This window comes from Caloenas nicobarica, chromosome 27 (assembly GCF_036013445.1).
Source record: "Caloenas nicobarica isolate bCalNic1 chromosome 27, bCalNic1.hap1, whole genome shotgun sequence".
Taxonomy (NCBI): Eukaryota; Metazoa; Chordata; class Aves; order Columbiformes; family Columbidae; genus Caloenas; species Caloenas nicobarica.
The window spans coordinates 5,430,433-5,551,525 of NC_088271.1; the positions used below are offsets into that span (position 1 = coordinate 5,430,433).

Genomic DNA, 121,093 nt, shown 5'->3' on the forward strand with positions numbered 1-121,093 from the left:
AGCCCAGTGTCCACCAATATCTGAGCAACCTGATCTGGGTGAAGACGTCCCTGCTCATAGTAGGGGGTTGGACTAGGTGAGCTGTGAAGGTCCCTTCAACCCAAACTGTTCTATGCTGGAGCCCTGTGGGTCACCCCGCATGAGACCCGACACACAGGGCACACCACGTGGGGTGGGATACCCCCTATGTGACACCTCACCTGGGGTGCCCCGCATGGAGTGCAGCACATGGCGCACACTGTGAGGGACCGGCTGGGCACGGTGAGGCTCACCCTGGCTCTCACCTCGCAGGTCTGGTTCCAGAACCGACGAGCCAAGTGGAGGCGGCAGGAGAAGATGGAGGCCAGCTCCATGAAGCTCCACGACACCCCCGTGCTCTCCTTCAACCGGCCCCCCATGACTCCCAACGTGGGGCCCATGAGCAACTCCCTCCCGCTCGACCCATGGCTGACGTCCCCCATCTCCAGTGCCACCACGGTCCACAGCATCCCCGGCTTCATGGGAGCCCCCCAAGCCCTGCAGCCCCCCTACGGCGGGCACTCCTTCCTCAACACCCCCCCGCCGATGGCGCAGGGCATGCAGCCCCTGGCCCCTGCGCCCTACCAGTGCGGCACCCCCTTTGTGGACAAGTACCCGCTGGAGGAGGTGGACCAGAGGAGCTCCAGCATCGCCTCGCTCCGCATGAAGGCCAAGGAGCACATTCAGACCATTGACAAGACCTGGCAGCCCATTTGATGAATGCTCCCCTCCGGCCCCTCTGGCCCCCGGATCCTGCCCCCAGCACCCGCTCGGCCCCAGGCGGGCGAGGTGGGTGATGGTGGGTGCTCAGCAGGACAAACTGACGCAGGGAAGGGATGCTGGGCTGCACCTTCCTCTGCCAAGCCAGCACTGTCGGCGGCAGGGGGGCGAGCTGGGGTGCTGGCAGGACCCCGGCGTGGGGAGCACTCCGGCAGTCACCTGCAGCCCCTTGCTGAGGCACCGGTCCAGGCTCAGGATCCAGCCGAGGCTCCGGCATCAGACCATGCCCCCCACCATCCCTGGTCGGACACCTCCTTTACCCACACCCTTTCCTCCTCCCATTATTATTAATGTTTTTTTTTTTTAATGCTGCAGATTTAAACAAAACCAAACCAGAAAAGCTCTAGTTTCATAGGGAGTACGGGGGGGGATATTTTATAGCCATGTTGGGGCGCGACGCCGGTTGTGCCGGTAGACACACCGGCACCGAGAAGATGCTTGTATCCTGAGTAAAGAGATAAGCTGAACGGCTGCCGTGTGCTGGAGTCGGGCGCTGCCGGGCCCTGCCCACCATGCCGCTCATTAGCCATGCTGCTCGTTGGCCGTGCCACTCATTATCGCGCTGGGGCTGCGGAGCCTCTGCCAGGAAGGAGCTTTCTGGGGGGATGCAGGAGCATTGTCCCACGGCACCCTCCCGCCCCGTTCCTCAGGGGCTGGGGCCGGATCCTGCCGCAGGTGACCTGACCCAGCCTTGGCCGTGCGCCGGCACCGGCTCAGTGCCGCACTGCGTCCCCGGTGCTCGGCCAGCGACATTTGCTCAGCCATCCCTTGGGGGCTGCGCCCCCCGCCCGCTGCCCTAATTGCTCCCAGCAGCCCCGCCAGCCACATGTTGGCGGCACGAAGCTGCTGTGATTGTGCCGGCGGGAGGGTGGGCGGCAGCGGGACCCCCGCGGCCCCCAGATGGGGCTGGTGAGGGGAGGGCCCCCTGGGGTTCCCGTGGCAGTGGGGTACCCGAATCCTGCTTTGCCCTTGCTGGCAGTTCCTTCCAGCTGGGAGCAGAGTGGCAGTGACAAGGTGCCACATCCCTGAGGGTCCCTGGCGTGGCTCCACAGCCCCAGGGGGACCCTGCCCGTCCTCGGGCACAGCCAGTGTCACCGGCACCCTCACCGGGGTGGCAAGGGCCAGCACAGCCCTGGTGGAGATGGCTGAGTCCACAGTGGCTTTGAGGTGCTGAAGCACGGCCAGGACAGTGAGAGACGGGACCTTGGCCCCGGGCACGCAGCTGCCCTGGGTCCCTGGGCTGCCCAGTGTGCCCCAGTCCCTGGGCTGCCCTGGGTCCCTGGGGAAGCAAGGCAAGCACTGACCTTCCTCCCACCAAAACTTCCCCAGAAACTTCCACTTCAGACACGACAGCCGGTTTTGGCTTTGCTGGGCCAGCCCTGTCCCTGCTGTCCCCACATCCCCCCTCAGTGCCAGCACCCCTGGCCACAGCCCCCCATCCCAGAGGGTCTCCCCCAGACTCTGACATCCCCACAACTCCGGGGTCAGGCATGACCGGCCACGATGTCACCGGGCCAGGCGAGGCGCTGACCCCAGTGAGACCCTTCTCCTTGTCCCCTGTCCCCCGGCTGCTGCTGCTTGTCTGCTTCGTTAGTGACAATTAAACCTTTAACAACCCATTAAACGCATAATCGATGGTCCCCCAGCTCGCCAGCCCGGCTAATGGGCCGGGGCCGAGGTGAAGCAGCCCGGCAGAGGCGAGCTCCGGCCGGCAGATAATGAAGCAACGGCTGCGGAAGTAATGGGGTTTGATCCAGGGGACGGGACGCGCTCAATGGGGGCTGCGCTTTTCACATGACATAATTGCCGAGGCTGGCGCCAGCCCGGGGCACCCCTCGGCCTCCCGAGCACCAACAAAAGGCGGCTGGTGCGGAGAGCAGGAGGCTCAGCACCCCCCGACCCATTTGATCGGAGCCTAATTGGGGTGAGGGTGCTCCCCCCACAGTCGTGCAACCGCCACCCAAAAGGGAGAGCACAGAGAGGCCCTGGGATGAGGATGCATCTCCCAGGGTCCCTGGGGCTGGGGGTTATGCAAATTATTTAAATGAGCTAATTTGCATGGGGCAGCACTGACAGACCCCAGGGCATCATGGCAGGGATGTTGGGGTCCCCTTGTGGGAGGAGTTGGTTGCCCCTTCTCTCCCACAGGTGCTTAAGTGCTGCACTGTGCTTAGTGCAAAAACAAGCAGTATTTCTGCCCCAAAACATGCCATTTAAATGCAGGAAAGCCGTAGAGTGCCGAGCCGCCTGCCCGCCCCTATTTATTGGTGGTTTCCCCATTGAGATCCAGTAGAACACACCCCACAGCATTTGCAGGTGCTGGCACGTGGGGCCACGTTTGGGAAAAATCCAAGCAAAAAGGCTTTCCCCGCCTCGAGATCCCAATCCTGTCCTGAAATCTCTTGCTGCCTGGATGGGGCCAGCACAGCCCCGTGCCTGGGGTTGTACTGGGAGGACTGCGTGCTACTGGGAGCACTGGGGTCAGCGGGGAGCTCTCCCAGCCCCTCGTGGCGGAGCAGGAGCCCTCCTGCTCCCACCCACTCTAATCGCCTCCTGCGGGATTTGCCCCTTAATCTGCTTATTTCTCACTCTTTCTCTGGAGCCTGAAGGAACCCAACGCTGCCCCAACGCAACGCCTCGCACCAGCTGAGCCGTGGGGCCGGGACACTCAGCCCCTCGGGCTGCTGGGGGCTGTCCTGGCCTGTGGGGTGGCACTGCCCGGGGACGTGGGGCTGGCAGCGTCCTGTTTATTGAGCTGGCACTGCCCGGGGACGTGGGGCTGGCAGTGCCTGACCCTGCGGTGGCAGTGCCGTGTACACAGGGCAGGACCGGGCTGCAGTTCTGTATACCAAGGGTCCCGGCCACGCCAGCCTGCACTCGCAGCACAGGCCTGGATGGGACTCAACCACCTCTGGCTCCTACGTCACCTCTGTCCCCTCCAGGCCCCAGGCTCCCAGCAGGACAGACATGGCCCCAGGGGACTGCGGTGACAAGGGGGTGGCCATGCTGTCCCTCTACAGGGTGTGGGAGCCAGAGACCTCGGGGCTCAGGTTCTCCTCGGGGGTGTTGGCCCAGGATCCCCCCTCTGCCCCCCAGCTCCCAGGTGGGGAGGTGGAGAGGGGACTGTGGGGCCATGAGGGGGAGGCTGCTGGCCGCAGGTTGAGCTTGGCGATGAGCGGCTTCCCCACGCTCACCCGCTGCCTCTCCTCCACGAAGTCGTCCATGCCGCGGTAGCGGTACTGCAGGCAGACGGTGAACACCAGCTCCTGCTGCGGGGACACGGGCAGCGCGGGTGGGCACACATCCCACGCAGGGCTCCCAGCCCCCCGGCGCGGCTCTTACCCGCAGTTTCTGCAAGCCGCAGAGCCGGCTGTAGAGGCAACAGGAGGGGCAGCCCAGGCTCCAGGCGGGTGCCAGGGGGCTGCCCACCTCTGCTGGGCTCTCCTTGTTGGTGCACTTGAGGTCCACGTCCAGCTCCTGCCACAGACAGAGCCCAGCCATGGAAAGCACTGCGGGTGCCCCCACCCCACTCCCCGGCATCGCCCCGGCACGGGCTCCGACAGCGCGCTCCCACCTCGGGGATGTCGGTGAGCTTGGCCTCGCACTGGGCGATGTCCCCAGGGGTGGCCACCACCCGGGTGTAGATGATCATGATGTTGGAGAACTCAGCGGCGAAGCCCAGCTGGATGGTGACGCCGCAGTCGAAGCGGAGGTGCCGGCTCTCCGGCAGCACTGGGGGGACAGTGGGGGCTGGGACCTGCAGGTGCTCAGGGCCAGAGCTGCACCCACAGGTGAGGTGACCATGGGGGTCACCCCGGAGCGGGGCCACCGACATGATGCTCCTGGTGGCTCTGTGCCGGCGGTTTCTCTCCTCCAGAGTGGGAGACATTCGGCAGGTGCTGCCTGCGGCCTCGGCACCAGCCCCTCCCCAGGTGCCAGCTGCGGATGGGGTGGCCGTGGCCCTCACCGTGAGCCTTGGCCCACTGCAGGTTCCTGGCAGAGGACTCGGCCCGGCCCGGCGGGCGGATGGGGTCTGTCAGAGCGCGTCTCTCCGAGAGGTTGCTGCGGAGCTCCAGCGCCTGCCGGCCCCGCGTGATCTCCAGCGTGCCCATGTCTGCGGGGATACGGGGGGTCAGCGGGGCTGCCGGGGGTGTCACTGTCCCCCACCGCTCCCCACTCACCCTCAGCCACTTTGTCCAGCAGCACCGTGATCTTCTCGTCCTCCAGCAGCCAGCGCTTGAGGAAGGTGACAAAGACGCCGTTGGAGAGCTCATCCTGGCTCAGCTCATAGGCTTCAGCATCCGCACACCTGCGGGGACAGGCCAGCAGTCAGCTCCATCGTGGGCTCCGTCACTCCCCCAGGAACCGGCCAGCCCAGGGCAAGAGCCCTGGAGAAGTCAGAGCCGGGTGCCCACAGCTCTACCCGCTCCCATCGACCCCTCCAGCCGCTGTGCCAGGGAGAGGTGGGAACTGCAGCCAGATCCTGGATGCTTAAAGCATCAGCCCAAACCCCTGTGCTCCAGAGGAGCCTCGGGGCTTAATCCCCTCAGGTGCTGCTGAGAGCCGCGCAGCACCACAGGCATCTCCCTGCCCTGTAAGGGACCAGGGCTGCCTCTCACCCACCGTCCCCAGCACCGACCCTGTTGGTACATGGGGGAGAAGACACGGGTGCCAGCAGGGCTGAGCCGTGGTGGTGGCTGAGCCCCGGCCCTGCGCTGAGCCAGGTGGGGGCACTCAGGCCCACTGCCCATGCTGGGGGTGGCAGGGAGGGGACCCACGTGGCGTAGCCGAAGACGATGTTGGCTGTGACCTGCAGCGCCCCGACCTGTGGGATGACGTCGTCGTTGAGGTTCCTGCGAGAGAAGTGCTGCTGGGCAGAGCTGGGACCTGCTGCTCCCCCAGAGCCCACCCCAAGGCACTCCAGGCCCTGGGGCTGCCCCGTGCCCCTCTGCCCACCCATTGTGGCATTTGCTGGCTCAACTAGGGCAGTGAAGCTTTGGGACATCCAGATGAAGCCATGGGGTCTGGATGGGACCGTGGGGACACCCTGCTCTGCTCCCCAGGGAAGCAGCACCCATGGGCACCCCTGTGCCAGGACCTCCCAGCATGGCCACTTGTCCCCAGGCTGGTGGCCAGGGCCAGCTCACCGCTTGCGGCACATGTCAAGCAGGAAGATGTTGAGGCCGGTGCGGCGCTGCTGCATGCTCTGCAGCACCCTCTGCACGCACAGGCAGTGGGCCGAGGTGTAGGAGCTGGGCGCGTCGATGGGCACCATGAAGCTGTTGCCAAAATTTTCATAGCCATGCCCAGCATAGTAGAGCAAACCTGTGGGGGGGCAGAGAGCAGGTTACATCCCTTGCCCTGCTGGTGCTTTTTGCCCAGCCACCCCCTTAAGACTCCGCCAGAACAAAACCACCAGGTTCCGGCTGGCTGGAGCCACCCCCACGGTGCCACCACACCATAGACGCCCTTGTCGAGGAGGAGGAGGAACTCGTTGACAGCCATTTGCATCTCGGCCTTGCACAGGTCCAGCAGCGAGACCACCTTGAAGTCGAGCTGCCGGAGCAGGGCGCTGAGCGCGTGCACGTCCACCATGGGCGCCTTCAGCTGCTTGTGGTGCAGGTAGCGCATGTTGCCGATCAGCAGGGCCACTTTGTCGGTGGCTGCCGGGATGGGAGAGGCGGGTGCTGGGGACAGAGCAGGACGATCCTGCTGTCCCCACTAATGTCAGAGGTGTCACCCGGTTGTGGCTGGTGTCACTGTCCCTGGACACTGAGGTGCCCCATGGTTTCCTTGCCTCACTGGTCTGCTCACCCCGGCGTGCTGCACCCAAAGCACCCGTGCCCAAGCGGAGCCTCATGGGGTGACACTGGTCACGCTGGGGATGGTCACGGCCCCACAGGGCCACCAAGCCCTCCTGGGCAGGCTCTTACCGTACAGCTGGCCAGGGCTGCTGCACTCCGGGGAGCCTGGAGAGAGAGAAGCACAGCGCCATGGCCCCACAGTGCCCGGGGAGAGCAGCGGGGACCTGCCCGCTCTGTCCCCACCTACCTCCATTCCCCTCCTGCCATGAGCCTGCGGAGGTGAAGAGCCTTGGGCCTGCAGCAAAGGGGGGGTCAGGGAGCCTCATTCACAGCACCTGCCAGCACAGGCTGGAGCCCCCCAAAAACCGTGGGGCAGCCATGGGAGGGTTTTACGGGGAAGCAGAGCCAGGACACCCCATGCCGAATGACCATGGAGGTTCGTCTGGGGCCCTCACCGATCTCCACGTCCACTTCCCGGCTCCACACCTCGTGGAACAGGTTGAAGACGCGGCAGGAGTAGCTGCCCCGCTCAGCCGTCGTCACCAGCTTCACCTGCCAGGGGGACAGAGTGGGCAGCTGGGGCGGCGCATCACACTGTGCCACGCGGTGCTGCACCGTGCCAGGCCATGCCGGTCCGTGCCCGGCTGCACCGCACCAGGGTCCTGCCATACCTGGAGCTGGGGTGTCTGCGCACCCTCCACAGGGCACTGGTTCCTGAACCACTGGTACTGGGGCGGGGGGTTGCCGATGGCTCTGCACTCCAGCACCAGCGTGTCCCCCTCGGCCAGATGGCACGGCCGTGGTTGCCGCAGGATCTGCAGCCCTGCCATGGTTGGGCAGTAACCGCTGGCTGGGGTGGGGACAGGGTGGAAAAGCTGGCACCCTGGCCGTGGCAGGACTCTGCCAAGCTGCCCCAGGCCTCCAGTCCCTCAGCCACAGGCCTTGGCACCCACGGGTGGCACGAGGAGGACACAGGGCACTCAGCTGCTCCGTGGCACTGTCACCGCAGCAAGCCCAGAGACCCTCAGGGCTCAGCCGGGGCACAGTGCGGCAAGCGATGCCCCACAGGAGCTGCCCCCGAGCAATGGGGTGAGCGCTGCCCCATGGAGCCACCCTGGTGCCTAAGGGACACATGGGGCCTCATGGGGACAGCCCGGGGACACAGATCTGGGGCCGCACCTGAGCCGGGGCTGCTGCTCGTCTCCACCTGGACCCGGGCCCACCTGGAGAAGGCGAAGGCGGCCCCGCAGCTCACCCGGCAGATGTACCACTTGGGCTGGCCCAGCGAGGCGGCTGCGTCGAGCACCAGCTCTGAGGTTGTGGCTCCAGGCACCTACGAGACAGCGGGGGCTGAGGAGCTGGGGGCTCCCTCCCACCCATCTGGGTGCCCTCATGGACGGGGCCTGGGGCCCGTGCTCGATGTGGCCCAGCAGGACCTCACCTGCTGCTTCCCGCAGAACCACTGGTACACGAGCCCTGGCGGGCCGGTTGCCCAGCAGGTCAGGGACACCCGTGTCCCCTCCATCACCACCTGCGACTCCGGCTGCACCGTGATGTGAATCACATGCTGGACTGTGGGAGAGGAGAGACCAGCCTGGGCTGGCTGAGCCCTGTCCCACACCAGCCCATCACGTCCAGTCCCATCCTGTCCTGTCCCATTGTACCCTGTCCCACACCCGCCCACAACAGCCTGTCCTCTCCCACCCCACCCCGACACACCACGTCTCATCCCACCCCTCTGTCCTGTCCCAGCCACCTCATCCTACCCTGTCCCATTCAGTGCCACCCCACCCCCTCTCACCCTGTTCCATACTATCCCACTCCACTCTGCTCCTCCCCATCTCATCTTGTCCCATCCCACCCTGTCCCGTCCCACCCCAACCTGTCCAGTTCTAGCCCATCTCATCCCATCTGGTCCCATCACAGCCTGTCCCACCACATCCCATTCCTGTCCCATCCCAACATGTCCCACCCGACCTCACCCCACCCCACCCAGAGCCAGGCCACCAGCAGGAAGAGCTGCTCCTTCTCTCCCCCAGCTTTGCTTCTGCTGAGCCCCTGGCCCCCACCGTCCGTTCCTACCGGCGCTGCTGAGGACCTCGCAGGCCAGTGCGTGTCCCATCCTCTGCAGGCAGCCCAGCAGGTACTTGAGGGTGCACTCCCGCTCAGCCAGGAGCTGCAGGAGGCTCCGCGTGGGGCTGCCGTGGGGCTCCAGCACCTTCAGTGAGCACATCTCCAGCTCCTCCACACTGCAAGGCGCCCACAGCGCTCAGCGCTGCAGCCCACCCCTGGCCTGGGGAGGATGGGGACCCTGGCCGGGACACTCAGCAGTGCCCCAGCCAGGTTGTGGTCACGATGGGGTGACCAGGGGACCCGCACGGCCCTCACTCAGCCCATGGCAGGGCTGCGCCCATGTGCATTTTGTCACTCGGTGGGGGACAGACCCCTGGAGATGCCCCCCACCCCTACCTGCACTTGAAGCGTTTCTCTGCCCCAGCCACCTCAGCCAGCTTGCGCCAGCCACGGCCGGCGTTATCCAGGAGCTCGCAGAGCCGGAACACCACGTCCTCGCCCAGCGAGCTGATGGGCATGCTCCAGTCCAGCATCCCTGCCCAGCCCCGCCGTCGCCTGCCTGGGGACACAGAGGGGACAAGCGGTCAGCAGGTGATGGATAACAGGCAGCTGCACAGCATGGACACTGCCGTGGCTCGGGAGGGACAGCACGATCATCACCTCACCAGGGCTGGGTCACCTCTCCGCAGGAGCCCAGGGGGGTTTTGGCCTCTCCAGGGAGGTGCTGGGCAGCACTACTGGGTCTGGCCACCGACAGCCAGCCAGGAATGACACAAGTGCCCCCTTCGTGCTCAAGGGACAAGAGCTGTGACAGTAGCACAGGGGACCCTGCTCACCTCCTGGCCTTGGGCAAGGAGCTAGGACCACATTAGCCCGGACCCGGCACAGGGATCTTTGTGGGACAGCATCCAAAGCACTGGAAAGAGGGCATGTCCCTTGTCACCTTCCCCATCCTTTCAGGGGACACAGAGAACGGGCCCCACCACAGATGACCAAGCCCAGGGACCCCTCTCCTTCAGGCAGAGACCCCAGAGGGTCCAGCAGCAGCCTCCTTGTTGTCACCAGGCCCCTGGGCAGTGGGTCCGGAACCAGAATGAGCCCCCTCGGGCCACCACAAGGAGCTGCAGAAGGGTTAGGGGAGGGGACATGGGGGTCCTGGGGCTGGGACCCACCTCAGGTCCCCTTGGCCCTGGCAAAGGCTTCAGCAGTGAGGGGAGCAGGACACGAATCACCGCAGATGGGGCAGCACATGGGGACGGGCTCTCTCCTCCTCCTCCCAGGTCCCTCCCCGCTGACCCACCCCGGGCTGGCGCTTGTCCCCAGGACCAAGCTGCTCACGGCAGCGGAGTGACAAGGGTTACACTCACCCGAGCAGGGGGCTCCAAGACAGAGGGCAGGCCCCCAGGTGGCCCCTCTCACCTGCTGCTGGATCTGGGGGACTGGACACGCTGGGGTGGCGAGGGGAGGGCTGCAGGACGGGGTGTCACCGCTGGGTACGGCCCGAGCCCCGGCAGCTCCAGGGTGTGCAGAGGAAATGAGGGCGCAACCCAAACCTCCCCAGCCCCCCAGCGCCGCACGCAGCACTTCTGCTTTCCTCTGCCGCTTCCTGTGCCACCGCGCGGGCGCTGCAGCTGCCAACCAGCCGCCGGCAGCCCCTGGGGAAGCTGGACAGGCCCCCGGCCCCGGCTGAGGGACATGGGACACTGGGGACACTGCGGGACCAGGCGGTGGCTCCATTGCCCCTTCCTTGCGGCAGGGGGACCTTGCAGGTGGCTGCTTTGTCCCCGTAGCCCAACTCCAGGCCAGGCAGGAGCTGCAGGGCAGCAAGTCCAGTACAGAGGTGAGCCAAGGGGACAAGGGACACCTCTCAGCCAGGACAGCCCAATGCAGGGGCAGGATGGAGACCCAGGGGAAGCTGCTGGGCTCTGCCAGGCTGGGGACACATGGGGACAGGGTGGCCTGGGCCTCGTTGCTGGGGAACAGACCCTGCTGTCACCACACACCCCAGCCAAGCCGAGATCCCAGGGTACCAGCAGCCACCGCTCTCCGGCTGCCAAGGAGAAAGCAAGAGCATGGTGCGGGGGCAGCACTGCGAGGGGGTGGCACTGTGAGGGGTGCCATGTCCCCCCTCACCTCGGCCACTGCCCCCACAGCGCCGCCACAGCCCAGCCCCAGGGAGCACAGGCCGCTGAGCCCCCACAACCCCCCCAGCCCAGGGGACGCGAGTGGAGTCATTCCCCACCCCAAAGCCACTGCACGCCCCTCCCGCAGGGCCCTTCGCCCCCCACCGCTGCAGTGCAGACTGCGACAGAGCAGGGAGCGGGACCCATTTGGCAGCATAGGCTCCCTCCACAAGCAAAAAACTGAGCTTCTGTTTCAGCAAGTACACCAAAAACTTGTGGCCTGTGTTGCCCCAGCCCCTCGGCAGCCCCTGGCACAAGCAGGGACCTGCACTGAGCTTGCCAAGGGCCTGGGTTTGCCAGAGCCTCCATAACAGGTATCAGCCTCACTAAACATTTATTACTAGTTTACAGCAAGAAGAAGAGACCAAGAGTGAGAGCTGGTCCCAGCATCGCCCGCACTGGCACGTGGGAGGCCCCGCACCCCAGGCTCTGCAGGATCTACAGCTTCTTGCCCTTCTTCAGCCGGTTGCGGTGCCATGTGTTGTACTTCCGCAGGCGTCTCCAGTACTCTATGGAGTCGGGGTCCAACTCCTCCAGCTTCTTGGGGGGCCCGAGGTGGATCTTGAAGAGCCTGGGGGTGAACACAGAGGACGTGAGGCTGCGGCAGGGAGAGCAAAGGGACAAGCACAGGATGGAGCGGCAGAAACGTGTGACCAGGACGTGCGAATCCCGCACCCACCACATCCCAGTGCAGGCTGCTCCCCACTGGCCCTCAGGGAAGGTCTCTGGGAGGCACAGCAGCAGTTTTCGTCCTCCCAGAACAGCTCCCGGTCTCTCCTACGCTTGTCTGTTCCCCCTGGATGGCACCTCTACAGGGACGGGCACCCCAGGAGGGACCCGCCAGGGGAGCTGGGCACCACCTACCAGTCGGGGTACTCGGAGTCGGGCTTCAGGGCCACCTCCGGGCCGTCCTTGAAGTAGTTGACCCCCATGGCGTGGGTGGCGAGCATGGTGGGGTCCGTGCACACCTCGGGGCCCTGCAGGGCCTCCTTCGGCACCGCCTTGCCCTTGGCCTTTGTCCCTGCGGGGACAAGGGCATGGTCAGGAACAGGGACGGGAGGAGAGGAGAGATGCAGGGAGGGGAAAGGACGGGAGCTCAGCCAGAGCAGGGACAGGAGTGGGGTCACTGCGGGGTGCAGCAGCCCCGGGGACAGGAACCAGGGCCGGGGCAGGGGCCGGGGGTACAGGGGCACAGGGACACAAGGGGGGCACAGGGACACAGGGGACACAGGGGAGCACAGGGGACACAGGGGAGCACAGGGGACACAGGGGGGCACAAGGGACACGGAAGCACAGGGACACGGGGGCACAGGGACACAGGGGACACAGGGGAGCACAGGCACACAGGGGCACAGGGGGGCACAGGGGACACAGGGGAGCACAGGCACACAGGGGCACAGGGGGACACAGGGGAGCACAGGCACACAGGGGCACAGGGGGACACAGGGGGGCACAGGGGACACAGGGGGGCACAGGCACACAGGGGGGCACAGGGGACACAGGGGAGCACAGGCACACAGGGGCACAGGGGGACACAGGGGGGCACAGGGGAGCACAGGGCACGGGGTCCCGCCGCAGCGCTTCCCGGCCCGCGCTCACCCGGTTTCTTGGCGAACCCGCGGCCCGGCCCGGGCAGCGCCAGCCCCGCCGCGCGCAGCAGCACGCGGGCCGCCATGCTGGGCGCGCGGGGCACGGCGGGCGGGGCGGGGCCGCGCGCGCGCGCGGGGCGGGGCCCGGAAGCGGCGGCCGCGAGCGGGGCGGGGAGCGCGGCACCGGCACCGGCACCGGGCCCGGGCCCGCCCGCTGCCCGCCATGGAGAGCAGCATGGACTTCCAGGCGGCTGCGGCCTCTGCCCCGGACCTCGGCAGCGACGAGCCCCCGGAGCCACCGGCCATGGACACGGAGGAAGGGCCCGCGGTGCGGCCCGGCGGCCCCGGGCTCCGCACGGGCGACGGGCGGCCGGAGGGGCCCCCCTTCCTCAGCCCGCGCCCCCGGCACGACCTGTCCGGCCCCGAGGGTCAGCGGAGGGGCCCGGGGCCCGGCTCGGGCCCCGCTCCAGCCTCGACCCCCCGGGAAGGGTCGGGGGCACGAACTGAGCTTTGCCGGGACCCGGGGAGGGCGGAGGAGCCGGAGGCGGCGGCCGCGGGGCCGCGGGGCCGCGCTGGCTGGAAACCCAGCGGCAGCAGCAGCCCTGGGGAGCCAGGACACTCCCGAGCCCCCAGCGACGCGACGGGCATGGAGCTGGATGAGGCCCCCGAGGGCAGCGCCCGCCCGGGCAGGGCCCCGTGGGCCGAGGATGCGGAGGATGAGCCCTCAGAGCTGCAGGGCCTGCTGGCCCAGCTGCAGACCCTCGACCCCCACCTCTGCGACCGCTCGCCCACCGCACAGGGCCCGCTGCCCCCCTGCAGCTCCGGCACAGCCGCTCGGCCGGGCGAGCAGCCCCGGCGGGGCTCCGGGCAGTGCCGGGGCCGGTGCCAGCCGTGCCCGCTGCACGTGGCCATGGGCCGGGGCCTGGAGACGCGGCCCTGCTGTGCCCGGCCCTGCCACGGGCTGCTCTTCGCCGAGGCCGACCGGGAGGACTTGCTGAGCCTCCTGTGCTACGAGGAGGGGCTGCCAGAGCCCAGCGCCGAGACGCCCTTGGCCCGCTCTGATGTCCTGGCCGGGACCAACCTGGAGATGCTGCGGGCTCAGGAGGAGCTGGCTGCTGTGGAGAAGCCAGAAGGGCTGGGGAGGCCAGAGAGCTCGGAGGAAGGACATTCTGGCAACTGGTATTACGGAGAGGGGCTCGGCGAGGTCGACTCCACCTGCGAGGGCAATCGGGATGGTTCCCCGGAGCCAGGCTGGGTGGCCCTGCCTCCCGCTGCGGCCCCACAGGCAGAGCAGCCACCCCAAGGCGGCGTGACTGTGAGTGCATCGCACAGGGGCTGCGGCAGCGAGCCAGGACGTGCCCTTTGGCTCTGCTCCCTCATAAGGTTTTGGGTGGGGGCAGAGGGGAGCCAGGGGCATCTTTTCCTCGGGTCTTACAGGGCCTCATGCTGCTGGGGTGCCCAGACAAGACCCTTGGTACTGGCAGTGGCTCCTGCTGCCCTGACCACAGGGGGATGCTTGCACGGCTTTCTGATCCGTGCAGGCCCCGGAGAAGAGGCTGGTGGGTCTGAACACCCCCAGTCTCAGGAGCCTGTTTCCCCCTGGCCCTGGATCACTGAGTCCTCGCTGTCCTGGGGCTCCAGGGCAGCCTGGCTGGGGGACAAGCTGAATCTCGGGGATCCCAACTGGAGCCTCACCTGCTCTCTCATTGCTTTGCAGAACAGGGAACCCCCATCCTCCTGCTCGGCCTTCAAAGAGGGTGAGTTGCTTCTATGCTTGAGCAGCAAAAGCAGCCAGGAGTCCTGACCCTCCACCTCCTGCTCTGACCCTGGATGCGGGGTGGCCAGGGATCCCAGCCAGGGAGGGAGCACCTGGCTCTGCACCCACACAGGCTGAGAATGTGGCTGCAGGCTCTGGGTGGCTCATTTGATCCCGTCTCACCCTTCACTGAGCACGTGGGCCTGCTTCAGGGGTTGGGGAGGGGGATGCTCAGGCTTGGGAAGGGAGAAAGGGGGATACCAGGGGGAAGGGGGAAGCAGCTGTGGGTCAGAGCTGGTGTCGCGGTGATGCCAGGAGCTCATCTCCCAAGCACTGAGCTGCTTTGCCACGCGTAGGAATGCAGCTAACGGGTAGTAGGAGTTGGTAACCCCAGTTTTCAGAGGTGGGGGGACCAGCCCCTGCTTAGTCCCTCCTGATACCTCAGTTCCAGGCCCTTGCGACCCAGAGGATCTGCTGGATGGTGTGATTTTTGGGGCAAAGTACCTGGGCTCCACACAGCTGGTCTCGGAGAGGAACCCCCCAACCAGCGTCCGCATGGCGCAGGCCCAGGAGGCGGTGGACAGGATCAAGGTGCGGGGGGGTAGGGAGACACAACTGCCACCAGCCCAGCCCCTCCTGGGTGTGGAGACCTTCCCAAAGGGACCCCCTGGCTGTGGGGCAGGGACCCAGAGGAGTCCTGGCAGGAGCTGTGACCTCTCCTGGGTGCATCGTTCTGCAGGCACCAGAGGGGGAGTCACAGCCCATGACCGAGGTGGATCTGTTTGTCTCCACGCAGAGGATCAAGGTGCTCACAGCCGACACGCAGGTGAGCAGGGAACACAAGCATCCACGTGGCTCTGGGGCTGCCAGAACCTTCCTGTTTGGCCTTGGGATCTCCACTGGCACCCCCGCCAGCGGGGCTGCGCCCAGGGATGGCCTGCGGGCGCGGACACGCTTCTGGGAGGTGACACGTCACTCCACAGTCACCCACGCAGACGTGTCGTGTCCCTTGGCTCTGCCCGGCTGCATGAGGCTTCTCATGCAAACTGCACCTTGCGGGAGCTGCTGGGTTCCCAGACCAAGCTCCAGAGAACTTACACTTGAAATTTTTGTAGCTCTTTGTCTCTGGATTAGTTTCTGCTTTGTAGTAATAGGAAAGAGCTGTCTTGTCCCACAACAGCACCCAGAGATGCAGATGAGTCCTTGATCAAAGAAGCTTTTGGTTTGTACCTTTTAGTGCAGATGTGGTGTCTGCACAGCGTGTTCCTGGCGTTTGAGCTGCATCCCGGCGTGGTGGCTTTTGAACAAAATCCCTCCTGCTCGTGGCGGTGCCTGGCTGGCTCGCGGGCTCCTGTGGGGTCCGTTGGGCCGGGGACAGCTAAACAACTCTGCCCGTGTCCCCTTCCAGGAGGCCATGATGGATCACTCCCTCCAGACCATCTCCTACATCGCTGATATCGGCTCCCTCGTGGTGCTCATGGCGCGCCGGAAACTGCCTCAGCGGTCGGAGGTGACAGAGGAAAAGCGGCTCTACAAGATGATCTGCCATGTCTTCCACTCAGCTGATGTGAGGCGACAGCGAGTCCCTCGGGAGGGCAGGGTGGCCTTGGGGTCCTGGGCCCCATCCCGCTGTAACAACCGGGTGCTCTGGGGACTCCTGACGAGAGCAAGGAGCCCAGCCCAAGTACCTCTGTGGTAGAAAGGAGGAGGACTGGCCTGTTCAGGCAGGGAAGGAGCCAGGGTGCCCTGGAGCTGGGGCGTTGCGGGGTGCTGGCAGCTGCGGGCTCCAGTTTGGCCATGAGTGCGTCAGCCCTGACCACGGGCACAAACGAGCCCTGTCTTTCTGCAGGCCCAGATCATCGCTCAGGCCATCGGACAGGCGTTTGGCGTGGCCTACCAGCGCTTCCTGGAGGCAAACAGCATCGACCCAAGCCAGCTGAGCCCTCGCCAGTACAGCCGTGCCCTTGAGGACCAGGAGCAATACAACGCGGAGCTGAACCACTTCTCCCGGCAGGAGAACTGCAAGGACGTAAGAGATGCCTTGGAGGGGTGGGGACAGTGCGGGGAACTGGCTGGCAGCTCTGTGCCATTCCTTCCACAGCTCCCTGGGCAGCCGAGGTGCTCCCTACAAAACTGGGTCCCATCCTGGGTGACTGTGAGCCCAGAGCACCCATGCTGGGGCTGGGACAATGTTCCCCATGGCTCAGGTGACCGTAATCCATCTGTGCCCCCCCCAGGTTTGCATCCGGAAGCAGAAGGGGGAGATCCTGGGCATCGCCGTCGTGGAGTCGGGCTGGGGCTCCATCCTGCCCACCGTGGTCATCGCCAACCTGATGCACGGGGGCCCCGCGGAGAGGTCGGGCGAGCTGAGCATTGGGGACCGCCTCATGTCCGTCAACGGGACGAGCCTGGTGGGGCTGCCCCTCCACACCTGCCAGAGCATCATCCGGGTGAGCTGGGGCTGCGGCCACCGGCCTCCCTGGCAGAGCCAGGGACCGGCCTGGGCGTGTCTGGGATGCCGGGGTCCCCCGATGCTCCTAGTGTGGGGTGAGTGGGGGATAGAAGGCTGTGGGCTCAGGAGGAAGGGTGTGACAAGGCAGGGGCAAAGCTCGGGACTGAGCTTACTGCAGCAGAGTATGGGCAGGCCCTAACCAAGGAGGCAGCATCTAGCCTGGAGGGAACCTGGTACATCTTTTACCTCATGGGCAGGAAGGAGCTGAAGGCAAGGACAGAGTGGGACATCTTGGACTGGATTTATAAACTCTTCTGATTGAATTTGAGCATGGCAGTATCCCTGCATGTGCCTCAGTTTCGCCGTTGAAAACACATTGCTAATCCTCAGCTCTGCTGTGACCAACGTGGCTGCAGCACCCCTCTCAACCATGCCAAATAGCTCCCCAAAGTCTGACAAAGCCCCATCCCGTTTTCCAGGAGCTGAAGCACCAGCCAGAGGTGACACTGAACATCGTGCACTGTTCCCCTGTCACCACAGCTGTCATCCGGCGCCCCGACTCCAAGTACCAGCTGGGTTTCTGTGTTGAGAACGGTGTGGTGAGTGTTGGGGACGGGAGCGGAGCCAGGCCGGGCTCAGCCAAGAGCATCAGCCGCCCACCTGACAGAGGGACACGCGGTCGTGGCTGCGTCCCTGGGGACGAGCGCGCAGCTCCAGCACTCGTGTGCCTGCCAGGCCTGAGGGTTCACAGGGCTCCGCTGTGCCCCAGTGAAAGGCTCTTCCCCGCTTTCCAGTGGTTGGATCTGTCTCCCTGGTGCTCTTTAGCTGTTTGCTTTCGGGGCGGTGGTTTCTTCCTGACTTTCTTGGTGCGATCTTGGTGACATTTCTTGCTGTCCCCAGTGCTCCAGCCCCTGCCGGCTCTGGGCTCCACAGTGGGAAGGCAGAGAGGGGCATTTCCAGGCCCCGCGGGAGTTGATGGGGTGGGGGGTGCCAGGGCCGCACTGCACACTGACCAGTGCTTCCTGTGGTGCTGTAGATGTGGGTACTCGCAGGCGCATGGGAGCTGCCGCCCCAGGGAGAAGCTTTGGCACTGCAGCCCCGGCTGGATGGGAGCACGAGGGTTTGATGGGGGAAGCTGAGCTCTCTGGCAGCGGGGGAACAAAAGCCTGTGGGGGGAACAAAATCCTGCACGGTGCCCTTGCCGTACATCCCAGCACATTACTCTGGTGGCAGCAATCCAAAGAGACATCCCTGCCCTGGCTGCACACCATGGGCTAGAGGAGACAGCACCCAAGTGCAGAGCTCTTACCAAGAGCCTGCATGGATGGGAGGGTTTGGGGTGGTGGTTGTGCCGTGGGCACAGCTCTGCTCTTAGCCGCACTTACCTGCTCCCCAGATCTGCAGCCTGATGCGTGGGGGCATCGCAGAGAGAGGTGGCATCCGCGTGGGGCACCGCATCATCGAGATCAACGGGCAGAGCGTGGTGGCAACGCCCCACGAGAAGATCATCCAGATCCTCACGCAGGCAGTCAGCGAGGTGAGCAGGGGGACCAGGGCTGCGCGTGGAGCAGGCTGGGTGCGGAGCTCTGCACCAGCAGCTCCAGCCCAGGCTCTGGCATCTCCCGGCTGATCTGTGCGTCTCTGCCCAGGTCCACATCAAGACCATGCCGGCCTCCACGTACCGCTTGCTGACTGGGCAGGAGCAGCCCCTCTTCCTGTGAGCCGCTGGCCATGCCTGGCTGTCACCGCACGTGCCGGGGGCAGGCAGGAGCGAGCCCAGGGCTGTGCGGGCAGGACAGGCTCTGCCTCCCGCCCCAGCGCCCTCGCTGCGTCCCTCTGCCTGCGCCTCTTCAGTTTTACACAGGACACAGCAGGGGCCTGATCCCCAGCCTGAGCAGTGTCAGCACTGGCAGTGCCAACGTTTGGGCACCTTGTCCCCTCCGCTCACCCGTCCCTGCCTCCCAGTGCCTGTCCCACTGCTTCACAGCGTCCCTCGCCTTGGCCTGCACTGGCAGGAGGAGAGGGGACCCTGCGTGAAAGGTCACCCCATCCAGACATCATAGACAGTGCTCTTATGCTCACCGATGGTGCCTTTACCCAGGTGGGGGTGGTGCTGGAAGCCCCAGACCCTGCACACCTGCATGTGGGTGCACGCTGACACCCCGAGGGAGAGCCAGCAGGGCCCCGACTCAGCCCTCAGGGCAGCCGCTCCTTCTCTCTGGCTTTGCCAGGGCTGCAAATGAAATCCCTGTTAGACCTGTTGCACCAAGGTGGGAAACTACCTCTGCTGTTCCCTGGTGCTGCTTTTGACTGCTCTGCACGCACAGACCAGCACCAGCTCACACTCCTCAGCGCCATCGCTTGGTCCAACAAAAGGGAATGTGGTGCTGCCCAGTCCCATGTCCTGGGGAGCTCGGGGTCCTGAGCCCCAAGGACCAGCCCCTGGTGCTGTGTTTTTTCATGAGTGGGTGTCTGGTTCCTTGTGGCCAAGGCAGCACTAACCTTACTGTGCCTGTGTGCTTGGTTGATGTAAAAATAAAAATTTTGGGGAATGTGCGATGCTGCAGTTTGGGAGCCCTGGCTGGGCTGCAGCTGAGGCGGCTCAGCTCTGCCCCGAGCCTGCTGCGGTGCCAGAAGTTAGCACAACCTACGGCCAATTGCTGCATCGACGCCTCTTGGGGTGGGACCTGCCTGGGTCCCAAGCGAGGCCACCGTGCTGCAGGTGTGTTCCCTGCCACCGCCACCCAGCACGTACAGAACCGCAGATCAAAACATTCCGTTTATTCCAGCAGCAGAGGCCATGGCCAAAAGGCAGTTGGTGGTGCGGGTGCAGCAGGATGAGGCCCAGCCTGGCTGTGCGCTGCTCTGCGGCACCACCTGGACCGGCCTGTGGGGCTGGGGCCGGGCTGGTCCAAGGGGCCGTGGGACATGCCAGTGGTGCTTACACGTCTGTAGCCGGACCCCACTCGTAGCCTTCATCCTCATCCGAGTCATCCCTGGCCCGCGTGAACCTCTTCCTCACGGCGTCGTGCTCGTATTCCCTGGGGCACAAAATGCCGCATGATGCCTCTGCCCCCCCTGTTGGGTGGGTGATGGGGACAGTCCCCGCTGGGCAGGTTGGGCCAGGAAGAGCGGGCACCGGTGGCTCCGCAGGCCCTGCCCCAGCCCCGTGGTACCTGATGCTGTCGTGGTGCTGGCCCCGCCAGTGCTCCTGCTGCTGCTTGGGTGCCTGTGAAAGGCCAGAGAGATGGGGGGTCAGAGGGGGATTTGTGCCCATGCCAGGGGCTGGGCTGTGTTTCCCCACGGGGAGCCAGAGCTGGGCCCTGTGGCAGTGGGAGGTGACAGGGGACAGGAATTGGCCCCCGTAGCTGGACACTATGCCACCCCTGTCAGCCCCTTGGACCAGCGTGAGGGGACCCACCTGCTCACTCAGGCCATGGCCTGGGGACACCTGCGCTGGCTCAGAGGAGCGGGCCAGCCCAGGCTGGTCACACGTGTCCTCGGCCTCGCCGTCGGTGTAGGCGCCTGCCTCGCCGTCCGTGTCCTCGTAGTCACTGTTGGCGCGGCTGTCACAGGTCAGGTAGCCTGAGGCTGCTGCACTCGGTGGGTTCAGCAGCTCCAGACTGTCCTCCCGTGCCAGATCTGCCTGCGGGTGGGGATGACAGAAACCTGAGACCCCAGGAGTTGGACGGGTGCCTGGCAGCGGCACCAGCCTGGCTGCAGCCTGAGCAGGCTGAGCCGTGCTGCAGGCACCCCGTTCCCTGTACCTGCTCTGCCGTCGTCCAGACGGGCTGGCTCTGCTGTGTCCTGATGATGTCCTTGATGGCCTCATACCAGGCATTGCTGCTGAGGTTGATGGTGGCAGTGAAGAGGTGGCTGCAGTGCTTCTTCATCTTGCTGGCCTGGGCGTAGAGACGCCGCGAGCTCTTCCTGGAGTCGGGCACCAGCCACTGCCGCATGGCCTTGATGCCCTGCCTGCTCTCGGGCTCGCAGAACACCACCACTGGGTAGTACTGCACGTAGTTGAGACGCTCCACAGCCGAGGGCGTGATGTCCAGCAAGGCGTGCTTGTCCTGGGGCAGGGCACAGCCATCAGCCCCGCTGGGGACAGGGCTGGCGGCCCTGGGCTCCCTCAGGCCCTAGCCCAGACGGCTCCAAGGACACAGGAAGGTCTCTCACCTTTTCTGCGATCTGCCGCACTGAGTCCAACTTGATGACCTTGGAGGATGCCCCATCGCGGGGGACGCTCGCTGCGGCACAGGGAGACGTGGCGTGAGAGGGGCTGGGGGAGACGGAGCAGCTCTGGCAGCCCCAGGCTGGGTCTGGCTGTCCCCAGCCCCAGGGCTGTGTCCCTCAAGGGGGAGACATGTCTGGGTCCTGGCTGGTGTCATGATGCATGGGGAGAGGGTGAACAAGTCCAGGAAAGTGTTGGGGTGTCACAGGGAGGGGACAATGAGGCAGGATCAGGCCAGAGCCACAGTTAAAGAGCTCCCACGGGTCCCAGACACTGAGGGTCTGGCTGCTGGATACAATTTCCCCTGGCGTGGGGGGTACATACGGGCGATCTCGAACAGCTCGGGCAGCTCCGTGCTCAGCTTCTGCATGGCGATGTCTGCGATGGGGCCCAGGATCACCACCGGCCGCTTGAAGCTGGCTGTGGGGAGAAGACGGAGCGGCTCAGGGAAGCTGTGGGCAAGGGCAGAGCTGGCAGCACCCAGGCAGCCCGGCTCCTCGAGGTGCCCACAGGCCTGGGACTCATCCAGGAGAGGGGAGCCCACCGGCATCTGCAGCAGGGCAGCCCCGGGGCCAATGTCCCCTGGGTGAGTTTGGGTGACGAGGACTCAGCCCTGGTGCCCACCTTCCTTCAGGACCACCCTCTCATAGGGTGGGTAGTGGCCCTGCTTTGTGAGGGCAGACAGGTCCTCACGGCTCTTCCGCAGCATTTTCTTGGCTCCCCGCAGGCCCCGCAGCTTCCAGAATTCGGCCCGTGCCCCGGAGGGGTTGCCACCAGATGTAGCTTTCATCACTGACTCCAGGCTGGCGATCTGCTCGGCCCTGGGAGGGGAAAGGGCTCAGGACCTGGCACCTCTGGATTTACCCCCTGCCTTGTCTCGCTGGGCTCTGAGGAGTGGGGCGGGAGGAGCTGGTATCCCCACTCAGCAGCACAGCTGGTGAGGCTGTGGCAGCCCCTTTCCTCTGGGACCTTGAACAAACAGAGCATCAGCTGCCCCACCACCCAAGAAGGGATTTCAATGGCTCACGCTTCCCAGCGCTGCTCCACCAGCCTTTGCCTCTTGCTGGGGCCACTGTCCATGTCCCCGTCTCACTGGGGAGCTGCCCCCCAGCTCTGCTCATCCTGGGGCTGTTTCTGGCTCCATCCCTACCTGCTCCGGTTGGGGATGATGCCCTTGTCCTGCTCCTGCAGGTCCCTGCCCATGCGCACAGCCAGCCAGCTCCCCAGCCTGCCGCGGTACATGGTGTCCAGCACATGGAAGATGTCCCCACGGACAAAGCTGAGCCCCGACGGTGTGTCCTTCTCAAAGTCAAAGTGTGTCCGGATGTAGAACGAGTCGCCCACGTTGGATGAGATCATCTTCCTGTAAACTGGAGCCCAGGGTGAGAGGGACCATCAGGGGCTGAGGAGGAAGATGCTGCAGAGGAAGGTGCTGGAGGGATCTGGGCAGGAGCTGGGCTGGCCGGGAGCCTCCCCAGGAGCCCTTGCTGCTAAGGAGGGCACTGGGGACACCTTTTCCTCCCATGGCTCGCTCAGGTGTGCTGCGAATAGCAGGACGTGACCCCCCCGGCGTACAGTGGCCACTCCAGGCTGAGCCATGGTGCCAGAAATGCCTGCTCCAGGATGCTGAGGCACGACCAGAGCCAGGATGGTCTGGTTCCCTCCCATCACCTCTCTGGAGGAGGAGGGGGGTGCAGGGAGGAAGGACCACCCTGCAGGGGCAGAAAGGGCCATGGCAAGTCCAGCAGCTCTGACACTTGCTCAGAAGAGACAGAGCAGGGAGAGGCACAAGCCCAGGATGAGTCTGGTCGTCACTCACTGTCCTGCTTGCTCTGGGTCCACAGCACAATGTCCTCGCCTGGCGGCAGGCGCATCAGATACTCCACGGCCTCCTCGCGGGTCAGGTTCTGGAAACTGGTGTCATTCACCTGCCATGGAAAAGCATTTGGACACGGCCCTGCCGGCAGGACAGAGGGCACAGGTACCAGTGGGAGACCCGGGCATGACAGCGCCCAAGGCAGGGTGGGAGAGGTGGCTGGTCCCTGTCACCCAAGTGCCTGCCACCACCCCTAGTGACCCTGGGGAGGGCCCCTGGGCCAGCTGAGGTGCTGCGTGCACCCTGTTGAGTGTTAGCGGTGCCAGAGCCAGGACTGTCCCCTCAGGCAGTGCCCGCAGAGCCAATGGGTATGGGCCATGGGCACTGACCCAAATCGATGCCCAGCAGGAGAAATCCTGACCCCCAGACCCAAGAGGTTTGTGCCAGTCCCACTGCAGAAGCGTTTGGAGCCGTTCCCATCCCCAAGTACCTGCAGGATCTGGTCCCCTTCCCGCATGCCCTGGCTCTCGGCCGGGCTGCCCTCCTGCACGCTCGACACAAAGATGCCCACATCATTCCCACCAGCCAGGCGCAGGCCAACGCTCTTGGCCTTCACAAAGTGCACGACCCTGGAGTCAGCGCTGTACCTGTCACAGGGGGAGCTGTGGTCAGCCCGGCAGTGACATGCTGGGGATAGCACAGGGGGTCACCGGCCCTGTGACCCCAACCTTGTGCCAGAGCAGCTTCCCATCTCCCCCAGCCCTTCCCCACCGCCCCTCGCAGACGCACCCGTCCCTGCGGGCAGCTCGAGCCGCGGGGCTGGCATGGGGGCTGCGGCTGCCGGCCCCCTCCACAGCTTCCAGCAGGTCTGCGGGGAAGGAGAGCAGCTCCAGGGGATGGCGGGGGCTGCGCCACTGCCTGGGCTCTGCCAGGGGGGTCAGACAGCGAACACGCAGGAGCCCGGAGCCCCCTCAGTGTCCTGAACTCCCTCGGCCTCAGCTGAGCTCACTCACCAGGGCCCCGAGCGTTGTCCACAATCGTGTCGGCTGCAGGGTCCCTCTTCGATCGTCTCCCCTCCCTGGAACAAAGTTGGAGCAGGATCTAGGCAGGTGATGGGGCCAGCATTGGATGGGCACGGGCAGGCAGCGCCACAGCAGGGACAGTGGAGCAAGCTGGGACTAAATGGCAGAGCCACCTCTGGGGTGACCCAGCCCCTGCAGACAGGAAAAGAGCACAGCGGGATCTGGCGGGGGACGGGGCTGGTGGGGACAGAGCGGGACTCACGGTGAATTCATCCTGGCAGCAGCTGCAGGTGGCGGGGAGGCCTTACGGGATGGCGGGTGGGACCGTTCAGAGTTGATGTCGGAGATGTCTACAGCAACAGGAGGGAAGATGCGTCAGTGATTGTCCAGTCCCTGTGCTGTGTATCTGGCCCCGTCACCATGTCCCCTCACCATCCCTCCGGGAGCTGTCGCTCTGGCTGTCATCTATGTCAGCGATGTTGACCAGGAACTGCCGGTTGTCCCGAAGGACAAGCAGGGTCAGGGTCCCCTCCGTCCGCTCGATGAGCTGCTGGGTGTCAGCCAGGGACATGTCCTCGCTGGGCACCCCGTTGATCTGGGGGGCAGAGCAGGAGGACTCAGGGCGCTCGCTCCTGGGAAAGCCGCCCCCAGGAATTGCTCTAATATGATGCTCTGACTGCTTCCTTCCCAGTCCCTTCCCAGCCCCTCCGGTCCAGCCCCAGCTCCCACAGCTTCCTCTGTCCTGGGCCATGTCCCCCTTCCTGGCTGCCTCCCAGTGGGGCCTCATCCTGCACAGAGGAAACAAATTAGCAAGGCTAATTAACCTTTAGCTGCAAGGGGCCCAGCATGGAGGCAGGAGCTGCAGAGACCTGCTCAGCTGCTGCCTGAAGCTCAGTTTTACTTTGACCTTGGCCCAGGGCTGTCCTGCCACGCACCAGACTGGTACTGGGGAGTCAGGCCCCCAGCGGCCTGTGGGGCTGTGATCTCCCCAAGGTTCAGCAGCTTTTCCCAGCTGATTGCTGGGACAAAATCCCTCCCACTTGCCCCAGAGCTGCTTTGGCCCCAGTTCCCAGCAGCCATGGGTCTGCCTGGCCCATGTGTGCAAATGAATCATCACACACAGAATCACAGAATGTCAGGGATTAGAAGGGACCTCAAAAGATCATCCAGTCCAATTCCCCCGCCAGAGCATCTCCCTCTGTCTGTTCCTCCCCAAATACTTTAAGCATGTTTCACCTGACGTACCCTGACACCTGAGCTCCCCGGGTAGGGACACGCACACATGGCAGGGGACCAGGTGCCATAGGGGCAGCGGAGCAGACACGATCCTGCTGTGGCAGTGGGACAAGCCACCATCCCTGGCTGAACGCCATGGGGCTGCCCCAAGCAGTCAGGCTCGGCATCGCGGGGAGCTGAGCCCCAAGAGCCCGTCGGGTCCCTGGTGCTGACTGGGAGCCTGGGCAGAGTGTGGGCAGCCAGCCAACCCAGCCAAGCCGCCATCCTTGGCATGCAGCTCTTGGCTTGTCCCCTGCAGTGACACTAGGGACGAGCCACTCAAAGACACGGAAATGAGATCTCCAGCAAGTGCTGTGCATCATATACCTTCAGGATGAGGTCTCCCTCCTGCAAGGAGCCGTCCCTCGCCGCCAGCCCGCTCTCCACTATATGCTTGATGAAGAGCTGACTCCCCAGCTTCAGGCCATACTCTGCATCAGAGACCATGACAGCATCAGCACCAGGCAGATGCAGGACCCGCCCGCGGTCCCCCCAGGCACCGTTCCCACGAGCCCACCCTGGGTCCCCTCGGGGCACTAGCAAGCCCCAAAGCTGAGCTCTGCAACCGCGGGCTGAGTCCTGGCACACCTGGTGCACGGCCCGCGCTGCCCACCCACCACAAGCCAGACCCTACACAAACCACGCCATCACCTCCTCCCAGGGGATACACGGCCACAAATCAGGTGACAGGACCCAGGGACAGAGGGAACGGGAGGTCCACACCTTCGTTCTCCTTCTGCTTCACCAGGACCGACGTGATGGGCTTCACGGGCACATCCCAGTGTGGCAGCCGCTTGAAGCCAGACACCAGGGCCAGGCCGTTGGTGTCCCATTCGTGACCAAAGCCATTGGCAGAGCGGTGCCGGCTGTAGCCCCTCCGATCCGAGCCGCTGCCGGGGCTCTGCCGCTGGTAGCTGCTGTCCTGGCTTTGCCTCCGGTTCCGGGACACCAGCTTGTGCTGGCGGCCGTAAGCCTGGTGGTCGCCAGAGCTTCTCTCGCTGGACGAGTCCCCGTCGTAGCCCTGGCTGTGGTCCAGGTCATCCCGGGAGCAGCGCAGGGCTGGATCCACACCATGCGGCCCATTGTCCTCGTCTGAATCGTAGCGCCGGGGCACAGCCGGGGACCTGGGGCTACTCTTGCTGGCGGGGAGGTGAACCTTCTTCTGTCTTTTCAGTGTCTGCAGGTGGAAAGTGAGAAGGAGAGGATGGTGGGTGCATCTGCCTCTGCCAGATGTTCCTACAGCAGTTGCCATGTCCCCAACAGGACCCCGGAGGGTGAGTGACAGGGGAGCCGGGATGGGGACAGGCGCAGGGCAGCCCCATGCACAGTGCCAGCCCCCGTCCTGCCCAAGGTACCACTCACAATGTTGACAATCTTGCCGCAGGCTTTAAGCGTCTGGATGGCAAAGGAGGACGAGACGTTCTCCATGGAAAGGCCGTTCACCATCACGATGTGATCCTTCCTCCTGGGAGGGAAATCACAGCTGGGGAGCTGGCGGGTGCTGAGGGCACCCATTGCCCCAGGGGTCCCAACCCAGCTGGGCAGGGTGGCAGCAGTGCTGACCCTGTCCCAGCAGGAGCAATTCGCAGCCCTTCCCAGTGAGCACCACCCATGTCCCCACATCCCCGCACACTCACTGGAGCCGCCCCATCGCTGGTCCCCCAGCCACCACATCCGAAACGACCACCGCTGTGTCCCCAGTCACCTTGTTGGGACGGTCTCGGCCTCCAGAGACAGCGAAGCCAAAGCCCCGCTGAGGGTCCTACAGGGACGGGCAGAGGGGGGGTCAGGCAGAACGGCCCCACAGACCCGTCCCCTCCCATGGGCAGCCCGGGCCACGCTCACCTTGCTCAGCGTCACCGTGTGCTGCTCCCAGATCACCATCTCCTCCATGCTGGGCACCCGCCAGCGCAAGCGCGGGACAGTGGCCGTGGCAGTCGGCCCGTGTGGCAGCCCCTGCCCGGCGGCTGGGGGCGCGGACCGGTTGCGGCTCCTCCGTGCAGACACTGGTCCCTTCCTCAGCCTCACTTCAGGCTGCAATGAAAAGCAGAAGCAAAGATGAGCAGCAGGCACTGGGAACCGCAAGGGTGCAGGGGATAGACACCCCTTAGTGCCCGGGCACCCACCGGGGACACCAGGACTCACAGCCATGTCACACCCAGCTGACCCCGCACAGGAGCAGCCTCCGAAACCCTGAGCTGCTCCGTGCAGTGCAAGATCCCCACCACAGGGGTCCAGCTCCGTGCCCTTGGCCACATGTCCACACAGCATGAGGTTTTAGGCAGGACAAGCAGGTCAGGACCCATTTCCGTGGCTGGGACCATCTGCCCACACCGACCTCGTGGTCCCGCTCACAGACCCCAGGGTGCTGCTTCGGTGCCCTCCCACCCTCCTGCTCCAGCACCACAGCAGAGCCAGCAGCTCTGCCAACCGCTTTGAGATTCACCAGCTCCAGGTCCCTGGAGGATATCTCAGTGTGAACCCGGAGAGACGCGGGATCCCTGCGTAGGGTGGGGGACAGTGCGCCCAGAGCCTCCCGTGACTTCCCATGGGGTGGGACAAGAGGAGCTGGTGTGATCAGGGGATGTGAAGTGTCAGGGTTTGTCTGTGCCATCACACATGCCGACGAAACCCAGGTGAGACCATCAGGTGATTCTCCAGGGTGATGAGGACAGGAATCCACCAGCCCAGCGCAATGCCACCACCACCACCAGGTCCCCACCCCTCCGACCAGCACAGCTGGGCAGCACAGACCCTCACCCACCGCCTGCCCACACCAGCCCCAGCCCACAACCGGAGCGAGGTGCAACAGCCGCCAGCCAGGTCACCCCGTCCTGCTCCTGCCTGGGCACCACAGCGCTGCCAGCACCCAAATGGGTCCTGCCACGGCACAGGAACTGCCACGGCACAGGAACCGCCACGGCACAGGAACCGCCACGGCACAGGCACAACGGGCCATGGCCACGCTGGCACTGCTGGGTCTGGCACCAGGTGCCATTGTGCCACCATCGAGGATTGGGCAGCAGGGGTAGATCTCCCCAGTGCTGATTGGCTGACAGCCGAGGCACGGGCACTCTCCCCTGGTGCTGATTGGCTGGCAGCTCTGCCACGGCTGGACCCCAAGATCTGGTTGGCCAATGGCTCTGCTACCATGAGTCTCTCTGGGCACTGATTGCTCGGCTGTCCTGCCAGAGAAGATCTGATTGGCCAACGGCTCTGCTGTGGCACATCTTTGGATTCTGATTGGCTGATATCTGCCCCCGTAACAAGTCTCTCCAGGGCTCTGATTGGCCAATAGCTCTGCCACAGCAGATCTCCAGGGCTCTGATTGGCCAGTGGCTCAGCCATGGCAGCAACCCCCAGTTCTGGCCACACTGGCCCTGCTGCCGTCCCCCTGTGCCGGGGGCTGTGCCGGTTCCCCCCCACACCTTGACCGCCCTCAAGCCCGGCTGGGGCCCCCACGTCAGCACCACGGGAAGCTGGAAATACCCACAGCCCCTTTGGGAACTGGCCCCGGGGCAGCTTTGTAGGGACGAGGGGGCATCAGAGCCGAGCGCTGAGGCCCGTGGACAACACTGAGCAGGGATCCCGTGGGGACACTGCGGGGGCAGCATGGCGGCTCAGGCCCAGAATGGGGCTCCTGAAATGAGACCAAGCTCACAGCAGCGCCGGGCGGGACGGTGTAATCATTCACCCGCGCCTCAGAAATAGCCCCGGCTGGCTGGACTGCGCCTGCGAGCACCAAGGGCAGAGTCCGGGTTTCCGCTCTGCGTCATGAGCCACCGAAACCAGCCTGAGTGCCCACCCAGCACCCACCAGTGCTCGACATGTGGGGACACACGTGCCCAGGGGTGGCAGGGGCTGAGTGGACACCACTGTGATGGCACTCGCGGACCTGTCTCAGTGCTTGTAACACCGGTAACAAACAGGAGACCCCAGCATGGTGGTGGGTGGTTTCCTGCCAGACCAGTGAGCTGAACTGGTGGGTACCATCTCAGCCATGTCACCAGTGTTGGCTGGCCAGTGCTCACAGGCTCCCTGGACACCCGCGGGTGACACAGCACAAGCTACAGGTCCAAGAGACCCCAATCATGAGACAGCCAGAGCATCGCCCTCCCTGGGGTGACAGCTCATCCGCTGCGCCAGAGCTGACCCACTGCCACCCCACACAGCCTTTTGCCGTCCCCAACCAGCTCTCACCATTGTCCCATCACCGGGAAGCCACAAATCGGCCACACACCTGCGTCTCACTCCTGCCCGTGGCTCTTTGCAGGCGGAGGGGACAGCGTGGGGATGGCAGCAGCTCCTGTCTCACCAGCCGGCACAGGCAGCGCCCACGGTGCTGCCAAAGCCCCAGTCCTGCTCCCGGTCTCCCCCGGGGAGCTGGCGCAGGGCCTGCCGCGAGCCAAAGGCCGAGCCTGGTAGCTGCAGGAGCCGGCTCGGCCGGTTTCCGACAGAAACCAGCCCGCACCCGAAATGGCCCCGCTGGGAGGGGCAGTATCTGGGCAGAGCTGACCACAGCCCAACGCGCGCAGCACCGAGAGCCCCACGCACCCCAGTCTGCCCCACACGCACTCTGGTCGGCATTTCCAGGGAGTTTAACACCAAACAAAGCCCCAGCTGCAACGGGGCCGCTCGTCCCACTGCAAGGTCCCTGATTCGGGGTTGTGCCCAGCCCTGGGCGACGCTGCCAGCAATGCCCGCTATGGGGACAGCAACAGGTGGGGAGGTTATTTATTGGAAAGCGATGCACCCTGCCCACCCCAGTGGTGCCCCACAGCCATCCTCACACCCGTAACCTGTTTCCCAGCACCCGTAACCTGTTTCCCAACACCCATGCCAATGGGGGTCCTTGACCTGCGACCCCCCAGCCTGCCCGGGACCAGTGGGGTCCCTGGTCTCAGCCAGTGCTGCAAAACTGCTCGTTCCCTGTCTAGTCCTGGCCATGCAGGATGGGGGACCCAGGTCCCCCCAGAAGCTCCTCTAACCCAACCCGACCCACAGGGTGATGGGCTGATCCTGGGAAAAGGGTTTGTGGAAGGTCTGAGCCAGCCAGGGTGTAAATCAGTCAGATGGAGGCACGTTCTCCAGCCCTCGGGAGAGAGCTGTGACAGCAGCGTCCCATGATCCCCCCCAGGTATTTCCCTGCAATTGGGGCAGGACTCCAGGAGGGTCACCAGGTTGTGGAGCCACCCAGAGAGGGACAAAGCATGGCCAGTTTCCCCGATGAAAGCGTGGCTGGGTCCCTGTCCCCAGATGGAAAGCAGGGCCGGTAGATCCCAGGGGACAGGGTCAGGCACTCACCGAGCGTGCGATCCGACCAGGAAGGAGCCACCGAGCTCCCAGGCTGGTGGCAGTGGTGTCACTCCAGGGTGCCTTGCGTAACCCTTTGTGGGCCAGACGCTGCCTGCAGAAGGGGAGGAGGAGGAAGGGGGTCCCGGGGCAGCATCCTGGGCACAGCAGGAGTCACGGGGGGGCTGTCCCTGTTGTCCTCCATGGTGCTGGTGGCTCAGCCACGTCCACCCCCCCCCGCAGCCCTGGGCAGGAGCAGGCTCACAGGACGCTGAGGGTGCTGGTGCCCAGAACGGGTGTCCTTTCCCACTGTCTGGCCCTCTCCAAGGGGCTGGGGGGCTCTGCACCAACCCTTGCTGGCCCCGACACCCAAACCCTCCCTCCAGCCCTGCCTGAGAGTCTCCTGGGGGCTCAAATGGCTTCAACCAGTGGCACAAGAGGGCACAGGGACAGTGGCCAGCCTGGGGCTCCTGGTCCTGGGGGAGCTGTGAGGGAAAAGGTGACCCCATGGCTGCTGTCCCCTTTCCTCCCTTCCCCCTTCCTCTGCCCCCCACCTGGGGAGCAGCCCTCCGTCATTCCTCTTGCGGCGGGGCAGCTTTCCCACGGTGACCGAAATCAGCTCCACGCCTCGGCTCTCTGTCCAGGCTGCCGCTTCCAGCCGGGGTCGGTGCTGCTGCCACGGGATGTCCCGACCCTGCAGTGGGGTGTCGTGGGGACACCAGCTCCCCCGGAGCCCACTGGCCAGCACCCGCCACCCGGGAGCTGGAGCCATCGCTGTCCCCTCCGCTCCTCAGATCACAGCGAGTGGCTCCCGCCCGCCGCAGCCCCTCGACAGCCCCGCGGGGAGCCCGGGGCCGCTCCCGGCCAGGCGGCTGCTGCTCCCTGGCCCGGCCGCCGCCGCCTCCCCAGGGCCCCCGGCTGCCGTTGTGCGCAGGGCCGCGGCGGGAGCCCCGCGGGCCGGGGACGCAGCCGAGCAGCATCATTACGGCCGCCTGCACCCAGGGCTGGGCGGTACCGCCGGGCCGGCTTCCCCTGCCCGGGACACGATTGCCCCCCGGGGAACGGGACACGCTGGTGCGAAGGCACCGGCCGGGAGAACCGGCCCGGGCTGACCCGCACCCAGCGCTGACTCGCAGCCCGGGGCACCCGGGCCGGGCGGTGCCACTAGATGGTGCCACGGGCCGGGCTCGCCGCGGGGCCGGGAGGAGCTGGGCCCGGCCCGGCCCGGGCTGGGGAGCGGAGCGGGGTCGGGGCGGCTCGGCCTCGGGGCGGGCAGCGGGGGGCTGCCCGTGCCCGGCGGCGGGGCAGGCCCGGCCCGGAGGCTCCGCGGTTCGCGGTGGACACGTCGAGGGGGAGGGCGGGGAAGCGGCGCCCGGCACCGGGAGGGCCCCCGGTCCCGCGGGGGACACCGGAGCCTCCGCCGCGCCGGGGTGACCAGGCCCGGGGTGCCCAGGCCCGGGGTGCCAGGTCCCGCGGCTCCGGGTCCCGGGCCCGGCCGGCCCCGCCCCCGCTGCCATGGCGACCGGCAGGCACCGCCCCCGCGCGGCCCCGTGGTGCCTCCCGCCCGCTAGAGGACGCGGCGGGCGGAGGGAACGGCTTTACTTCTCGCCGCTCTATGGCGCGCGAGGCGCCGTCCCTCTCCCCGCGCCTTCCAGCCGGGAGCGGGCCCCGTCCCGACCCCGCTCCCACAGCCCGCGGGCTATCGCGACAGCCAAGCCCCGAGCCGCGACTAACTCCGGCGGAAGAGGACCACCCTACTTCCGGCGCTGGCCGCAGCCCTTTCCGCCTTGCGCTGCTGGGGCGTGTCTAGCCGCGGCACCTCCCGCACTCTATGGTCCCCGCTGTTCCCAGTCTCCTCAGCGGCGGCGGCTGGAGCCGGGAGCAGCGCGGCGGCGGGTGCGGGCCTGCCCTGCCCCGGGGCTGCCCTGCCCGCGGTGGCCATGGAGCTGGAGGTGCCCGAGGAGGCGGAAGGCTCGGCCGTGGCGGGTGCCGGTGCCATCACCCCGGAGGCCGGCGTGGGGGGACTGGACGCGGCAGGAGGTAACGCGCTGCGAGCACCGGGCGGCCGGTACCCTCGGCCGGGCTCCCCGGCGTGTTTCCCCGCGTGTCGCCGTCCCCGCGAGGGGCTGCTCCTGCCGAGTGTCCCGCAATGTGTGTCCCCGTGTGCTGTCCCTTCCCGGCCCCGGAGTGGTTTAGCCCAACTGCACCCCCCGGGGGGTCCGAGTGGTACCTCCCCCAGCATTGTGCCCTGTATCCCCCGGGGGGCTCGGGGTGGTTCAGTCCACGCCCCCCCCCCCCCCCCCCCGCCCGGGACACCGCGTGGTCCCGTCCAACGGCCGCTCCGGCCCCGCGGACCCTCAGTGGTTCCGCCCCTCGGCCCGGGACCGCCGGGGGCTGCCCGGCCGGGCTGGGGCTGCCCCGCGTCCCCCGGGCTGTCCCGGCCGCCGCCTGCTGGGGAGGGGCGGCTGCGACCACCGGAGCAACGCGCAGGGCACGAGCCGGCCCGCCCCGCGCCGGGGCTGCTCCCCGCGGGCAGCAGGACCCCCCGTGCCCGGCTGGCGAGCGGGACCCCGGGCCGCGCTCCCCCTGCTCCTGTCCCGAGATGGGCCCCTCGGGGGGGTCTGGAGGGGCCGCTTCCCCGGGGGGTGGAGGGTCCTGTGCTGCTGTGGCAGCCGGGCAGCTGCTGCGGCTCCGTCGCTCCCTCCCGCGGGGCCCGGGCGGCCCCGGATTCCCCTCGGCAGCGGCTGGACGGGTGAGGCCGTTTCCAGAGGCGGGGGCCAGCCCGAGCCTGAGGCCGTTTTGCCCGAGCCTGGCAGCACCGCCGGCAGCGACAGCGAGTGATTTGGGTCCCTCGGTCGGCAGGATCAGAGACGTGGGGCTGCGCAAGTGCGCCAGCCCCCGCCTCTGCTGCCTAATAATTTATAGTTCGTTAACAACCTCAACATTGCTGGCTTTAGTTTTGTGCGTGATCATCCAACCCCGCTCTGTTGTTGGGTTGACAACGTTCCTTCGTGGGCCTGACACGAAGCTCTGAGCCTGAAGTTTATTCAGAGCCTGTACAAGGTGGCCGGGTTTTGGTTGTGTTGTGAAGCATCTCCTTGTCTTCAGGCCTTTAAATGGGGATCGTTAGGTCTTTTAAAAACAAAATTCCAGCTGAAGCTGTGATTATTTTAGAAATGTGATCTGTGTTGAATGGGGCTGGATGTAACGTGTGATTTTTGGTCAGGTGTGGAGATCTAGGCAGTGCCGAGCCGCCTCTGGCCTGTCTGCCTCAGGTCGGCGGGGCTGCCTGGGTGCACGTTGCCTTTCCCAAGGCTGCTCCTGGTGCTCCCCACACACTGCTCGATGCCTTTTTCGGGAGCCTGCTCCCAGCACACTGTGCTACAGCTTGTGATGTGTTCATCCTTCTGATTTCTCTGTCACCTTTCCTCTTTTTGGGGAGGGCAGAGGGTTGTTGCTCAGGACCAGACAAGTTCTCTGTGGGGACTGTCTCTGGAGGGTTTAAGCAGGCAGTGTGTGTTTCTCTACCTGTTGCAAGTAAATCTGCATTTGTGAACCTGTCGACTGTCTTACCTTATGCTGATAGTAAAAAAGATGAAACGGAGCCAGTAATCTCACCGATGCTTTGATTTTTTTCGAGTCAAGTTGCTTACTCCTCACTTGGGTAGAGTCCAAATTGTGTCACTCGGCCTCAGCCGCGCTTGTAACTGGAGCTCCCAGGAGGGCTGGGGACAAGGTGCTTGGCAGCTAATGAGCATTTTCTGGAAGAGAACAAAACCAGGGGGGACTGGAGGTGGCTCTCAGTGGGCTGCAGGCAAAGGCACGGCTGGGGCTGGGCTGTGCCAGGGGCCTCGGTCAGGACCGCTGCCGGCAGAGCAGGGTGACGTGCTCTCTGGCCCCCCTTGGAGCAGATGGGAACACCGTGCGCCAGAGCGATGCACCCGGCAGCAGAAGGGGTTTGTGCTGAACACCGTCCTGTTTTGTTGACTGTTGCAAAGCCAATGGCAACAAATCCAATTCAGCGTGCACAGCATTGGTGCTTTTGCTGCTGTTTGGAGCAGCGGTGAAGTGCTCATGACTACCTATATACGTGCCTTGTGCTGCGCACCGTGGCGCTCGTGCTGTTGGTGAAGAATTACCAGTGTAGCCAAAGTCTGCTGCCGGCTCTCTACCAGAGAGTGAGGCTGGGGCTGTGCTGGACTCTTACTAAGCAGACACGATGGGGTTAATCCAGACTGTGGGTCGAGTCAGCAAAGACCTTCCCCAAGCACTCAGTAAATATCAAGAGGGGAGCTGGTTTATCTGGTACAGGAATAAAACTGGATGGAGGCGTAGGGCTGAAAGTCAGGGAAACCTTGACAGGAGGTTGACTTAAGGCACGGAGAGTCTTCTGAAGGGAGCTCGTAACGTGCTTTGAGGAGAAAACCCCATTTGGTGCCAGCAGCTGGGCTCGTGCGTAAACACACAGGCCCAATTCATCCCTTTCTGAGAACCCAGATTTGAGGTTTTTAAAAGTGTTGTAACCACTGTGGCTGAAAAGGGAGTTTCGAAATCTGATGGGTGTCTGTGGCTTCTGTGCTTTCTCCCTGAACGCGCAGCTTCTCATCCTGGGAGGGGCCCGCAGGGGTGTCAGGACTTTGCTGGGCATGGCAGCGCTGCTGGGACCACGTGCAGGTGACGGGTGAGCTCCGGAATCGTTCAGCCCGGCTGCCCTGGCCCCAGAAACAATTGGGTGAAGATGCAGCCTCGAGGCAGGGTCCGGAAACTCCTTTTATCCAAGGGGGCTCAAGTTTTTGGAGAGCTGTTGGTACAAAGCTGGTAGCAGAGCTGGTCTCCACCGTCTCCTTGCAAAGGTGGAAATTCTCAGCCCGACAGGGAAGTAGGGTTGATATCCGACTTATTTGTTTCTCGCCTCTCCTGTTCTATGGGTCGCAGTGTGCCTAGCATTTACAGGCAGAAGCCTCCAAGATGTTCTTCAGGGGTTGATTCGTCTGCTGTAGGGAACTGAAGTGATTTTACAAGTATCCATGCTCCCATTCAACAGTTGTCTCGCTGTAGCCAGCGCTGGGGATGGCAAAGCAGAGCTCCCAGCCCCGCCAGCCGTGCCCCGTGTGCTGCTGGCACTGGTGAGGCCACCTGCAAATCGCCCAGGACAGCGTGGATTGCGACAGCCGGAGAATGGTATTGCAGCTCTTCCCTCTTTGCAACGATAACTTTGAAGTGACTTTTGAAGGGCTGCTGGAAGCAATTTTTTCAGTGAGCAAATTAGAGATAAGAGAAGAATTCCAGCCCGTGGGGCACAGGCAGTTCAATCCATACCAACGTGATGAAGAGGGAAATTGGAGAGAGCTTATCAACTTGAGGAAAAATCAAATGTAAACATCATCCCCAGCATGATTATGGTTCACAGCTTAGTTGGATGTCACATGCCTCCTTCCTGTGAAATGGTGCTGGCGAAGATGATGACAGAGGGAGTCAGCCAGGCAAAAACAGACAGAAAAACACCCTGCGCCTTGAACTTTTACAGACCCTACAGTTACTTCACAGTCAATAAGTCACAGCTCAGCTGCAGGGAAGGAAGAAGGCAATGAAAATAGAATTCAGGCTGCTCTGGTAAATTAATTATCCTTTAAGATGTGAGTTGGCTGGAAACAAATAGGGAAGCTGGAATTCAGGGGCCTGGGAGCTGTGAAAGGCAATATTTGTACAGCAGGGAGTCCTGGGTGCTGCTGAAGGATGCTCAGCCCTCCTGGATCGGTATCAGGACAGGCTGGAGAATGAATCCCTGAGAACCTAGGACGAAGAATGATTAATCTAATTTTCATTAACTAGCATTTGGCATTGACCTGTATATAATAGCCTGTTACGCCGCTGCTGGATCTGCGGCTGGCGAAGCTGCCGCTGCCGTGTCCCCGTGGGAAGCTGGCGGGGCGTCTCCAGAAAGAATCCTTCGGGAGAGACCCGAGCGGGTTTAGTGTGAGCAGCAAATAATTTGGGAATGATTATTGGAGTCATTCACTGACATGACCATTATCAGCTCTCGCCAGATGCACCATCTTATTAAATATGATATTCCCATATAAGGTGGCTGCAGCTTGAAAAGCACTTTCTTCGTGAACACGGCTTTCAGTCGCAGCCACTCAGGTCCAGAAACAGATCTGTGCGATACCCTGGCAAAGCCTCGGAGAGCCCTTCTCACATGCTGCTTTCATCTCGGTCACGTTTGATTATTCCTGTTCATCTTTTCAGGCTGCCAAGCATATTCCTGTAGGCCAGGATTAATCTATAGAGGCCTGGCAGGTGCTTCGCTCCCAGTGTGGACGTGGCACTCGCATGCTTTCTGGGACCTCACCAAAACCAGATCAGTTCCCTTCTGTGCATATGGGAACCGCAGGCATTATGTGAACATCGTGAACTTGCGACTCACGAGTCAGAAACCGTTGCATCTCTTGCACCGCGCTGGGGAGTGTCAGCAGCGGAGCTGGAGGGGTAAACGTTTGCTGGCTCCCTGTGCACGGAGGGGTGGGCTGCATTTGGGTGGCAGTCACGGACCCTCGGCAGGATCATCCTGGGGACGCGCTGGTCGTGTTGCTGGCGGGAGATGCTCCCAATCGCAGTGTGGCTGCAGGAAAGGGGGAGCCGGAGCAGGCTGTGTCTCCCCGGGTAGTGCGGTCCCCGGGGCGCTGGTGGGAGCGGTGAGTTTTGGAGCAGGCTGCAGGTTTCATGCGTGGTCTCCAGACCCTGGAAAGTTTAAAGCGGAGGCCTTGGCACCTCCTTTTCTTGAAGATGCACGTGCAAGGAGAGTTGTGACTCTGTATGTTTGAATGCGTAAATGGCAGCAGAACAGTAGAAGAAGCCCTAAGTGGAGTTTGTTGTTTCCCATTAAGTCTTTCCAGGTCTCTAATCAAAATTTCCAATAGTCCCCTTTAATTTGTTTAATAACCCAGTTGTCGCTTTCCTTCAGGTATCTGCCAAGACGTTGCCTTCTAGGCCTGCAAGCTGGACTGCCTCGTGAATGTGCCCAAGAACAGAATTTCTTAGTCATGTCGGGCATCTGCGATCACGTCCGTAGGACTGGGCAGGAGCTATTTGTAAAGCGTTATTTGGGTGCAAAGCCCTAGTTGTTTGATGTGGGTTCCCAATAAGTAGCTACTATTGGGGCAATACCTCTGAGTGGTATTTCACTATTTCTAAGTCCATCTTGCTGATGCAGAAACTCAAAGGAGCAAAATATTGTAATTTTTCTATAAGTCTTGGGCGAAGCAGAATCTCTGGTGCTAGGACCCTCTCTGCATTTGCTGCCTACCAATGGACTAGGAACAAAAGGCTGTTTAATGCTGAAAGGAAACAACGAAAGCACAAGAAAGAAGAGGGTCATGTAAGACAACCGAAGTGGCGACCAGTGCAAAGTGAGTTTTGTCTTTCTGGAGAAGCCTCTGCTGCCTTTCCTGGGCTCTCCAGCTCCTCTCTGGGTAACCCTGAAGGGCAGCCCGGCCTCGCCGAACAGCCCTCAAAGAGCCAACAGTAATATGGTCATGTTGGGGTTTTTCCTTCTTTAGGTAGGTCTCTGAAATACTCTGTTCCTAAGCACCCAGGCACTTGTTTGTGTGAGTTGCAGTGTTGCCAGTAGCCGAGTTGACCTCAGGACTTTCTTGGAAACATTTTCTGTAATTAAAAAGCTTGAAGTGATAGGAGCAGCTTTTCTGTCACTTTGTCTCTTCTCACCCACATATTTAAACAGAAAATGCTGTCAACCCCTAATTAAGTGTTGTCTTCTTCCATCATGTGTTCTTGTGGCTTCCCCAGCGTACGTGTGGGTTTCCACACTGGTTTGCGGTGCGGAACCCGGGCTGAGTCAGAGCACGTGGGGAAATCTGGAGGCTTCAACATGTTCAGCTGCCCCAGTGTTCATGGCCCGTCCGATGTCACTGGGAACCATGACTGGTTTCATCATCTTGCAGCTCCAGGAGTCTGTGGGTCTCTTACTGTGTGAGTTACTCCCTTGGCTTCTCTTCCACTTTTCTTTGAATGTGGCAAAATCACTGCTCTCCCCCAATTCTGTTTAAAAAATGCAAATGACAAGAGAGTTGGTTTCTAATGAAAAAGGGTTATCTTATTTACTGTAACATGGAAACAGGCTGAAATAATTGGAATTTGAAGAATAGCAGTGTGATTTTATTTTTTTTTTTTTTTTTAAGCGTGGAGATTGCATATTCTGTACAGTTGCATCTCTGGCAAATTACTGTTAGAAGAGCTGTCCCTCTGGATAATTGCACGGCTTTGCAGCCATTACATCTGGAGCTGCAGAAAGTGAACCTTGCAATGTCAAATCGCTGCCTGTACGGTTTGCATTTGGTGTGAGGAGTGCAAAGGCTTTGCACACTCATCGAGGGGGCACGGTCCTCGTCTCCTCTGTAATTAGCAAAATCTGCATGTTCTCTTTGCAGAAATTGTCTATTGGAGAGGGTGGGAAAGACTTCCTGGGAGAAAAGAGAAGCTGGACACCGGCTGTTTGCTTCTCTGGCACCTCCACGGTTGCAGACGGTCTGGAGGGGAAGGGCCGGTGTTCGGTAACGCGCCGGGAGCTGCTCCAGCTGCACGAGGTGCTTGTGGGTCCAGCAGAGGAAACGGGGTGACATGGGCCAGGGTTTGTCACCAGACCAACGAGGGCAGATACGCTGCTGCCTCTGAAAGGGCTGGAGATCAGCTGGGCATGGGAACACCACACGCAACAAGTTTGTGTCTTTGTTCTGTGTGAAACAGCTGAGTCTCCTGAACTGGGAGGAATTAATGGATTACAAGACGAGGGCAGCTTTGCCTCATTTGCAGTCATTAAAACGTAGCAGCATGCTGTTGGGACAGTACCGTTGGTGACATGGGCTGGCGGGGAGCTTGGTACCGGCCAAACTCCAAGCAGCTCAAACTCTGCTTTTCATTTTACTGCGCAACATTAAATCTCTCCCAGCCGTGCAGGGGAATGATGTTTAATTCAGCTTGTGCCTCGTGCTCCGACTGCTGCTGCTATGGCTCTACTGCTGCTGATTTCGGCATTTGCAGCGGTCCCGGCGGTGCCTGCAGGAGCTGTTGCTGAGCGATGCTCTCACATGGGGCTTGGTGGCTCCTGCAGAATTACTTCTCTGTGCTTTGAGGGTCCATGTAGTCAGAGTGGTTAATAACTCTTCATTTAAACTTGGTGGAGATTTCACTGATGAAGCGCTGTCAAACTACTGACTCTTCAAATTCAAATTCTCTGTGTTCCTGTACCATGATAGATGCCTCCAAATTTCTCCTCCGGAAGATATGGGAGCAATTCAACCTCAGCCAGCACTGAGCTCCCGGGGGAAGGTGGCTCAGCCGCAGAGGAGGGGAGCGCTGGGCTGGGAGCCAGTTGGGTCCCTGCTCTTTTGCTGAATTTAGTAATTCAAAGTAATTCCCCAGCTGTTTCATGTTTTTTTCCATAGGAGGCAAAGAGATCTGCTGCTTTGGAGGCCGGGTAGCTGATTTCATGCCGTTGTTTGGCAGGGCTGGTGTTGGAAACCTGTCCTTAATGTAACTCAAGCTCTGGCCACGTTGGGATGCTGCTCTTCAAAATGGGTGTCTGGACTGCGTCAGACTCTGCTGGTGACCTGGTTATGATTCTGCAAGAGTAGAATTATTCAATATTATTTTGCCATTTCATTTGATGCCTGGCAAGATGTTGTTTAAATTGGTGGGTATAGTTTTTTCTTCCTCTTGCAGTTTGTCATTCTCAGTTGCTGCTTTATATTCCGTCACCCCAAGGAAGCTGAGGGCCAGATCTCCAGTGGCTGCGATGGCCACTGAGCCTGGTGAAGCACAACCTGATGGACTTGAGGACTAACATGAAAAACGCACGTGATCTCCGTTAAAGGAGCATCATTTGCGAAGTCAGGCTCTCCTGAGTTCAAGCTTGATGCACAAACTGATTTTCTGCCGCCCCGGGTAAGGCTGGGTGCTCTCCACCTGTGCGGGTGTCGTCGTGCTCAGCCCCACGTGGGGCAAGAAGGATGGGGAGGGATGAGGTGGGTAGAATAAGAGCAATGCTGCCTTATATTTAAAACAGGAGTAATGTCGGTTGTCTTAACCTGCTCTCCCTCCTCCCTTTCATGTGGGGTGGAAGGGAGGTGGGACAACCTTCGCTTTGCCGCTTTCTACCTTTGGAGCATTTTGTGATCTTGGTAGGTTTTGCTACTAGTTTATCACCTACCTACCAAAAAAAAAAAAAATATCTCTTCAACAGTGAAGTAGTGTTTCTGTGCATGAAATGAATGGCTTCCAAATTTCTTTTTTTTTTTTAGGGGGGAATTCCTGATTTGTGTGGGGAAACTGATTTTGTTTAGAGGGCAAGTTAACAGCATCCTCTAAGTTCTTGGATATTTACTTGGTTTTTCTGCAGTTCAAACTGGTCAGCAACGCCGCTGCAGAGCTGCTGCAGTTATTGTGTGAATACCCGTGTAAACACCTTTCTGATGCTGGTCCTTTCAGCCCTCACTGGTTAGAGTTTAGTTCAGAGGGGCTGCCTATGGATTTTCGTTTTCCATTCATGGCTGGACAAGCTCAGGGAATTAAGGTCACTTTGCACTGATCTGAGCAACTTGAGCATTGGGAGCAATTTTGGTTGGCACGTTGGTACAGCTCCCAGAGGGTTTGTGAGAAATATTTCAGAAATATTTTTATGTAGTTGGCAAGTTTTAAGAGATTGGGTGAAATCACGCGCATCAGCGATGGAAACGCCAGTAGCAGTACGTCCTGCCGCGGTGACACAGTTGATAAGATCTGGTGGGTTACGGTCGCTGAGATGAGACACGGCTGATTTTCCGCTCTTGGAACCTGCTCGGTTTCGTTACCGCTTTGTCCAAAGTGAGTCAGATTCTGGCAGCCCAACTTCGGTTAAGTGCCGTCTCTGACGTCCATTGATTTTACTTGAGGTCCTGCAGATCTGAGGGATTGAAGAAAAACCTTTGGGCTTGGTACGAAGCCTAGAAAGGCTGGTATAAAAGGCCTAGAAACACAAGTTTCCAGCCCAGAGCTGTGGCAACTGAAGTTCCTGCCGGCTTTGCGACACAGGTGGCATTCGCTGTGCTGGTCAACGGGTGGAGAGGCAGAATTGATGTACTTTGCTAACCACTCTAAAAAATAAAGAAACAGCGAAAATTTGCCCGTCTTAACGCTCGCTTGTCACGTTTGGCACTTTCTGTGACCTGGGCAGTAGCGGAAGCAAAATATTTTCAAAGCCTCTAGTGTGGGCAGGATACAGCAGCTGATGACAAAGATGCTGCGGTAGTTTTCTTTCTATAGTCTCTCTGCACATCTGATGGACCAAATTTTGTGGGGTTTCCAAGGCAAAATTGTCCATGACTGCATTTTTCAAAGGGAGGCAGCTGGCTAAAATCATCGTCTAGCTGAATGCTCCTTCCTGAATGGTGCCTGATGGCGCTTCCCGCACTCAGTCACTCCATTTAGATGCTGATGTGAAACTCAGTTCTCTCTCCCATTTCTTGCTTTCGCAGTTTGTGTCGGTGCAGCCGCTGCAGCGTGTGCATCCCTGCGCTGATGGTAACACCATCAGTCCTACACGCTCCGAGAGGGCAGATGTGATACCTGAAATCACTTGTCTGCTCTTTAAATGTCACTTTTAAATGGGTGTTGTCTTAAAAATGACAGTTTTCCTTGCTGTATTTGTTTGGTGCTGCTCTTGCCATCTGTCTGGATGCGTGTTGATGGGGGCAGCGTACAAAATAGCATAGAATTTGCTGGCAGAAATGCAAACTATGGAGATGTAAAACAGTCCCGAACTTCAAAGCTGGAACAAAGGCAGCAGAAAATGACACCACCTTGAAGCTGTACTTGTCAACATTAAATGACGTGTTCTCCAGTTACAGGGCAAACACTTGCTTAGGCGGAATCCAGAAATAAGGCAAAGTTTTTAAGTTTGGCCTAACAGGTGGTGATTATTTGTGGGTTTAAATAGCACATGTTGTGGGATAATTTTTGTGTTGGGAAGGACTGTTTGTTCAGTGATCAGAACTGAAATCTGGAAGGCTAACAATTGCCTTTGCTTAATTTACTACTTTTTTTTTTATGTTATTCTAACTTGTGTTACCAGATAATTGAGACTTTTGTAGGGGGCGCATATTGTGCTGCATTTTGTAGCTTTTGGTATGCATACTGTTTTGTCGGGGTGTTTTTTTAATTCCAGGATACTACTTCTCAAACCAGCATCTCTTCAGGCTTAAATTAATTTTGATGGAAGAGGAAAGATGACAGTCTTTCTTCACCTTAGTCTCAGAGGGCTGGATGTTTGTTTTCATTTCAGTGTTAAGCAGGAGTCCTGCTGGATTAACTATCTAGGACGCTCTTTTGAGAAAGAGGCTTCTAGACTGATAATGCCAGAAAATGCATATTAAAGAACATAAGAAACTGAAGGAGTGAACATCCTGAAACTGCTAATTGCTTCTGCAGCTGCTTTGTGGACCGGCCCAATGCATTTCTTATGGATAATTGCAGTCTTCACTTGCAGAAAGCCTCCAAGTCCTGATAAATGTGAGTCTGTCTTTAAAATAAAGCAGAAAGACCGTGTACTTCATCAGACAGGACAGTTATATTTCAGTTAAAGACAGCAACCGCCTTATCTGTTTCACTTTGCTATAATAAACCGGGTTGCCCGTCATATCCCAGATGCAGAGCTGGCCACTGTAGGCTGGTATTAAATTGGGGACCTGAAGTGAAATGCAGATAGTGGGCTGCTTGTCAGGACTCCGTGGTAATTTGGGAGAAACTTCATTAATGTGGGTAAGCTCTGGTTTTGTGTTGGTAGGATGGCAATGCGTGAGCTTCCGTGGGGTGTTCGAGATTTCAGATTTATAACAGGTCTCTGAGAGATGCTGTGGCTTCCCCAACCCCCAGGTTTTAAACCACAAACATTAGTTTTATTTTGAAACTTTTTTTCTAAACTGAAAACTAGGAGTACAAGAAGGCCGGAAGTGATCAGCGGGAAGAGCAAACTGTAACCAAGAGGATTGAGATGGGGTTTTACAGTATCTGAAGAAATGAAATTTAAATGCAAGTTTTCCTGTGAGGTGGGGTGAAGAACAACTTAATCTGTAAGGGTGAGTCGGGGTGAAAATAACTTAATCCAAGGCCTGCAGGAAGGAGGGATAAAATGGGCCTGAATGGCAGCTGCTCACCTAAAGGAACAGGGAATATGTTACTGACAGGAGTGGCAAGTGCTGCTTGTTTCCTAGTGTTTTCTGTTAGGGCACCTTTTGGTTACTTTGACTTGCCCAGATAGTGGTCTCCAAACATCCTTTGCCTTATGGTTGGCTTTTAAGTTCTGGCAAAACTGACGCACCCGTTTTGGTGAAGAGGAAGCCGAGAAGTTTCGCCCCATGCAGAGCTGCAGAGCGCGCCCAGGTCCAGGGTTCTGCTTCCTCACACCTGCCTTTTCCTCTTCCCCTGGAAAGCCGTCAGTGCCCAGCTGCTCTAACCCTTCTGACTTCCATGTTGCCGTGATTTGTAAAAATAACTCGTTCGTTAAAAACCTCCCTGGCCTCACCGGTGAGGCCGCGGGAGCCGCGCTGCGTGGCGGCTTCAGCCATCTGGCCTGGAAGAAGATCACTGCGTTGGGAGCCAGGAAATGTAGAGTTTAAGCGACGGGAGCTCCTATGTCAGGCCCGTGTATCGTATATTCCCCCTCGAGAGCTGTTGTGTGTCTTTTGGCCAGCGGTACCGCATACTTGTGTCTCTTCCAGCCCACAACACACGTCACAAACCAGAGAGATGGCGGCTGCCGGCGCGGCTGGGAGGGGACACCTGAGCGAGGGGCTGGGTTGTCCTTCTGGAGATGCTTTTCGGAGGGCACGTGTGACGTGTGTGTGCCTGGCCGTGGTTTCTCTTTCTCTGCAAACGCAGCAGCTGATGGTGCCGTCCCCCCGCTCCTTCGCCAGCCGGCAGCAGCGTGAGTTTGGCTAGTCCAGCCTCATAGTGTTGTGGTTCAGGGGAACTACTGAATTTCTGGTTTCATTGAAGTCTTAGCAAACAGTATTAAAGATCCTGTGAGATTCTTCTTTGTAGTTCAGAAATGGTAGACTGAAGTTCACTAGATGCTGCTGTCTTGTATTATCGCAGACTCATAGAATCATTTCAGTTGGAAGAGACTCTCAGGATTGAGTCCAACCGTAATCTAACCTTACTTTATTCTATACCTGTTCTTCATAGGGCATCCGCAGATTTTCCTTGTTGAATAAAGCCCTGAGGAGGTTCAGGAGTTAAGTTGTTGATGGTTCAAGACTCTGTTTTAGGACCTGTGAGCCCAGAAGTTGTTCCCAGTTGCACCTCGACGCACGTGTATGAGCCGTGTGTCCAGCCAGCCTGGGCTCTTCCTGAGACGCTCGCTTGTCTTTGCAGCCCGATGTCTCCAGTTGTAGCTCTCTGTGTTTAACGAATGCCTTTCATTAAAGCAGCTCTGAAACCCACAGCCCTGGAGCTGGGAGAAGCGCTGGCCCGGCTGGCTGGGGTTCAGCTCCACACTCACTTGGGTTTTTTTTCCTCCTAATAACGATCTGCTGTCAAACATGTCCTAGAAACCACAAAATCACCTTGGAAAGACCTCGTCCGCTCCTATATCCCGTGCAAGGATGGGATACAAAGGGTAAGCGTAACACTTGCCCGGTGAACAACTCAGCAATGACCGTGCTCTCTGTTCTTGTGAATCCCAAACCGAGCTGCTGCTTGCACGGGGAATTGTGGCTGAACTGGGAAAATAGTGCCAGAAATCAGGAGTGTCCTCAGCCCCTGGGAGTTTGGGGTAACCAGTGCCTCAGTTCTGCTTGTGCAGCACTTGGGGAGCCCAAGTGCTTTTTTGGATTTTGCTCTTTGTTCTTTCGCATCTTTAGTTTGGACACATACTTGGAGCAAAGCTTGTTCCCAGATGAGTAAATAAATAGACATAGCTGCACTTGGTTCGATAGAAGTAATAAACACCTGACTCAGCCTCCGAGTGAAAATCCTCCAGGCTGGGCTCTAGAAGCTGCTTTACTGACCTGCCTTTTGAGCAAGTGGCCAGTGTCCTGCAGCTCCTGGTCCCCGGTGCGGGAGCGGGTCGTCCATCGTCATCAGTGTAATGTTGCTGACGCACCTTGCAGCCCAGCACAGGCACCAGCTCATCTCCTCCTGCCATCTACGTGTGTCTCACCTGTTTGTATTTCCTCCCAAGAGCTCTAGAATTGTTGTTAAAAACTTCATTATTTTTTAGTTAATGTACTTTCAGCTGGTGGCGCAGTCACTGGCTGCCGTGCTACAGCCGGGATCCCAGGGAGAGAAGAGGCTACTTGCTGGAACTTTGAGTTATGAATTTGGCTGCAAACTTCATCTTTTGAGTTTGTTCTGCTGTAACTTTTGTTCCATCTGTTCAGGGACTTTTGTTAGGGCAGAGCAGGAGCATCCGACCGAAACATTCTAGTCGCAAAGAGTGGCTTTAACAAGGCTGGTGGGAAAAGAACATGGTGGTGAGCAATAATTTAAATTTATTCCCACCTGCAGGTCCCCATGCCTTGTGGCCACAGCTTTTGCCCTAAAGGTCCTTCCTCAGTCTCCTAACACGGGTATGTGGTCTGGCTGGAGCTGCTCCTTGCTGGAGGGGCTGGAGGTTTGGGACCCCTCCCGGGAACCCCTCCTCAGGCTGGGGGAGAGGAGGTGTTGGCACGTCAGGGAGGGACAGGATCCGTCTGGAGGAAAGGATTTGCAGTACCTCGGATGGAGCTAATAAGTGACAGGGCAGCTCCTTTATCGCCTTCCCAGCTCCCTGGGCCCCATGAGCAGCACCAGCCTGTGCTGGGAGGACAGACTGAGACTTGAGGGTGTTCAGCCTGGAGAAGAGAAGCTCCAGGGAGACCTTATTGCGGCCTTTCCGGACTTAAAAGGCGCCGATAAGAAAGATGAGGAGAGACTTTTGAGCAGGGCCTGTTGTGATAGGACAAGGGATGATGGTTTAAACTAAAGGAGGGAGATTCAGGCCAGACATGAGGAAGAAATTGTTGCCCCTGAGGGTGGTGAGAGCCTGGCCCAGGTTGGCCAGAGAGGTGGTGGATGAACTATCCCTGGAGACATCCCAGGCCAGGCTGGACGGGGCTCTGAGCAACCTGAGCTGGTGCAGATGTCCCTGCTCATGGCAGGGGGGCACTGGGGGAGCTGGGAAGGGCCCTTCAACACAAACTGTTCTATCTATTCTATGATTCTAAGATTAAACGGAGTTTGCTCCTGAAGAGCTGGCTGGCCCCACCGTAGCTGCCATAGGGTTTGGATGTGCTGTGTGGAATCTGGCGGTGGGCGCTGTGGCGAGGGCAGTGAACACGCGGACGGGAGCAGCACGTCGCAGCCAGACCTGATGTTCTGCCACCTGTGAGCTGGGGCGGTTCATTCCGAATGAGGCCAAGAAATGTCTGGTCGCTTGGTGCCTTATGAGCTCAGGTGAGACACGCACGCAGCTGGAGAGCTTGAATTTCTAGTCATTACAGCAGCAAAAGCTTCAGTTGATTTACAAGTAGGTCTCTTGAACAAAGATGGTCCGCTTTCCCTATCATGTCTTTTTAACTGCATGTCTTTAGTGGGACCTGGAAAACTACGTCTGAATTGCGTAGAAGTCGTGCTCCTTGAGGGGCTGTACCACAGACCCATGTTCTAAAAGCAGGTCCAGAAATTCAACCCGATGCTTTCGCCTTGCCGTCTGTTCTTCAAACAGGTAGAAGTTACAGGTGTCCCTCAGCCCCAGGTCCTGTCCTCGGTGTTGCGGTGCAGATCTGTTCGTACGTGTGCGTGTTGCGGTGTTGTCAGCAGCACCCGTGGCAACCTAGAAGTGGTTGGTGGAGTGGAGTTTACTCAACCTGGTGCGAGCAGACTCGCAAAAGGACTTTATATCCAGTGACGCATGTTGTACGCAACCCCGTTCTGAAATCCCCTTTCAAGTCTTCAGTGTTTGAGCACCCCTGAGAAAATCTCTGTCAAGCGACATTAGCAAGAGTGGAATTAAATCTTAGAGGATTTAGCCGAGCAGCTTTGGCTACGGAGTAAATCAGGAAATACCCCACTCGTTAAAAATCCAGGTGCATCTCAAGGATGACTGGTGAAGGGTGCTCTGCAGACAAAACTACTGGTTCCCCTTGGGAGTTCGCTGAGCTCCCACAGTTTTAAAACTGCGCTTGCTGTGGTAACTTCTATGTATCCTGGTGCTGTGCTAGGTGGTTATCGTGAAACTTCGGGTAGATTCCTTCACCTGCTGTGACTGTAGTAACTGGACTTCAACACATCTTTTAGAAGGCCAGAAAATGGAAAATTTGGGGAGCTGGGTATCTTTCTTGAGTTGTGTTCTTATATTTTAAATGTAATTTAGTCTGAGAATAATTCTTGACTGTGAATGAGCCGGGCAAGTAAGCCCTCTGTCAAGTAACATCTATGGGAAGACACTTTGAAATGGTGGAAGCGATAAACAATGTGACCCGGCCCTCCTGGGTTGGAGCTGCCGACGTGGTTTAGCTGCAGAGCTTCTGTGGGAAAGGGCTGAGGATCAAATCCAGGGGACGGTTTGTCGCTGTCTCACGTAGCCTGCAATCTGCCGCTCTCTGCATCTGTGTGCTGCTCCTACAAGCAGCTTGGCCGATGTCTTTGACTTGCCAGTGCTCTGCCAAGGCAGGTTGAGATCCTTCAGAGGGACACCCAGAGAAGCGGCATCGTAAAGGGAGCAGAGCTGATGTTGTGCAAAGGCACCGCCTGCTCGCTCGCCGAAGGAGTTGGGCCCTCTCCCTGACGATACCCTGTGCTTAAGGACTTTTGGTGTGGGCCACAGTGAAGTTATCCTTTCTGCAGCCCCTGATTCCCTGTCCCGTGCCCGGTACCAGCCTTGCAGGTGTCCTCGCAGAGATGGCGAGTTGCAAAGGGCAGATGGTGAAGAACCTTCAGCAGCGCTAATCCCTACCTGGCCGAGAGCTGCTGAGCTCTGCCGTTAAGCCTCGTGCAGCTAAAGCACCGAGCCGTACCACACTGCAAACTCGGTGTGTTTGGGGCAGAATCGCTGCTCTGGCTCTGGCAAGCGGGGTGTAACCTCGGATTAGGCAGCTTGTGCTTCTCCCCATTTGTTAGTGGCACTTGGAGAAGAGCAGGATGGAGGATGCTGCTGAGCAGCAGGTAGGACACTGCTGAATCCTGCATCTGGGCAGGAGCCTGCGGGTGGGGAGATGGCAATGCTCACAAAACAAAGGAGGGAAGTGAATTCCAGACCAGGCCTTTGCAAAGCTGGCCTTCCTACGCTGACCTGGGGTTGGGAAATGACTCTCTGGGGCCTTGTGGCAGCTGAAAACTCCATCTGAACACACACAACGAGTCCCAAGGGCTGCCTGGGGTCACGCACTACATGCAGGTCCCTGATGGTTTTTGTGGCATGACTAGAAAGGCAACAAGAGGTTATCAGTGTTCTCGCTGCTGAACTACAGCTCTCCACACAGGCAGGAGACGCTCCGGTGAGCGGTGTTGGTGGTTTGGGACCCACTGGTAGGGGATGTGAAGCTCATCCTACCCCTGAGCAAAGGTAAGGGGCGCCTGGATGTTGCTCTAGATCTGGCTGATTGTGAGGAACGTGACTTCAAAGCCATTCAGCCTTTTATGCCCTCACTGTAAATGGGCGTCGTGGTTTTACATGGTGCCACCGTGCTGGATGTCGTCACGGGTTCAGAGAGCTGGTTCTGGCCTGGAGAGGTTACGCTTCCTGCTTGCAGTGTTTGCTGCCTCTAATTAATCCTAATCAAGCTTTGCTGTGAATCCTGTGCAGGTTGTAATAAAGAGAGAAGCCTGGGGCTGGGAAGAGGCTGGCGTCCCTGCGCCATTGACCTTGGGAGCGTCTTGCCCGTCTGCCTGCACTGCCCGTGGGCAGGGGGAGACGCTGGGACGTGCCGGGGAGTGTGTGTTGTTCCACTGCCCAGCCCGGTGACCGGCGGGGTGGAAGGGAGCAGGAACACTGTGTGCAGATAAGACTGCACCTTTCCCATCGAGCAGATGTTCGCCGGAGCGTCCCACCGGATTGCATAATTACAGAGTTGAACGTGGAGCCGAACGGCTGCAGCCTCTTCCGCTGCTGCGTGTCAGCTATTGTGTGCTCCTCTTGATGAGATTTTTGTTTTTCTTTTTTGTCAGCTGTGTCACACGGCTCAGGCGAGGCGCTCCGAAATTGTCCTTTATTCCTACACGCAGCTGATCTGAGACAAGAAAGCAAATCAGTTCTTTTTAAATTTCATTTCCCTGGTCTTGTCCTGCTCGTTCCTCACTGTAATTGGGCTTCCGTGCTGGAAGTGCTTTTCTGGGGAGTTGTCAAGGAAACATTTGAGCGTGGTATGTCCTGGCTCAGCAACGTGGCCCCCAATGAAGGGGCTGCTCCAGGACAAGGGGGCTGTGCCCCAGATGCGTTACTGGCCCCGCAGCTGGGGGAGCAACGCTTCTGCCCTGCCTCCTGAGCTGGGATAAACAGATTTATTTCTGAAGCAGCAAAACAAAAATCGAATAGGCTGGTAGGTGCCTTTCCTGCGGAATCCCGCCTTCGCGGCAGCCCCTCGCGGCGCTGGGGCTCCGTTGGCTGGATGCTTTGCTTGGAGCAGCCCCAGCTGGGCTGTGTCATACAGGGCTTGGACTGCTTGGTCCTGGGGCACCCAGAGCACTTTTGGGGTTCAAAAGCCTCAAGCAGAAAGCTGGGGGGTGCTGGGGCAGGATGGGGTGTGGGGCTGGGGGCTCCCTGGGGAGTTCAAAGAGAAGGAAAGGAGGGAGCGAGCTGTGTCACTGCTATTGAGCGGGTATCAGCAGTGCCCTGAGGCCCCGTCCTACCTCACTGGTACATTAAGCTCTTTCCCTTAGTTTGTACAAGCCATGCCGTTCATTTCCCTAATGAGTTTATGCTCAAATAAACCAGACAAAGGGCATGGGAAAGGAGTGCAGCGCGGAGCTGGGGCAGCAGATCGTGGTTTGCAAACGTCACCTTCCCTCCCCAAGCTGGAGGCGGCTCCTGCGCACTCAAAATGGCAAAAGGGGGCACGGAGCTGGTGTGGGCGGCGAGCGGGAGCAGATGACGGGCTGGCCGAGGTGGGATTAAATGGGATTACTTATCTCTGGCAGCTCCTGGTTCGAATACTGCCTGATGCTGCCAGCATTTCCATGTCTGCAAATAACCGCTGAGCTTCAGGTGGAGATGACAGTGCCCTGTGGTGTTTTACCTGCGCCGCAGGTGTATGGAGCGGGGTGTCCCCATCGCTGTGCCTGCCCGAGGGACGGGGACACGGTGCGGAGAGGGAATGTTCGGCCAGCATGAGTTTTGTGTACGCATCCCAAGAATCAATCATTCTGTCAGCAAGTGCTCCAGGGAAAATTTGATACATTTTGGTATCAAAGCTGTATGTAGATTCTATATAACAAGCAGAATTTCTCTCGGATTGCTTTATTTCCTCGTTATTTCCCTGGCTGTGCCCAGGGTGCAGAGCAGTCAGCTGCAGTTCCTTCTGCTGAGAGATGCTGCATTTAAGGGGGAAAAAAACCCAAAACTTTATATTTAGTATTGTGGCTTACTTGACATTTCTCATCTTAATCAAACTGTGGTGTGTTCTGGGCACAAAATGTGTTTAATGATTAGAAGCAGGTCATCCTGCATGCCCAGGAAGGGCAGGTTGTAAATAGCTGCCTTGTCTGGAGGTTGCTGAGCTGCTGCTCCCTGTTGCGTCCCCTCGTCCCCAGCGCTGCCCTGGGCACCCCGTCCCACCAGCTGCTCGTTTCCAGTGTGAGAAGGAATTCAGAGGCTGGTTTGTGCCTTTCCTGTCTGCTACGGCCTGACCCTCGCGCAGCTCCTCGGGAATCCCGGCTGGTTCAGGTGCTGCTGCTCAGCCGAGACGTGTTTTCTGGCACCTCCTCTAAATCGCCTCCCTCTCCCCCTTAATTTTAATTTCTTTTTATCAGCAGGCCCTTACGGGAGCTGGCAGCCGTCTCTTTTAATGGATGCGTTTCATTTCCAGCCTTTCTCTTTGCATTTTGACTGCGACACATCTGCTGCACATGTGTAACCTTTAACTTCGACAGCATGTGCCTGAGCACTCTGCTTCTTAAGGCACATAATGCACGGAGTAGACGGGGCTGCGTTTACTGCGGTCTGATGGAACAATAAATCCCAGCATCCTGCTTGCAGTCTGCACCACCTCTTACCATCCAAATGGGCTGCTCAGGTGTGTCACGTTGTCTTGTTCTCAATCAAACAAGTGTAAAATTAGATCCAGAGCTCTGCCAGGGTGTGTGCGACTTGTCAGAATTTCACAGCTTTCCAGCTGATTACGCTGGGTTGGTATTAAATGTCAATTTTGCAAAGGCTGCTGTCAGCTTAGTGGTTTAAAAACAAAGAACAAATCTTAAAAAGCCCCAACAACAACAATTGCAAACTGCTCATCCAGCATTTTTAGAGAATTGTACTTTGAAAACTAGCTGTGGTGGTTGCAATTGCTGCCGGCCCGAGTCTCAAGTGTGGTGCATTTTTCAGAGGGGTCATGTTGGTACAGCCTCCAGTTGAAGAGCTTACCTGGGATTTATATTCTAACGTATTTTTAGTTGCAGTCGCATTGTATATCTCCTGATAAACACTTGAATAAAGTGAAGCTTTTATTAAAGATACAGCACCGTCTCTAACCTGAGAAATGGATCCAAATGAATCTGCCAGTTATTCAAATTTTCTAGGGCATCATAAATCATCAAATACTTCAAATTTGTAAATATGTGTGTGTGTACATCTGTCTTATAAAGAACAATTCTTTATTGGGTCTTAAATGATGCTTCTGCTGGATATTTGTAAACTTTCTCAAGAAATTCCTTTTCAGTGGATAGAAGCTGCTTGTGGCTCTTTTTGGGTTTGTAATGAAGGAGTTTTTACTGGTCAACTTGCCTTAGCTGATTTCGAGAAATCCGAGTGACTTTTTTTGTTTTTTCCTTTGATTAGATTTTAAAATTTATTCTCTGCGCATCAGTGAAACTTGAAACCCATGTTTTTAACTTAAACTCATTCTAAGTTGCAGACAGCAAGGGCAATATTTTCTGGTTTTCATGAAGTTCGCTTTTAAGCCCAAAGAATCACAGAATGTCCTGAGTTGGAAGGACCCACCAAGATCATCGAGTCCAACTCCTGTCCCTGCACAGGACAACCCCACAGTTCACACCATATCTAGAGAGGCTGTGGGCTGGAGGAGCCGAGGGAGCTGCTCCCGTCTGAACCCTGCACCCTTTTGTGAGCTCACATGCTCCGATGGGGCCCACGAAGCCGGTACCGAGGAGGTTCCCACTGTGCTTGGCCGGCTGTGAGCGAGCGGTTGAGGTCAGTGGGGCGCGAGGGGCCTAAAAAGGTCTGAACACCAATTTGTTGACACACTATATTGCATAAGAGGAGAAATAGGTTTTCATCTTATTGCAGAAGGGTTTGGGTTGAAGGACCTTCCCAGCTCCCCCAGTGCCCCCCCTGCCATGAGCAGGGACATCTGCACCAGCTCAGGTTGCTCAGAGCCCCGTCCAGCCTGGCCTGGGATGTCTCCAGGGATGCTTCATCCACCACCTCTCTGGCAAACCTGGGCCAGGCTCTCACCACCCTCAGGGCCAACAATTATCATCTCTAATCTAAATCTACCTTCTTTCAGTTTGAAGCAGTCACCCCATGTCCTGTTGCTACGCTTCTCTGGTGCAGTAGAGCTAAAACTCCAGCGTCCCTTTCTGTGTTGGACAGTAAATGTGCAGAGGGTTTGCAGGAATAAATTCATCCCTGTGCGGTGGGATGTCAGCATCGTGATGGGGATGGGCAAGGTGGTTGTGGCTGTGAATAGAGAGGCATGTGAAAAACAAACAAAAAAAAAGATAAATCAGAGATGAGAATTGCTGGATGTTGCAACCAGAGCTTCATTTCTGAGGTTGCGGAGCAGCTCGAGCGTTGGGATGGGGTCAGCTGAGAGCCGTGCACAGATGAGAAGAGGAGCTGAAGGCAGCAGGTCAAGCGTGCAGGGAACGCGTTACAAAACCCAGGCAGGACAGAGAGCTGGGGGGTCCTGCCGGGGGTCTCCTCCAGAACCGCTCGTCATGGTTCTGAATACACCGTCATTAAGCTGCACCAAATCGAATAATAATAATTTCAATTAGCTTGTTAAGTGTTGAAACTTCCCGCAGCAGAGCTGCTGCTCCCGCAAACCAGCGTGCTGTCTCTCGTGGCTATTCAACCCCCGAAGCTGGAGTTAAATCAGTTTTTGCAAGGCCATCTGTCAGCGCATTGGGGATGAGCACAAGCGAGTGCCACGGACTGAGTAGCCAGTGGAAGATTTTTTCATTTTCTACCTAGACAAGTAGATTTTATAAAGCTGATTTTTTTTTTTTTTTTTTTTTTTTTGAGGGGGGTGTTGTGGGGGGGAGGCAGGTTTTGCTGCTGATGCTCTTGTCCACCTGAAGCATCATTTCTGCTGAAGATTGCAGTTCCTCACCTCTGTTGCCTTTCCTTTGCGTGGGTAGTTGGTGTTGATTCCACATTTGGTACGTGTACAGCAGCAGACACTTAAAAGCTGGGAATGAAAGCAGCTTGTGGTAATTATCACAAAATTAAAGATAATCTCCTGCTCTGGAATTGTGACAAAGTGCAGAACGAGATTAGCGCAGTAGGAGAGCACAGTCTCCTTGGCCTGGGGCCCTCCTGCCGCCTTGTGTTCCCAGCGATCTCCAGGGCTCAACCTGGATCAGCATTTGCCCCTTTGGGTTCCTCTCAGGTCTCGAGTTGCTGCTCCAGCTTGTGCCTTGAAGGTTCATTAGCCAAGTGCTCACTCAGTGCCCATCTCCTGGCCATTGCGGGGCTTTTTGTTGAACAATCATGAAATTGCCTTATCTTAGGCCAAGGAACTCATTTTTCAGCTCAAAACCAGATGCGCAGTTTGAGCTGGCGGTGGTTCTGTGTGCTGGTGGGGGTGATGGGGTTCACGTCGCCCATCGCAGCCCCTCGGCCAAGGGCTGTGGGGACAGCGGGTCCCAGCGGGGGGTTCCCCTCCGCTCCCCTCTCCTGTCGGACGGGGGTCATGCGGTGCGGCTGGCACAGGGGGAGACGGGTTTCAGACAGTCTTGCGATTCTGTCCCTGATGCAAAACTTGGGTGCTAAAGAGCACAATTTAAAACAAAACGAACCAGCAAGAAGTGACTCCTCCCGGGCCGCTCTGGCTTTGGAAATGCAACCCAAGCTGTGGGGCTGGGGTGTCGCAGACAGGTCAAAACGCCACATTGACCGTACCCATTTTGCGCCAGGCGATCCCCAGTTTGCTGAGATAACCTCAGCACTTCTGACCGAGAGCAATTTGATCTCTCCAGTGACCACCAAGGGGTTTTTCTTGGGTCTGTTTTTTTTGCTTCCCAGTGTCTGAAATATTTCCTGAAATACAACCGAACCTCCTGCCCTGCTGGCACTACTGTCACCTGCAGAGCATCGCCATCCTGTTATGCCCAACTTCTTGCTCAGGCTCCTTTTGAAATAAGCCCTGAAGCATTGCCGCTTGTGTTTGAGGAGGCTGGGCAGTTAAACCGTCTTAGTTCTGACTTGGCCAAAGCCAGGAGATGCTGAAGCAGCCGTGTTGGGCTGGATGCTCTGGGACGTTTCCTGCTCTCCAGAGAGGGGCCGACCTCACCAGCTCGAGAGTAGAGATCTGTCTTGAGTTGCAGGATTCCCACACCGCGGGCAGTTGTGTGATCCACTGTTGTCCTCAAGTGGGGAAAAGCTGAGGGGTTGGAAGAGCCTTTCTTCTTCACAGCCAAAACTCTCAAGCTCAGTTCGATGGTCACTTGCAAAATTCAGCCCTTTCTGAAGAATTGTGAGTTACTTAATGATCTGTCCTGGTAGCAACACTTGAGCCAGGAGCAGGGAGTGCCGGACTCGTACCTGGAAACAGGCGGCCTGAAACCTGCCACTGGGGTTTGTGTTCTGTGCAAGTGGCCTTCTCCTAAAAATGGGGTTCTGCCTGTAGGGGGTTTGGGGAAGGCTGAGGAGCTGCCTTAGAATCCCGGTTTGTCTTGAAGGGCCTTCAAAACTCACCCAGTCCAACCCATGGGCAGGGACATCTGCACCAGCTCAGGTTGCTCAGAGCCCCGTCCAGCCTGGCCTGGGATGTCTCCAGGGATGGTTCAGCCACCACCTCTCTGGCCAACCTGGGCCAGGCTCTCACCACCCTCAGGGCCAACAATTTCTTCCTTATGTCCAGCCTGAATCTCCCTCCTTTAGTTTAAACCATCACTCCTTGTCCTGTCACAACAGGCCCTGCTCAAAAGTCTCTCCCCATCTTTCTTATCGGCCCCTTTTAAGTACAGCAAGGCTGCAATAAGGTCTCCCTGGAGCTTCTCCAGGCTGAACGCCCCAACACGCGACAGGGATGTTGTGCTGCGGGATGGGGTTGAGCTCTTCTTAAACAGCTCTTGAGCCTTGTTCATGGCGGCTCTCAGGCTCCGCTGGGCTGGAGCTCGTGGTCCCATGGTCGAGGTTCTCAGCAGGTCAGTGAACACCTCGTGGGGCTGGTGACAGGGGAACCTCTTCTTACTGTTGCCTAGAAATAAGGAGCCCCTTGCAAACTTGGGCTCAGGCTGGGAAATGGAAATGGCCTTATGTTACAGGAGGGTTTGGGCCCGTATTTCCAACCCTGACTATGTATCTAAAAGCTTTAGGCAAAATCCTAATTTCTCACTCTGTAATGGAGTAATGGTGGCTTCTCCCAAAGGCACTGGTAGAGATAAATGATGCATTCATTTTTGTGATATATTCGGACACCGGGTTCTATAAATAGATTCAATTATCAATACAGTTTGTCAAGTGCCTTCTGAGTGGCTGAAAGCAGCTTCATAAGCGTCTCTCTGGGCTTCTGTGTGTAGCCGACTCTTCAGTTCAGTGTGGACCTATTACTGATGGGATTTACAAGAACTCTATCTACTGAAGCCTCTAGGAAACATTATTGCTATGAAAAATTGTGCATCTTTGTGTTTCACAATATGAAATTGTTTGAGTGACGCCTATAACTTCAGACTCCTGCACTAGTGAAACGGGAAAATGAGCAAAACCAGCTGCTTTAATGGCTTTCCAGCTTGCTTGAAAGAGCAAAGCATTAGGCTATTTTCTCGGTGTGTTTTGTTGTGGGTTTTTTTGTTAGTGGTGGTGGTTTTGGTTAGAGTTTTTGTTGGGTTGGTTTGGTTCGGTTGGTTTTTTTCTGATGTCCCAACTTTTACTGATGCTCTTCCCTTCTCTCCCCAGGTCTGGCACCGAGGAAGGCGGCCGTCGCTGAGGTGAGATGTGTAAAACTGGCCCGGAAAATCCTGTGCTGAGAAACGAGAACACAGAGCTCTAGAACACACTTCTGCCTGACATTTTCGAGCATTTAAGATTACTGAAAATTTGATATCTGTTATCTGGGAGAAAGAAAATGAGTAGCAGGTTTCCGGAGTCCCTGTGTTGGCATCACCGTGGCCAGAGGCGGGATGTGAAGGGATTAAATCCACCCCGTGGCCCATTTTAGCTGAGCGATGTCTGTAAGTGGCTGAGGGCACCTCTTCTGCACCAGAACCTGATGGTGATAAATAGTGAATCTGAGTTCTGGGCATCTCCAGGACTCTGTGTTGGGTCTCACCTGCTACTGGGAGTGAGTCAAAGAGGCTGTAATTTGTGAAGCCATAAAACAGGGGAACGTCTTGAGGGACTGACATAGTCCAGGTCACTGGTTGCTGAATCACCGTTACCTTCTGGAGCAAAACTCTTCCCAGTTAGCAGCAGGGAATCCAGTGGGAGGATCTGTGTCTGAAAGCTGCTCCCTGGATCCCACGCTCTTGGTTTAGGGCACTGTGTTCAAATGATTTTTGTTTGATCTAATTTTCGACATACCCTTTTACATTACTCACCTGGGATGAGGAGCATTTGTATACATGAATAGCAAAATCTTCCCATAAAACTGCCAGGGTTGTGACACTTGATTCTTTTTCGCCTCCCCAAAAACATACATAGTAGAAAGCTCAGCTTCTGTGAAAGTTGATCGCTTCGTTCAATGCACAAACAGCCCCACTTTTTCTTGCCTTGGAAACAGTCCCAGGTAGAGCAAGGGGCTGTGGAAGAGGCTTTTGTTCCTGCATTTGGGATGGCGGCAATCTTGTAGCCAGTACCTGTGTCCATTAATCACTTTGAGAGGACCACGATGAGCCACGTGGCGAGGCAGAACGATACGGCTTGAGCTGGCGTGTAATAGGATCCAGCTTGATGGCTGGAAGCTGCACGGAAAGGATAAGCTGGGCTGCTAATCAGGACCACGTGGAGAAGGGCTGCGGGAGCCAGCCTGGCTGCGCTGGGTGGTTAACACAGACCAGGAAATAAGATTTTTGAAGGAGAAGTCAGACTGCCTCTCAGTACCACAAGTACAAGCAGTTTGACCAGAAATAGCTGCAAGCTCTTGATTAAAAAGCTAAAACACAAAGAACTTCTGTAGTCTGAACAAAATTATCCATTGTCTGCTGCAGAGAGCAGTCCTGAGCGATGGCTCTGTGCAGCGCTTGACAGAGACTGTGAGATTATATTGTCACTTGGGAAATGACCTTGGATCTCTCTGCGTGCTGCTTAGAGGAACATTGAGAGCCTGGCTGTTCTTTAACGCAGCAAACCCCCAAATGTCGCCGGTGGCTCCCTGGCAGTTCTAGCTGCTGTGTGCAGGGATGAGGGGAGAGCCGGGGAGCAGGTGAAATGTTGCCCTGGGCTGGGGTACAGGCCCCTGCGCTTGGGCTTGCAAAAGGAGCTGTGTGGAACTGCACAAACCGTGATTGCGTTGGCTCGTGAAAGGGAACAGGCATGACCTGCTCCCTCCTGGATCAGCAAGACAAGGCCCAGGTGGGCTCAGAGGTACAAGAGGAGAATGGGCAGGAGGAGGTTGGTTCTCTCTCTGAAGTGCTGGCAGTCCTGTAGTGTTTCTGTAAACTCTTTGCAGAACTTCAGGAAAAGCTGTTGTTGCTGTTCACCCTGTCTGGGCTCATCCTTTGAACTGTAAACAAATGAGATCTCGCTAAATGGATGATCCCTTCCATGTGGACGCAGGAGCAGGTTGTGTTGCCCCTGTTACCGGTCTCTTTTTTCTCAGCAAAGCGCGAGGTGTTGCTGTGACACCTGAGGGCAGGGGATTTTTAAGAATAAACTTCTCTCAGTGTTTGATTTCATGTATTGCGATTTTAAATCAATGAGAAACTGCAGTCGAGCAATTGGGTAATCTTGGTAGCCGGGAAGCAAGCAGATCTTTCCTGAGCTCGGCATCTTTGCTGAGGGCTCTGCCCAGTTCGTGCTGGGGCTGTCAGATGGCGTGGTTGGGTATTTAGCTCTCCTCGTCTTGACGGATGAACGTATAATTCAAACAGCCTTGTTTAAAGCTTGACGGTGCCAATTACACCGGTTTGCACTCTGCAGATTTTTCTCCAGTGTAGGGAGCGATCCCTCTGTCCTTCCCCACCGCGATGCTGTGGTCGCGGCTGTGCTCTCAGCCTGTTCCTGTGGGCAGGTCAGCGCCTGCTCTGGGCTCCAGCCATGTCTTCTCTTGCAGGGACCATCGCCACCAGGACAGCCCGGCCAAGGAAAGAAGATTGGTCATCGAGGCGTTGATGCTTCTGGTGAAACCACCTACAAAAAGGTTTGGTTTTGTGGAGCGGGGACTGCTGGCAGGCTGAGAAGTTGGGGCCTGGTAGCTACCAATCTGATTTAGATTTTATGCAGCACCCTAGTACTGCGTAATCTTGCAAATGGCAAACCTGGGAGCCTCAATCCATCTCGTCAGGAGCTGTTTGAACTTGTTTAGCAGTATGGAGTGCCTGAGATGACTCCACAGAAGTCATAGACATGGCTGTATTGTAATACGGGAAATGCTACATCCGTGGTGAAATGCTCGCTGACTGCTCTTTTCTTTCTGCCAGACCACCTCATCCACTCTGAAGGGGGCCATCCAGCTGGGAATTGGATACACAGTCGGCAATCTGAGCTCCAAGCCAGAGAGAGATGTCCTCATGCAAGACTTCTACGTGGTTGAGAGCATTTTTTTCCCGAGGTAAAGGATACAGGGGAAACAAAATGAACAGATGAGTTATTACTTTTCCTCTCACTGATTTTTCGAGAATTTCCATCTGTCTTTAGATCACAGAGTTGGATGCTCTGAATGTTTTAAATATGCATCCATTACATACAAACATAACAGTAGGAAGTGTTAGATTCTGCAGTACACTGGCTTGCAAGGAAGTACAAAGTAAGATGCAGCACTATATGCTTCAGTTTGTTCGCTTTCCTATGTGCTTTCCTTTCTACCTGTCCATCTAGAATTTCTTCCATGAAATTACACCATGCTTGAGATGGAAGAAGCTCATTCTGGGAGCTCTAACTCTGTGAATAAACAGAGTTCATAAAAGCTGTGTTCTCTGTGTAAATATATTCTGCTTGGCAAGTGGTTGTTCTGTGCCAAATTGGAAATGGATTTTGGCACACAATTTAAAACCTATTTTGCTGTTGTCCTGCCACAAAAGAAAGATTGTTGTTCTTCCTAAGATGTCTTTTTGCAAGGCTCGGTTCATCTCAAATGTACAGTAGCCTCGATGTGCCTGTGTGTATGTGGTGGGCGGTCACAGCGAGGCCCTGCTCACGTACCGTCTGTTCTGTGCAGCGAAGGAAGCAATCTCACCCCGGCTCACCATTACGCTGACTTCAGGTTCAAGACTTATGCACCAGTGGCTTTTCGGTACTTCCGAGAACTCTTTGGGATTCGTCCAGATGATTATTTGGTATGGATACATTTTGGGATTTCTCCGTCCTTCCTCCTTTATTTGAGGAGGTCTAGAGTAACACAAGAAATTCGCCCCTAAATCAAGGCTGTCAGCAATCCTTGCCGAAAAGAAACAGAAAAGAGTTCAGGAGTTGTTCTGATCCCAGCAAAGAGTGGGAACGAGCTGTGGATTTAGTCACTCTGGTCAGCTTTGGAGGAGATCCAGTGACAGGCCCAGCAAGACCAGCACCGCTCAGCCCAAACCTTGGTTTGCTGAGGCAGCTGCTGGCTCAGGCTGCAGGGAAGGGATCGCGCCCAGGTGCTGGGTACGCTCTGCCATGGGCTTCCCTTGCCTTTGCTTGTGCTGACAATAACTCACTGTGTTTACAAGCAAAAGGAGTTGTGTTCTGTTGGGTGCAACCCTGTAATGTCCCCTGAGGCTCTGAGGACAAAGATGGGAATTTTTCCTTGTGTACTCACTCGAGAGCTATGTGAGTGTAGTTATTTTAATCATCTTACACAGACAGAATAAAATACAGCTTGTTCTCGTGCTCAGAAAGCTCCTCAGAGCTGGAAAGGCTGTTTTGAAAATACCTCGTAGTACAAGCTGTTGGGGCTTGGAGTACACTGGGATTGAATTTGGTCCCTTGCATGTGACGTCCTGCTCTTTAGAAGAGGACATTTGTTGAAGTGGGGAAGGGAACGCATCCAAATGAGTGCCTGTCCTCCCCCTTTTTTAATAGCCCTTTATTTTCTGACTTGAGCTGTAGACAGGGTAATTTTACCTGAATACCTACAAGTAGAAACAAATCAGTGCCAGTGCATGGTCTGACAGTAACAGTGGTCACCAGCCGTGCATCCAGGATCACGCTGCCTGATGTGATGAGTGCTTCAAAACTTGAGTGAGGTAAAGCGCTCACCTCGATCGCAAGGGTCACGGCTCTGATTTGTTGCTTCTGCTTCCCCTGATTCTCTCTTGCCTGCCACAGCAGCAAATGCCTTTAATTATGCATGAGATAATTAACTTGATAAAGTCTTGGATCATTAATCTGCACAGTGCTGAAAGCTGTTTTCAGTATGTAATGATGAGCGTTTAATTTGTTGCTCTGATTGTGTCCCTTACACCCCCCACCTCTCTCTCCCCATCTCACCTCTTGCTGTGGCAGCTCTGACGCGATGCTGCCCCGAACCCACTCGACCTCCACACTCGCCCTGGGGTTGGTACTGGGGTGCAAAGGGCACGTGTGTGCTTGCGCTGGGGCTTTTTTCCTGCGGCTGGGCACGTCCTCGCTGGAGGACCCGCTGTTTGCATACCGATGTCTAGAAATGTCCTCCCAGCTCAGTTCCCAATGCACTGCCCCTTGCCGTGCTCACTCAGCGCTGAGCCCTCGCCTCGTTTGGACACCTGGTCTAATACTTTTGACGTGATTCTAGCAGGATTGTGGGGGTAAGATGTGGCTGTTAGAATCCTCTTTAACGGGGGAGCACAAGGCCAGAGGAGGCTGCAGAGAACAGCCGGTGCATTGTGTTGCCTCCAGCACGGCGGTCCGTGGTACCCTGAGCAGACTGTCGTGTCTCTTAAAATCCCGTCTTTCTGTCTGAGCTGATGGTGATGTGCTGAGAGAAGCCTAAATGTGATACACACACAATGAGATGAGATGTCATCATGAAGCCTGGATTTTACTGAAAGCAGATGATTAGCTTGAATCTGAGCAGTTGAGGTGCTCTGAACTGTAATTGCTGTCTCTAATTGGAAATCATCCATCAGCTTTGCTGCTTAGGCCTAACCTATATTGAAAATAGTTCTCACTGAAGCTTTGCTCCCCTTAATCTCCCAGGGAAACAGAGGGCTGGGGAAAGTCCTCAAGGGCATAGAACTCAGTGTGCAATGACTGGGGGCTGAAAACATCATCTTTTTCCTTTTCTTCCCTAGTATTCGTTATGTAATGAGCCTCTGATCGAGCTGTCAAACCCCGGTGCAAGCGGCTCCCTCTTCTATGTCACCAGCGACGACGAATTCATCATAAAAACCGTGATGCACAAGGAAGCTGAATTCCTACAGAAGCTCCTTCCTGGCTACTACATGGTGTGTATCACCCAGCACCGGGGACCTGACTGGGGTTTGTTGTGGCAGCTTTTCTGTCCAGAGCATCACACAGGCCACGTCCTCCACCTGTACCAGGGACAACGTGAATAGCATGTCACAAAACTGGTCCCAGCAGCACAGATCCTGCCAATTATTTGCAAACTCCGTGGATAAATATGTGGCAGATAATTGCGCTGTAGCTTGTAGGCGTGTTCTGGCCTGAAACCAGCTTTGCAGATATGTGTTCTGAGTGTCCATTTTCCAGCCCTAGTTCACTCTTCTTGGCTTGGCATCACGCATCTGCCTCAGACGGGCTTTGGGGATGGCTGGTGATCGCAATAACACAACTGCCTCGGTTTTGTGGGGAAACCACTGTTGTCCCTGGCTGTCTCCTGTATCTGCACCAAGCTAAAGACTCCGTGTACCGACCAGCTTCACACCTCCAGTCTGCTGGAGATCGTTGTTGCCTAAATCTCAGGGCTAGCGAGGCAATATATTGAGCCCCACAGGACTCATATGCGGTGACAAGTAGTAAATTGGAACCAAAACTGATGTTTTGGCGAGTAAACCAGGAGCTGTCTCCCTGCATAACTGTGCTGAAGGGTCCAGCCCTGTAGACGAGGGCACTGAAGTTCAGTTAGAACCACCCCGGGATTAGTTTGCCATAGAGATGCTGAGAAGACGATGGCAAATGATGTTAATGCTGCTCTATCTGCCTGCGTGCTGCAGTGGATTTATCCCATGATACACTGTTTTTATGAAAATACTTGCCTTGCTCGATATTTACTGGGGAAAATTTGGCAAAGTGAGACAGGGCCTTGGGTGTCTGTATGTAACTGCCAGCCAGCCGCTTGCTTTTGCAAGTGACGGTCGAGTCCCTGGACAGGATGAGCTTTCTTGGAAGGTGTGTGTGTGTTGCCTAATGTATGTAGTAAATCAGGTGGAGGGTTTTAAATGGGAACAGAGTTGCATTGTTGTCCCAAATTCTGCAGTTGTCCTGCCTGGCAATCAGTGTCACGAATTAAACTGAACTTACCTGCCTAGTGCAGAGTTATGTGCTAATCGTAGCATTCCAGTGTTTGTGGGTTACTGCGGGGGTGACGCGCGATCTCTGTGCTGTTGTTGGGAAATCCAGCCGGTGTAAAAGGACACGGTGGAAAGGGAGCAGGTTTCATCCTGAGTTACTTTCCAGCTGGGCAAGTGCAGTTTGCGTTTGGTTTCCTTCTTGCTGTTGCTCGCACCGTGTTGAGCAGCACATTCCTGAGGCCAGTCAGGGGAGAATTTATAACACAGTCGTGTCTCTGCCGCCTGTCAGAGGATCTGTCAGGTCTGTCCTTTCTTCCGTGGCGTGCAGGGATGTTCTATTTCCCTCCCAAATTTTCCCAAAGCTGAACAAGCAGGTCATGCCTGCCATGTCATTCCTAATAATACCGCTGCCTAAAAAAAGGACATGATAGCAGAGCAGGATATCCGTGTGCTCTGGCCAACTGTTTTGTAAAGCAATTCTGAAAAAGGAGGAGAAGATTGTTGTTTTGTTTAGAAAAAAAAAAAAATACTGTGTCCCTGGTTTATTCTGGGCCAGAGAACAGCTCTTGATTTCTGACACTTCTGAAGAGATGAAGATAGCTGTTATTTTTAAACCTGAAGTTCCCACTTATTGTGTTTATTTCTCTTCCAGTTTGGTTTCCCTTTTTTAGCTGCTGTTGATGGGGAAAGCGGGGTATTTCCAGACTTGGTTATTTGCCCAGAGAGTGTTGAACATCTCATTCCCTGTATTCAAGGCATAGTGGTATTTTCAGATCCTAAAGCCACTGAAATACAAGAGTTTGTCGAATGTGTACAGTAAAGTTCATAAAATCTCTAGGTGAAGAACCCATGGTCTGACTGCTCCAGTATCTGTTAACATGCTTTGTGTTGGTTACACAGAAGGAGTCTTCGGCAAAAATCACCTTTCCCCATGCTTTTTTTTTCCCACCTTGCTGCAGAATCTCAATCAGAACCCACGGACACTGCTGCCGAAGTTTTATGGACTGTACTGTGTGCAATCAGGGGGCAAAAACATCCGCGTGGTCGTGATGAACAACATTCTGCCTCGCGTGGTGAAAATGCACCTGAAATTTGACCTGAAAGGCTCAACCTATAAACGCCGGGCATCCAAGAAGGAAAAGGAAAAGTCCAGTCCTACGTACAAGGATCTAGACTTCATACAAGACATGCCCGAGGGCCTGATGTTGGATGCTGACACCTTCAGTGCATTGGTGAAAACTTTGCAACGCGACTGTCTGGTAAGGAAGCAGCGCAGCTTGGGGAGCAGGTTAATGAAGTTCTGTGGCTCTGGAGCATGAGGAAGAGCAAACAATTGAGAGCCTTACTGATCTGCTGACCCCAAAGCAGGGTCAGTCCTTTCCACCACCCTCTGCCCTGAAAGCAAAGCAGTGGAGCTGGATCTCTGAGGGCTGAGGCTGTGCTCCTCTGCCTGGCGCGTCAGCCTGCTCCTCTCGTACCTGGGCTGTTGGTGCTAAACACATTTCACCCATCCAGTGTGCAGCAGGTGCCTGGGACAGCAGTGTTATTTGCAAGCCTTCAGCCCTTTGAGTTGATTGAGGAATGGCCAAAATCTATGCGATCAAGTCCAGAGATGATTTGGTTCAGAAACATTCAAAGGAGCTGTTAGTGGGAATGTGGACAGGCTGTTCCGTGCTTTGGGGTCTGTGCTGTAACTGAGCTGCTGGCCTGATATTTTGTCTTTGTTCTTAAACTCGATACTAACCTGTAGGTGTTGGAAAGTTTTAAAATCATGGACTACAGCCTCCTGCTTGGGGTTCATAACATAGACCAGCAAGAACGGGAGCGCCAGTCTGAGGGAGCCCACAGCACATCGGATGAGAAGCGTCCCGTGGGGCAGAAGGCGCTTTACTCCACGGCCATGGAGTCCATCCAGGGCGGGGCTGCCCGGGGAGAGTCCATAGACACAGACGACACGTAGGTGAAAACACGGTTGTGTTGTGGGGCTAGGAGGGGTGGAGATGGGGGCTGGAGGGGTGAATCCCCTGCTGAGGGGGGGACCATCCCCGCATGGTCGAGTGAATGTCTCTCCCGGGGGTGCCGGTGCTGCCGGTCCACCAGCACGGTGTGGAAGGGGCAAGCTGGGCTGGGAAATATTTCTGTGAGACTCCAGCCTCACACTGATCTCTCTTCTTAAGGCAGTCTGTAGGTTCTCAGCTCCTGTAACAGCCTCTAAACACCAACCCATGCTCTGGAAGGGGAGAAACAAGCTCAGTTCTAGCTCAGCATCCAAATCCTGGGGTGGAAGTGGGGATCAGCCTGTTTCTGGGAGCTTTGGAGTTCGCTCTCCATCGCTCAGTCTTTGGAAGCCCTGACGGTACCCAAGGCCATCCACAGTCATGCAGTGCCACCTATTCCCAGTCAGGTTTTCTTGCTCACTCCACCTCCTCACATGTTGAACAGTCGTGCTCCTGGCTCTCCTCCCCTGTTAGCAAACAGCAACATAGCCAAGTGCTGGAGTAACTGGTGGAGCTGTGGTTTGGGGAGTTTCCCCAAACCTGTCCTGTGTGGTGCCCGATCTGTGGCTCTTGGGCTGCAGGTGGCTCTTGCCACTGTCCCTCTGGCTCTGGACCGAGCTCACGAACAAATGGTGGAGTTTGCCATTTGTTGCTATCTGAAACCAGCTGCTCCAGTTTTGATGGAGGATCAGTCACGGTGGAGCCAGGATAATACTTTGGTGTTTCTGTTCATTCAAGTTTCATCAGTAATTGCAGTGCCTGCCTGCTAGCTGCATGCTTTTGGTGTGTGCTGGTGGCTGCTGCATCTTTGGCAGTTCTGGTACTAGTGTGGATGGGACTGGAAATACACCTCGTCCTTGCAGGTTTGCTGCCCTAACAGGCAGAGAGCTCACACTGACCTTATAAATAATGTGATCCTCAGAATAAAATGTCCCATAGCGAAGAAAATATGATGTGGTGCTTTCTGGCCCAGGCAGAGCTGTTGGCACATGACACAGGTCCTGTCCTGATCGTGTTTGGCAACCTGGACAGCCAGAAACCCCGGGGACACCATGTGTGTCATGGCCGGGGTCAGTAGGTGAGTTCCCCTGGTTGTGCACAATGTGGCTTTGCAGGTTCTGCCTTGTGTCTCATCACACCAGAGCTCTCTGTTCAGAGCTGCCGTCCGCCCTCCCGTACGTCTTGGGGCTTTACAGCTGCTGTTTTTGAGGCTGCACTTGCTGAGGTTTTGTTTTACCCGCAGGATGGGAGGAATCCCAGCAGTGAATGGCAAAGGAGAGCGTCTCCTGCTACATGTAGGAATAATAGATATCCTTCAATCGTACAGGTAGGTAGCTCTGCAGTCATCTATCCTTTAAGTGTGTTACATCTATTTTGATACTGAATGTAAGCAGCAGGATTTTCCTCTCCTGAAGAGTTTGCTGATGAACAGGCAGGCTGCCTAACGCCGTCTGGCAGTACATGTAGGGGGCTGTGGATTTTTATCATGTCTGTAGAACAGCTGGTGACACAGAGCCATTCTTCTGAGCTATCATGAGTTGCTCATAAATAAGTTTCCTGTCTGTGCCTAGGATGGGCAGTATATCTCCAGGGATGAAAGGTGATTTTCTGCCCCTCTTACAGCCCAGCTCCTCCCTCCCTGTGACCTCAGGATGCCGGTGTGCTCAGCTGACCTCTCTTGCTGGAGGAAAGCTCTGCTCCAGATGAAGAAGGGATCATTAGCAGCTCCGTGATCTCTCCTGTGTGGGCTATGAAGGACGGCTTAGATATAGAGTGTGTGTCTGAATCTCTCTCTTCTTCTCTCCTGGCATTAGGTTCATCAAGAAGCTGGAACATACCTGGAAGGCCCTTGTCCATGACGGGGTGAGTGTCTGCACAGGCAGGAGTTGTCCAGGCCTTGGCAGGATTACCTGGCTTGGCTTCGTTTATACGAGTTGGTGCCAATTACCTTGCTATTTATAGAGCCTGAACTGGCACAACTGAGGCTGATGAAAGGAATAGTTCTTGTCTCTCATGCCTCCACAGCTGTGTGGTGCCACTTATTCCCAGGCAGGTTTTCTTGCTCACTCCACCTCCTCGCATGCTGAGCTGTCGTGCTCCCAGCTCTCCTCCCCTGCTCCCATCTGTCATGTTCCTTCTCCCCGGGACACCAGGAGCTGTGCACACGAGGCACGTGCGCTCGTGTATGTGTCGAGGAGCCCCGCGTTTGCTCTCTTTGGTGACTGTGCTTCTACTCCAGTAAGCGACCTGGTAATAAATCCCTTGGAGTGTTTCCCTGCTGTCTTGGCTCCTGCAGCAGCCGAGTACATGTTTACAAAAGAGCAACCTTAAATGTGCAACTGTTTTTTGGCATTGCGTATCCCAGCTTCTCTTAAATAATAAGGCAAAGGAACATGTAGATGCCAAATCATAGTAGCACAGTCAAACATCAGAAGCAGAGACAGCTTCAGTTTTACTATTTTAAACAAAAAGTGCAAACCATTTTAAAGATAAGGAGACCCTTGGCTGAATTTTGGTGTCCGTGTCATATGGAACAGTGTCCAGGTGTGCTTTGAAGATCAGGCAGCAAAACCAGAAGAAATTTGAGGTTTGTAATCAGGCCAATATTTGAAAAATCCAGGAAGTCTACAAAGGAATAAAATCACCAAAATCCATTATAAAATTACAGCAAGAATATAATCAAATGCAATCAAATCAAAGGCTTCAGGCTTATTTATAGCATTAATCAGATCATTTCAGTTAAGCTTTTCCATTTTAACACTCTATCAGTGCTAAATGTTGGAATAAAAAAGACTGCATTGGTTGTTACAGAAACTCTGCCTTGAGATATAATTTCAAAATTAAACAATTGCTTCTTGCCTTTATAGGACACAGTGTCAGTACACAGACCCAGCTTTTATGCAGAGAGATTCTTCAAATTCATGACCAACACAGTGTTTCGAAAGAATTCCTGTAAGTACCTAGTCCAGGAGCTGCTGCCCTGTGATGTGGGAGAGGCAGAGCCTTGTGTCCGCCTGGAGAGTTTCTGGGCCGGAGCCTGAGCAGGCTGTTCACCTGGAACACAGAGTAAAGCTGGGGAACAGCAAAGCCCTGGGGTTGTCAGGACTCGCTTTGTTCTGCTCAGGCTCCCAGCCAGGAGCGATCTCTGCAGCCTGACTCACGTTCAGCCCTTTGGAGACAGCACTTGCAGAGCACACGTGTGCGCGGCGGAGGGCAGAGGCCTCTCATTCTGAAGGGAAGAGTGCCTTTGGTGTGACAGCAGTTAGTAATTTCATCTTCTCTTCCACTCTTCTCACCCAGCTCTGAAGTCGTCTCCCTCCAAGAAAGGGCGCAGTGCCTTGCTGGCTGTCAAGACGGCTGGTCCCACGGCTGCGCTTTCCGCCAGCCAGCTTCCCTCGGAAAAGGACGACACACAGTATGATCTTCGTGCAGCCAGGAGTTACCCCACGCTTGATGACGAAGGTAAAGGTCTCGTTTGGTGGCTGATGGCGGTGTGATTACCCTCTCTCTCGGAGCAGTTCCTTAGGATCTTCCCCTGTTCTCAGCGAGCTCCCCACTGTGCACTAGCCATGTCTTCCTTGATGAATAAATAGCTCTTCATTGCAGGTCTTGCTGTGCTTTGCAGGTGCTAAACTTAACCAGGACAGGGGAAAAGCTAAGAGGATATTGTTTTGTCACAGCACTAGCAGGTAGTTGATTGGGGAAGCAACGCCTCTGCGTCAGACAACCAAATCCCTTCTTCACAGCACTGTGTGGTTCCGCAGTAAAAACGGTCACTTGTGGCACTGCTGCAAGGCAGCTGCTGCCAACTGGCACCAGCAGTCACAGCCCAAAAGCAATCAGAAAGTTAAATTTTCCACCCTTTAAAAAAAAAATGAGAGAGGGATCTAATGACAGTGTTTGGACAGTTACTAGGGCAAGATCTTGCCACTGAAAAAAAGATGAATGGCTTGATTCTGTGCTGCCTTTTCATCACTTCCACCTGGGCTGGATCTATAGGTCTGTGGTGAAGGACAGGCTCTTCGAGTGCGGAGGTGTTAGATTTCTACCTGTGCAAAACAGTGAGCATTCGGTTTGTCGTCTTCCATCACTTGGATATTTAGCTCTGGCGATCCAAGCCTTTAATCTGGCTTTGGTTACCAGTGAGACGTCTTCACTAGTGTCTCCTGGAGCATTGTCGTGCTGGACACGGTGCTTACGGGCTCTCTCTAGAGGATGCCTCGGGAGAAGCTGTTGTGTTCATCAGCCCAGCTCAACTTCTTGCCTGTTTGTGTTTTGAAGCGACTGGTCCCAGTGCGCAGGTGGATGGTGGAACAGCCTCACACGGGGCTGCTGTAGGTCAGGTGTTGGTGTTTGACGTACTCACGTTTTTCCTCCTGCATCTCTCCTGCCCTCCGCTCCGGGCCAGCAGGCAGGCCAGACCTGCTCCCCTGCACACCTCCTTCCTTTGAAGAAGCCACCACAGCCTCCATAGCCACCACACTGTCTTCTACATCCCTCTCTGTTCCCGAGCGATCCCCTTCGGAGACCTCCGAGCAGCCCAGGTACAGGTGAGGACAACACTCGTCCCCCGCGCCCGCTGGAGTCGAGCAGCTGCTGTTCCTCTCCATGCTGCAGATCTCGGCAGGCTGCCCTATGCTCTGGAATGCTAATGACCGATTTTAATTAAATCTCTCCTGGGAGCAAGCAGACACAGCTTTTATGGGATTAATTATTGCTAGGAGAAGTGTCAGCTGTTAAGTAGAACATCTCCCTCATGGGGTGGGGGTTACATTTGGGGGCAGTGTAGGATTTCTGTCTTAAATCCCTCCTCAAACTCAACTGTTCCGGTTTCTTTCTGCAGGAGGCGCACACACTCCTCAGGGCAGGATGGCAGGTGAGAAAAGTGTCTCATCTCTTGTTGTGCTGCTGCACAGACACCTCCTCACGTTTGTCCCTGTGCTAAGGTCTGTCGAAGGGCAGCATGTGAGTCTCGGCAGCCCTAAGATTTTGGCATGGTTCTCTGCAGGATGAGCTGCTTCCTGCAATCAAATAATCCCTATTTCTTACACAGAATTTTCCTTCTAAGCAGGTCTCTCAGTGCTTTGCAAGTAATTTTAAATATTACCCCTGTTATTTGATGAGAAAAGAGACAACCAAGTTGTCCAAATTTACCCACCCAACCAGGACCAGCATTGGGAAGGTCATTTCTGTCCCGTCTGGGTAAGTGAGCCTTAGCAGCAGGAACATTCCTCCCCTGTGCATCTGCCTGCACCCGGGTGCAGCAAGTGTGAACATGGGAGAGGGATTTGATTTTGTGAGACGCTGAGCAGCCTTAGTCCCCTGAGAAGTAGCTTCCAGTGTTCTCAGAAACTCGGATACTTTAAGGTTGGGTTTTTTTTTTTTCCCCTCCTGTGGCGATAGGTGGCTCAGAGCCAAGGGCAAGGTAGGACAAAAATCCCCTACTGCATAGGGATGTCTGGATTTAGAGGCTTGTATCATATAATTATCTCGCATATTTTTGCACTGGTAATAATGACCCCATTGCCTGTGTCAGCGGGATCTGTGTGAGGGCCCTTCGTTTGCTGCTGACAGCAGGGACATCTCATGTTGTAGGCGCTGACTCTGAAATGCACATCAGAGCCTCGGTCTCTGCCGTGGCCAGAGGAGCTGCTGGCCAGGCTGCTGTCCTCTCTCCCTGCAGTCAGTGTTTGGTGCTTTAGAGGAAGCCAAGAGCTTTGGAAGATGAGGGGTGGCACCATCTTACAGACATCTCCCCTCGTTCCTAGCTTTTAGTGATGAGCTGAGCTTCAAACCACATACACTGTGAAAAAAATCCCTTTCTGTGGTATTTATCAGTGAAAATCACAGAATGGTTTGGGTTGGGAGGGACCTTAAAGATCGTCTAGTTCCACCTCCCCTGCCATGAGCAGGGACATCTGCACCAGCTCAAGTTGCTCAGAGCCCCGTCCAGCCTGGCCTGGGATGTCTCCAGGGATGGTTCATCTACCACCTCTCTGGCCAACCTGGGCCAGGCTCTCACCACCCTCATGGGCAACAATTGCTTCCTTATATCTAAATCTCTCCTTTTTCAATTTAAAGTCAGCAGCCCTTGTCCTGTCACTACCTGCCCTTGTAAAAAGTCCCTCTCCAGCTTTCCTGTAGGTGCCCTTCAGGTACTGGAGGCTGCTGTAAGGTCTCCCTGGAGCTTCTCTTCTCCAGGCTGAGCACCCCAACTCTCTCAGCCTGTCCTCCCAGCAGAGCTGTTCCAGCTCTCTGATCATCTTCATGGCCTCCTCTAGACTTGCTCCAACAGCTCCATGTTCTTCTGAAGTCTGGGGCTCCAGAGCTGGACCAGCACTGCAGGGGGTTTCACCAGAGCGGGGCAGAGAGGGGAATCCCCTCCCTCCACCTGCTGCCCACAGGGCTGGGGATGCAGCCCAGGATTTGATCAGCTTTCTGGGCTGCAGGCACACATTTCTGGGTCATGTTGAGCTTCTCATCAAACAACACCCCAAGTCCTTCTCCTCAGGGCTGCTCTCAATCCGTTCTCCACCCAGCCCAGATTTTTGCTTGCAATTGCCCAGACCCAGGTGCAGGACCTTGCACTTGGCCATGTTGAACCTCATGAGATTCACATGGTCCCACCTCTCCAGCCTGTCCACGTCCCTCTGGATGGATCCCTTCCCTCCAACATGTTAACCGCACCACACAGCTTGGTGTCATTGGCAAACGTGCTGAGGGTGCACTCGATCCCACTGTCCATGTCAATGACAAAGACGTTAAGCAGCTCCAGTCCCAGTACCGATCCCTGAGGAATGTGACTCATCTCTAGTCTCCACTTGGACACCGAGTCACTGACCACAATTCTTTGAGCGTGACCACCCAGCTAATTCCTTATCCATCGAGTGGTCTGTCTGCCAAATCCACGTCTCCTCAGTTCAGAGACAAGGGTGTCATGTGGGACAGTGTCAAATGCTTTGCACAAGTCCAGGGAGGTGATGTCAGTTGTTCTTCCCTTGCCCACCAACACTGTGACCCTGTTATTGAAGGCCACCAAATTTGTCAAGTACCATTTGCCCTTAGTGAAGCCGTGGTGGCTGTCACCAGTCACCTCCTTATCTTCCGTGTGCCTTTGTACAGTTTTCAGGAGGATCTGCCACGATCTTGCCAGGCACAGAGGTGAGACTGACTGGCCTGCAGTTAAAATACCTCTGGATGCTTCGCATCACTGAATGTTGGTAAATTCCTGGCACTGGAGGGCAAGGACCTACTTGCTGTTGAGTTGCAGCACCTGTTGAAGTGTCAGGGACTCGCGAAGCACCTCACCTCCTGCAGAATCCCTTGAACTCAGGGACCATTTGGCAAAAGGCAGCGACTTCATGCGCATTACTCCCTCGGTCCCTCCTGGAGGGCGTTGCTGTAGGATGTGGCTGCTCATCCAGAAATAGCTCAGGTGAACCGTGTCCTAGAAGTGACTGTCCCTGGGCCACACAGGGAGCTTAGTGACTTGGTCACGAGCAGATCTGTCTGTCACAGATTTGCCACAGCTACAACCACCCCACAGAAGTGTGACCTTTGCTTTTTTTTGCTTAGTTTCTCTATTTTTGGTGCCAGTGTCTCAGTGTGCCCTTTCCAGGGGAGCGGGAGCCCGAGTATTTGCAGAGCACTCTGTGATCCCCTGGTGAAAGCCAGTGCAAGAACAAAGTTCCTGAAGCATGAATTTACATTCTTGAGCTGAAATGAAAAAGCCCTTACCCAATTCGCTCAAGAACACGTCGCACCTCTGATTATTCCTCCGGGTTTCTGAGATCCGCCCCCGCCAGGAGGAGAGGAGCGAGATCCCAGCACAGAGCTGGGCAGAGCTCCCAGCGCAGGGCAGGACGGTGCTGCTGAGCCCGGAGCTCATCCCAAGCCCTCGGCTTGGCAAGCTCCTGCTCCTCCTTCCCATGAGGACTACGGAGCCAGCCCCGCTAGCACAAGCAATTACTTTAATAGCACAAGATATTAAATTGAAAACTGTCACAAACAGTTCCTGAGCATGCAGATAAATCTGATGTTAACCCTGGAGCGTGCCTGAGCAGCTTTGGTGCACTGGGAGTATCGGAAGAGGTCAGAGGCTTTGGCCCTTGTGTGGTTGATAGATAACGCTGGGCTAATCCTGGACACAGGTTTTCCCTGGAGGCCAATTCTTGTCTGTCCTCCCATACTCCATTTGACACTGCCCGTCTTTTCTGCAGCACTGGCTAATTAATCCCTTTCCTCTTGTCCTCTTTTCCTACCGCGTTATTCTCAAGCACTGCAGTCTGACAGGACTGACTCTTTTGCCTGGGATTTGGGGTTATCCAGATCCTTGGTGCTGGGAGGATTGACGGCTCTGGCTGTGCCGGGAGCTCGGGGCAGAGCAGCAGGGCTTGCTCCTGGGGGAGCTGCGGTGTGAGAGGCCGGGCTGACTCAGGACTGATTCAGCCTGACCTAAAATTGAGGACTCTGCATAACTAGTGCCCAGCTGAGCCTTTGGGCCTCTCTTCGGTTTCCAGGTCACACGAGGAGGTGCGGGTTGAGGAGGAGCTTCAGCAGATCAGTGTCGAGCTGGAACCCAAGTGTGACGTTGAGATCGTAGCTCCCGAAGAAGATGACAAAGAGTGAGTGTTTTGGAGCACTAGGCAGCTTTGCAGAGCTCTGCCCGGTGTTATTTGGTCTGTGGCAGCTTGTGCTGGAGGCTTTGTAGGGCACCAGCCCTCCTGGAGAGATGGTGTTTGCCCAGACAGTTCAGTGAAGCTGAGTGCTGCTGCTCCCAACCTGACTTGATCTTTCTGGATGTGACAGCAGAGTGTCTTCAGCTCCTTTATAATAAATCATAGTCTTGTTTGCTCCTTTTCTGATTGCAGCGAGTAGACTCTGTCATTTCTTCCCTTCTCCAGGGAGGCAGCTTCTTCAGCCTGTGCCATTGTAACATCCACAGCTACAATAGAGGTGGAGACAGCCAGCCAGGCCTCCGAACCAGCCAGCCAGGCCTCGGATGAAGATGACGTGCCAGTCACAGACATATACTTTGTAAGATACCTTCTCTGCCTGGCCTCTTAGGGGTGTGATGGAAAAGGTTGGACGAGGCTGTAACAGTCTCGATTTCAGGCAGTCGGGTGCAGGACAGCGTCTGCCCCATGTTGAGCACCTTGAGATCTTAATGCTGGATGGGTTTTGAATGCAGGGAACTGGGTTAACCCTTGGAGAACTCAAAACGGCATCTGGTGGGGCTCAATGGGTGGCACCGCTGCTGTGGATGTAGCTGTGGGTGTGCTGCTCTGCTGCCCAGCACACACGCTGGAAGGGGTTATCCAGGCCAGTGTGTTCACTCCCAGGACAAGCCAAGGTGAACAAAGGTGCAACTGAGAAGTAGAGAAGGAAGAACTGAGGTTCTTCCTTCCTCAGGCAGCGCCTGGCTGCTTTCCTGAGCACAAACATGCCGTAGTGGCCGAGAGCCAGAAGGGAGGTGGTTGCAGCGGGGCTGACCTCTGGCTCTGCTCAACTCTGGCTTTTCCTTTCCCTGCAGGCAGCTGCATTAGGTGGTGCAGTGGAAACCTAGTGCTGAGCCAGGGAGTAAGTGAGGTGGTTGCTGGTTGGCAGCAGAGTGCGGTGGAGCCTGGCACTGTGTTCCTCTCTCAGCTCGCGCAATGTCTGAGCAGCTCCTGCAGACCAGAGGAGAGTTTTTAGCAACGTGTCCCTGCCCTGTGGATTCCCAGAGCAGAGCTGAGGGTCTGATCCAGGGGAGCTCTCCCTACGCCCAGCCACTCAAACCTTCTCATTAAAAGAGGTGCCCAGCCCCACCCTGCTCTGACTCGTTTCTGTTGGTTCTGTGGAGATGAGTGGAGCCCTTGTGATGAGCTCCTTCAGGCTCACCTAAAAACAGCAACGTTTGCCTCTCCTTGTGCTTGCGTGACTGCTGCAGAGCCACTCACTCGTTGCCGAGTCATTCCCAGGCTTGCGAGAGCTCTGGAAGGAATCGGCTCCATTTTAAAAGCTTGTCTGTTTGGGTTTTTATGCATGCTGTTCAAAATGCAAACAGCTCCCTCTAACACTGGCTGCTCTTTCTTTGCCTGTGGATGGCAGCTGTGTGCAAGCTGCCTGCAGATACCGCCTGCTCCACCGGCATATGTCTTCCAGCAAGGGTCAGCTCCTTTTCCTCCCTGTCCCTTGGCATATGGACTCCCCCCAACTTGAGGGGCACCTCTCTCTCCAGAGGAAACCATATGTTTGCAGTATGTGCTCACAGAGAGCGTGACTGACTGCTCATCAGCATTTCATACTTCATCTAAGTCCTTGAGTTTTGCATTAAATGTGTGTCGTGTGCTGTGGAGTGTTTCTCACTGCTGGGATGAAGGGAAAAGCTGATTTGGGTTCTCCTGGGTGCTCTCCTTGGAAAACCACTTGAGCTGTAGCTCAAGTGAGGCTGCACCAGAGCGCAGAAGGGCTGGGAGCCCAGCAGCTCTTGTAGGAGTGTTCAGGAGCGGTGGCGGTGAAGCGATGTTGTGTGCAGAGGATGATTTGGCAAGTCCCAGGGGACGGTGATCTGATCTTTGGAAGTCTGCTCCTGAAAGGAGAGCGCTATACGCTTCTGTTCACCCACAGGAGAATAAAAGTGCAGATCTTGTGGCAGGGCATGGGCGCTGCTCTCCCCACGCACGGCTTTCCCGCCCGCTGATCCGTTCAGCCCTGGAGTTGCCCAGCCCCTTGTTTTTTGCTTTCTCTTTCATCCTCTCTTTCACATCATCCTTTTTTCCTCTGTTTGCTTTGTCACTTCACCTGCCCTGGGGCCATCCAGTTCACAGATGGGAGGTACTGGATTTACTCTCCCCGCCAGCGCAGACTCCGAACCACCTCGCGTTCCTCTGGGATTGTAAGTGAACACGCTAGCACGTAGGGGAGCAGAGCTGCAGCTTTGAAACACTGGGGCCAGCACTCCCTTTCCCTCGGGTGCTGTGGTTCTGGACTACGTGGCCATTCGGAACCAGCCCAGCAGAAACCAGGGAAGCAAATCAAAATCACACAGCTGGATCTCCCTGTGGGATCTTGCAGAAACATATGCTCTGCCCTCCTTTTCTGCAAGTTGGTGACGCAGCTCTTGCCGTGGGAAGGGCTGCAGTGTCACCCAGCCCTTAGACAAACTTGCAGGCACCAGACCTGGCCAGAGGGCAAAGGCACCTGAGTCTTTGTAGGTGATGTTAAGCTCAGCTCTGTTGGGCCAGGAAGCCAGATAGGGTTCCAAAGAGACCATTAAGATGTTTTGAAGCTGCTAAAAATCCAGTTGCAAATACAAACGTTTAGGCTTGTCACTTGTTGTCTTTCTCGTGGCTGGGATGGTGAGCAACTCATAAAGCCAAAGGAGTCAGGCACTGCTGCTGGGTCAGGTGTGGTTTCTGCCCTCCGGCCCTTCTCAACATCACCAATGTGCTCTGTGAGCAGTGAGGGTTTTCCTTTCCAAAAGACGCAGGGAGACAGTTGAGCGTTTAGGGCCTGAATCCAGGTCTCAGACTGCTATTAGTATTTCCCTTCTCAGGCTTTGGGAGAGCTGGAGTCCTCCGAGGGCAGTGGCAGTGCTGTCGCAGCCTCGGCACAACGCAGCACCCTGTGCGTCAGGCAGGGTCACCAGGCAGGTTCTGGGGGACACAGGGGCAGGAACGTGCTCCTGCCCTTGCCTGGTGGCATGAGGATGGTTCTGCACCGATGGGGCCAAACGGGCAACCCCTCCCGGCAGCTCCTCCTGCCCCCTTGGCTGCCCCAGCACTGGGAGCATTAATACCAAGCACCGGATGCTCCTTTATCTCCCCGCTGGGTTTGCAGCTCCCTATATTCTCTGAAGCTCTGAAAGAGGCAGCTGGAGACTGTGGTTCAGTCAGGATGGATGAGAAACAGGATGTTGAGCTTTCCTGTGCCTCTAGCAGAGCCCTGTAAGAAGCTCCAGGCAAGAGTTTCTCTTCCTTCCTTCCTCCCAGCGGTCTCTGCTAATGCAGCTGCAATTATCGAGGGGGTTCAGCATGCAGAGCCCAGTGCTTCAAAGCTCCTCTGACTTCTTGTAGTTTTTTGTACATCGTAGACTGTTACACTTGGTTCCCAGGCTGGGAACCCCCCCAGGCTTCTTGCAAGCATCCAGTTCCATTTCTCTTCCTCTGCAAACCATTTCTCTTCCTCTGCAAACCCCAGGCTGAATCCAAGGGGGCAGTTTCCTCTCTCTGGGAGCACCTCTGGAGCCAAAAGAGCCTGTTTGCAGTGGAAGTGGGTTCCCCCTGGGAATGCTGGAAGCAAACGCCAGCCCCTGAACCTTCCTGGGCTTCTCTGTGTGGTGTCAGCAGCAGAAGCGTGTTCTGTCACACCAATACCTGGTGCCATAAGCGGCTCCCTTGACACACGTTCCCTTCCCCCTCATTCTTTCCAAGATCCAATTGTGTTTTGCCTCCTTTGCCGTGCTTGTTCCCATCACCTCGCTATCTCCAAGACTCTCACTGAGAACTGTTTCCTTTCTGTGGCCACCATCCACCATGGTCTAACCCACCCACCTTGCTTGGCCCACAGGGAGGGGGGAAGGCACAGCAAACCAGTGCAAGTTTCCTTGTAAAAGCTTCTGGAACACCAGAGGTGCCAGCGTGTAGCTAGGGGGGAGCTGGGAGTGGGGAGCAGGAACCGAGAGCTCTGTTGCTGCCCGTAGGTAAGTCACTTCCCATGGCTCTTGGTGATGCTGTTGCAGGGAACTGAGGTTTCCCTGGCATCTCAAAAGCTCTAAAAATCTGTCCTGCAAGAGCAGAGGTTGTGCCGTCCCCAGTGCAGCTGGAGCAGGGTCCAGTGTCAGCTGCTGGCACCTGTCCCTGTGCCGGCTGTGGGCGCAGGTACGTACCGAGGATGACGATGAGGAAGGTTCCTCTGCTGAGGGCTGGCACTGAGCTCCTTTCTCTCCCTCCAGGTGAACAGCTGTTCTTACTGTATTGTTTCCTACTCTTTTTATTTTCTCCTTTTATTTTTTTTTTCCTCTTCTCTCCTTTGCTCCCTGCTCTGCTGCTGCTGCTCTCCTTGCATTCTCCCCGCCGTCTCTGGCCACTCTGGCAGCCGACAGACGAGAGGAGTTGGGTTTACTCCCCGCTCCACTATAGCGCTCAACTCCACTCTGTCTCCGATGAGGAGAGCGATACAGTAAGTGTACAGAAACGTGTGCCGGGTGCCCATGGGTCGAGGTGGGAGCTGGCGTTCCCTCTGCACGGTCAGCTTGCGGAGGGAGCCGCAGCCTTCACGCAGGAGGGGGCTCCCGCATGGCTGTGGCGGAGCCCGGCTGCATCTCAGATCAGCTCTGCGCCAGCAGGCGAGATCTCCTGCACGGGCAGAGATCCCGGCTGCTCAGCGAGGGTTGTGGCTTGCTCCAAATCCTTTGGTGCCGTGGAAGCTTTGGGGAGCTGAAGTTCTCCAGTCGTGTTGTCGTTACTTCTCTCTTTCACGCTCGTTTTGGTTCTGGGGAGTTGACTGGGCTCAGGAACTGGCGCAGGGTGGGTGCTGGGGTATTGACTCTCTTTTCTCTGCCTCTTGCAGTAATCTCTATGCAGACACAGAAGCCCCAGAGAGCAGCGATTCCCTCTGCAGGTCGATGTGTTCCCTTTTTGTTGATGCAGCCGTTCCAGTGGGATGAGGAAGAGCTTGCTGACACCAGTATTGCTGCACTGCAGGATCCCGGGCACTGCGTTTCAGAACAGAGCAAAACTATAACCATGTATTTCTACTTATCCCAGACATGGGCAGCAAAGAAACCACCCGCTCACCCACAGCTCCCACCGGAGATATCCAGCTGGGTGTAGAGAATCCTGGTAGTAACACAGTGTTTTCCAGACGTGCACTACCGTAGCTACCTATCCATGTGTGATACTGTGAACCTTTTTAATTTTTTAATCATGTATTTATTTCTTTTATCTTTGCACAGAGACAGCACAAATGTGCTTTTTTAAACGTTTAGTTTACTGCACTTTTTTTTTTTTTTTTCTTTTTTGTTGTTGTTGTTGTCATATATTTGTGCATCAGAAAGGAGTTTGAGACCTCACTGGAGAATTGGTAGGAGCACATTGCTGGGGACGGCAGGGACCGGAGTGGCTTCATTTGAGGCAGCAGCGTGGTCTGACCAACTGATGGAGTCAGGAGGTTTAAGGCTGTCCAGACTCTGCCACGGTTTTGCCGAGTGACGTCAGGCAAGTCATTTAACCACTCTGTGCCTCGGTTTCCCCTGTGCTAATGGGTGTACAGTACCCACTTCCGTTAAAGCACTTAAACCTTGGGATGAACGGTGCTATGTAAATGCAATGTATCAAAGGCCATTGAATAGAATTGCTCCCATGTTACAGTAGTCCAAAGTAGCCATGCCAATTTACTTGGATTCAAAAATCGCTAGTGACTGCTCTTGATCTGTAACACTGTGGGGAAGCAAATGATTCCTGGCGACAGCGACATGCTCACCTCAGCTCTCCTGCGGACGTCGCAATGGGTCCTGCCTTCCCCATGTGCTGCACCACGGCGTCACCCCGGCCCTTCCTGCCTGGAGCTTCGTCTGAGTGGCTGCCGCAGCGCTGCTGGCACCAGACACGGGCACGGACAGATGAGAACTGCAGCTCCGGGAACCGGCCGTGCTTGAGTGCAAGTTCATCTGTCTGCCCAGCCCCAGGTGTGGCTTGTCCGGACCCGCAACCTGCTTGAGCCACGTAGCACCTCACATGATCACAGGTGTAACTGACTGCCCAGTACTCGGCGGTCACGAACGCTGGGTTTGCACGTATCCTCTGTACCTCAGGGCAGTTGGGGAGGCGCGTGCACATCCGCGCACACTGCAGGCAGAAGCCTGGCACCCTGTGCCGGGCAGTGTTGTGTTCATGGATTCTGTTGGACAAAAAGCTGAGTGACTGGGATGTTGCCTGTGGTAACATCTGCTGTTGGAAATTGCTGCTTCAGATGTCTGAGACAGTTTGCTTTTCGAGGGCTGCAGACTTTGGGCGAGAGGATTTGGTGTCACTGGGTGTGTTCTGATCAGGCTCATCCACCTGTCAGCAGGACACACACGATAGCGTTGTCTTGAACTCTACAATCCCATCGTTATCTCCCAGAGAGAAGAAATTGGTTAGGCCAGAGGGAGCCAGGTCTTATTCATGTGTTTTACAAGCCTCACTTGATAAAGAGTGTCCAAATCTCTTTATTCTCATCACAATCTTCAGGCCGTCCTCGGGATTACTTGTAGAGGAGTGAGGAAGTGGGACCATTCTCTCGGGGCTCAGTCCCCCCAGTCTGTCTTCACAACAGCACTCGGGATGGGTTAATTCAGGTCCCAGAACATAATTGGGCTGATGGGAAGCTCTTCCCCTCTGCAGTGTGCTGAGGATCTTCATGAATTGATGTTTTCTTGCCTAGAAGTACAGGACCCAGACTTCCTCCCTTACCTGCAGATGCTGTAGGGTTTGCTGTTCTCACGAGCACAGGACGGGGATCTTGCAAGCTGCTGCATTACGTGTTTTCTTGTATTTACCAAATAATCCATCAAAAGTCTTTCAAGAACCTCTCCTCTTTCAGTTGCTACTCAACAGCTTGTTCGCCTCGTAGTGTTGCTCTGTGACCCCTGTGCTCAGCTGGGAAATGGTCCCTGACCCTGAGCGCCACGGGGGGCTCGGCCAAGGGGAGACGGGAGGATGCGACCCTTCCAGCCTGACCTGCGCTGGGCTGGAAGTAACGGGCTTCAAAATGCTGAAAATTCAGCCTTTGGTTTTTTTCCTCCAGAAGTGTATGATGCCTTGTGTAGAGGCCAGAGGGAGCTGCAGCTTCAGCTGCTGCGCTGGAGGAACCCGGGAGGTTGGGCTGCCCTGGGACCACCTTCTGTGTCAGCTGGTGGGTTTAGTCTCCTTGGGTCTTTCCAACCAACTGCAATCAAGTATCTGGTTTAACATGGTTTAAGCATCATTGGGAGACTTTATTCCTTCCCCTCTTTCTGGGTGGTCTCTAAAGCTGCTTGGCCTCTGTGCAGGGAGCACCTGAGTCCCCTTCATGGAGTATCTCAGTGAATGAACTTTGCAAGCTGGAACAGTGCTTGGTCCCAAGAGATGTGGGGAAACCCAGACCCTTTGCAGTATGTTCATTCCGTGCATCATCTTTCCTCAAGTGTTTGGGCTTTTTGAGACAATCCTTGAGCAGTTCTTTAAAGCTGGACCCTTTGGAGCAAGCAGGTCTGGATACAGAGGGTGTTGGTCCTGCGAGAGGATGTGCAAAGGACTTAGAGCAATTTTGTCAATGTGGGGGGACAGGAGGAGCCTTCCCTTAGGGAGAGGCTGATCTGAAATGAAAACTGCCCCTTTCCAGGCTCACACACGCACCCCCACTGTGTGTCACCTCCTGTCCCGTTAGCTTGATGCTGGAGAGGAGGTTGAAGGGCCCTTGGTGTTCCGGGCTTGCTCTGAGCCCCCTCTGCACAGTCCTGCAGCACCGGAGCGGTGGGAGCTCCGCAGTGTTTCCCAGGCACGGTCAGAGGAGGGCAGGACTGGGTCTTGCCCACAGGAAAGAGCATTGGCCCTTTTTTGTGGAAGAGAATGGCTGTCTGCCCTCAGTCCGAATGTCCTTCCAGCTGTACTTCCAGCTCACCAGGACACGAGTTGCGGGCATTTCTTTGTCGGGGTTTCCCCAGTGCCCCAGCCGTTTGTAGGCAGGTGCTGTCCCTGCTGTGACCCCCCGCTCTCTCCAAGGAGGCTCCATGTTTCTTTTGCTCTTCCAAGCTCTGAGCAGAGCAGCTGGTTGTCCCAGAGCTCTGTTGGCCACCGTTCTCCATCCCTGTCACCCCACCTGGGACCCTCAGCTCTGTGGGACGTGCCCGGTGCCGAGGCCACTGCTGAGCTTTGGCTCGGGCTCTTGCCAAACCGCAGGTGGTTGCTGCCTGCCAGGGATGGATGTGACAAGAGAAAATCGGCATCTCTGTGTTCTTGCCATCAAGCTTCTGTGAAGGTTCTGCCCTTGGCAGGCACGTGTGGGGCAAAGCGAGGAGCCCCGCGCGCTCGTGCCGCGGGCCCCGTGTCCGGCCGCTGTTGGCCCTGTGCTGGGAGCAGCCGCCGGTGCCAGCCCGGCGCTGTGGGCAGCGCTCGTGGGGCTGGGCCGGGCTCCACCACGGCCCCGCGTTCCCCGGCTGCCGTCACCCTCCAGCTCGGTCCGACAAGGACGAGCCGAACGCCGCGGCTCGGGCGCGCGGGTCGGGGCTGGTGGTTCTTTCTGCTGGTGTCTGACGCGCCCCGAGTCTGTTCACGTTCCCACTCGTGTCCGCTCCGCGCGTGTAACGAATGTGATTAGCGGGGGCTGGCGGCCGAGATGTGATGCTGACCCGTGGGTGTTGCCATGTTTCTCCTTTTTTTTTTTCTTTTTTTTTGGGGGGGATTAAGTCACGAGCGCTTTTTTTCCTTGGTTGTTTTGAGGTTTTTTTTCCCCCTCCCGTTCGGGGAGACCTTTTTCCAGAAAACTGTAAATTGATGCTGTCTGTCCTCGGCTCTGTGATAAAGCTGTATCTGTGCTGTGCTCACCCCGCCCGGCTCTGCGTCCTCTGTCCTGCGCCCGACCCCGTTTTCGGGGAAAAAAGGAGGAGAAAAGGGACGGGGCGGGGTGGGGGCGGGGTCTCCCGGCCGGCACCTCCTCCCGCCGGGGCTTCTCATTGGGGCTGCCCCTGCCGCCGCCTGCGCCACCAGCCACTCGAGCGGCCGCTGGCCCCGCTGGGCTCGGCCCAGGCGCCTGGGCAGGCGGCGCGGAGGGCAGCCCTGTGTGCCGGGCGCTGCCGGAGGCCCCCGGGGCGGAGCCGCAGCCGCAGCCCATGGGCTCGGGGTCGCGCAGCCCGGCCCGGCCGCGCCGGTCGCGGTCGCAGCGGAGGGAGCGGGACCGGGACCGGGAGGGCTCCGGGAGCCGGGAGAAGCGCCGGAGCGGGGGCCGCCGGCGGGAGCCGAGCTCGGGGTGAGCGGGTGCCGGGCCGTGGAGCGGCCGGGCCTCGTCTGAGGGGGCCGCGGGTCCGGCGGAGCGGGGAGGGGACCCGCCCGGGGGAGCGCGGGCTCCAGACCAGGCCCCTCTCCCCGCCCGGGGAGCTGCTGGGGTGAAGGCGCCGGGCGAGCCCGGGGAGAGGCCGGGCCGGGCGGTGCCGGGGGGCTGGAACGGGCCCGGGCTGGGCAGCGTTTGAAAAGCCTCGTGGGTGACACAAACCAGCCCGTTGGGGGCCGGGGGGCAGGTACCACCACGAACGCGCGTTCGAGCGTTCTCGGCTCTGCCGGGAGCTCCGGCTGCCGCTGGGGCCGGTTCCCGTTCCCCGCTCCGGAGCACCCGGTGTGTGACACGGAGCCGGTATCATCTCCCAACTGAAACGCGGCTTTCCCCCCACCCCAGCTCTGACTCTGGCGATGCGAGACAGAAATGGAAGAAAAAGAAAAGCAAAAGCAGCGATCAGCCTTCTAAAAGCCAGAAGAAACACTGCTCACGGTCCCGGGATCGTTCCTCAAGCTCAGAGCATGAGCGAGACAAGAGGAGAGCCCGGAGCAGAGAGCGGCGGAGGAGGAGAGAGAGCTCCAAATCTTCTGTGTCCTCCCTCAGCTCCCCCTCCCCGCCGCGCTCCCGGGGCAGGGAGGAGCCGGGGCAGCAGCTGAGCCTCCAGGAGCGCTTGAGGCTGAAGGAAGAGAAGAAGAAGCAGGCTGCACTTATGAAAGCCTTGGAGACACCTGAGGAAAAACGGGCTCGCCGGCTGGCCAAGAAGGAGGCCAAGGAGAGGAAGAAGCGGGAGAAGATGGGGTGGGGAGAGGAGTACATGGGTTACACCAACACTGACAACCCCTTTGGGGACAACAACCTGCTGGGCACCTTCATCTGGAGCAAGGTGAGCTCTGCTCCACCCTTGCCTGTTGTCAGAGGCTGCTTGGAGGGGATTGTGCCCCTGCAGCTGCTGCAGAATGGGACGGGGAGGCAGGGGGTGTCGGAGGGACCTTTTGCTTGAGGTGAGAACCTCTCTAACACTATAAGCAGCCACATGAGCGTAAAGTGGTCGTCTGGGGCAGCAGCTGGGTGTTTCTGACAAGCTCAGTGGGGTTTTACCCCCTCTCTCCTGAAGACCAAGGTCTGTGGCCAGGGCTGTGGGGTGAGGATGTGGGTCAGGGTGCAGGAGGGAGACCCAGACCTGCTGGGAGCTCCCAGCTGAGCGCCACGCACCGTTTACTGGTGTGTTGGCACTGGCCAGGTTGGTTCGCATCCCTGGGCTTGAGCCTGGGTTTTGCTGAGGTGTTTCAGGAATAGGATTTGGGGGATTTGGGGACTTTCAACTGGATCAGAGCTCGCTGGAACAGCAGAGGTGAGTGGTTGATGAGGGGCTGTAGAGGTTGCTGGGTTTCACAGCTTCCCTTGGCCACTCTGTTTCAGGCGCTGGAAAAGAAGGGGATCAGCCACCTGGATGAGAAGGACCTGAAGGAAAGGAACAAGCGAATCCAGGAGGACAATCGCCTGGAGCTGCAGAAGGTGGGATCAGATATCCCCTCCCTCCCACATCTGACAGAGAACCCTGTGGACAGCCCAATTCTCACAGTTGCTCACCTGGAAGTCCCCTTGTTCTTCTCATTGGGGGTGCCCATAGGCTTTAGGGTTGGAGGGCTACAGTGTGCTGACTTCTGCTGTTCCAGGGTGAGGATATTCTCGGGGTTAAGTCCAGCTCAGGAGGTGCTGAGGCGGACAAGTGCCCGGTCATGGCACTCAAGCGTGTCTGTGTCCCTTGTACACCCAAGGGCTGTCAGTGAGCAGCCTGGTCCCCCGGCTCTCCATTGGCACGGCTCCTGGCCGGTGAGCGGGATCACGGCTGCACGGGGATGGGTGTCCTGCCTGGGGGCCTCACGTCTCCCTCTGCCCCGGGCAGGTGAAGCAGCTGCGCCTGGAGCGGGAGCGGGAGAAGGCAATGCGTGAGCAGGAGCTGGAGATGCTGCAGCGGGAGAAAGAGGCAGAGCACTTCAAAACCTGGGAAGAGCAGGAGGACAACTTCCACCTGCAGCAGGCCAAGCTGCGGTAGGTGCGCGCTTCCGCAGGGACAGGTGCCCCAGGGAGCAGGGGTGGGTGGCACTGCTTGCTGTCCCTCTTCTCTTGCCCAGGTCTAAGATCCGGATTCGGGATGGGAGGGCAAAACCCATTGACCTTCTGGCCAAGTACATCAGCGCAGAGGACGATGACCTGGCCGTGGAGATGCACGAGCCCTACACATTCCTGAATGGCCTCACCGTGTCAGACATGGAGGATCTGGTGGAGGACATCCAGGTGCCAGCTCTGCCACCACTGCGCATGTCTGGCTGAGGGGCAGCAGCTCGGAGTTCCCCCTCAGCTCTGCATCCCTGCCCGCGGTGCAGAGCTGTGCCTGACGTCCTGCTTGTCTCCTACTGGCAGGTTTACATGGAGCTGGAGCAAGGGAAGAACGTGGACTTCTGGAGGGACATGACCATCATCACGGAGGATGAGATAGCCAAGCTGCGCAAGCTGGAGGCCTCTGGGAAAGGAGGGCCGGGTGAGCTGTGGGGTAGAGCCAGGGGTGGGTGTCAAGGGGAGGGCGAGCGGTGGGCAAAGCAGCGTGTAGGGGCTGCCGCGTGTGCTCAGGCTCAGAGCGGTTCTCTGGGATCTGCTGGGTGGGGGCTATGGGTCTGGCCCAGCCGCCGCTGCCGGGAGAGCCCCAAGGGCCTGGGTGAGCACTCGGGAACTGACCTGCTGCCCTTGCCCGTCTGTTCAGGCGAGCGTCGGGATGGCGTCAATGCCTCTGTCAGCTCAGACGTGCAGTCCGTGTTCAAGGGGAAGACGTACAACCAGCTGCAAGTGCTGTACCAGGGCATTGAGAGCAAGATCCGGGCAGGAGGACCCAACCTTGACGTTGGGTACTGGGAGAGCCTGCTGCAGCAGCTGAAGGCTTACATGGCTCGAGCCAGGTGAGAACAGGGACTGTCCCCTGGACAGGACTGTGGAAAGGGGCAGCACAGACCCCTCTGTGAGCAGAGTTGGGGAGGCACAAACCTGAAATCTTTGGTGGAGAGGTTTTATACCTTTTCTGAGATGGCTGGTTCTCCCAAGAGGGAAGTAGGGCTTGGACACTCAGTGCCTTCTCCAGTGGCAATGTTTACAGTGAGGCCTCCAAGAGGGAGCTGAACTGAAGGGTTATTCAGCCCAAAACTACAAAACCCAGCAGATTTCTGCAGGAGGTGGTGGGTGTCACAGCTCTGAGCAGTGTAGAGATGGAGTGGTTCTGCTGGGTGGGACCTGACATCTCATCTCTTCACAGGCTGCGGGAGCGGCACCAGGATGTGCTGCGCCAGAAGCTGTACAAGTTGAAGCAGGAGCAGGGTGTGGAGAGCGAACCGCTCTTCCCCATCATCAAGCGAGAGCCCGCCTCCCCCAACGACAGGTACGCAGCCCTTTCCTTGGGCAGAGCAGCCATCCGGGCCTCTCCCATGGGGCACCTGGGACAGAAAATGCAGCCTCGTGCTCTCGTCCTTCCACAGACAGACCCCAGGTGGGCAGAGAACAAGGGTACCATCCCCGTCCCAGTTCTCTCTTCTCTCTTCCTTGCAGGCTGGATCCAGAGGAGAGCCTGGTGGTACAGCCAGGGCCGTCCTCTGAGCCTGAGGCTGAGCAGGATGCAGAGGCCAAAGCAGAGGCTGAGGGGGAAGCTGTGCTGATGGAGGAAGACCTGATCCAGCAGAGCCTGGACGACTACGACGCGGGGAAGTACAGCCCGCGGCTGCTGGGCCCCAATGAGCTGCCCTTCGACGCCCATGTGCTGGAGGCTGAGGAGGACACTCATCGGCTGCTGCTTCTGCGACAGCAGCTCCAGGTCACAGGTAGAAGCCTTGGGGTGCAGGGCTGGGGGGACATTGCTCTCAGAAAAGGGTGGGTAGGAGCTGGCTCTGGAGCACGTGTCCCGAGCTGGCCTGGCAGGGGGTGTCCCCAGGCAGCTGGGGGCACCGCAGCCTGGACAAGAGCAGGGAGCTGTGGCTGTGGGTACCTGCCTTGGGCCCTTCCCCACTTGCAGCCACACCACCAAGCTGGGGGGCTGTGGACAAGCGGGGAGGGTGTTTTGGGTGAGTTATCAACACAGCTCTGCCTGGTGCCCACCTGGAGTCCACAGGGCAGCACGTGCATCTCTGTGTTCTGCTCTGCATCCCCTGCCCAGTGTCTGCTGCTCGTCCCTCTGCACACCCGGGCCTGGCTGGCACTGCAGCACCAGATGTCACCTCTCATCCCTACAGGTGATGCCACGGAGAGCACTGATGACATCTTCTTCCGGAAGGCCAAGGAGGGCATGGGTGCAGACGAGGCACAGTTCAGCGTGGAGATGCCCCTTACGGGCAAGGCCTATCTCTGGGCTGACAAGTACCGGCCCCGCAAGCCCCGCTTCTTCAACCGGGTGCACACAGGCTTCGAGTGGAACAAGTACAACCAGACCCACTATGACTTTGACAACCCTCCCCCCAAGATCGTGCAGGGTTACAAGTTCAACATCTTCTACCCCGACCTCATTGACAAGCGCTCAACGCCCGAGTACTTCCTGGAGGCCTGCCAGGACAACAAGGACTTCGCCATCCTCCGCTTCCACGCTGGGCCACCCTACGAGGACATCGCCTTCAAGATTGTCAACCGGGAGTGGGAGTATTCCCACCGCCATGGCTTCCGCTGCCAGTTTGCCAACGGGATCTTCCAGCTTTGGTTCCACTTCAAGCGTTACCGTTACCGCAGATGAGGGGCTGCTTGACCCCTGGCACAGGGGGTCTCATCCCTTGTCACAGACACTGTCCCATAGATGTCTGTGAAGCCTGGCCCAGGGCCTATTCCTGAGGGTTTTCACTGTCCTTTTACCCTGAGGGACCTGAGACTTTAGTATAAATAAATAAGGGTTGTTTAAGCCATGGAATCCTAGGCGTGGGCACCCCACGCTGGTCAGTACCATGTGGCTCCTGCATGTCAGCACCAGCCAGTCCCACACTGGGCCAGCAGTGGGAGCTCCCCTGCTGCTCTGGGAGCTGGGCAGTGCTGGGGGGTGTCCTCACCCCCTCTCTCACAGTCCCTGCATGCTTTCAGCCCTGTGTCCTCCCGTTCCAGCCCCTTCCCAGCCCTGCCCACCAGCCCTGGCCCCCACGCCAGCCCTGCCTGAGCTGGACCCTCCCCAGCTGGAGCTGCAGCCCCTTTGTTGCCACTGCCCCCCAGGCCCATTGCCCTCCTGGGCAGCCTCAGTTCTAGCACATTCCCCCTGGTTTCCGGTGGCCCCAGCCTGGGAGCGGCAGCAGCTCCCTCGCTGTGGGATGACTGGGTTCAGTGGCTGCGAGGCATCTGCCTCCAGCGGGGAGGAGGAGAGGGGGTGTGAGATGGGAGATCTCCTTACAGGGGAAAATCTGTTTTCCCTGGCCCGTGGTCCCTCCCACCCTGTGCCCAAGCGGCTCTTGCTCCCATGGGCTGGGACAGCCGCGTTTCCCCAGACCCTCAGCGCTGAGGGTCCCTGAGGGCCTTAAACGATGCTCAGCGGGTTTGGGGCACCTTGGCAAGTGCTTCAGGGCTGAGCTGGGACTCACTGGTATCAGTCACCCCTGGGTGATGGACACACCCTCCTGGGATCGCCCCTCATGGCCCATCCCCACCAGGCCCTGACCCCTCGGGGTGTCCCTGCTCCTTGCCAAGGGACACAGGAGTTGATGCTGGTGTGTGAGTAACACCCGGTAGCGCAGCCTCCAGGAAACCTCTGTCTTGGCCCTGAAATACCGCAGCAAGGTTGTTTCCTCCCTACGGGCCTCCCTGCATCCTGCCCCTGGTGCAGCCCTGCGGTGGAGGTGCTTGGGGGCTGCCCAGGCCCCCCAGCACCATGGCAGAGCCAGCGCAGCTGAGTGGGGGCTCTCCAGCCTTGGGGGCTGCCCCCCGGCTGCCGTTTTCCCCCAGAGCTCACGAGAGTTGTCCTCTTCGTCTGCTCTCAGCACCGCTGGCAGGATCCAATCCTGCAAATGCCGTGGGAGTTGTGCTCAGGAGGCTCCCACACCTGCCACGGTCACCCACACTGCATGGGGCACAGCCTGCCTGGGGGTGGGGGGGACCCCCAACTGCCTAGGCCCCACACACAGGTGCCCCCTCCCCATCCTGCCGGACGTCCCTGGGCCGGGGGCTGTGCCAGGACATGTCCCGTGGCCTCTCCTTCCTGTGGGTTATTTAAAGCCATCGAGCAGCCGCTCAGCACAGCGAGGTTTTGGGGCCTGAGCTCGGCACAGGAAGCATGTGAATGCCCGGCCAGGGATGGCTTTGCAGGAAATGGGGAAAATCCCAAACCCCAAAGCCAGCGGCTGGGTGCCCTCCCTGCTTAACTGCCTGGCAGAGCCCTTCTGCCCACAGCCCCTTTCCCTCCAGGGCACACATGCGGGGGGGAGCTCCCCTAAAATCATCCCACTGTGTCCCCTGCCTGCACAGGGTCCATGTCCCCTCCCAGGCACTGCCTTTTCCCTGCATCCCCTACTTTGAGCTCTGGACAGAGCCACTGACGGAGCACAAGAGCCTGAACCCTGGGAGCTGCTGCAGCCAGGCAACCACTGTGCCCGGTTCAGGGGCTGGATAAGCCCAGGATGCTTCTTTCCAGCCCTGGCTGCTCTCAGAGCTCTGCTCCACATCTCCCTTGTATTTCAGGGGGAGCCAGTTACATTCCTCTGCCTCATTTGGGGCCGGGCTGGGGAGGCACAGCTCTTTTCCGCTTCCAGAGCCGGTGGTGGCAGCTCAGCCAGGTTCATGCCAGGGGGGTGGTGGGTCAACGCAGAGCCGCCTTCGGTACCCCCGCGCCCACATCCTCTGCAGGTGCAGCTGCACCCGGTACTGGGACAGCGGGAGGGTCGACACACCCGAGCAGCATCCGGGCATGGCAGCTCAGTGGGTTCTGCTCTTGGTGGGGCCACTCCTGCTCCCGCCACGCTCCCTCCACCGGGCCCAGCCACATTCCAGCTCTGCAGCCTGCCCCTCCACTCCAACCGTCACCCTCCTCCCGGGCTGTTGCTGTGACAGTCCTTGCTCCACACCAAGGCAGTGTCAGGAAAACCTCCTGCTCAGGTCTCTGAGCACCTCCCGGCCGCCCCCAAGCCCCGGCCTTGTGGGTCATGGTGGGATGTGGGGTACACGGAACAGCCCTGTGTCACCCATGGGCTCGGACGTCCCCAATGCTTCAGCGCTGGATGGAGCCACCAGTGCCAGGGATGGGCTCTACTCCCCTGGCAGAGCACGAAGAGCAGCAGTGGACGCAGCCACATCCCCTCCTGTGGCTCCCACGCCTCAGGACAGTGCTTGGGAACAGGCTACCCTGGCGAGCCCGGCTGGCCACAGCTTCAGTGACAAACTGGTGACAAACTGAGCTCATAGCAGTTGGGTAGGAAAAACTCCCAGTGTGCAGAAACCCCCAGGCTGCATCTGGCCATGTCTCCTGGGGTAGGGATGGCCGGGGCTGTGGGGAACCCCCCGAGACACTGCCGGGGGGCACCAGCTCATGTCTGCATGGCCCCTCGGCCCTTGTCCAACCTTCTTTCAGGAGCTGCTGCCACCCCATGCCTGGGTCTCAGGGCCAGCTGTGGGGGACAGCAGCGACATCCCCTCCAAAGCTGGACGCGGAGGCCCCGCTGTGGTGCCAGCCCAACGGAGCTGGGCTGATGCGGGTCCTGCTGGGATGGCGATGGCCACAGGACTGACTCCCCCTCCGGACGCAGGAATCCAGCCCGGGTAAACAAATGAGTAACCCGGATAAGAGCCCGGCCCCGCTAAATATAGCCGGGTGTTGTGGGGTCGGGGTGTCTCAGCGCCAGCCCGTTCTCACAGCTGAGCGGGGCCAGGTGAGGCCGGGGGACGCGGCCCCTTGTCCCACCCCCGGGTGCTGCCGCCTTCGAAGCCTCCCGGGGCCGGGGGCCTCTGGGTGCCGGCCCGGGGGGTCCGCACCGGGGGCGTTGCGGGGGTTTGGGGCGCAGCCCGGTGCGGCCGCACCCGGGCGGGAGATGGGCGATGGGGTTCGGTGGTCGGGGTGGAGGGGGAGCCGCTGCGGGGCCGGAGCCGGTTCCGGGGGGCGTGGGGCGGGGCCGGAGGGGGCTGCGAGCCCGGCCCTTCCCCCCGCCCTCCCGCGGGGCCGGGCTGAGCCGAGCCGGGCTGAGCCGAGCCGAGCGGGGCTGGGCTGGGCTGGGCTGGGCTGCGCTCGGCTCAGCCGCGCCGGGTGGGGCTCGCCGGCAGCGAGGTAGGAGCGGGGGCGGCGGGGGGTCCCATGGGGGATGCGCGGCCCGGGCCGGGGGGGGCAGCGGCCAGAGGGGCTGGGAAGCACATAGAGCCCACAAGGCTGGGCTGGACGGACGGAGGGGGATGGACAGACAGACGGCAGCGCTGGGCTGGATGGACAGAGAGCCTGTGATGGGGGGGCTGGGCGGACCGCAGGGCTGCGCGGGGCTGGGGCTGCCCGGGGCGATCAGGGCTGAGCCGCCCGGTTTGCACAGAAACCCGAAGAGCTGCGGCGTTTTGCGGGGGGCAGAAAGCGGTGACCCCACGGAGGGGAGGAAAAGGGGGACGTGGTGCTCCCGCTCCTCCCCGGCTGCCTGTGCCCCGGGCCGGGTGTCCGGGGCAGACACATCCCAGGGTCCCTCCCCGGCACCAGGACTTGCTTTCGGGGCTTCCCGGGCCCCGGCCACTTTCCCAGCACAGCCCCGGCCGCCCCCGCCCGCTGCTCCCCCGGCCGAGTGCCGCGGGAAGGGCCGGGAAAGGGGCTGTTCGGGCGGCCCAGCGGCAGCTTCGGAGCCCTGGAGGGGCAGCCGGGCTTGGGGGGGCCCTGGCTGCTGCCCCCCCGGGGACACGGCGCTCGTGAGCCCCAGCTCTGGCACTCAAGGGTGCCCCGGGCAGCCCCCAACTGCCACCGCCTGCCCTGTGCAGGACCCCAGGGACGGGTTGGGACAAGAGGGGACAGGGACCGTGTTAACTGTCCCCCAGCCAGCCCAGGGGGTGAGTGGGTTGGGGACGTCTGCTATGGGCTACAGCAGGGACAGGTGAGGACAGTCACCATGCCTGCAGGTGTGCCACTGCTTCCCATGAATCTCCTCTGTCCTGAGTGTCCTGGGGATGTCTGTGCTCCAGGCCAGACCAGGTCCCCATAGCCATGATGTGGCCGTTGCCTTTCCCATCCCAGCCGATGGCCTCAAGCTGATCTGCTGCCCAGAGAACACCAGCCTGGGAGGCAGTTGGCGGTGGGACCACATCCCCTGGCAGGGACAGCTGTGCCCCATGATGTCCCATGGGACCACCTGCACAAGGGACATCAGGCTGCAGAGGAAGAGGGGACACCGTGGAGAAAGTCCTTGTCCTGTAAGGGCAGGTGGATGTCACTGGAGAGGTCCAGCAAGCAAAGAGGAGAGACTGAACGCACGGGACAAATGCAAATGCCCTGCAGCATCTTCTGCACAACCACCCTGTGGCCAAGCGCCATGTCCTGGGTGGCAGAGCCCAGACCAAGGGGGCGTGTGGGGTGTGGGGGGAGTTGCTGCTGCCCGGTTTGGGGTCCCTCTGCAGGTCCCTCCCATCCCAGCCCCCTCAGCCTGATCCTGCCAGCCGCATGCCCAGCCCTGCCCGGGGAAGCCTGGGGAAGCAATGAGCTGGGGAGGGAGCTGCACTGATAAGGAGCAGCCTCCTGCGCTCCCATCAGCCTCTTGCCTTTCCCTCGCTGGCCTCGGATGTGGCCGGGGCAGGAAGTGGCGCCTGGCCCAGCCAGGGCAGCCCGCGGTGCAGCTACAGCGTGACGCTGGCCCACCGGCTCACACGGTGCCAAGAACATCATTAGCGCCCGCACCGGCCCCTGTCACTGCTGACAGCACTGCAGCCTCCAGCAGCCCATTTTGGAGACGGCACTGCTCCACTGGGATTTTGTCCGGGCACCCTTTGCCTTTACTCATGCCAAACCCTCGATCCCGCATGATCTCCCTGGGAGAGGGTTTTGCCAGGTCTGGTAACCCCAAATGCAAGCGTGTGGGGGCACCAGGCTCAGGGTCTCTCCTCCGCAGGACCTGCTGTCCCCACGCACATCCTCTTGTGGCAGCGCCTGCAATGGGGGGAGACAGTGAGTGAGGAGCCCCCACATGATCCCCTTCCCTTAGGCGCCTCTGGTTTGCTCTGGTGCATATGGGGTTCGACTCACTCCCAGCTGTGCTAGCGCTAAGTGGCCCCTCTTTAATATTTGATTCCCTGTAAGTGCTGCGTGGTCCCAGGCTGGCGGCCGAGGCAGCTCTGTGGGGCAGCACCCGGCTGCTCGGTCCCCAAGCCCCCTCCAGCATCACAACTGGTCCTAGGGCAGACCCTCCAGTGACCCTGTCCCTGCTGGCAGCGAGCGGCAGGTGAGGGTCTGTGTCCTGGTTGCACTGGGGCAGGAAGGGGGGACAGGGAGGGGATTGGGGATTGGGGCACAGAGCTGCTGTGGCTGGTGCATCCTTGCCCAGTCACGGTGGCACCGTGGGGAGATCCCCCCTGTGGACACTGTGGGGAGAGGGGTTGGATCCTGCCACACCGAGCCGGTCAGCAGCCAAGAGCATCTCGTGTCGCTGAGTCCCTGTGGCACCCACGTGGCATCGCTGTGGCGCGGGGGATGGAATTTGCCACCTCTCAGGGAGGGAAATCCTGGGGGACACAGGAAGAGGTGGCAGTTCCTTGGGGACCTGGAGCCATCACACTGAGGCCTTACTGCTTGTCTCAAGGGGACTGGCGCCTTGGGGGCCACCACTGCCATCCCTTGGGGACTGGAGAAAACAAACAGCAGCAAGTTTTCTCTCTTGTCTCATGGAAAAAACCGGGGCCGTCCTCGCGCCGTGGCAGTGAATCACCACCATGCTCTGCCAGCCGCCCATGCCAGGACAGGGGTGGTGATGGGGACGTGCCCCTGCTGCCACCCCCAGCACTTTCCTCGCTCTCCAGCAGCCATGGGGCCAACGGTGCAGCGGGCAGATGGCTGTCAGCACCCCCAGCCTGGATGCTGCCCCGGAGGGGATGTTGCAACGCCTGGCGCCATCCCAGCCCCGGGACGGGCTGTGGGATCAGTGCACACTGCGGGTGTGCGCGGCGGCTCCCGGCCCTGCGGCCACCCTCGCACTGGGGGCCGAAAAAGGGGTGGCGAGTGGGGGGTGCCGGGATGCGGCAAAAGGTTCGCCCGGGACATGAGGACACAGAGCGAGGCCCGATGCACGACCAGCCACTGAGTTTGGCACTGATTGGGGTTGGCTTGAGGTTTGACTTGGGGCCAGGGATGAAGGGCAGGTGGCAGTACCACCCTGCAGGAGGGGGAGGCAGAGGTGCCAAGACCTCCATGGCCGGGGTACCACAGGGAGTCTTTGCAGAGGTGGTGGGTTGGGATACAACTGGGCATCCCCTGGGGGCCACCAGGCTGGGGACAGTGTCAGCCAGTGGTGTAGAGGCTGGGAAGACGGGTGGCAGGGACAACCACAGCCTGGAGAAATGGGTCCCAGGAGCAGAGGGGTCTGGTCCCTCTGAGGGCTCTGACCCCGGGCTGTCCCATCCCCACTGTCACCATGCCTCACCCAGCCCACATCACCCCGACTGCAGCCTGGACTAATTAGCAATGGAGGCAGCAGCTTCCCAGAAGCTCCCTGGCCCTGGGTCGCAGCCCAGCAAGCCGGCATGTCGTTGACCAGGCTGCCCATGACCACAGCTGTGCTCGTGCCCCTGCCACCGTCACCAGGCCCATGTGCCGGTGACAAACCCTTGACTCCAAGTGTGGTGGGACCAGCGGGGGGAGAACAGGGACGTTACACATGCAGGCCAGCTGCATGGCCCATGGCTGTGGGCTGGCTGCAGTGCTGGTGCTGCGGGGGTGCAGCTCCAGGCGTGGATGTCCCATCTGGTGCCTCAGTTTCCCCACTACACCGCGAGCATGTGCGCTCTCCCCATTGAGCCGTGGGTGTGGAAGGGAAGGCGCAAGGATGGAGTGGGGTGTCAGGATCAGGCCCCAGTGCAGCCACCCTGTTCCTGCACGTCCCATCCTTTAGAGCAAGTCTCCCCCCACTGCAGGTGCCACCGGGGGTGTCCAGCCACGTCCCCCTTGGGGCCAGCGGGAGCCAGCACCATCAGAGCTGATCGGCCGGTGCCGTGCGGCTCCGAACACCCACCACGCCAGATTACAGCTTGTGGCAGCAGCCGCACGTGGCTCGCAGCCGGGGACGGTTAATCCCGGCCAGCTGCAGGGCTGCCCGGAGCGGCGCCAGCCCGGCACGGGCTGTGTGCTGCTGTGTCCTCACCCCTGGCTGTGGGCTGCCCCACGTTTGCAGGCTCAGGGTGGGTGATGGGTGGGCTTGGCCATGGTGCACCGGCCGTGAACCTCCCTCCTCGTCCCCACAGGGCACGGCAGGATCGGAGGTGGCAGCGGTGGGGGACGCACCATGGAGCAGAGCCAGGAGGGCGCCTGAAGCCTCTGGAAGGAGCAGGATGGGGTGGGGGGACATGGAGCCCCCCAACAGCAGTGCAGCCAGGTGCTTTGGGGTGTTCAATGCCACTGATGGCCACCACAGTGTGCAGAACAGCATCACCTCGCCCTGGTTCTCCACCGCCTTCGGCCTCATCGGCCTCTGCTCCAACCTCTTTGCCCTCTGCGTCCTGCTCAGCTCCTCCCGCCAGCTGTCCAGCCGGGCCCGCTCCTCCTTTCTCGTCTTCCTCTGCGGGCTGGTGGTCACGGACTTCATGGGGCTGCTGGTGACGGCCTCGGTCATCATCCCCTACCACTTCATCAAGTTCTCCTGGGCCAAGGTGGACCCTGGCTGCCACCTCTGCAACTTCCTTGGCTTCTCCATGGTCTTCTTCGGGCAGTGTCCGCTGCTGCTGGGGGCCACCATGGCTGGTGAGAGGTTCTTCGGCATCAACCACCCCTTCTCCCGCTCCACCAGCATCTCCAAGCGCCGTGCCTGGTCCATCGTGGGGCTGGTGTGGGGCTTCTCCTGCCTGCTGGGGCTGCTGCCGGTGCTGGGGCTGGGCCGGTACACGCTGCAGTACCCCGGCTCCTGGTGCTTCCTCACCCTCCTGCCCGACACTGGCAACATCATCTTCTGCCTGCTCTTCGCCCTGCTGGGCATCTTCTCCGTGCTGCTCTCCTTCATCTTCAACACAGTCAGCGTGGTGACACTCTGCCGTGTCTACCATGACCGGGAGTCAGTGCAGCGGCGTCGGGACAGCGAGGTGGAGATGATGGTGCAGCTCGTAGGCATCATGATCATTGCCACCATCTGCTGGATGCCCCTCTTGGTGAGGCCCTGGCTCTTGGTGTTCCCCGCCACATCCCTCCTGGGTCCTGCTGTTCCCCCCGTGCTCTGCCTGGTCAGGTCCCAGGTCTCGGTGTGGTACCCCCCTGCCCCATGTCCCTGCTGGTGAGGCCCTGGGTCTGGGGGTGTCCCCCCACCGCCCTGCACCCTGGCCTGGCACCATCGTGGTGGGCCCTGGGGCTCAGAACTGCTGGGATGCACAGCGGGTGCCCCAAACCAGCCTGGGACCCCTCTCCAACAGCCTCCGTGCCCAGCCTGGACCCTCATCATCTTCCCCTCCGCAGGGCAGCTCGTGGCCCCCACGTGGCCCCCGCTCTGCTGACACCTTCCCCCCTTCCCCCCGCCAGATCTTCATCGTGCAGACAGTCCTGCAGCAGCTGCCAGCCAGCGGCCAGATCCAACTGCTGCCCACGGAGACACAGAAGATGCTGCTCATCTACATCCGCATGGTCACCTGGAACCAGATCCTGGACCCCTGGGTCTACATCCTCTTCCGACGGGCCGTGCTGCAGCGCATCCACCCCAGCCTGCGCCCCCGGCCCTCCATCCTCTCCCTCTACCCCGTCCTCAACCCCTCCCTGCGCCGCAAGCTCACGGCTGACTCGGTGCTGCAGTAGCAGCTCCTGGGGACAGGCACCGAGGGCGGGGGACAAGCCACGGCCCCCCCATTCTACCCCACTCCGCGTTCATCAGTGGTCCCCACCACCATCCATGGGCCACCCCCACCCATTCCCAGTACCCAAGGCGGTGGTGGGGGACACAGGGCCGCTCCCCCGCCCCGTCCCCATCTGAGTGACACCCCCCCAATAAAACACAGCTTGTGCAGCTCTCTGCGCCACCATGGACACCCAGGTGGACCCTGGGGGGGCCCAGTCCTGTTGCCAGATGGAGCAACAGCCCTTTTCCTCCAGCCTCGGTTTTAATGAGCCACGGCCGCTTCGTGCCGTGTTTTGGGGTGAGGGGTGCCCTTGGGGAGGATGGGCTGGGAGCCCTGCTGCCCCCAACCCAGCGGACACACCTGGGTGCAGCTCGGGGGGGGCACAGGGGAGGATGGGCCCCCCCACCGGCACAACCAGCCTCAGGTGGGGTGGGGACACGGGGAGGGGATGCGGGCGAGGGGCACCGCCACCCCCCCAGCTACTCCTGCCCCGCGCTGGGGTGGCAAACGGCTGCCCACACCTCAGCCACAAACTCCTGGGGGAAGGCGAACTCGCCCAGCACCGAGTCCAAGCCACGGGCCAGCTGGGCCGCACCGGGGCTCTCCTTGGCCACCTCCACCATGGTCGAGGCTGCGGAGAAGGAGAGGCCGGTCAGTGGTGGGAAGGGTCCAGGATGGGCCCCCCGCCCCCGCCGCTCACCCAGCTCGCGGTCACGGATGCCCATGTAGCTCTCCAGCAGGTCGTCCACCCGGCGGGCGGCTTCTTCCTCCAAGGGGCTGGGCTGGGGGACCAGATTCCCAGCTGCTGGGTGTCAGGGGGTGGGGGTCCAGCCCAGGGACCCCCCCCCATTCCCCCAGAGCCCATAGATGCACAGTGCAGGGCTCAGCCAGGGGCACAGGGATGCTCATCCCACCCCCGGGCACAGTGTGAGCCTCCATGAGCTCAGGGTGGGGGGTTTCTGGGGGGCTCTTACCCCTTCCTCCAGCGTGGCTGGGCCCTGAGCCCGCAGCCGCAGCGTTTCCTTCCCGCTGGCCACTCTGCCCTCGCACGGGGACTTGCTGCTCCGTGTCCTCTGCCCGATCATGTCTGCACCCCGGGGTGGGGGGCGAGGGGGGGTTGAGGACACAGGCAGGGCCTGGCAGGGCCTGGCACCTCCTGCCCCCCACCCTGGCCATCACCCAGCCCCAGTGTTGCATGTCCCAGTACCCCGGGGTGAGCCCTGCGTGGGGAGGGGGTGCTCACAGACAGTGAGGGTGTAAGGGACACCCTTGGGTGGGGGGGATACACCCAGTTACAGGGTGCTCGTGGGTGCCCAAGACAGTGCACACAGGGTAGAGGAGCACAAGCAGGCGTTGGAACCCCACAGAGAGTGCCCACATGGGTGCCATGCGGGGGTGCCCCAGAATTGTGAGTACACACAAGGTGGGGGTGCAAGGCAGGGGTGCACATGGGGGGGTGTTGGGCTCTGGGGGGCACCTGTTCGCTATGAAGGGGGCTGCAGGGCAGGAGGGTCACAGGGATTGGCCACCCCACAGAATCCCTCAGGGCAAGAGCAGGGGGACCCCCGCAACTCACCAAAAGCCTTTTTGGGCTGCACCAGGCGGAGGGTGAAAGGCTGAGCCCGGGGCAGCTCCCGCAGCATCCGCGCCACCTCATAGTGTCGGCAGCCCACGATGGTCTGGTCGTTGATGGCCTCGATGCTGTCACCCACACACACTGTCTGGATGCGGTTGATGATGCTCCCCTCCTTGATTCTCTGGGGATCGTGCAGGGGGGCAGGGAACACACAACAAGGTGGCACCACAGGAAGGACAGGCAGACATAGCCCCAACCCGTCCCCACATGAAACCACATCTGTGGTTCCATGGCCTTCAGCAACTGGGTCAGGCACAGAGGGTCCCCCCCAAACTGCACCGTGGTTGCAGACACCCCCAGGGCCAGGGTGGACCCAGGTGGGGACTAACTAGGGAGGTGGGATCAGGGGGCGAGCCTGGTTCCAGGGATGAGGTGACAGGAGGGGATGTCACCCTGCGGAGCCACAGTCCCCTGGCTGCCCCTGGCCCCAGCGCAGCCCCACAGGGGAGGGTTCACCTTGATGAAAGCGTAGCCAGCCCCGTTGTCTGTGATGGTGAGGCCAAGCGCATCCTCCGTCTTGGTCACCTCCACCTCCTTTGTCTCACCCCGGACATGGGCGAAGATGAAATCCTCCAGGCCGATCTGTCCCCCCAGCAGCTTCTGCATGTCTACTTTGTGTGTGTTGAGCGTGCAAAAGAGGATCTGCCCCGGGGAACTCCATCAGCAGGGGCTGGGGACACCCCGGCAGGGCAGGGGGACATCGGTGATGCCAGGGCAGGAACCAGCCATGGGTGGATCTGGCCAGGTCTGGGTGCTGCTGGAGCAGAAAGGTCTGGGGCACCCAATGCTGCTCCATCCCTCTGCACCTTTTCCTCAGCTCCAGACTACACAGCAGCTGGCATCAGCCAGGGAACAGGCAGCCCCAGCTCCCTGCCCTTGTGCTGGAGGGGAAACTGAGGCACAGAGCACCCCCCCCCCCCCCACCGCCCCCCAACCATTCCTCAGAAATGAGACAGCCCTGAGATTAAAATGCTTTTTCAGGTCATTTGCGGGGGGGCTGCATTTGCAAGCAGCTAGGGACCCACGGGAAGGCTGGCCACAACAGTGCCATGGGGTCAGCATCCCCCCCTTTAGGTGCGAAGTCTCCTCCCCACACCCCAGTAGCCGCAGCCTCCTCACCTCGGTGGGCGAGATGCCAAAGACCTCAGCGATTTTGATGTAGAGCTCCCTGACATTGGTGAAACCCTCGATGCGCCCTGTGGGGCTGCCGTGAGCCAGCTGAGTGTGAAACACCAGCCTGGGGCGGGCACAGGGGGGGCGCGGGGCCGGGACGCCCCCGGCAGCGAGTGGCTCAGGGGTCCCCGGCTCCTGCCCCACACCGTTCTCCATGGGGCTGCTCTCCCGGGCCTGCCTGCTGCGCCTGCCCGCCCGCCGCATCGCGCTGCCAGCGCTGCTGAATTATACATGGTGCTGGCTGCCGGCTGGGGAGTAAGGCGATCCCTGTGCCCAGGAACCTGATCCGGCAGCGCAGGTAACCACCGGGATCAGGTGAGCTCCGGCACAAGGAAGGGCCCTGGCCAGACTGGAGGTTGGAGAGCAGCTGGCACCGAGCCGGCTCCATCGCACCCTCCACAGCTGGGGCTGCAGCTCAGGGTCCTCACCCTTGCTTCACACCCCAAAAGCCCCGGGGTTAGGGCCGGGAGTAGCTCGGAAGCCATCTCTGAGCATGAACACACGGAGCCTGGGCTGGTTGTTTCTCCCACATTTATTTGCTCCCATCTGCATCCCAAGCCAAGCAGCCACCAGGAGATGGCGACTAGGAGACTCATCTATAAAGCACAGACCTCACGGGGGAGAGACGAACAGTCACACACCAGCCCCGAGTTAAACCCAGAGCCAGATCAACGTGGTGGTAGTAAGAAAATAAGACACTCTTAATACAGTCTGAGATTAGGGACAGGTCGAGCCCAGCAGAGCACAACCAGGACACGGCTGCTGCCACGTTGGTCCCACAGTGCAGGATGGGCTCAGGGAGGCAGGAGCCGAAAGCTGTGGGGAGGCAGGGGTCTGTCCCAGCTTCCCCCTCTAGCAAGATTTTTTTTTTTGCCTTCCCCACTGCAGAGGGCAGGAGTGGCCCTGCCTGGTCCCAGAGGAGTGGCGGAAGGAGAGGTGACTTGCACCCACAGGGGAGCAGGGAGGGGAAGCGGAAAGATTAAATAAAGCAAGAGGAAGGACACCTGCCACCTCACCTGCTACGGGACAGGGAACCAAAAGGCTCCTCGGGCTGGTGTAGGGGCCAGGAGGCAGCACCAAGCCCCAGGGGCTCCCAGGGCACATGGTACCAGCAGTCCCTGGGCTACTCCAGGCCGGTGAGCCACAGGCACCTCCTCTGCCACCAGCCAGCCCTGGGGGAGGCTCTGGTTCAGGGGAGCGGGGCTGCAGGAGCTGGGGGGCTCACAGCAGGGCAGGGGAACGCTCAGGCTCATGGCTGAGCACCTCACCCAGCACCACGCCAGCTGGGGTCTCAGCCCTGTCACCACTTGGTCCCTTGAAGCTTGAGGTCCTCAGAGATGGTGCAGCAGCAGCGGGGCTGAGGGGTCCAGCTCCCTTCTCCAGTGAGGTGCGTGGGGTGGAGGGGAAGCAGCCAGACCACCAGCAGAGACTGTCCCTTGCGTGAGCTCCAAGGGACAGTGCCATGGTCCAGCTGGCCTCAGGCTCCGGGAGGGACTGGTCCTCTTCACAAGTGTTCGCTGAAGAGGGAGGTGAGGCTGAAGGACGTGGGGTCGGCTTTTCTCTCCCCCAACTGCCCAGAGCAGTGCTGAGCCCATCTCTGCCCACAGCTTCTCTGCTCGACTCCCATCGCCCACCCTGACCCAGCAGTCCCAGTGCTCGCTGGGACACAAGGGCCCTTGTGCAGCAGCTCCGGCCAGCACTGCCCAGCTCACCTGGCTATCCGGGACAGGATCTCCTTGATGCGCACCACCAACTTCTCGTGCTGCAGCGGGTTGCTCTCGATGGCGCTGTGCAGTTTAGCCATGTAGAAGTCCAGAGTGCTCAGTGTGGGAGTTTCCCCAGTGCCTGTGGGGCAGCAGCCCAGTTAGCAGGGCCAGCAAGTCCCCATCCAGCCCTGCCCATCATGCTGGTACTTGGGGAAGGGACCCTGAACACCAAGTGCCACATCCTGCAGCAGGAGAGAGCCGGCACCAACACAAGCCCAGGAACAAAAGGATTTTGGTTCATCTCTGCCCTGTGGGCGCAGCTGTGACTACGGCTCGAGATAAGGACAGTTCCCAGCCCACCCTACCCCATTATAGGGGAACAAACCAGCTGTCACATCCCTGGGCTCCCTAGAGAGGCCCCCAAAATGCTCTAGGATCCTGCCTCATCAGATGAGCATTTATCACCACACATTTGCCTCGGCAGGGCCGTTCCATGTGGCCACCAGGTGCCTGCAGCCGCTGGTCCCCACGGCCGCCCCAAACTCACCAGGGATGGGGAGGGAGGCAAAGCTGGCAGTGAGGGCCTGTCGCACGGACTGGAGCTGCTGCTGCAAGGCCAGGGTCTGCCGCTCCTCCTGGGCCAGCTCCTGCTCCAGCTTCTCCTTGGCGCAGTTCATGCTCTCCGTGTGCTTCTGCAGGATGGCGTTCTGCTCCTCAAACTCCGTGTTCATCTTCCTCAGGCGCCGCAGCTCGGCCTCCCGGGCTGCCGGGACCACACGGTGTCAGCAAGGGTGGCCCCTCGGACTCCCTCCCCCATCCCAAACTCAACCCCTTCCCCAGTCACAACTCTTGCAAGAGATTCAGCATCACCAACCCCTGATCCCTCAATCCAGCCTCACCAGGGACCTTTCCCAGCCTGGATCAGGCACCCAGCATCAGCCACGGTCCCACCCCGCGGGATGCCGGCAATCGCTTGCTGCAGCCGTCCCCAGGTGAGACGCCACAGCGCCGGCAGCCCCCACCCCCCCGCCCAGGCCCTCACCCTTGTTTTGGTCCAAGAACTCCTCCGTGAAGATGGGCACGTCGAAGGTGGAGAAGGTGTCACTGCATTCGCCAGTCTGGGGGACAGGAGGGGACGCATTAGGCAGAGCTGAGCGCACCGCAGGGGACCCCATGTCCTTGGTGACACGAGGCACAGGGATGGGGCAAGCGGTGGCCCTGCCCGGGCAGGCAGGACAGGCAGAGGATGGCTACACGCTGCCTCCCGCCACTCCAGGCTCCGCTTCAACGAGAAGCTGGTGCCCTGAAGCACAACCCATGAGTCGCTCTCTGCCCAAACCTGCAGCCAGCCCAGTTCCCACAGGCCAAATCCAGCAGCGCCATGTGCCTCAGTTTCCCCACACACAGGTAGAGCTGCTGGGGCCTTACCTTGTGCAGATGCCCATTCAGCAGGGTGTTCACTGGCACAGAGCCTGTGTCCTCTGGGAAGGAGGAAGGGGGTTACCCCCAGGAACCAGCCCAGCATCCCCCGGCAGGTTCTGGCAGCACTTGGCTGCATCCTGGTGGCATCACCAGCAGCCGCTGCTCCCACAACCCACCTTTTTTGATCTTTTTCTCCTGAATCTTCTCTGTGCACATCTTGTAGGCTTCTGACTGCTGGTATTCCCGCAGCTCCTTCATGTACTGCTGCTTCTCCCGCTCTGCTTCATCCAGGTACCGCTGTGGTCACAGAGGGTCCTCAGCCTGACTCGGCCCCTGGCTCCCTGGGGGGCTACTGACCCCCCACCGCTCAGGCCCAGCTCCGGCTCTCCAGCCCGACGGTACTGGGACAAGCTCCCTTTGTGGAGCTGCGGCCAGGCAGGGAGCAAAGGGGTTTGGGGCACAGGCTCCGGAGCGCGTGTGCTGCCCAGCCCTGGGTGGGGGTCTCTCCTGGGGGCCAGTACCTGCTTCTCCGAAAGCTGCAGTTTGCTCCATTCAGCCCCCAGCATCTTGGTGATCTCCGGGAAGGGCAGGTCAGGATGCTGCGTGCGGATCTGCTCACGCCGCTCATTCAGGAAACGCACATAGCCCGTCACGGGGGCTTTTGGGCCGTTGGGAAGGATTTTCTTCCTTTTCTTGCCCTTGGGCCAGCCCCTCTTCTTCACAGGCTGGCACCCAGCGAAGAGAAAGGGACAACCGGGCATGGATCAGGGTGCAGGATGTCATGGCGCTGGCGGGACACCCGAGCAGCCTGCAGACCTGCCTGGGCCTCCCGTCCCACCAGGGAAGGCCTGGGCCTTTCCTCGCGCCGCAGCCGCAGCCACGGGCTGGCCTGGGCCACTGCAGGGCGAGCAGAGGGGCAGCCCCAGCACAGAGCCCACTCCCAGGGAGCACGCGGGGGGGACACGGGCACCGGAGCTCACCTCCTCCTCACTGTGCGGCTTCTCGCTGCTCGTCCGTGCCGACTCTCCCTTCTCCTGCTTGATGGCCAGCAGGAAGTTTCCATGCTGAGCTTTGCCCGTGGCGTGTCTGCAGCCAGAGCGCGGCCATCAGAAAGGGCTGGGAAACCCCCGGGACTGATGGCAACACATCCCCCGGCCACCCAAACAGCCCCCAGACCCGCTACCAGCCCTGGAGCCCGTTCCCCTGCGAGGGGAGGCCACGGTTGAGTGATGAGGCCTGAGCAGAACCCAGCACCGGGTGAGCAGAACAGTCCTAGGCACATAAAAGGTGCTCCAAGGTCCAGTGACAACTCTGGGACCTTTTAGTGACATTGGAACAGGGCTGGCAGCAGCCAGTGCTGCTCTTGGGGGGAGGTAACGGCAATGGTCAAATCCCCGAGCGCCACCAGGGCTTGGGCACACACCTCAGAGAGGAGTCCCAGGCAGCACAAACCAGCTGATCCTCCTCTGCGAAGGAGGAGGAGCTGCAGGGGCTTGGATCCTGGCTCCAGGCGTCACCCACACCCTGGACAGGTGCTGCCAGGGAGGAGGAGAACCCTCAAGGCAGAGGATGAGGGCAGGACGCCGTTGCCAGCTCAACCTGCTCCAGCCACAACCGCTCCATCAGGTTCCTGCCACCTGCGCGGCCACTGAGATGCACCGAGCGGCTCCAACATGGGGCTGGCGGCCCCGGCTCCTGCTCTCTAACCTGCTGCCTCGTCTTTACAGATCAGCATCTGCCTTCCGCAGAGGACACGTGTCCAGCACCCAGGTCAGCAGAGCCTCTCTGCCACGGCTGAGCACACGCAGCCCCACTGCAGCATCACCCCAGGGCTCCCCAGTCCCTTCTGCTGGTTCCATCCCACGGCAGACCCCATGTCTCGCTCACATGCTTCGCTCCCTGACACCACAAATGGCTTGAGCACTGCAGAAAACAGCGCTCGCTTGGGTTTTATCCAAGTCACAAGATACAGTAGTTAACACAGGGCCAAGCACAAACCCCAGCAAAAAAAGAAAACGTGACCGTGTCCCAAAAGCAGACTGATCCTGACCCGCTCGGGATGCACCCCAGAATCTCTCTCACTGGTTTGCCACATCATGTACCTGGTGTAAACCCAAATCCTCTCAGAGACCCCAACATACCACTATCAGGTTATCCCCCATAGCAGCCACCTCTGTAATTAATGTGATGGGGGCCCTTTCCATAACCCCCCTGTGGACACCACCTGTGACTGTGCTGGCCCTTGCAGATGGAGCAGGTACCCAGCACGAGCTCTTCTCATCGGGACCTGGGCCTGAGCGGGTGCTCTGCGCCCCCACACTCACACGAAAGCCCACGGGAATGTGTGAGACCCTCTGTTCTCCATCTTCTGGGGGGAATAAACCACCCCTGAGGCTCCACACGGGCATAGCCAGCCTTAGGTTTTCTCTATCAGCTCCAACAGAAATATTCGTGGTGGTGTCCACACAGCATCACTGCGCTCAGCCAGGAACACACCAACACCCTCCATCGCCAGATCTCTGCCTCCCCCACCCTGAACCAGATTCCTCGCGTGCCTAAGGATGCTTTAATAAGTACAGTTATTTCAGGCAAGATTCCTCCTCTTATCTGAACCTCCCTTGGCTGATTTGCTCCGGCATCCACCACCCTCCACCCCGGAGCTGCTTCCTCACCCCTCTGCCAGGGGGGACAGCGGCTGGCGCCAGCTTAGGACAGCACGAGGTTCACCCATGTCAATTAAGACCTTGCTGGTCTTAATTTCACAAGACGCTTCTTTTACATCAGTTCCCCTGGGCTAATTAGCCCGGCTGGGTGGGAGCCTGAGCTAACAAAGCAGGCGGGCGAGTGGAGAGCGGTGCAGTGTGGGACAGGGGTCTCCAAACCACGCACAAGACCCTCCAGGTTTGCCAAGCAAGACCAGCCACCCTTCAGCAAGGGACAAAGGGCAGGGGACAGGGTGACGTGGGGGCCCGGCGGCGGGGGGGAACACTTACAGCATCCCGGCGGGCAGCTGCTTGGTGCTGTGGGCCATGGGTCCGGGGGGGCTTCACCGGCACCGCGGGGGCCACAGCCCTGAGGGACAGAGCCAGAGCTGGCACCGGCCCCGCGGGCTCCGGGAACTCCAAGGGGGCAGCTCAGCTCCCCCCGCGGGCACATCGCAGACCCCCCCACGGCGTCGCCTCCCGCCAGCCCCCCCCGCAGCTCCCGCTCCCCCTCCCCGCCGAGCCCCCCCCGCGATCCCCCGGGCTCCCCGCTGCCCCAGCCGGCTCACCCCACACACCGCCCGCCCCGCCACCCGCAGCGGGACCCCGGGCCGAACCCCCGCCCCGACCTTCCTGCCCCGCCGCCGCTCTTCCTGCCCTGGCCACGCCCCGCTATTATTATGTAAATTAGACATCCGCTTCGGCGCTTCCGATTGGTCGCCCGCGCCCAGCCGTACGCAGGCAGCCTAACAAGGATAGGCTGGAATGGCTGACGTCAGAGGTAAGCGGCGGAAGGCGGGCGGGACTGGCCGGAGCGGCGCGTGCGCGTACGTTGAGTTAGGCGCGCGCGGCAGACTGCCAGCCAATCAGAATCGGCGTGGTGACGTGATCGTGTTGTGGGGCGGGCGGCGCCTTAAAAGGGCAACGGCACCGCGCGGCGGGGCCCACCGACGGGTCCAGTGCTGCAGGCGTGCTGCAGGCGTGCTGCAGGCGTGCTGCAGGCGTGCTGCAGGCGTGCTGCAGGCGTGCTGCAGGCGTGCTGCAGGCGTGCTGCAGGCGTGCTGCAGGCGTGCTGCAGGCGTGCTGCAGGCGTGCTGCAGGCGTGCTGCAGGCGTGCTGCAGGCGTGCTGCCGCTGCACCCGGTGATCCCAGTGTCCTCCCAGTAACACCAATGCTAACCTCAAGGCTGTCCCAGTGATTCCAGTTACCCTCACGCACCGCTCCCAGCAACCCCAGTACCCCACGTGCCTCCACGAAACACCCAACTGGGAGTCTCTGTGATACAAGTACTCAGCCCGGAGTCCCAGTGACCCCAGTGCTACTCATGCTGGTGCCAGTCACGCAGTACCTACTCAGGAGGAGGTCCCAATCACCCCAATACCACCACACTGCTCCCGGTCACCCCAGTATTGCCCATACTGGTCCCAGTCACCCCATTACCTACACATGGGGAGGTCCCAGTCACCCCAGTACCCCATGCTGCTCCCATTGACCCCAGCATGCACCCAAGTGGGGAGTCCCCATGATGCCAGTAAAATCATAAACCCATAGAATCACAGATGCTTTGTGTTGAAGGACCTTCCCAGCTCCCCCAGTGCCCCCCCTGCCATGAGCAGGGACATCTGCACCAGCTCAGGTTGCTCAGAGCCCCGTCCAGCCTGGCCTGGGATGTCTCCAGGGATGGTTCAGCCACCACCTCTCTGGCCAACCTGGGCCAGGCTCTCACCACCCTCGGGCAACAATTCCTTTCTTATGGGTCCCTTCCAAGTCTGGAAAGGCCACAATTAGGTCTCCTCGGAGCTTCTCTTCTCCAGCTGAACCCCCCAGCTCTCTCAGCCTGTCCTCCCAGCAGAGCTGGTCCAGCCTCGGATCATTTCTGGGGCTCCTCTGGCCCCTCTCCAGCAGGTCCATGTGTGTCCTGTGCTGAGGACCCAGAGCTGGACCAGCGCCACAGGGGGGTCTCACCAGAGTGGGGCAGAGGGGCAGGATCCCCCCAAACCTGCTGCCCACGGGGCTGGGGATGCAGCCCAGGGCACCATTGGCTGCTGGGCTGCAAGGGCACATGGCGGCTCACGGCTGATCTCTCACCCACCAGCACCCCCAAGTCATTTTCTGCAGGGCTGCTCTCCATCCCTCCATCCCCAGCCTGGATTGATACTGGGGGTTACCCTGACCCAGGTGCAGGACCTTGTCACCCCAAAGTCCCAGTGACCCCACTGGTACCCATACTGGTCCAAGTCACCCCAGTACCTACTCAAGAAGAGGTCCCAGTCACCCCAGTACCCCCATGCTGTTGCCAGTGATCCCAGTACTGCCCATAATGGTCCTAGTCCCAGTCACTCCAGCACCTACACAACAGGAGGTTCCAGTTAGGCCGGTACCCCCACTAATGGCTGGAAAGTTGCCCAGCGGAAAAGGATCTGGGGGTGTTGATTGTCAGCGGCTGAACACGAGCCAGCATGTGCCCAGGTGGCCAAAAAGGCCAACGGCATCCTGGCTTGTATCAGGAATAGTGTGGCCAGCAGGACTAGAGGAGAGATCGTGCCACTGTACTGGGTGCTGGTGAGGCCAAATCTTGAATCCTGTGTTCAGGATCATAAGAAGGACATTGAGGGACTAGAAAAAGTGAAGAGGAGGGAACTGAGCTGGTGAGGGGCTGGAGCACAAGTGTGATGGGAGCGGCTGAGGGAGCTGGGGGTTCAGCTGGAGAACAGGAGCTGAGGGGAGACCTTCTGATCTCTGACCTGCCTGAAAGGAGCTTGGAGCCAGGGGGGGTCGGGCTCTGCTCCCCAGGAACAAGCGCCAGGACCAGAGGAAACGGCCTCAGGTTGCACCAGGGGAGGTTGAGGTTGGATCTGGGGAACAATTTCTTCCCCAAAGGGCTGTGGGGCATTGGAACAGGCTGCCCAGGGCAGTGCTGGAGTCACCACCCTGGAGGAGTTTAAAAGGCATTTAGACAAGGTTCTCAGGGACACGGGTTAGTGCTGGAGTTGGACTCGATGATCCTGTCTCTCCCAACTGAAATGATTCTATGATTCCATACTGGCCCCAGTGACCTTAGTACCCAACCAAGCAGCAGTTCCCCGTGACCCCAGTAGTCGCCCCAGCGCCCCCAGTACCCCCCGCCCGGTTCCAGTGCCCAGCGCCAGGACTCCCACACCCCGACACCTCCCAGCGCCCCCCGCTCCGGGCTCGGCGCTGAGGAGCCTTCGCGGGCAGCGCTCGGAGCATCATCCCCGAGGCAGGGGGGCGGGGACGGGGGGGGCAGAGCCGGCCGAGGGGCCGCACGGGGCTGGTGGGGCCGGGCAGCGCCGCGGCCCCGCCCCGAGCCGCCGGTGCCGGGAGTGCGGGCCGGCATGGCGGAGCCCGCGGCGGGAGCGGCGGCCGGTGGCGCGGCGCTGCGGCTGCGGGGAAGGCTGAGCTTCGCGGTCGGGCACTTCCTGAACGACCTGTGCGCCTCGCTGTGGTTCACGTACCTGCTGCTCTACCTGCACGCCGTGCTGGGCTACGGGCACCGGCTGGCCGGCGGCCTGCTGCTGGCGGGGCAGGTGGCCGACGGGCTCTGCACGCCGTTGCTCGGCTACGAGACCGACCGCTCCACCGGCTGCGGCCGCTACGGGCGGAGGAAATCCTGGCACCTGGCCGGTGGGTGCGGGGGGCTCTGCTGGGGTGCTCCGCTGGTGCTGGGGGAGCCTTTCGGAGGTGCCCTGGGTGGAGAAGGGTGGCTCCAGGGGAGACTTTCTGGGGTACAGGGTCAGCCCTGGAGGTGCCTTTCTGGGGTGCACTGGGTGAGGGGGGTCAGGCTCAGGGCACCTTTCTGAGCTGGGGTGCAGCCTTGAGATGCCCTGGATGGGGGGAGAACTGGGCTGCGCTGTGTGGAGAGATGGGTGGTCCTGGGGGAGCCTTTCTGGGGTGCACGGTCAGCCCTGGCCAGGCCTTTCTGGGATGCTCTGGGTGGAGATGGCCCCAGGGACAACTTTCCAGGCTGACCTGCGTGGGGGAACCACGGGCACCCATCCAAGGGGCCCTGGGTGGAGATGAGTAGCCCCAGGGGAGACTTTCTGGAGTGCAGATTGAGTCCCAAAGTGTCTTTCTGGAGTGCCCTGCAGGGCATGGGGCCAAGGGTGCCCTTCTGGGGTGCTCTGAGTGAGAGGGGCCAGGCTCAGGGCACCTTTCTGAGCTGGGGTTCAGCCCTAGGGATGCTCTGGGTAGGGGGGGGAACTGGGGTGTTCTGCATGCAGAGATGGGCGGCCCTGGGGGAGTCTGTGGGGTGCAGGATCAGCCCTAAGGAAGCCTTCCTGGAGACCCCTGTCTGAGGGGGGGAAACAGCCCCTGCGGCATGAGGTGGGGACTGGATCCCCCCCAGATGGAGATGGGCAGCCCCAGGGGCCAGCAGAATTGGGTGCCCTGGGGTGGAAGGGAGGCCGCCCCGGGGAGCTCTTCTGGGTACCCTGTGTGGAGAGTGAACCAGCCCAGGCAGTTGCAGGGCTGGGGGAGATGGGCCTGGGCTGCCCTGCATGGAGAGGGGCAGAGTGGGAGGTGCTTTTCTGGGGTGCCCCCTGTGTGTTGACACTGGGGTGCTCCAGCATCCCCCAGGCTGAACCCTGATGTGGAAGGGGCACCACGGTGTCCCCATCCTGCCTGGGCACTGTCCCGATCCCGGTGGCCCGTCCCGCAGTGGCGGGTGCTGCCTGGGCTCTCGCAGCCTGGGGCTCCTGCTGTCCCGCGGGCCGTACCTGTGTGGTGGCTGGGGCTGCAGGGTGTCCTCGTGTCCCCCTGCATGGGGGTGCCACCAAGTTGGGGTGGGAGCTGTGTGCTTAGCTGGTCGATGCTACCGCAGAAATGAGACTCACAGTAAAATCTGGACTTTTTCCTGGGAGCCTGGGGGTTTGCGAGGGACTTGCCTGTGGCCAAGCAGTTCTTGGTTGTCCCCAGGGGTCACCCTGGGGCGTGGAGCCCTTGTCTGTACTGGGGCTGCGTCTGCAGGCAGCGCTGCCCGGCCGCGCAGGGGAAGCCACGGTGCCTGGTGAGTAAGGGCCCTGTGGGCATGAGGAGGAGGCACCAGCTTGGTGTAAATGATTAAGAGACACTGGTCTTGCATTGTGCCCTGGGGTCAAAAAATGCAATGAAGTGCAGGGGCTGGTGGAGACTCCTGTGTTGGGGTTCCTCTCCGAGGGGAGAGTGTGACCTGGAAAAGGGTCCTTGGTGCCAAAACTGGCAGAGGAGCCTTCCCTGGCCCTGCTGAGCTGGCGATGGGGAATGGGGCAGTTGGTATAAAGAAATGTGTATCGACAGCTAGAGATAAAGACCCTCAGTACTTCCTCCCTGTAACGGCATGGTGTCAGCCCACCTGGCGTTGACTCGTGCAGAGAGGACAGTTGCAGTGTGGGTGCTCTTATCTTGATCCCAAATTTATCTCGGCCAACCACTTCATGCAACCCAATGACAGCCTGATAAGGTGGCTGGTCTCCCTGGACTTCTCCTTGGCAAGTCAGGGAGGGTGCTGGGCTGGGGAAGCTTTACCCCCTGCCATGGTGTCCACTAGATCTGCGCCCTAGATTTAGGGAAGTGTCTGGAGCTCCAGCTGGGTGCTGCCGAGCGTGCACCGAAGGGGAAGTCCTGAATCACAACTTGCACAGGGGCTGCGGCTGCGGGGAGCAGAGCACCCTGCCCGGCCCTGCCTGCTGCAGCAGCGCGGGGGGCTGGAGGCTGCGTGTCCCTGGCTGGAGTGTGGGTTGTTTTTAGAAGGTGGGGGCTTCCCACGCTGCCTCCCTCAGCTGACTGCAGCGGGGCCGGCAGACCCGTTGGAACCAGTTGTGCCGGTACTGCTCTCGGCACACTTGGTCACGCTATGGCAAGATGTTTCGTGTGAGAGCGGGGCAGCTCATCTGGTGGCAACTTGTGCTCAGATCAGAGGAAATGTTGTGAAACCGCAGTGTCGGGGTGGGTGGGGAAAGATACCACGAGTTGTTATCAATGGCATCTCCCCACCACGGTGCTGGGCTGCTGGTGCCGGGAGCCCTGGGTTGACCCTGCCTGCTCGCCGGCTCTTTCTGGGAGCAGCTTCCTACCGCAATGGGCTGGGAAGGGTGAGCAGCTCCTTGCCTGTCTGAGCCAGTCTGGCAGCGCTGTCCCAAACTCCCTGCCCGGGGCACTTGTGCCACGCAGCTTGGAATCCTGTGATCCTGCCCGCAGGGCCAGGAGATGAGAGCCCAGCCCTCTGCTGCCCGCCCGGCCCGGGGGTGCCGCAGGGTGGTCTTGGTGGGGCTCCCACAGAACCGCTTGGGAGAGTGGGGCGTCCCCAGCGTCCCTCTCGCTCACAGTGAAGCCACATTCGTTTGGGCAGAACGGGGATGTGCAGGTGTCGGGATGCAGCTCGCAGCCCCATGCCAGAGGAGCAGGGCTCCGGTGGGGTGGCCCCCATGGCGACACTGCCTGTCCCCAGGGGCCGTGAGGAGGGGGTGACCGGAGTCTCCTGCCTGTATCGTGGAAGCTGCAGCAGCCTGGGGCCCGCAGCTCCTGCCCCAGCGCTCCCCTGGGGACACAGGCGGGTCCCTCGCAGCCCTTAGGGGACGGCAGAGCCCGACCCTGCGGGGTCCTGGGACTGGGGAGGGGGCAGAGCCTCCCCAGTCCTCCAGACCGGGCTCAGTTAAAACCAACAGCCCTGTAACAGGGATCAAAGGAGGTCTGGTCTGGTGTGAACCTTCTTGGACCCTCCCTGTCCTGGTGACTTGTCTGGGGCAGAGACACGGCAGTGCACCCGCGTCCCCTGTCCTTCGGGGAGCTCCTGGAGCACCAGAGCCGGCTGTGAGCCAGTGCAGGGCAGCTCCCAGCACCCTGCAAGTGTCCTTGCTCAGGATGGATCCACGCCAGGCTGGGACTGTCGCTGCCCACCCTCGGCGCAGGGAGAACCGCTTTGCCCCCGCCCTGCGGCAGCCGGGGTGCCTGTGCCATGTGGAATGGAGGAGGATGAGGAGGAGGTATTGCCGTTCAGGGGTGAGAGCAGGATGATCTCGCAAAGTCCCCTGGAGAGAGGACCTTGGGGACCAGGCAAAGCAGCTGCAGGTTCCCCTTAGGTTCCCCGGTGAAGCTGAGGACACGCGGGACAGGGCGTGTGACCCTCTGCGTCAGTGTCTGGGCCCCTGGAGCAGTGGAGCATCTCAGCAGCTTTGCTCCGTAACCTTGTGAACGGGGAGGGAGAAGCCAGCCTGTCCCTGCCTGCTCCACGCAGGCGTCCCCACGCCGTCACGCTGCGGCAAAGGGAGGAGCCTGGCTCTGACTCAGCTGGGACCTTCCCATGGCCCAGAGCCTGGCGTGGGGGACAGATCTGCTCCTGCCCCTCCCCATCGCACTGGCCACCGCTCCGTGGGTGGCTTCTGCAAGCGTGGAGGGAGCGGGGCTGCCTCTGCCAGCCCCAGGGCAGCGGGGACAAGGGGTCAGATGGGCTGGCCCTGCGCCCACAGAACAGCCCGGAGCCCTTGGGCGGGTGGCAGGACAGTGGTAAGATAACCTTGGGACTGGTTATCTGCCCACTGGAGACAGGGAGAGAAGCCCTTGGTGGCTGCGTGTCGTGACGGCGTAAGGATCTGTCCTCTGACGTTTCAAGGACAGAGCGGGTGTAAGATGATGCTGTCCTTTTTAGGGGAACTTGACGGGGGAAAAGTCTGCTGATAAGCGTCTGTCTGTCTGTCTCACCATTGAGTGCAAGAGGGAAGGATATCACCCTGTGCAGGGTGGGGTGAGAGGGGGTCTGGGGCTCCATGTGTCTCACGTGGCTGGGGGAAGGGGCCCACCTCCCTCCCCAGCCCTGTCCTAGCAGAGAGCTGGCTGTGTCTGTCCATCTGGCTGAGCTGGCTGGGGCCATTGGGGTTCCAGGGAAACAGGGCTTGCAGTTTCTCACTGCTCCGCTCCCTTCTCAGGAACCACCTGCGTCCTCTTGTCCTTCCCCTTCATCTTCAACCCCTGCCTGGGTTGCACGGACAGCACGCCGCAGTGGGCAGCCTTCATCTACTACCTCCCTTTCATCATCATCTTTCAATTCGGCTGGGCAGCCACACAGATCTCCCACCTGTCCCTCATCCCCGAGCTGGTGACAGGTGACCATGAGAAGGTGGAGCTCACAGCTTTCAGGTGAGCACGGCCAAACCGAGGTGTCCCCTGACCCCTGCCTGTGCCAGGTCCCATTGCTTGTGTGACGAGAGGTCCCCTGGGTGCCACGGCTCTGATGTCCCCTGGCTGCTGTGGCACACTTGAACCCTCAGTACAGCAGGAGCAGGACTGGGCTGGGTGGGCGTCCTGCAGGATGTGTCCAAGCGGCACTGGTGTTCTGGGTTGGTGACCCAAACCTTTGGTGCTGGGAAGGAATGTCCTGATGCCAGGGATGTTGGTGACACAGCCTATGGGACACTTCCCTGAGCTGGGGGCATTTTTCCTTTGGGACTGGAGGGTGATGCTGACAGGGGAGGACCAGACTTGCCGGGTGCCCCTGGGGATCGCAGGGCACAGCCCCGAGTGGGCTGTCCCGTAGGTGGGGTGGCCCTGGGACCAGGCCAGGCAGCGCTCACAGCTCTGAGCACGGAGCCCGGCTCAGTGCTGCTTATCTGGCAGAATCAGGCTGCGGGAAGGGGTGTTTATCAGAGGGAGCAGGGCCTGGTGATCTGCCCTGGTGCGGGAAGTTCCCCCCGGCGGGCGAGCGGGGACGGCAGCAGGATGGGGCAGGGCTGGGGCGACGCTGGGGCCAAGGGCTCTGGCTCTGGGGGCAGCGGGTTGGGCAGATCGGGACATCCTTGGGGCAGAGGTGAGCTGGGGCTGGAGGAGGTGGACAGGCTGACACAGAGGGATCTTGGTTTTCCTCCCAGTCGTGCCCTGAGGCTTGGACCAGGCATGCAGGGAGGTGCACCGGTAAGGCTGATGCCTGGCCAGATGCTGCGTGCTCTTGGAGGTGTTGCCTCAGCAATGACACGGGGGTACAAAGCTGGCTGTAGCGTGCCTGGCTTGGAGGGCAGCCTTGGGTCAAGGTGTCCTCGCCATGCCTGGAGCTGTGCTCGTCCTGCTGCATCAGCCTGCGGTGCTCTCTCCCCCAGATATGCCTTCACTGTCATGGCCAATATCACTGTGTACGGCCTCGCCTGGCTTCTGCTGAACTTCCAGGTGGACCAGCCTGACCGCACAGAGCACTTAGGCATCCAGGATGTCCCTATATTTCGGGTAAGTGGCAGGACTCAGTCCCTGGGATCTTCTCTTCTCCAGGTGGGACGTGGCTCAACTGTGGAGGTACCAGAGGCAGCAAAATAGCAGTGCCCTGAAACCTCACCTCTCACACTGGGCAGGGGCTACACTGAGCTGTCCCTGGTTTTTTGGGGACCCATCTTTATCCAGAAGACTGCTGGGGAGTGGATGATGGGCAAGCAAAGGGCCCCTGCTGTGCTCACCCCCTCTGCCTCACCCAGAACCTGTCCCTCATCGTGGTGGGACTGGGGGCCGTGTTCTCCCTCATCTTCCACCTGGGCACCAAAGAGAAGCCGTACCTGCCGGCCTTGCTGCCCCAGCCGGAGGAGAGCATGTCCCTGCTGCAGAAGGAGCCTACGAACCTCCCGCAGCCGCTGCTGATCTGGAAGGACTGGCTGCTGGAGCCTGCCTTCTACCAGGTACCGCTGCGGGCAGGACTGGCAGTACCTGTCCTGGGCTGCCACCCTGCCCGGGTGCTGTGGGCATCCTCGGGCAGCAGGACGGGGCCCTGGTGCAGGTGAGGATGGGCTGTACTGGGCACTCACCACAGCAAGGGGCTGTCCCCTTCTCAGTGGGCATCTGTGCCATGGCAGGGTTGGGCATGGAAGGTGCCAGCCCTCCCGACCTCTAGTGTGCAGGGGTTGAGCAGTGCTGCCCCATCTCTGTCCCCTCACAGGTCGCAGTGCTCTACATGTTGACCCGGCTCATTGTCAACCTGTCCCAGACCTACATCGCCATGTATCTGACCAACTCGCTGATGCTGCACAAGGTGGGCGCTGAGCAGGTCCCTGCCCGCCTGTCAAGGTCACATGGGCAGTGGTCCTGTGCCGGTGGTCCAGAGCTCATCTTCTCCCTGTCCTTGTCTCTTGCAGAAATATATTGCCACCGTCCCCCTGGTGATGTACATTAGTGGCTTCCTCTCCTCCTTCCTCATGAAGCCTGTGAATAAATGGATAGGTCGAAATGTGAGTCCTGGGGGCCTGGTGGGGATTGAGTTAGACTCAAGACGAGGCCCAGGGGCCAGATCCTGACTGCACAGTGAGCAGAACACTCAGCACACCCAAGCGTGGCTGGAGAGCAGGGACCCCTTGGGCATCCTCTGCAGATGAGCCCCTGCAGCAGCATGGGTCCCGCTGGGACAGTGCGGATGGTGGGCAGGGCGAGGGGGATGGGCCTGTCCTGCACATCCCTGAGCTTGAGGGAAGCGATGCTGGGCCAGCATCAGGCTGTCCTGTGCAGCCCTGACCCAGCAGGGAGGCCCCGTGGTGCCCGTGAGAGGCAGAGGGAGGGTTTGGCTGGGCCACCCTGGGCAGGCGGGGGGGTCTGCAGTGCCAGGAGGAGGGGGCTGCCTGTCCAGTGCATCCCCCTCCCTGCAGCAAGTACTGTTCCCCAGCAAACCCCCACCTCTCCCACCAGCCGGGTGTCCCTGTGCAGGCACCTGCCTGCGGCTCTGCTGGGGACCCAGCTCTGAGGCTGGGGCCAAGGCTGTAAAACAGCCTGGACCACTGCAAGTCCCTCGCTGTATGGGGGCTCCTTGTTTAAAACCAGCTGGGAGGGAGCCAGGACTGTCCTCCACCAGGCCGAGGCAGCAGCCGCCCCCCTGCCCTCCCCACTCACGCCTGCCTCGCTGGGTGGCAGCCAGGCCGGCATCTGAGTTGTCCCTTCTCCATCTGCCTGTCCCCACGCTGGAGCAGCTGACCTACTTTGTGGGCATCGCAGTGATCTTGGCCTTCGCCTCCTGGGTGGCCCTGACCAAGGAGATGGGAGCCGAGATCTACGGGGCGGCTGCGCTGCTTGGGGCTGGCTCCGCCACCATCCTGGTCACCTCCCTCTCCATGACAGCAGACCTCATCGGCACCAACACCGTACGTCTGCTCCTCCCGGCCGGCGGGGTGGTCGCTGGCATGGGATGGGGGTCAGGGACCCCTGCGAGGGGGCTGTGCTGTGGGAGCGCAGGCAGCCCTGTTCTGGGGCCCAGGCCCTGCTGTAATCTGGGCTCTGCCCATGAGAGGGCACAAGGCTCTCGCTGCCGGCACCCGCCGGGTTGTTGGCAGGGCTGACCTCTGCACAGCGGCCGATGAGCTTCCCTCTCCCCTTGCAGCACAGCGGTGCATTTGTCTATGGCGCCATGAGCTTCACGGACAAGATGGCCAACGGGCTGGCTGTGATGGCAATCCAGAACCTGCACCCCTGCCCGTAAGCGTCCCTGTGGGGTGGGAACCTGCCCAGCAGCAGCTCCAGCCACATCACCTGGGGGACAAGCAGCAAATATCCCTGGTTCAGAGCTGGAGATGTGGGTGGAAACCAGCTGTGATTTGTCTTAAGTATTTCCTCAACTTCTGGCTCTAGAGGAGAGCTCCATCTCTGGGATGCACAAAGGGGCTGGGGATCCCGATGTCCAGGGTGCTGCCCTGCCTCCTTGTCCTGGAGCTTTCCCTTGCTTCCCAGTGTGAAATGGTCCTGACACCAAGGACGTAGATCCACTCTCAGCAGCCCCAGGGCACTTGGGTAACGCTGGGCTGGGCGCTGGTGCTGGCCACCAAGCCACGTCCCTGCCCTCTCCCTGCAGGACTGAGCTCTGCTGCCCTGAATGCGTCAGCTTCTACCACTGGGTGATGGTGTTGGTCACTGGAGGCATTGCCATTGCTGCCATCGCCTCTCTGTGCTGCATCATGGTCTGGCCCATCCGTATCCGCTACCGTGAGTGGGACTGGGGGCACCGTGGGGGTCAGGCATGTGGCTTGGGGCGCTGGGAGCCCCGTGTCCTGTGCCAGTCTGGGCTGAAGTCAAAGTGTCTTTCCAGATGGCCCCAGCTGCAGGAGCCCCGTGCTGCGGCAGGGCTGGCAGTGGGGACACTCGTGACGCTGCCTGTGGGGGGACCCTCGTGGCGGCACACGGGGCAGGGCCACCATCCCGCTCTGCTGCTCCCGGGCTGCGCCTGCCTGAGCCCTCCTGGAGCGCAGGATCCAGCCCTGCCCTGGCACCCCGTGGCTCACTGAGGGGTGGCAAGGGCTGCTCCACGTGCCAGTAGCCACATGTGCAGGCAGGGGTTGGGGTGGGGTGCCCCCTTGCCAAGCTGGGGCCCCAGGTACTAGTGCTCAGTGCCCGCACAGCAGCTGCCTCTCTGCCCCGCTTTGGACTAGGGGGAGAGGACAGACCCCCTCGTGCTGCCTTGGGGACGTGCTGGGGCCCCTCATGCCAGTGGCAGGAGAGTCCAGAAGGTCCAGGCCGGCACATGGCGGGTCACCCCAGCAGCTGTGATGGCTCCTGATGCATCCCTTCCTTCCCGTTCCCACAGATGCTGTCTGCGTGTGGGGGCTGAGCAGAGCAGAGACCAGCTATGGCGGGATGGACAGCGTGGAGGGAAGGAGCCAGAGCGGCGCTGTCAACTGAGCGGGGCCGGTGTCCTCTGCCACCGCGGTGCCCACGCTGCTGAGCTCAGCCTGGAGGGACCCCCGGCAGGGGCTGGCGCTGGGGTGGGGGTGCCGGGCTCTGGCGAGGAGTTGGCCCCCTGCCCTGTCTCCCCGCCACCGTGCACTGGACTCGCGTCCCCCCGCAGCCCCGTGCTCGGGGACTCATGAAGGACGTCACCCTGTGCTTGCACGAGTGTGACACTAGAAGGCCTTGGGCCGGGCTGCGCGGTCACTCCCGGCGTGGGGGACGGCCACGCGGCCCGCGGTTTTAACTTGCTTTTGTAAGGTCAGTATCTACCAACGGCACTTTTTAAAGTAGGAGGAAAAGGAGAGGGGAAAAAAAAAAAAAACAAAACCCAGCACAAACACCTCTCACTGTGGATGAATGGCCTTGGTCTCTTTCCCGGGCCCCTCCCTGCTCAGGTGGGACCCTCGGGCTCTCCTGCGGGTGGGGACCCCCATGGCTGGGGCGGTGGGGGTGTGCACAAGGACTCGCGGAGGTTTTAACCCTTTCTCCCTTGTTCCTGCACGGACAGGGAGGCCCCAGCCCCGGGGACGTGACGGGGCTGCGGAGGGAGGGAGAGAGGCCCGCAAAATGGCCGCCCTCAACAAGGATGGCGGCTGCGCCCACAAACAAAATGGCTGCCGCGCAGTAGCGCTGGAGCCTGATGATTGGTTCCTGTGCGGGTGTCCCGCCTCCTGGGCCCGGGTAGCCAATGGGGACTCTCCTTGCGTCGGCGGGGCCGCTGGCAGCGCCGGGTGGGTTCCGCGCGCGGGTGGGCGTGGCCGGGCTCGCCGCCGCTGCGCTGAGGGCGGCCCGGGCAGCAGCTCCCGGCGCCGGGCGCTCCGGCCGGGCTGTCGCCGCCCTCGCTCCGGGCAGCCCGGGGCGGAGGCCAGGCCGCCGTGAGCAGCCACGCACCGGCGCAGCACGTGCCCCGGGCTCCCTGTGCGCCCTCGCCCGGGTCTGGCCGCGCTGGCCCCCGGGGCTGCGGGCGGGAGGAGCTGCTGCCGCGGGGCGTCACCCGCCCGCCCTCAGCCCTTCGCCGGGGAAATGAGCCGGGTGCCTCCCCCGCGCCCCGCCGAGCAGGGGGGCCCCGCGGCGGGGTGCGTGTGACCGCGCGTCAGCCGGTGTCAGCGGGGCACGGAGGGGCAGCGCGGCCAGCCCGGCCCGGGCAGAGCGGGGCTGAGCAGCCAGGCCGCTCCAGCCCCGCGGCCGGGGGCGCCGGGACACCTGCGGGGCCGCGCTGCCCACCCGCGCCCTGGCTGCGCAGCCCGGTGCCGCTCGGCCCGGCCCGGCCCGGCTTGGGCCGCGGGGCCGAGTGGGGCCGGGGCTGTGGGCACAGCACACGTGCCTTCTCCCCTGGGTGCTCACCCGGGTTGCACGGCCCTGGCTCAGGGCAGCGCTGCCCGCTGCAGCCACACGGGTTGTTCGGGCCCTGCATCGCACGCTCCGGGGGCCGCGGAGGCCGGGGAACCCCCCGGGGCGGGCAGCTCAGCAGCTGCGGGGTGAGGATGTTTCGTGGCCCTTGCCACTCCTCGGGCTGCCCCACGGGGCTGCCGCTGCTGGGACACGTGGGCCGGGGCCGGCGTCACCCGCCAGCGCTTGGCACACGCAAGGGACTCCCCAGGCAGAAGCCCCCTGGCCTGCGGGCCCGGCGAGGTGGGCAGACGGGCACGGCGACAGGGCAGCTTCCTGCACCCCGCTGGGACTGGGGTGTATGTCTCCCCGACCCCTTGTGATGCCCACTCGCCCCTTTGCAGCACACTGGTGCCCTGGGCTTGGTGGTGTGGGCTTTGGCCGGCCCCGGGCTGGTATTTGCCCCAACACCTTCCTGCAAACCTGCTGCGGCCGGTCCCAGCCCCTCCTGCCCACCCTTCCTCGCCAGCTGGAGGAGGAGGAAGAGGAGAAGGCAGCTGCTGGCTGGGACAGCTCTGGAAGGAGCGGGAGCGGGGCCACAGCGCAGGACTTGGGACGGGAGGGCTGGGCTGTGCCCCCCACCAGGTACCGCGTGGGGTGGGCAGGGGCTGCCCAGCAAGGGGGCTCTGCTGCCTGTAGGTGGATCTGGCAGAGGAACCGGACTCTCATCCCCTCTGGAGCCAGCCCAGCTGTGCACCAGGAGGGACCCAGGGCCGTCACCCCCCGCCCCACCCACGAGTGGGCAGCAGCGCCTGCCTCACCGCTCTGGGGTCCCAGCGTTCGCCCTGGGACATGCGGTCCCCCCCGGCAGCGCAGGTGCCGGCTGGTGGGACAGGGTCCGGGTGGCTCCTGGCACTGGGTTTGGGGCCCGTGTTCCGGGGAGGCCGTGGGGACAGGGCTGCGGCTCTTCCCAGAGCTCGTTGGCACGATGGGAATCATGCCGCTCCCTCCGGCGCCGCGGAGCAGCAGGCAGGGACCAACCACTGCCCTGGTGCCGTTGCTGCTGCCGGCGCGCTGCCAGGCTCTCCCTGCGGCCAGGCAGGGCTGTGCTGCTGGGGAAACTGAGGCACGGGGCAGGCCGGGGTCCGGCAGAGCTGCGGTGCCTCCAGCCTGCTGCCACTCGCTGCGGAGATGCTGTGATTGATAGGGGTTGCGCGCCTCATGTGCACCCCAAAAGCTGATGGG

The 121,093-nt window shown here is 59.4% G+C and overlaps 11 protein-coding genes across 19 annotated transcripts in view; 6 read left to right on the forward strand and 5 right to left on the reverse strand.

Moving 5' to 3' along the window:
• RAX2 (retina and anterior neural fold homeobox 2) overlaps nucleotides 1-735 on the forward strand; it is a 2,209-nt gene extending 1,474 nt beyond the window's left edge. Inside the window, exon 2 of the mRNA XM_065652819.1 lies at nucleotides 292-735. Within this exon, the coding sequence (XP_065508891.1) occupies nucleotides 292-735 (444 nt within the window). The remainder of the gene's footprint in view (nucleotides 1-291) is intronic.
• Nucleotides 736-3,301: 2,566 nt separating this feature from the next.
• Nucleotides 3,302-10,170, reverse strand: LOC135999244 (mucosa-associated lymphoid tissue lymphoma translocation protein 1-like). The gene is given in 18 exon segments (XM_065652812.1): nucleotides 3,302-4,067; nucleotides 4,141-4,275; nucleotides 4,373-4,530; nucleotides 4,766-4,912; nucleotides 4,980-5,107; nucleotides 5,577-5,651; nucleotides 5,946-6,123; nucleotides 6,258-6,461; nucleotides 6,732-6,767; nucleotides 6,850-6,897; nucleotides 7,058-7,154; nucleotides 7,274-7,366; nucleotides 7,368-7,448; nucleotides 7,777-7,935; nucleotides 8,044-8,174; nucleotides 8,685-8,851; nucleotides 9,072-9,234; nucleotides 10,043-10,170. Coding segments are annotated over 17 exon segments (2,229 nt in total). The 5' UTR covers nucleotides 9,209-9,234; nucleotides 10,043-10,170; the 3' UTR covers nucleotides 3,302-3,812.
• Nucleotides 10,171-11,175: 1,005 nt separating this feature from the next.
• Nucleotides 11,176-12,561, reverse strand: MRPL54 (mitochondrial ribosomal protein L54). The gene is made up of 3 exons (XM_065652820.1): nucleotides 12,458-12,561; nucleotides 11,723-11,879; nucleotides 11,176-11,429 (listed from the first exon to the last, which is right to left on the reverse strand). Exons 1-3 carry the CDS (start codon nucleotides 12,531-12,533, stop codon nucleotides 11,297-11,299), a joined length of 366 nt encoding a protein of 121 aa, XP_065508892.1. The 5' UTR covers nucleotides 12,534-12,561; the 3' UTR covers nucleotides 11,176-11,296.
• Nucleotides 12,562-12,593: 32 nt separating this feature from the next.
• Nucleotides 12,594-19,211, forward strand: APBA3 (amyloid beta precursor protein binding family A member 3). Its single transcript, XM_065652811.1, has 10 exons — nucleotides 12,594-13,762; nucleotides 14,165-14,204; nucleotides 14,649-14,794; nucleotides 14,943-15,029; nucleotides 15,612-15,770; nucleotides 16,053-16,232; nucleotides 16,441-16,653; nucleotides 17,135-17,254; nucleotides 18,052-18,192; nucleotides 18,305-19,211. Exons 1-10 carry the CDS (start codon nucleotides 12,671-12,673, stop codon nucleotides 18,374-18,376), a joined length of 2,250 nt encoding a protein of 749 aa, XP_065508883.1. The 5' UTR covers nucleotides 12,594-12,670; the 3' UTR covers nucleotides 18,377-19,211.
• A 235-nt stretch (nucleotides 19,212-19,446) lies between these two features.
• TJP3 (tight junction protein 3) lies at nucleotides 19,447-31,455 on the reverse strand. The gene is made up of 21 exons (XM_065652810.1): nucleotides 30,849-31,455; nucleotides 30,307-30,409; nucleotides 26,848-27,036; nucleotides 26,640-26,764; nucleotides 26,365-26,467; nucleotides 25,726-26,179; nucleotides 25,330-25,433; nucleotides 24,160-24,322; nucleotides 23,990-24,077; nucleotides 23,719-23,783; nucleotides 23,495-23,573; nucleotides 23,196-23,352; nucleotides 22,709-22,817; nucleotides 22,040-22,259; nucleotides 21,514-21,710; nucleotides 21,214-21,309; nucleotides 20,835-20,905; nucleotides 20,423-20,728; nucleotides 20,077-20,301; nucleotides 19,832-19,884; nucleotides 19,447-19,696 (listed from the first exon to the last, which is right to left on the reverse strand). Exons 1-21 carry the CDS (start codon nucleotides 31,064-31,066, stop codon nucleotides 19,597-19,599), a joined length of 3,225 nt encoding a protein of 1,074 aa, XP_065508882.1. The 5' UTR covers nucleotides 31,067-31,455; the 3' UTR covers nucleotides 19,447-19,596.
• A 662-nt stretch (nucleotides 31,456-32,117) lies between these two features.
• On the forward strand, nucleotides 32,118-81,651 carry PIP5K1C (phosphatidylinositol-4-phosphate 5-kinase type 1 gamma). 5 transcript variants are annotated; one of them, XR_010607663.1, is made up of 19 exons: nucleotides 32,140-32,334; nucleotides 56,621-56,652; nucleotides 58,935-59,021; nucleotides 59,302-59,432; nucleotides 60,039-60,156; nucleotides 62,071-62,223; nucleotides 64,209-64,508; nucleotides 65,000-65,205; nucleotides 66,490-66,573; nucleotides 67,061-67,109; nucleotides 68,114-68,198; nucleotides 68,547-68,708; nucleotides 69,658-69,796; nucleotides 70,090-70,122; nucleotides 73,766-73,870; nucleotides 74,150-74,282; nucleotides 74,779-74,825; nucleotides 78,324-78,407; nucleotides 78,798-81,651. XR_010607663.1 is itself a non-coding variant. In XM_065652236.1 (18 exons), the coding sequence occupies exons 1-17, from the start codon at nucleotides 32,235-32,237 to the stop codon at nucleotides 74,809-74,811; spliced, it is 1,950 nt and encodes a 649-aa protein (XP_065508308.1). In that variant the 5' UTR covers nucleotides 32,140-32,234; the 3' UTR covers nucleotides 74,812-74,825; nucleotides 76,048-78,313. The 5 variants fall into 5 exon arrangements, 4 of the variants coding, with proteins under 4 accessions (XP_065508311.1, XP_065508310.1, XP_065508308.1 ...); XM_065652236.1 differs by lacking the exons at nucleotides 78,324-78,407; nucleotides 78,798-81,651 and adding an exon at nucleotides 76,048-78,313; XM_065652239.1 differs by lacking the exons at nucleotides 74,779-74,825; nucleotides 78,798-81,651 and having other exon boundaries at nucleotides 32,118-32,334; nucleotides 78,324-78,777.
• A 1,401-nt stretch (nucleotides 81,652-83,052) lies between these two features.
• CACTIN (cactin, spliceosome C complex subunit) lies at nucleotides 83,053-88,165 on the forward strand. Of its 2 annotated transcripts, none has more exons than XM_065652407.1 (10): nucleotides 83,053-83,213; nucleotides 83,637-84,120; nucleotides 84,657-84,752; nucleotides 85,144-85,289; nucleotides 85,373-85,535; nucleotides 85,662-85,779; nucleotides 85,999-86,191; nucleotides 86,542-86,664; nucleotides 86,808-87,100; nucleotides 87,509-88,165. In XM_065652407.1, the coding sequence occupies exons 1-10, from the start codon at nucleotides 83,077-83,079 to the stop codon at nucleotides 87,997-87,999; spliced, it is 2,244 nt and encodes a 747-aa protein (XP_065508479.1). In that variant the 5' UTR covers nucleotides 83,053-83,076; the 3' UTR covers nucleotides 88,000-88,165. The 2 variants fall into 2 exon arrangements, with proteins under 2 accessions (XP_065508479.1, XP_065508480.1); XM_065652408.1 differs by having other exon boundaries at nucleotides 86,832-87,100.
• A 2,892-nt stretch (nucleotides 88,166-91,057) lies between these two features.
• Nucleotides 91,058-97,378, forward strand: TBXA2R (thromboxane A2 receptor). 3 transcript variants are annotated; one of them, XM_065652715.1, is made up of 3 exons: nucleotides 91,058-91,102; nucleotides 95,640-96,536; nucleotides 96,901-97,378. In XM_065652715.1, the coding sequence occupies exons 2-3, from the start codon at nucleotides 95,727-95,729 to the stop codon at nucleotides 97,168-97,170; spliced, it is 1,080 nt and encodes a 359-aa protein (XP_065508787.1). In that variant the 5' UTR covers nucleotides 91,058-91,102; nucleotides 95,640-95,726; the 3' UTR covers nucleotides 97,171-97,378. The 3 variants fall into 3 exon arrangements, with proteins under 3 accessions (XP_065508787.1, XP_065508786.1, XP_065508785.1); XM_065652714.1 differs by lacking the exon at nucleotides 91,058-91,102 and adding an exon at nucleotides 91,422-91,494; XM_065652713.1 differs by lacking the exon at nucleotides 91,058-91,102 and having other exon boundaries at nucleotides 95,646-95,770; nucleotides 95,903-96,536.
• A 312-nt stretch (nucleotides 97,379-97,690) lies between these two features.
• Nucleotides 97,691-100,224, reverse strand: GIPC3 (GIPC PDZ domain containing family member 3). Its single transcript, XM_065652694.1, has 6 exons — nucleotides 99,967-100,224; nucleotides 99,304-99,489; nucleotides 98,788-98,968; nucleotides 98,186-98,298; nucleotides 97,912-97,993; nucleotides 97,691-97,842 (listed from the first exon to the last, which is right to left on the reverse strand). The coding sequence occupies exons 1-6, from the start codon at nucleotides 100,222-100,224 to the stop codon at nucleotides 97,691-97,693; spliced, it is 972 nt and encodes a 323-aa protein (XP_065508766.1).
• Nucleotides 100,225-100,534: 310 nt separating this feature from the next.
• Nucleotides 100,535-106,525, reverse strand: HMG20B (high mobility group 20B). Of its 2 annotated transcripts, none has more exons than XM_065652459.1 (10): nucleotides 106,480-106,525; nucleotides 106,142-106,220; nucleotides 104,129-104,234; nucleotides 103,670-103,873; nucleotides 103,325-103,445; nucleotides 103,155-103,207; nucleotides 102,769-102,844; nucleotides 102,274-102,489; nucleotides 101,733-101,865; nucleotides 100,535-101,537 (listed from the first exon to the last, which is right to left on the reverse strand). In XM_065652459.1, exons 2-10 carry the CDS (start codon nucleotides 106,177-106,179, stop codon nucleotides 101,525-101,527), a joined length of 960 nt encoding a protein of 319 aa, XP_065508531.1. In that variant the 5' UTR covers nucleotides 106,180-106,220; nucleotides 106,480-106,525; the 3' UTR covers nucleotides 100,535-101,524. The 2 variants fall into 2 exon arrangements, with proteins under 2 accessions (XP_065508531.1, XP_065508532.1); XM_065652460.1 differs by lacking the exon at nucleotides 106,480-106,525 and adding an exon at nucleotides 106,420-106,474.
• A 2,672-nt stretch (nucleotides 106,526-109,197) lies between these two features.
• Nucleotides 109,198-118,822, forward strand: MFSD12 (major facilitator superfamily domain containing 12). Its single transcript, XM_065652614.1, has 10 exons — nucleotides 109,198-109,495; nucleotides 113,770-113,980; nucleotides 114,934-115,057; nucleotides 115,300-115,497; nucleotides 115,755-115,847; nucleotides 115,951-116,043; nucleotides 116,773-116,943; nucleotides 117,180-117,274; nucleotides 117,648-117,778; nucleotides 118,377-118,822. Exons 1-10 carry the CDS (start codon nucleotides 109,207-109,209, stop codon nucleotides 118,469-118,471), a joined length of 1,500 nt encoding a protein of 499 aa, XP_065508686.1. The 5' UTR covers nucleotides 109,198-109,206; the 3' UTR covers nucleotides 118,472-118,822.
• The last annotated feature ends 2,271 nt before the right edge of the window (nucleotides 118,823-121,093 follow it).

Coding starts and splice junctions, on each gene's coding strand:
- MRPL54 (XM_065652820.1), bottom strand. CDS start 12,533: ATGGCGGCCCGCGTGCTGCTGCGCGCGGCGGGGCTGGCGCTGCCCGGG. Junction 11,880..12,457: donor CGGGTTCGCCAAGAAACCGG/GTGAGCGCGGGC, acceptor TTGTCCCCGCAG/GGACAAAGGCCAAGGGCAAG. Junction 11,430..11,722: donor GACTCCGAGTACCCCGACTG/GTAGGTGGTGCC, acceptor GTTCACCCCCAG/GCTCTTCAAGATCCACCTCG.
- APBA3 (XM_065652811.1), top strand. CDS start 12,671: ATGGAGAGCAGCATGGACTTCCAGGCGGCTGCGGCCTCTGCCCCGGAC. Junction 15,030..15,611: donor TGCTCACAGCCGACACGCAG/GTGAGCAGGGAA, acceptor GTCCCCTTCCAG/GAGGCCATGATGGATCACTC. Junction 18,193..18,304: donor TCACGCAGGCAGTCAGCGAG/GTGAGCAGGGGG, acceptor GTCTCTGCCCAG/GTCCACATCAAGACCATGCC.
- TJP3 (XM_065652810.1), bottom strand. CDS start 31,066: ATGGCTCCAGCTCCCGGGTGGCGGGTGCTGGCCAGTGGGCTCCGGGGG. Junction 25,434..25,725: donor GAAGCAGAAGGAGAACGAAG/GTGTGGACCTCC, acceptor TCTCTGATGCAG/AGTATGGCCTGAAGCTGGGG. Junction 19,697..19,831: donor CAGCACCACGACAGCATCAG/GTACCACGGGGC, acceptor TTTGTGCCCCAG/GGAATACGAGCACGACGCCG.
- PIP5K1C (XM_065652239.1), top strand. CDS start 32,235: ATGGAGCTGGAGGTGCCCGAGGAGGCGGAAGGCTCGGCCGTGGCGGGT. Junction 66,574..67,060: donor GATATCCTTCAATCGTACAG/GTAGGTAGCTCT, acceptor TCCTGGCATTAG/GTTCATCAAGAAGCTGGAAC. Junction 73,871..74,149: donor CCCGAAGAAGATGACAAAGA/GTGAGTGTTTTG, acceptor TCCCTTCTCCAG/GGAGGCAGCTTCTTCAGCCT.
- CACTIN (XM_065652407.1), top strand. CDS start 83,077: ATGGGCTCGGGGTCGCGCAGCCCGGCCCGGCCGCGCCGGTCGCGGTCG. Junction 85,536..85,661: donor ATCTGGTGGAGGACATCCAG/GTGCCAGCTCTG, acceptor TCCTACTGGCAG/GTTTACATGGAGCTGGAGCA. Junction 86,192..86,541: donor GCTTACATGGCTCGAGCCAG/GTGAGAACAGGG, acceptor ATCTCTTCACAG/GCTGCGGGAGCGGCACCAGG.
- TBXA2R (XM_065652715.1), top strand. CDS start 95,727: ATGGGGTGGGGGGACATGGAGCCCCCCAACAGCAGTGCAGCCAGGTGC. Junction 96,537..96,900: donor TCTGCTGGATGCCCCTCTTG/GTGAGGCCCTGG, acceptor TCCCCCCGCCAG/ATCTTCATCGTGCAGACAGT.
- GIPC3 (XM_065652694.1), bottom strand. CDS start 100,224: ATGCGGCGGGCGGGCAGGCGCAGCAGGCAGGCCCGGGAGAGCAGCCCC. Junction 99,490..99,966: donor TTGGCATCTCGCCCACCGAG/GTGAGGAGGCTG, acceptor TCCCCGGGGCAG/ATCCTCTTTTGCACGCTCAA. Junction 98,299..98,787: donor GCAGCCCAAAAAGGCTTTTG/GTGAGTTGCGGG, acceptor CCCGGGGTGCAG/ACATGATCGGGCAGAGGACA.
- HMG20B (XM_065652459.1), bottom strand. CDS start 106,179: ATGGCCCACAGCACCAAGCAGCTGCCCGCCGGGATGCT. Junction 103,874..104,128: donor AGCCGCACAGTGAGGAGGAG/GTGAGCTCCGGT, acceptor GCTGGGTGCCAG/CCTGTGAAGAAGAGGGGCTG. Junction 102,490..102,768: donor GTTCTTGGACCAAAACAAGG/GTGAGGGCCTGG, acceptor TGGTCCCGGCAG/CCCGGGAGGCCGAGCTGCGG.
- MFSD12 (XM_065652614.1), top strand. CDS start 109,207: ATGGCGGAGCCCGCGGCGGGAGCGGCGGCCGGTGGCGCGGCGCTGCGG. Junction 115,498..115,754: donor TGGAGCCTGCCTTCTACCAG/GTACCGCTGCGG, acceptor GTCCCCTCACAG/GTCGCAGTGCTCTACATGTT. Junction 117,275..117,647: donor CAGAACCTGCACCCCTGCCC/GTAAGCGTCCCT, acceptor CTCTCCCTGCAG/GACTGAGCTCTGCTGCCCTG.